The sequence below is a fragment of the Canis aureus genome, chromosome 12 (genome assembly GCF_053574225.1).
Source record: "Canis aureus isolate CA01 chromosome 12, VMU_Caureus_v.1.0, whole genome shotgun sequence".
Taxonomy (NCBI): domain Eukaryota; kingdom Metazoa; phylum Chordata; class Mammalia; order Carnivora; family Canidae; genus Canis; species Canis aureus.
This window is the reverse complement of record NC_135622.1, coordinates 47,294,249-47,438,427: the sequence shown is the minus strand read 5'-3', so window position 1 is coordinate 47,438,427 and position 144,179 is coordinate 47,294,249. Positions and strand designations below refer to the sequence as shown.

The 144,179-nt window shown below is 42.8% G+C and overlaps 1 long non-coding RNA gene across 3 annotated transcripts; it reads right to left on the bottom strand.

Annotated features, from left to right (window-relative positions):
- Window positions 1-27,152: 27,152 nt before the first annotated feature.
- Window positions 27,153-139,937, bottom strand: LOC144281152 (uncharacterized). Of its 3 annotated transcripts, none has more exons than XR_013349596.1 (4): window positions 139,858-139,937; window positions 122,354-122,536; window positions 50,648-50,810; window positions 27,153-30,157 (listed from the first exon to the last, which is right to left on the bottom strand). It is a non-coding gene; the product is annotated as an uncharacterized LOC144281152 (long non-coding RNA). The 3 variants fall into 3 exon arrangements; XR_013349597.1 differs by lacking the exon at window positions 139,858-139,937 and adding an exon at window positions 138,620-139,186; XR_013349595.1 differs by lacking the exons at window positions 122,354-122,536; window positions 139,858-139,937 and adding an exon at window positions 70,153-70,311.
- Between the last annotated feature and the right edge of the window lie 4,242 nt (window positions 139,938-144,179).

The following is a 144,179-nucleotide window of genomic DNA, read 5'->3' as shown; positions in this document are numbered from 1 at the left end:
AAATAAACAAAATATGTAGTTTGTTATACGGTGTTTGGCACCATTGTAGGGGCAGAATGGGGAGGAAGCAGGGGACTCACATATAGGTGCAGACTACACATCGCTGAAACTAAATCTCATGCTACCTAAGAGGTACCTGCCACCTGTATTCCTCTAAATTTCTTTTCTTTTCTATTGAATTCCCCTAATGGTGTACATTTAATTAGCTTTCTATTTTAATGCTATTTTAGCTCATCCTGAGATGATATATGGGTCAGGCATCATTCTGTTCCCATCAAATGATCTCCTTTGGATAAATTCCTAAATGGAGAATTACTTAATCAAAATGTACATTCTTAAGATCTTATGATGTACTTCCATTTTAAATAATTTTAGAAACTTATAAGGCCTCTTTTACAAAAAGAAGTGTACCACTTTCATTATATCATCAACAAGACTGAGAACTATTATTTTTGTTTGTTTGTTTACTGTTATTTTAGTAGATATGAAAATTGTATTTCAAGGTTACACTTGTTTGTACTTCTTTGATTATCTTGTTTTTATTTTTTTTAAATCTGATTACCTGAATACAAAGCAGTGCTTCTTTACCTTGTGGAAAAGCATGACTATGTTTACAAAATTTGAGGTCTCTGTATTTTTGATAAGAGAGCATAAAAAAAAAAAAAAGAGCATCAAAGACTAAGTCCAGGAAATAGATTCCATGAAATGATCAAGCTGTTCCATTAGGACAATGGGATCATGAAAATGATCAGAACTGAAATACAAAAAAAGACTGATAGGGTTCTGAGGGCAAACCTACCATGTTGGCATCCTGCCGAATACTTAAGTATCAAATACTTAGGGCAAATAATTAATAATTACGTATAGGACTAGGGACTCACAGACCTTCAATCCATTTTAACCAATTGAAGAGTGGCCCTCAGCAGTAATGTTTTTTGTCTTTCATTTGCCTTTGCTGAGTAAAGATATTGGGGTTTATACCCTGGAGGCTTGATTATTCAGATAACTTCTGTGTGGCTGAATAAATCAGTTAAGTAAAGGCTTTCTTAGTTATTATTTCATTTTTAAAATCACACTACAGAGCTGTCTACATCACTCATGCCTCTATTTCATTCTTATGCTTATCATTAATACATAGTTTTTTAACTTGACCATAGTCTCTATCCCAATCAGATGGCTTCTAATTTCCACTTTCAAAGATAAGTAATTGGAAATTTCAACTGCTAATTTAAATTTGCTGTCAAGGAGACATTCTGTACCATCTCCATTTATGTTTTTCTTATTGTCTGGCATATTTTTTTCTTTTGCTATCAACTAGACATTGTGTCTTTTGGTTTCAACTACATTTCATGTATTTATACTCTTTTAAAAAGTATGACATAATTTACATTTAATAACATTGACCATTTTTGATGTTCAGTCCTAGGAGTTTGACCTATCAGTCACAAATAACATCATGGCCACGAGAATCAAGATGCAGAACGATTCCATGACCTTCAAAAATGTCCTTATACCCCTTGGTAATTAACTTCTCCTTCTATTTTCTACCCTTGGCAACCACTGATCTGTTTTGCCTTTTCCAGAATATCAAGTCAATGGAATCATATAGTATGCAGTTCTTTGAGTCTGGCTTCTCTCATTTATCAGAATGCACTTGAGATTCATCCAAGGTGTTACATAGATCAGTCCTTTATTCCTTTTTATTGCCAAAACAGTATTCCTTTACATGGATTTGCCACAGTTTGTTGGTCTATTTATTACTTAAAGTACATATGAGTTGTTTTCAGTATAGGCAAATTGTGAATAAAGCTGTTATAAACATCCAGGCACAGGTTTTTATGCGACCATAAGTTTCATTTCTCTTGGGTAAATATCTAGGAGCGGCAATTCTGGGTTGTACAATGACTTATATGGCTGTGCATTTTGCATTCCCACCAGCAATGTATGAGACTTTCAGTTACTTCATATGCTTATTCATTCTTACATATTTAGCGTTTGTATTAGGTTTGTAGCAGTAGTTCATTGTGATTTTAATTTGCATTTTTCTGATGACTAATGAAGATGAGCAACATTGCACAGTCTTATTGGCCATCTGTATTATTTGATGAAGTGTCCATCCAAATACTTTCCATGTTTGATTGGGATACATATTTTCTCATTATTGAATTTGCAAAGCAATTTATATATTCTGGTTGCAAGACTTTTGTATTTTCTCTTAGTTCATGGTGGGTCTTTTCTTTTTTTCACAGTATCTTTTGCAAAGTACAAGTTTTTAATTGTTATGAAGTCTAATTTCTATTCCTTTTGAAAAGTGTGTGTGTGTGTTTCTTAGCTCTTTGTACTTCTTGTGCCCCCATCAATGACCGCTGTACAGCAGGTACATTTTGACCTATTTTTACTAAGGACATCCGGTTGCCACTGCATTTCCTTAGCATGAAAGGAACACATATGAGGACATGGAATGAACAGTGAACTGAGTCAAGATGTCTAGATTCCTATTGTCATTAGTTTGCTATTGATCTTGAGCTTACTATTTAAATTCTTTACTTTCCATTTCTTCACCTACATCTTAAAATAAAACCCACTTTACTCATTTCAGAAATGATGAGGATGAATCGAGAGAAAAAGTGTGAAAACATTTGTGATGTTGCTGGAATGATTGTACATGCACAGGATGTCCATGAGGGAACATTATTTTTCCCCTAAGAATTTCCCATTGACAGGCATACTTGGATCCCACATTACAAAGGTACACCATAACTACAAATATAAAACTATTATGTACTTCATGTACCCAGTGCTTCTCTTTCACTCTAGAATATCCTTTGGCAACTCCGAATTTTCTTTTTCATGCTTTATATCAAATCTCTTTTTTCTTAGTTATATATATTTAACACTATAGTCTTCATATTTCATTTCTGAAACTTAAAATTTTTAATTTTTCAGAAAGAAATGCTCCAACCAGCATTAGAATTGATTAAGATTCTTTCCTTTGGACATTTGGCAGAATCATCTTTCATGAAATAGTAGTGCTATTCAACAATGGAGCACAATCTTTTTTTTCCTTCTTTTTCTCAAGGGAGGGAATTGAACTATAGCAGAAGATTAAACATTCTCTAGGATATATGTGGTCCTCCTATTAAAACTAGATAAAGAAAAGGATATTTCTGTGGATAGGAATATTTGTGGTTAGGAATTATAGCTGTAAGGATCTAAAAATTGAAACCATCTAGGAAAGGAATAAATTTTTAAAAAGATTTAGTCTGTATAACCATTGAGAGTTGATAATTTGTCACATTCATGAAGTTTTTAACATGTTTGTTTAACATTTTGAATTTAAAAAAAAACGAAAAAGGCTTTTTTATAAGTTATGGAACTAATTTTGGTAAAATTGCTATTAGCCTATTTTAGGAAATAGGTAAATCTTACACTGCACTCTTATAAGAGCCAAGTAGCTTAAATCCAGGATAATTGTTTTTAAATTAAGGTCAAATCATGTCACTGTCTGGTCAATGGCTTTGCCATCTCAGAGTGGCAGACAATTCCCGATGAGGGCCCATCTATGGCACCTGCCCCCCACCTCACCAATGTCTCCTCCTGCCACTCTCTTTTTTTCCTGCCTCACTCCAGTTGACACACCTTCTGTTCCCTACTCATTGTAGCCCCTGTGTGCTCACCGGTATCTTTTACCTATAGATCTCTGTCCTTAATTATCACATGGCTCATTCCTGGTTGCCACTGCATAGTTCGGCCCAGTATAAAATGAAAATGTATTTTGTTAAGATAAAAATCATTAAGAATCTCAAGATGGTGAGACTAGAGCATTAGACCAAATGTAATGCCCTGTATCACTACATTGGTAGTATATCCATGAAGCCTGCACTGTCTGGCTCCTTGTCCCCTTCATATCTTTGTTCCATTTTTTGGAACATATCTTTGAAACATAGCCATTTTTGGAGCATATCTTTGCTCCACCTTATATTAGAGAACTGTCCCTCTGTCCATTCAGAAATTGTTACTCCTGGCACCCTTGGCTTCTTCCCTCCCTCTCTCCCTCTCCCTCCCTCCTTCCCTCCCTCTCCCTCCCTCCTTCCCTCCCTTCCTTCCTTCCTTCTTTCCTTCCTTCCTTCCTTCCTTCCTTCCTTCCTTCCTTCCTTCCTTCCTTCCACTATTATCTACCTTTCCAAGTGGAATATAAAGTCCATACATGCTTATCACTCAGAGCATGGAACACGCCCAGCATATAGTAGCACCTCAAGTATTTGCTGACTGAATGAACAAATGAATAAATGAGAAGTAATAAAAATCCAAAACTAAAAGAAAAAAAATGAAGAGACACATCAGATTTTTTAGACAGTGAATACTATGTTTACATGTCTGGAGAGAGGTCCAGATTTGAAGATTCAAATTTATGAATGCAGAGAGTGGTTCAGTCCTGGCACCAACACTGGCTGGTTCTGTAACTTTGGATAAGCTTCTTGACCACTCTGAATCCCACATCATCAGTGCAGCAAGGGTCCTCTCAGCATTTCATTCCACAACTCTATAGAATAGTCTCAAGTTCTCAAATGAGACAGGATAATATAATAATCTAGTCAGTTGAAGATCTTTTCTGTACATTTGAATCGAAACAAAAATGAAGCACTCTTTAGATTACTATCTGAATAGTAATAGACTGGTCTGAATAGACTGGTCTGACATCTCCAATCTATCCCTTCCAATGTGAAGTTCTAGTTATAGATATATATATATGGGATATCCATATATACCAAATTATATAATATGGCCTCACAGAACCATTTTTTCCTGAGGAAAAAAATACTCTACTTTGGGAGTAACTAGAATTCGTATAAATAACTTATTATGCATCAGATTGTGTAACTTGACCAATTAAACTCTTAAATTGATCATACTAATCTGAGCTTATCTGAGCTCATGGGTCTTTAGGTGTCAGTTCCTTAAAAAGAAATAGAAAACTAATGTAGGGGTTCCTGGAGCTGTTTCTTCACTGCTGATTAGGACATTCTGGGTGTCTATTGCCCAATGCATTGTGGAAAACAAAATCCTCATTTCATGTGCCACACTCCATTTTTTATTATTAATTCTAAAAATCATGAAGAAATGTTCTGATCATAAATTCTCCTGGCATAGATGATTTTAAAAAACCAGAACATTAAAATGCCTTCTGGCTTCATATGTGTCTGTGTTGAAAAATATTTGTTTTCTAAATCTAACCTCTCTCCTTTTTGGTCAATAATTGTGCACAGCATTTGCTTTGTAGTTTGTATTTCATGTCCATTTTGCTTGAGATTATGTCCTGTGTCTTTTTTATTCTTTGGATTCATTTTTTCTCTGTTCATTGTGTTTTTTAGCAAAGAAGTAAACTGATCTTTTCTTCCCCCAAAATCCACATTAATCCTTCCTGCCCTAAGATTTCTGACATGCTTTTATCACTATTTTAAAATAATCCCCATATTCTATCTGATGGAATGAGAATAAGATTGACCCAAATCACATAAAAATAGACAGAGGCAAAATGAGCCAAAAGTGAAATGCAAAACTGATTCTGGGTGCAAGACTATAGACTTGGTCAATTGAATAGGAAGGAAGGGCTTGGGAGTGCTACCAATCTCAGTATAAGGTCAGAACAGGACTTGATGTTAAAGTCTTGACATCCTGATTATAAACCCTATTTCTAGAAGCAAGGATTATATAGTTCCTTACTGGATAGACCCAGTTACAACATTAAGGAAACATGGATGTAGGAAGCTTGCCTGGTCATCAGAAAGGGGGGTTAGACAGAGAAGAACTTAGTGAATTAAAGATAAGTTATAATTGAATGCCTTGTGACTAAGACAATGAAGACAAAATAAGAAAAAATAAATAATCTGTCATATTTACATATTATTCCCAAGTGTATTACCAACATGCAAGGAGCATCCATGAAGCATAGTGGTCCAGAACATTCCATGGAATCTACATATACATTCAAGGATGTCAAGTATGATTCCCTATCCATGAAGGAAATCTCCTCTTTCTCTCCCTCCTAAAGGATTGAACACAAGCCTAAGAACTCTTCCTATAAGATAAAAGTCAAAGACAGATTTGACCACCTAATGTAGAAGAAAAACTCTCCACAGTAGGAGCTGCGGAGATCTGTTTCTAGTCGCAGCCACTTCACTAACCAGCTTGAGTAAGTTTCTCTTAGCCCTTCCAGGCCACCCCTTCTGCCAACTAAACACTGTGGGTGGGATGATCCAGCTGACAACATGTTGAACAAAAGAATCACCCAGCTAAGGTCTTCTTGAATTTTTGAAGCATAACACTACAACATATAATAAAATAAGTGCCACTTTGGCTACAAAAGTTTAGAGTCACTTGTTATTACATAACAATGCCTGAAACTGAATTTTGTACTACAAGTGGGATGCTATTGTAACATAACCGTAAGCACCATAAGCATGTGTATTGGCTTTGGAGCCTAGAAGTAAGTGAAAGGTAAGAGCCTGGGGGCAACTATTGGTCAAGTATCAAAGGACAGTGGGAAAACGTTTCTGGAGGCTAAAGAAAAGATGTAGAAGTAAAAAGTTTAGTGAAACTGTTGCCTGTAGTAATGTAGCAAATAGAAAAGGTATCTAAGGAACCCTCAGATCTAGCTAAAGAGATTTCCAGACTACATAGCACAAGTAGCTACTGGTTTCTTTTGACTCTATGTGATAAAATACTGATGGTGAAGGATGAGATGAGACAAGAAAACATTACGTTTCAAGCAGAATTTAGAAGGGATATAAAGAAGCCAGGACTTGTTGGTTCCAAAACAAAAATGTTTCCCAGTCCCAGCATCTCTGGAGTGAAATAATCTCAAAGTAAAATCATCATCATCATCATCATCATCATCATCATCATCATCTCAGGGTAAAGATCTTAAAGATGTTTCTATAAGATCTTTATTAAGACTCATTAATCCCAAGTAGGATTTAGGACACCTGGGTACTTTAGTCAGTAAGCTTCTGCCTTCAACTCAGGTCATGATCTCAGGGTCCTGGGATGGAGCTCTGTGTAGGACTCCCTGCTTAGCAGGGAGCCAGCTTCTCCCTCTGCCTCACCCCCTGCTCATACTCTCTCTCAATAAATAAATAAATAAATAAATAAATAAATAAATAAATAAATCAAATCTTAAAAAAAAAAAAAAAAGACTCAGTAAGATTTAAGGGTTCACCTAGCAGGACTTCTAAGAATCTTAAGGATACTTAAGGATATACCTATTGAAGCACTTTAAAAAAAAAAAAAAAAAAAAAAAGGCCTTTAAGGATCTTTTTTTTTTTTTTTTGCCTTTAAGAATCTTAAAGATAAAATACCATAAAATTTTCCATCTAAATAAAAAAGGCTTCAAGAATCTTGAAGGCCTCATCCCACAGCACCCTGTGTCACAACAAACCAGAGGGGAGCTTATCTGGAAGACTTTTATCTAATGGAATTAACCTCCCAAAAAGTCATGCAAACACTGAAGTTTGTAAGAGAATTTCTCTACAAAAGCAGTTGGCTAGATACAATGTCCGAAATGAAAAGACACCCCTGTGCCCACAGAGGAAGCAGCCTGAGAAAACTACTCAGCTGAAAACATAGGCAATTTATTGTATAAAAGAAAAGATCACTCAAGGTAAAACCAAGAGCCCAGAAAACAGAGAGCCAAGGAGAACCATTTCCAGGGAGGAAGACTTGCCCCATCAAGGAAGTGGCAACATGCCCCCAGCTGTTATTTTATGATTAGTTGGATCTCTAGACCAGTGACTGCAATGTACCTCCCATTTTCCCCCATTTGGATGAGAATGTCTATTATATTTATACTGTCCTTGTATCACCAATGTCTGTTGGCTGCAAAGGGACAGATAACTTGTCTCTTTATTTAACATATCTTCACATTAAGACATACTTAAAGAACCAGCCCCAAGGCATCTCATTAGTTTCTAGACATTTTTTTTTCTTTTTCTAAAGTAAGCTCCAGGCCCAGCATGGAGCCCAATGTGGCACTTGAACTCATGACTCTGAGATCAAGACCTGAGCTGAGATCAAGAGTCAGATGCTTAACCAACTGAGCCACCCAGATGCACCTCTAGACTTTTTCATATAACAAGAACCTGGATCTCAGCCTAAGCCTGATGATAGAATGGAATGAAAATCTTGAGAGTCTTGGGAGGTGGTATTAGCAAGTAGGGGAAACACAAATAGTTTGTGACAGACAAAGGACATTCATAATTTGTTTGATACTCTTCCCCTTGAAGGATGTGGTCTCATACTCATCCCTTATCATCTGAGCTGGCCTTGATGACTTGTTTTGACCATAGAATGCAGCAGAATTGACATCTTAGCGTTTTTGAGAATCCATCATAAAACACCTTACAGCTTTCACCTGGGCCTCTTGCAACACTTTCTGGGAGCCATGGACCACCACGCAGGTAGGCATCCCAGTGGACATTCTGACTTAGCATGGTCCTCCAGCTCTCTGCCTTGAGGATCAGACATAGCATGAAGCTCTCCTGGGCGCTCTGGACCAGCCCACTTACCCACTGAATATTACAGAGTGACCTCAGTCAGTGCCATGTAGAATTTAAAAACTGCCCAGCTAAATAAGCGCTGTCTAAATTTCTGGCCCACAAAATTGTGAGAAAAAATAAAATAATTTCTCATTTAAGCTGCTAAATTTAAGGAAATGTGTTACATAGCAAAAAAAAGGTCTCTTTCTCCTTGTGGGTCTCAATTTCCTCACCAACAAAATGTAAGATTTGAATCATACCTCTAAGTTTCTTCTAATTTCACAAAATTAGCAAAAAAAAAACATGTTACTCTTTTTACCACACTGCCATAATCTTACTTATGAAGGCATCTATGGATAGTCAGAAATTAGAATTAGAAATTCTGTTACTTCTGACTAAAACATCAGAACTAGAGTGAAAACACTGGGGAATTTCTGTCCAGACACACTAACCAACATCCTAGCTAAAGATAGGTTACCAAGAAAAATGTTTTTGGAGCAAAACAAAGTGATTTATCCTCAGTGCTCCTCCATAAGGGCTAGCTAAATGCACCCAAGTTAGTTTATATCTAAAACACGTAAGGCTTTCAAACAAAATATCCCTTGAATGAGGCATAGGAAAACTGGTCCAGAAGATTAATTCCTATCTGCAAATGGTTTGGTGACTATATATATATAGTCTGTCTATTCATTTAGCACAGGATTTCTCCCCTATGTACCCTGGTGGAGTCCACAGTTAAAATTCAGAGGGTCTACATACATTTGTGGGAAAAAATTACTTATTTTCCTTGATCTTTAAACTGAATTTATCATTAATTTCAATTGCGACTGCAACGTACCAAAACAGAAAAGTATTAACAGTATCTGTGATTTTTGTCACCAGTTAATCACCCATATTTCCATATCCCTTAACAGTTGCTGCAGATATCTCAAACTATCATTTATACTCATCACAATTTTGACTTTATGGTTGCTAATCCCACTCATTATTTGATGCATTAATAAAGATATATATGTAGGGGTGCCTGGGTGACTCAGTTGGTTAAACATCCGACTCTCGATTTCAGCTCATGTCATGATCTCAGGGTCATGAACTTGAGCCCTGCATTGGGTTCCGCTCTCAGCACAGAGGCTGCCTGGGATCCTGGGATTCTCTCTCCCTCTCTCTCTGCCCTTCTCCACCCCGCCTCCCCCCACTCATGCTCTAAATAAATAAATAAATAAATAAAATATTAATAGATAGATATATGTTATTATAATATATATTCTAATATATATCCAAATTTGTTTTTGATATTTGGAGAATATCTTATCATAATAGGCTTCCTTTTTAATGATACATGCTTTAATTTATATATTTGAAAACACTATTCTGAGAAAGGATTCATAAGCTTCCCTAGACTAGCAAAGGGGTCTACGGCTCCAAAAGGTTAGAAACCCCTGATTTCAAGCCCACACTATAGCACTGAGCTCACCAGATTGTCCAGCTACCTAGCAGGTGTTGAGTACCTGCCATGGGGCCCAAGTGCTCTGGGAGACCAGCATGCCGATACGTGTTAGTTTTTTCTCGTGCTCTGTTTCGTCTTCCTAATTCCCACAGTAGTTGCTCCGAGCATCAGCCTCTGTTTTAGGTTTTAGGTCCCTATTCCATCTATGTATGCTCCCTCATTCTTCATAGATAATTCCAACTCGAATATTATTTTAGGTCAGATAGAAGTTCTTCATTTTATCCATGTCCACTGTTTTCTACTGCTACATATATGCCGTTCTTTCTCAAATATGTATTTCCAAATCTCATGTCTCTTCTGAGTAGGAAAGTCTAATTTTCCAACTGCCTGTTCATCTTGAATACCTTTACATGCTTCGAATTAAACAGGATCATTCATTATCAGTTCTCGCCATCAGATGATCTGACCAAAAACCAAGACCAAGACATACACAGAGACAGCAGGGCTGTGTATAGAATCGAGGTGCCATGTCTGGATTTAATGCTCTCTCCCTCACCCCCAAATTCAATCACACTTGTCTCTTCAAATATGTCTGAAATCCACTTCTCCTGTTTGACCCAGAGGCTGTTCAATTCTTGCCATGACGATTTTAATGATCTTTTAAAGAATACCATGTTTCTGGTTCTCATTTTTTTCATTCCATCTTAACAGTTGCATTGCCTAGATCAATGAGTCTCACTCAGGTGACTTGTGAAAATACACATTGCTGGGCTCACTCCAGCAGCATCTGATCCAGCAAGTCTGTGGTAGGGCCTGAAAATTTGCATTTCTAACCAGTTGCCAGGTGAGGATGATGCTGCTGGTCAGGAAACCCACATGAAAATTACTGCTCTAGGCCATCGGTCTTTAAACCTATGCCTATTATTTATAAATGATACACATGTTCTAAGGCACTAACACTATGGACACATTAGGAAACGCACTAAAATAATCATAAAAAAGATGAGACAGAACAAATAGAAAATTCAATATTATTCTTCCTGCATCCAAACGGATCATATTGTTTGCCCTGCATCAGAGGATTCTGGGAGGGACAGAGATTAAGAATAAGCCTGTGGCTTGAGATATAAAGTCCTATAATCTGTCTTTCTAGTCAATTAGAGCCTGTTTACTCTCTAATCCTGGCTCCAGGCCATAGGTTACAACCCTAGGAAACTTTCTGAACCTCTCTATTCCTCTATATCTTCTAGTATAAAGTGAAGATAATATTAGTAACTGCTTCATGGGATTGTTTTCAGGATGAAATAAACTCATATGCATAAAAAAAGTCCCTAGCATAAAATAAGTGCTTGATTCATCTGCACTGTTATGACTGCTCCTGGTTAGACACTTTCTGTTATAACCATGCTGATCAGTTCACTGTTTCCTGAATAAACATCTACAACTCACTGTCTTTGCTTGTGCTGTATCCTCTACCTGGAATATACTTCCTCCATCTCCACTTGGTAAAATCATTCTCATTTTTCACAGCCCCACTGAAAATGTTATGTCCCCTGTGACAACTTACCCAAATCTCCCGGCAGAATTAATTGCTTTCTCTTCTGTGTTCCCAGAGCACTTCTGGAAGACTCTGAAAATGGCTTCCCACATGTATTATGTACAGTTGCTTGCATACCATCTCCTCCAATATTTCAAGCTCCTTGGTGGTATGAACAATGTCTAGATGAAATATGTATCCATCTCAAGAAAAATTTTTGGCATATAATAGATGCTAGGTACGTATTGCGAAAAAGGGCAGAGACAAGAGGTAACTATCCCACCCCAGTACCATGGCACAGTCTGTGACTTGTATTCAGCTGCGGATGGTGTCTTCCCCAAGAGACCGCCCACTTTGGCCCCACTTTCTTTGTTCCATTGGTTAATGAGGCTGTGATATAATAAAAAAATAAATATTTGGTCTTTGTCCCAGGTTCCCAGCACACAGCTCCTAGAACCCTTGAAATCTCCAGAGTGATGAGTGCCTTTTGTATGCTGGTGAAAACAACTGGTCCTAGGGGCTCCTGGGTGGCTTCATGTTGGGGATTGCTCAGCAGAAAAAAAAACAAATCTTAATCACAAACTTGGAACTTTCAGTCCCATCCCCTAACCTCTGGAGAGGGGAGAAAGGCCAGAGACTGAACTCAATCAGCAATGGCCAATGACTTAACCAATCATGCCTCTAAAGTGACCTCCAAGAATGCCTGGGTGGCTCAGTGGTTGAGCATCTGCCTGCAGCTCAGGGTATGATCTTGAGGTCTGGGATCAAGTCCCACATTGGGCTCCCTGCAGGGAGCCTGCTTCTCCCTCTGCCTGTGTCTCTGCCTCTCTCTCTCTCTCTCTCTCTCTCTGTGTGTGTATGTGTGTGTGTGTCTGTCATGAATAAATAAATAAAATCTTTAGAAAAATAAAATAATAAAATAACGTGACCTCCATAAAAACCCCTGAACAAGGGTTTAGAGAGTTTCCAGGCTATGACTGCATCCATGTGCTGGGAGGGTAGCGTACCCCAACTCCACATGTCAGGAGCTCCCGAACTCAAGACCCTCCTTCTGGATCTCACCCTATGTCCCTCTTTACTTGGATGTTCATTTGTATTCTGTATAATATCCTGTCTAATAAACTAGTAAACACAAGTAAAGTCTTTTTCCTGGTTTTATAGACTGTTTTGACAAACTGTCAAACCTGAAGATGGAGTTATGGGAACCCTAATTTATAGCCAGTTGGTCAGAAGCACAGGGGGCAATCTGAGACGTGCTGTTGGCATGGAGGCAGTCTCATGAGACAGAGCCTCCAACCAGTGGACTCTGTACTGACTCTGGGTACTTCATGCCAGATTAAACTGAGTTGTAGTCTACCCAGTTGATGTTGGAGAATTGGTTGGTGTGGGGGGAAAAGCCCACCCACTTGGTATTAGAGTGTGAATAAAAACAGTTCAGAGAAGTCATCTGAACAGCATGTTCACAAAATGGGGACAGACAGAGCCTATTAGATTTGATACTTCCATTCTTCTTCTTCCCATTTTCCATAATCTCATGCCTTGAGGCATTAAACAAAAAAGAGTGCCTGTCCTCAGTATGAAAACTCTTCCCAACCCAGTCAATAAGAATCCCCAAACTCCTAAGGCCCCAGAGGATTCTAATTGTGTTTCCTGTGAGTTGACACTTGACCCCTCCATTACAGTATGTTCCAGTCACATCCACATCCATTTGAACCACAAAACCACAAAATGTGTCAGAGTCTGTGCCCTCTACTTACCAGCCTTGTCATGCTTGTCTTCACCTGCAGGTCCTTCAGAGTTTACCAGTTCCGTGAGTGGGCTTGCTCTTAGTAAATCCTTGGTGTCCACAGCCTGAAAAAAAAAATTGAAACCAAATTACACTGACATTTTAATAAGCCAATCAAAGCCCTTTCACCACATGCTAACAAGGTCAACATTGGCCCCCTCCTGCTGCCAGACTCATCATTCAGTGGAGCTTTGTTTATATGTACTCATGATTACTAGACTATTTTATTATGAAAGAAAAGCTAGCTTCATGTCACATAAAGTATATTCTTAAGCCACAGCACACAGCATGAGGAAGCCAGACATGCCCTTGTCAACCCTAATGAAAGAAGAATATCAAACCCATTAAAAGGCTAAAGTCCAATCACCCTTCAGTGATTTTTCTTTTCATCAGCAAAAATGCTCATTAATTCTAATATCTTTGCTTTTAGGCATGAGCTTCGAGATCTGAACAGAAATTTCATTTGTAATGAATACATTTTGACAGAAGTAAAATTACGATGATTCTACTGGTAATAATAATAATAAACCATATGAAAGGAACCAGAGAATTCTATTCTCTAAGCTGGCAGGGGATCTGTGAGACCTTCTTTCTGTGACATGGTCTCATGATGCTCCAGAAGCATCTGTATAAATAGTATGACCATAAAATCACTAGATTTATTCTTCTAACCAACATGCCAGACTATTACATAGACCCAGAAAGCAAACATCCATCATTGACTTGATCTGGTGATAAGGATATGGACTCTTCTTTTGAAAAATCCTGAAAGCCTATGTATAAGCCTGCATTTGGTTTACATGGATGCCTTCTATGAGATGGGAGGTTACTGCAAGGATACTTGGGCAAGTAGGTAGAAGGCCAGAGTTACCTCAGAACCCAGAGATTCCAAGTGTGGGTCTACCTAAAGAAGGAGATAATCATTCTTCATGATTTAGCATCAATGTAATAACCAAGATTCTCTTATTTGACTTAGCAGGCATATTTCACAGTAGAGAAAATTTTGGAGTTCTGCATACTATAGGTACTTAATAAATATTTGTTCAATGAGTAAGTGAATAGGTTCAGCTTTGCCACTATCCAACACTATCCACCAATTGCTTTCCTGATCTTTAAGGAAGAAGGCTACTCAGTCCCACAACTACACTATAGGCAAAAGAAGGGCTTATGGAACTCCATTCCAGCACTGGGCCCCAGTCCTTCAAAATTATTTAACATGAAGAAATAGACTACCACTTATTTCAAATTTAAGTCACTGTACTTGGGTGCTACCAATGACCAAATACAGTCTCCACCTGATCCTAACATATACTACTACACCCATTTCCCAGATAAACCCATTTCATCCATCCCAGTTCAGACAGATTAAGATGCTTGCACCAAACCACACAGCTAGAAAGCACAAAGCCAGGCTTTCAAACCCTGGTCTCTGATAGAGAAGCCTTGTTCTTCCTAATGTGCCCATGACTGCAGTGGCCATGAATCAATAGAGCAATTAGAATTGTTATGTCTATTGTAATATTGAGTTAGAAAAAGGATTTGGTTTCAATAGATCAAAGAGAAAAGAAATTAGAAAGAGAGCCTGTGGGGAAATGCATATGTGGAGAGTTGCCAGAAGAGAGGCCAGCCAAAAAAGGATTTAACACAATTGCTTATCAAATGGGCAAAGGACAGGACACACAATTCACAAGTGAGGACACATAATTAGAAGACAAATGGGAAAAACATTTTATTTCCGTAGATATCAAGGAAAGGCAAATTAAAACAACAGTTTTATGCCTTCTAAAACAACAAAGAGAGGAATGGTTGAACCCAACATTGCTAATGGTGCTGTGAAACTCATACACAGATGTAGCTTGTTGAAAATACAATTTAGAAAACCTCTTTGAGACAAATTTATCTATCATTATCAAGTGTCATACAGAGGTTTACACCCTTTCGCTTAAGGAAAATATTTGAAAGAAGTATCTTCATAAACATGCAAACCATGGTAATATTGAGAACAGCAAAAGTTCAAAGAGAAAGAAGATGTTTATGTTATATGGAACATTAATATGTTAAAATATTATACAGAGTTGGCTCGGGCCCTGTCCCCTCTGGTCTGGACCACTGCAGTAAGTTTGTTCCTTACTCTGGTTTTGTCTTCTTCAATTCAGGCTCCATCACGCCACCAGATGGGTCTTATGAATATGGCATTCCTACTATGGCCCTGTCTAATGGTATTCCAAATTCTTAGAGAAGCCCCAGGGGCTTCTGCAAACTGTTCCACCTGCCTCTCCAACCTCATTTCTTGCACTGGCCCCACGTAGAGGCCTCTGTTCCTACTGCACTGAGCATGTAAACATATTCATTTCCTAAATAAACATCCAGAACTCCATGTCTGCTTATGTTGTACTCTTTACCTGGAATATTCTTCCTTCATCTCCACTTGACAAAATCCTTCTCAGCCTTCACAACCCAACTGAAAATATTAGCTGGGCTTTGCTCGTGCATCCTTAGAATTAGTGAGGCCTTACCTGTGCAACCAGTGGCAGTTTGCCTTCAAGATAGAGTTTACTTAAAGCCTCTGTGTAAAGACTTTTTTCTTGACTATTTTTTACACTTCCATTGTCAGGTGGAATCAACCATGCTTGTCTTGGGGCTTCTAATAAACCCATGACAGAAGTTTATCATAGCTCCTGTCAGTACTTACTGCATGTGTTTTTGCATATGTCTCCCTCAACCAAACTCCTTGAGGTCATGGCACATCATCTTAGTCAATCATATCAGCATTTCAGTCACCACCATTGACTTAATGCTTATAATATGCCAACCATTGGGCCGTGCTTTTGCATTTTATCTATATCTCATTAAAATCTCACAACTCTAATAAAGTATGTTAATTATTCACAATTCAAAAGATGAAGAACTGAGGTTCAAAAGAGTTAAGTTTATGCCGAAGGCACCAAGTGAGCAGATGGTGTAGCCAAGAACTGAACCCTGATCTACTTGATTCCAGCTGTCTAGCCACCATAAGGTCTCATTCTCTTTTCTAACACAGTAGCTGAAAAATGACAGGTGCTCAGTAATTGCTACAAAAATAAAATTATGTGGCAATATTGATAAGTGTTTAAAAAGAATAAAAGCAGAATGTAAAAATGTATCTATACCTTGATTACAACCCAATTAAAACTATCTGTGCATGTTGGAAAAAGACCGCATGGGAACTTGGCAACAGCAAAGGTCAATCTATTAGAGAAACAAAATCATGGCAATTTTTAAATTGATTTTCCCTTTGCATAGTATTCTTAAAGTGCATAGAGAAGCTGTTTCATCAGAGTGCCTAAGACCATCAAAATATCAACTGACTAGAGGAATCCAGAAGCCAGATGTCCTAAGTAGATAGTCACTGAATATTCCTGGTGGAATCTGTATGCACAGCAGTAGATCAGAAAAATGGATAAGTAAAAATAAGAAATGCTGGTTTACTTTTTTCCTGAATTGCCATATATAAAGGGTACTTGCACAAAACCTAAGCTGTGTGAAAAATAAATAAAACCAGAACTTCTCAGGACTGGGATGCCTGGGTGATTCAGTCAGTTGAGCATCCAACTCTTGATTTTGGCTCAGGTCATGATCTGAGGGTCATGAGATCCAGCTCAGTGTGGGACTTCATGCCCAGCAGGGAGTCTCAAGGCTTGAGAGTCTCTCTATCCCTAAATAAATAAATAAGTTTTTAAATAAAATTAATTAATTAATTAATTAAGAACTTCTCAGAACCATTTCATTAAATGCTGGCCCTGAATTTCTAAGTAAACTCTCCACCTCATGCAAAGAATGTTTTGGAAGAAGAGAGGAGAAAGGTAAGAGAAGGAAGAGAAGAGATATAAAAAAAAGAAGGAAGGGGGAGGATAATTTCTGATTTGGCAAAGAAAAAAAAAGAGGCTAGTTAAAATTCAAATAAATCAACCCATTGGTTTTCTTAAGAGCCCTTCCCCGAAACTCTGCATTTCAGAACGTGTAATTTCTTAACTTCACCCAAGTAATGGGAAAAACGTTAGCACCATTAACAGAAATGGGAAATCAAGAGGAGGAGGTTCTTCAGGAAGGAATATGAGTCTATAAAGAAGACACCATAAATGTTTGTGAATAGACCATTCAATAAGCGTGTCTTCTTTGTTGCATTTGAGTTTCCAATAGGACATTTTTCATGGCCTGCCAAAATTAGGAATACCTCCTCTCAAGGGGCAAGACTGAATTTCATTTAATTTCCTATTTCAATGAGATCAAAATTGCATGTCAGCAAGAAACAGAGGCAGGCTACACAGTTCCCTTGGTCTTGTATTCTCAATCAAATGCAGGGCCCAGAAATAGCCAGGCTGTGTCTGTACTGCTCTTGCCCTGTGCCTAAGGGTGGCTGGTGATAAGGAGGTTTCTTAGCTATCCAAGCAATCTGAGCCTCTCTAGTTCAAAACAGATTGGGTGCAGACCCGAAGGAGTCTGCAATGGAGGGGAGCCGGTCTGAACAAAACCAGTGTCATATATGAAGCACCTCACCCTTTGTCCTGTTTCCCTGAGGGGTAGAAAAGATGGGTGCATTGTGGTACCCAATGACAATTACCTGGGACCCCAACAGTCAAAATTATTCATATGTTTCAGGGGAAATATTTAAAAAAGCATAATTTTCAAACAAGGAAAACTTTCAAGCAGGAAATTTGGCATCATTTTATAATCTTGCTTGTGGCAGAAGGTCACTTTTGTGGAAGGTATCTTGTCAATCTCTCCCAGAGACGCACAGATCACTGCGTTATTGTTTAGAAACCAGAGATGAGACTTATACACTTTAATCCCATTTGCTTCCATGAGCATGAAATCCCATCCCATGGAGGTGTCCAGGTCTCACTCCATGAGCAGAATTTGCTAAGGTATAGGAAAAGGCTGGAGCTTGGCAGGGTAGGTTGGGTGGGGGTAGATTGAGGGTAGGTCAGAGCTAACTTGGCATGGAGATCCAGTTGAGGGCTGGCAATATGCATCCCTTTGCAAGTGTCAGAGAATAGCACAGACTTCTCTTATAATCAAAAACTGATGCCTCCCCACATCCCTCAGCAACCACCACCTCCTCTTTTTCCCTATCTCTGTAAGTCAACAGGAAAAATAACACTCCTGAAATAAGAGATTCATTTCTCACCAAAATAGAACCTTCTTTTATGTAGCTACACATAAGCTTCCTTACTGAAGCACCAAATTCAAAAGCAGCTATAAGTAAAAAGAATTTGCTCTTATCATAAATAAACGATTGTATATGAGAACTTATTTGCAGTAAAATCTTACGATAAAAATATAATTTATACCCTAGTTTCTCCTGTGTATTTTATGTAATATCCCAGTAAAATATTTCCATTTTACAACATGTACCTATTAAAATTATTCCTTATAAAACTGTCGGCATAAAATAAAATACAAAAACTGAAAGGAAAAAGCAGAGGAAAAGAAAATATATCAAAAAGAGGTGGATGAAGGCAACAGAAAGACACTGGTGGCAATCTTCCCAGCAGGATATAAATAACACGGGTAAGGAAGCAGGAGAAGGTGCTGATAATTAACTAGGATATTTTAAGGTGAGAAATACTTAAAAACTTCCTAGAATGTCAGTCTTTGCTTTCCGCTAACAAGGAATTCTATCACAATAAGATTTGAAGACAGGACCTCACCAGTGAGATAGGATGAGTCTACAAAACAAGTCAATTAAAAACAAAGTATCCTGGAAATGGGAACAGTGCCAGAGGCTGCCTGACATCTGATTGAAGTTCACTCTCAGGTAAACAGGTGTTCCTCCCATTTAAAGGTGGAGTTGCAGCCGGCTAGCCCAGGAGCCCTTAAAACCAGCTCATTAGATCTGGCATTCTCTGTTAGGTTGCATTTGGTTTTAAATTTACAGAAAACTTGCAAGAATAATTAAAAGAATTCCAGATACTGGTCCTGCAAATTCTACAACTGTTAATATTCTATCACATTCTCTTCATGTGTGTGTGATCCCTGGAGAGTAAGTTGTTGACTTATGACACCCATTTACCCCTAAAACTTCAGTGTGTATTATTTTTCAGCACTCTCTTACATAAGTTATTGAAACCAGGAAAATCATATTTAATATTACCTAATTCTTAGAGATCTTACTCAAATTCGGCAATTGCCCCCAACAACAGCCCCTGTGTTTTTTAAAGATGAGATAACTAAAGAAGGAAGAAAAATCAAAACCAAATTCTTGCCCGGGATTCAACACAGGATTACACACGACATCCAGTTGTCCTGTGTCTTTTTTCTCTCTTAATCTGGAACAGTCTCTCACTCTCCATGTTTTCTTGACCTTCACTTTTTGAAGAGTACCAGCCAGTTATTTTGTAGAATGACTTGCTTTTGTCTGATGCTTCCTTATGATTATATTTGGATCACACATTTTTGCCAGGAATGCCACAGAGGTGATGTACTTTCTCAGTGTATCATATCAGGAGTCATATGTCAACTTGCCCCATAACCTTGATCACTAACCTTGATCATTCTGTTAAACTGGTGACCATTGTAAAATTAGTGCTTTCCATTTTGTTATTAATAAGTGGAGGTACTTTTAAAAAAATTAGAGTGAAAAAAATACGTGGAGATATTTTGAGATTAAATATCCTGTCCCTCATCAAATTTTCATACACTGATTTCAGCATCTATTGTTTACCCTTGTCTAAGCCAATGATGTTTGTGATGGGGGCAGGGACACCGTGCCCCATGGAAAGGATATATCATTATCTCTGAGGGATCAGATGGGTTAATTCTTGACTTGGAAAATAAAGCAGTACTTATTTTTGCTACAATCTATGGAATGAAAAGACCAACAAAATTGTCCTAGTTAATGGGACTATATAGAACATAGAATCCATTTTCTGTTCATCAATAATTCTCAATGGAAGGGTGGAGTTTTTATTGCTATCAAAAAGGTCATAGGCTTAGAAAAATTGAGAAACCCTGTACTCAATGCTTTCCTTTCAAGAGAAATTAACCTCCAGTTTAAAAAATGAAATAGCTATTTTTCTCTTGAGTAGTTGTTCTGTTTTCATGGAAAGACACTTTGAATTATGTAACCAGCCAAGTTCTTTTTTTCTTTTGACAACACCTGCTAGAAAATGTAGAGCCTAAAGTATGTCCAATTCACAGTGATAGGTCTTTTAAGCTTGCATTTTGGGGATTCACTTCTAGTCCACTTTATGTTTCCAGCTAGTTTTTCTTTCTTCTTTTGCTCTAATTTCTTATTTATGCATTTTGTTTTACTACATATTTTTGTAACAAATTGAAACTTTGTGGACTGAGAATGTCATAAAAATTAATAAAATAATCTATGCTTTCTTTGTTTCATGTTGAAGGAGGGGATGATGAAAGACCTCATGAGAAATATTAAGTCAATGTCATTGGCTAACTCAGTGGCTTATGCTTTCCAGGACCCCAAAATAATGAGATTGATTATTGCTGGTCACACAGAATGGGTATTTCTTGGTGCAGGTAAAAGAGCACTGGACCAGGCATCAGGAGGCCCATGGATAGTATAATTCTATCTCTGCCGTAGACTAAGTATGTGACCTTGAATAAATCAATTCTGCTATCTGACCTTTGGCATTCTTATCAAAAACTGGGAATAAGAATACCTAAACTGTACATCCCACCAAATTATTGGAAAACCCAACAAGACAGTGCTTTAAGAATCATAAGGTCCAAAAGTTCCTTATCACCTTTTCACCTGGTAAGATAATCAGACAAGAAACAAGTAAAGAAATGTCCAAATAATTTCATTTCAGGTAATAGTAAATGCTACAAAAACAAAACAGAATAAGAGAGTCAAGAATGAAGGCAGAGAGGATTTTAGACAGGATGGCCAAAGGAGGGGATATTTAATGGGAGGCCTGGATAATGAGGAACAGAAAGTATATGTGGAGATGACAAAAGCATTTGAAGCAGGGATAAGAACCGGAAGGCAGGAAGCAACTGGGTGTGCTCATCTGACACAAGAGGCCAATGTGGCTAATGGGTGTCTGTGTAGGTGGGCAAGGTGGAGGGACAGGGAATTGCAGCCTTCAGAAGCCAATCTCTCTGCAGCCTCAGCACCAGGAACACAGGCTATGAGAGCCCACAACCTCGGGGTGCCTCCTGGGCCTGCTTCTTGCCCATCATGGTGGAGGCACTTAATCATTCTCTGTGGCAGCTTTCTCATATATAAAACAGGAATAATATTAGCAGCTACTTCATAGAACTGTGTGAGAAGTGAGTGTCGTCCTGTTCAGCACTGTGCCAGAACAGGTGAGCCCTCAAGAAGCATTAGCTATGAGGTTCTGGTCCACTCCGACTCCTCCGTCAATTGAACATCCCCGGCCCCTCACCAAAGAAGCTGCACAATTCAGGATTCAAGGATATTTCATAAAAATCTTCAGTTTAGGATAAGCAGTGAACTCCTTAAAGATAGAGAGTCTTTTTCAGCCCCACAGCACCTAGCACAGAGCTGCACACAGTAGGTTCTCAATATATATCTAACCTGAATAAATATTTGGGCAAGGTGGTTCCTGATTGTAGTAACAAGGCAGCCATGAAACCCAGGCCATAAATCACACTCCCCTGTGCCCAGCTCTATACAAAATTCACAACGGGCACAACTTGTTTTTAAACTCCAGCTATGTGAAATGTTTTTAGATCATCCTAACATATTCGGATGCATGCTCGCCTTAAGTAATGTGTTGTCTCAGGAGTGAGTCCCTGGCTCTGCCATAATAGCTGATTTTTATCAACAATTAGGAAAAGAGGCATTTGTCTGATTACTCGCCCAATTTCTGAACAAATGGCTCCTCAGCCAACCATTGCAAATACCTCCCCACCACCACCAGCGTTTCCAAGTTCAGACTTCACATTCTGATCATGCTAGGAATGTAATCAAGTCCCTCCATGGAGATAAGTTAATTATCTCCTCAGGCTATGAACAAACACACGAGTGTGGTTTCTGACCATGTTGCCTAATGAGAGGACACCCCAGAGGAGCTGGAGGGCTTGTCAGCTTCCACCCCAGGGCCATTTATGGCATCTGGGAGCCATGGTCCAAACTGTGCTGGCCCTTTATTCCCCCGGTTCCTCATTGCACCTGCTTTTGGCAATGCAGCCCTGGACACAGAACTTGGCTCCCTCCATTCTCCTCCGGCCAGCCTCGCCGTGCCCCCAGATGGCTGGGGCTGGGCCCCTGGAGCCCGCCCCGCACCCCCTGCAGCCCAGCACATCTCTCAGCCCGGGATGTCCCTCTGGAAAGCTGATCCAGCTCTGCTGAGCCTCCCAAGATAGATAAGGGAGGAAATCAGCTTTTCTGTCCTCCATCACCAGGCTGCCAGGGACAGCAGGACCCAAAGACTCAAACATAAATCACCTGCCTATCTCCATGTTTTAAACTTCAGCTTTAATCCAGCTCAGAGTGGGATTAGCTGCCTCAGAGACTGCTAATTGCCAGATGGCCGCTGATAGCCGCCCGCGGAAACGTGTGTGTCAGAGCTTGCCATGGAGCCTCAGAAAGTCAGAACTGGAAAGGACCTCGGTGAGGCAGACCAACCCTTCATTTCTTCATCATCACGATGGGGACACAGGCCAGGTGCCAGCCTCGGGACCCACCGTGAGTTAACAGCACATGCCTGGGACCTTCCCGAGGGTTTCATTAAGAAAAGTATTGAGGGACAGCAGTGTGTTTCCAGGTGATTATGCCCTGCTGCCCCCAGAGAGGGGCAGAAGCAAAGAAGCAAAATTAATTTATTGAATACCTCCTATATTCAGACATGGTGTCAGCTGTTTTCATGTGTAAGGCCTAGGTTCTAACCCCCAGTCTGCCACTGGCCATACATGTGATTCTGGGTAAGTCATTCTGCTCTGAGGAAGTCTGAATACTTCATGTTCAGATTGAGGAGGGAAGACTGGATGATCGCTAAGACACTGGTTGTCACTCTTAATGTATACCAGAGGCCCCTTGAGTCTTGTTAGAATACACTTTGCTGGGTCCCATGCACAGTTTCTGATTCAGGAGGTGTGGACTAGGCCTGAGGATATGTATGTCAAGCAAGCTCCCAAGTGATGCTTCTCAGCTATGGACCACACCTAAAGATGCAGCCACCAACTCGAAAGTTAGATACCTTGAGTGAATCCATGAACAGGAAACACACACACACACACTTTGAAAAAAAGAGTACAATACAAGAATCCCAAACTAGGAAATCAATTCCAGTGGATCCAAACCTACAGATTTTCTTAAACTCTTAAAAATAATTTGAACCCTCATGTGTTGCAAGCCAAGTCTGACTGAAGTTTGTGTCCTATGGCCCAAGTCCTTTCCTTAGAGAAGAATCCAGTGCTATCTTACACCCAGGGAGCCTACAAGCCTGAACAACAGGAGTTCATTAACACAGTCACACTCAGATGGAAACCCGGATGGCATCCTAGGGAAGCATCTGAAGTGTCTTTGGCATCTGGTGTATCCAGACATTTGCTATATCCCCTATGAGGCCACTGGGATGGAGACAACACAGGAGTGCTCACCACCACTTCTGTGATATGTCCAGAGAGCCATCTCTCCTAAGTCCCCACCCAGAGTACTGCCAATGTCCCAGAACATCTGCAGATAGTTTCCAGGAAATTTCTCAAACATATACCAACCCAAAGAAAAGTTTAAGAAAATATGCATTTATTGAAAAGCTCAGAGAAATCGCTGGAATGTTCCTAGGCAAATATTTGATTCTTGACAACCTCATGAGCCAAATATCCAAGATCAAAGCTACTTAGGAAAGGTCTTATAGATCTTATAGAAAAACAAAAATTATATAGTCAGATATAAAATCCAAGAAAGTCAGTGTCATTTCTGGCCTCTGGTCCTATAGGCACATCCACTGTCATTGTAGACACAGCAAGTGATGTAGCCAAGGATGGGAGTCAAGGTGAAAGAAAGAAAATACCTTCTTTCCCAAGTCCCCACAAGGCACTCCACAGACCCAACCTAAGGCTGGAGAGAGAGTTAGAAAAACTTGGCATTGATAACAAGTGAGATAGAAGCTAAAATATTTATTGGATGTAACCGTTAACAGAATTTAATGGGATTTATATTCCACAGAAGCTACCAAAAAGAAAATCAGGATACAGACCACATGGAGGAAGAAAAGCAGAAACAAATCACCGTCATCACCACCCAAAAAAGGAGGAATAAGAGAAAATAGAAAGATGAGGCAGCAGAATTAAGACAAAGCATGCTTTCCTAAAAGACAAACCAAAACAAAATCCCCCCCACTGCTCTCTTGATGATTATGCAGAGCCTCCCCCTCCTGTTGCTGCCCATTCACCACCTTCTGCTTCTCTCCCACTTGCTCATCAAGGATGATGGCACCCACAGGCTTTTCCCTGAGTCCCATCATTCTGGATGAATCCAGGATCCTGCCCCAATACCTTAGCCTCTTGGTCCCTTCATTTATCCATCTTCATTGACCTCTGCATCTCAGCCACCCACAGTCATTGTCATTCATTGGACCCCATCATCCTCAAAAGTGTCCTATCTCCAAAAGCCCCTAAATCAATCAGTGCATGCCACATCTCTTGATACTTCAGTGTAAAAGAGGGCAGATTTCAAGGGAAAGCTTCTGATTCTTTGGGTTTTTAATAAGAGAAGATAAGATTTTTTTTTTTTTTAAGGTTACAATCAAAGGAAGAGGAGAACAAACAGAAAAGAAGAGAGGAATCGATGCGGGCAAGTTTTGAAGTTTTGGGGAAGAGAAGGGGTCAGGAAAGGGTAGAGCCAATGACCTTACAGTTAATCAAGCCTGTAATTTATAAACAGTGAATCAAACTACAGAATGAGATGGAAGCAGCCCTCAGAGACATTCTGAGACTCAATTTTGTTGCTTCAAAAAGGAATGAAATAGAGAAATTTAGCATCTATCTCAAAAGTCAGAAAAAAGAACACAATGGCATGAGAAAATCTTTTAAAAGGAAATATAATATTACAACTTAATGCTCTTGTAGGAAGAAATCTCCAGAAATAAAGAATCCCAAGAGTTGACTTTTCAAGGAAATGGGAAAATACATACTTGATATAATTAAGGGGAGAAAAGGTTAGAAATAAAAAAGTAGTCTAACCACAAATGCGAAGTTTACTTTGTGAAACCTAAATGAGTGCTATTTTAACCCTTCTAGTAAATTTGAAAATCACTGGAAGAAAGAGTTTCCAGAAAAATCTATAAATCACAAAATGGATTCACAAACTAAACCACCCAAGGAGTTTAATGATCAAACTTACAACCTAAATATGTATATGTATATATATATAATATATATATAAATATATATTATATACAATATATATAAATTATATATAAATATATATAAATATGTGTGTATATATATACACACAAATACATATATATATATATATATATATATGTACATAGTTTGTTTATTCCTAAGCAAGCTATACCCAGATGAAACTTTCATGTTATCAGGAAAAAGACTATCTCACTAGTACCCAGACCAACAGTCCCCTTATTTATAAATCTGAAATCCCAAATACAGTTTTTTTCATAAAATATTTGAAGACAAAACCTGACTGGAATTCATTTAACAGTAAAATTTGACCTGGTTTGATATATATATATAATTTTTATTCCAATTATTATTTTCATGTCATGTTGTGAAATAGTATTGTGTTTTATTATGCACTGCTGCCCCAGATCCCACTGGGTGAGATATGTAATATTCAATATGTATCCTTTATTACCTTTCTAAAAATCCAAAGGTTCCAAATTCTGAAGCATATCTGGTCCCAATGGTTTCAGAACAGGTTTTGTGGGCCTATATAAACTATCACAGAGCATATGAAAAGATGAAAAAGTTTCTCAACTATTTTAAGAAGTGAAGTTAACCCTGATCTAAAATTTGGCAAAGAAAGATCACTCACAAAGGAAACTGAAGTCTGACTTCATTTGACTATAGATGCAAAAAAGCTTAGATAAATGACATTTTTCACTTTTTCAAGGTGGTGATAAAAGTATGTGGTCATCCTTAAGGACTGATGTGTCCTCCCAAAATTCATGTAGTGACGTCCTAACCCCCAGAACTTCAGAATTTGGCTATATTTGGACATAAGGTCTTTAAAGAGGTAATTAAGTTAAAATGAGGTCAGTAGGGTGGACCCTGATCCAATACGACTGGTTTCCTTATAAGAATAGGAAATTTGGACACAGAGAGGCAGATGGGGAAGACCATGTGAGGATAGAGTGAGAAGACGGGCATCTACAAGCTCTGGAGAGATGCCTCCAAAGAAACCAGCTCGGTCAACACCTTGAACTCAGACTTCTAATCTTTAGAATTGTGAGAAAATAAATTCCTGTAATTTAATGTACCCAGTCCATGATGGCAGCCCCAGCACACAGATATACGGCCACGTTTTAATACTCCAGTTTAAGTAACTACCAGTACTCATCCAGCATCTCAAAAACATATGCAACTAGCATTCTATTGCTTTGCACAGTGCTCTTCTAGACTGTGTAACAAGGTAAAAGAAAAGAAAAGAAACATGCCCTTAACCACAAGAAATAGGATGGTGCCATTACTACTGCTTGGAGATTTGATGACTATTGAGATGAGAAGCTATTAGACATTTTTAAAAATAATTATTTAGAAATTAATGACTGCTCTCTATGCCAGCATTATTAGCCAGTTAGAGAATATGTAGAAAATTAAATCCCCAGTGTTGACAACACATATATTTCAGAGTAAGTAGTACATAACAGGTAAGACGTTTGTATAATTAAATAGTTTTAAATGGCTTTAGTTTCTGCTCTGCCTATGGTTTAGGGAAGAACCAAAGATATTCTCTGAGAACACTGGTCTGTACTAAGACGCATCTTTCCTCCGGCACCGCAAGTCACTGGACTCATCAGACTAATGGCTCTACTAGGGAAGAATCTACTTCCAAGCTCATTCAAATTATTGCAAGAATTCATTTTTTTGTGGACTTAGGACTGAGGCCCCCAGCATCTTTTAGCTAATGGCTGGAGGCCTCCCTCAGCAACTAGGGGGCATCTGCCATTTGCAGAGGCTCACTTGGGCTTTCCCAACTTGGCCTCTTACTTCATCAAGGCAGCAAGTGTGTCCAGAGTGAATCCGCTAGCAAGACATAGTCTCATACAATACAGTATAATCCCAGGAGTGGCATCCCATCACTTACTCAGCTTGTTAGAAGCAGGACGGGCTCCCTCCCACACTCCAGGGGAAGGGGATTATGCAGGACATGAACAGGAGATAGGGATCATGGAGGGTCACCCTGGAGTTTGCCACATAGCCAGCCAATGGATGGGACTGACATGGGAACACAGTTGGAAAGCCGTCTCTATGAAGTGAGCATATAGTACCAGCACATTCACCACACAGTAAGCCTTTTATTTGGCTTAAAAGGTGCAAAAGACCAAGAATTGGGGCAGTGTAAGGAGGAAAATAAGTTTGCCCGCTGTACACGTTGTCAATTAGTATTGTTCCTTGGTTATAAATTCATTGGTATAACTGTCGTGAGAGTCCCTCTCATATACCACATATTTTAAAGGAGCTCAGGGTGTAGAAGAGGAAACAAATAAGCTAATCTGATGAAAATTCTCAAAACTGTATTAGCTGGGATATTTTAGGGAGATCTGACTGGCAAGGGCATCTGAGCAGTGAGCGGGCACAGAGATTGGCCAAAGAATATTTTGGTTGATTGATTTCCCACCAGAAAGAACTGAATCAATGAGATTCCAGAAAACAGAGAGATCTGAAAACTTCCATAATTTGATCATCAAAAATCTATTGAAAATATCAGACATATCTAGGTGCTAAAAATTGGATCACAGATATCCAGTTTATCAACAGCCTCCACAAAAAGATGTGTGGCTGCTGAAAGCATGAAGCTTTGGCCTTGGTTATTCCTCCCATGGCTTCGCTAAGCTCCCATCCCCATGCCTCCCTGTGAGAGCAGGCAGGTTCCAAAGCTGTCAACACGAGGGGCTTATGCAGCCTCATCCCACTCTTCTCCACCAGAAGCACGCCCGTGACACTGCCATCTGTTCAGCAATACAGCAGCCCAGGCACCAGGAACACCATTCGGGACGGGCAACTGGATACAGGGCCATTCCTCTTGCCACCTCGGGATGCATCTCCCCTCAATGAGGGCAGGTATGCCCTATTTATCGGGGGCCCAGACAGCGGAGCTGCAAATATTCATTCTCAGTTTTTCTGAGACTTCAAGGATCTTCCGTGATGACTGAACCCAGTCTGCAAGAGCAGCTGCTTCCGTAAAGCCAGGTTCCATGAGGCAGTTAATGGGGAGAAGGGACTCTTGCCCCATCACAAACCAGCGGAAGACGGGCCAATTCCCGTTTTTCCAAAGAAAAAAGCACGTAGAAAAACAGGGCAGATGGGCAGATTCTTCACTGCCTTCCCCCTCTACCCTGTCACAGACGAAGGAGAGGAGCTGCAAGGAAAAATTATCACGCCAGCCAGGGCAGGAGACATGGTACCTGGATAAAAATTTCAGGCTTTGAAGATGGACTCTTTGGATATCCCTGGTCCCTTTGTTTTGTTTGCTTGTTTACCTGCTTGCTGAATACAGGGGTGGTTTGGGGAAGGATCATGCCATTTTGCAAAAAAGGAGAGTGTAAGGTTTTTGAAAAGAGAGCCCCAGGTCTAACTGCTAGGTTCTCCACTTGTTCTCCGCCCACCCTTAACAGAACATTCTAACCCCCTTAAATCGTCTCATCTGCTTAGAAGGGTACATTTAAAAGGTGCTTAATCTCACAGGGTTACTGCAATGGGAACATGCTGGGGATCAGAGTTACACGAAGCATCCCACCCTTTGCTGGTAGAAATTGCAGAGCTGAGCCAGCCTTTGGCCCACTGCACCCATTTGAACACTCTGCACGCCAGGTGCCAGGAAACTAACACCCGTGATGGGAAAGGGATTTGGCCACGTTCTCACTGTGAAAGACTCAGTGTGGGGTATGCCTCCTGTCCACGATTGCCAGGCAGGGGAGATGGGGTTGAAAAGGAAAAATTCAGCAGCTCACTGGGGACTTAGAACCCTCACCCGTGGGTGTGGGGCTGAAGAGGGCGGGGCGTAGAGCGGGCACAGGACTGGCTGGGTCGTGAGCTTCACTCTGACACCCTGACTGGGTCCCCCACCGCCCCCGAGCCACAGATGGCTCCAATCTGACCTACCACCATCCCTCATCTGTCACTGCCAGCTGTCCCCCGATGCTGAGTGTCACACCCAGGTGTCACCCCAGCTCTCAGACTCTGGCCACACATTCTGAAGGAGAGAGGTGGTGCCAGAGCTGGCACAGCGGCAGCTCCAGCAGCTGTCGTGCCAATCGGCAGGTCTACGCCTATGTTTTGGGGCAGCCCCATCTCTCTCTGCATCAGGAAGCTTCATGGACATATTTGTTTACTCCATTTGCCGATATGCAGTTTGCATAATATTGAATCTGGAAAGGACACTGCATCCACTGACAGGAGTTCTCCCAGCTGGAAAAAGGAAAAAAAAAAAGAAAAAAGAAAAAGAAAGAAACTGGCTTTACATCTTTTAACATTTTGGGGTAAAAATAAAGACACCAACACCAAGCGCCAGGTTTGCTGATGGATGTTTGCTGGGTGGGGAAGGCCAGTCTTTGGTCAGGCCACGCTCCCAGACCCAGAGAAGTGTTGGATGGCTCTCTCATAAACACTGTTGGCAGCTCCAGGGACGGCTCTTTTGGTAAAAAGGATGTGCTGGAACGAAACGTGGGACTCCAGCCAAGCCACATTTCTTCCTATAAAACAGAAAACATTCCCGTGTCAGGATGCAAGGAGCCAAGCCCCTCCCAGATTGGAGGCATCCTCCTCTTCAGCCTCCAGGGAAGATGGGAAGAACAAGGCCGAGCAGGGCTTTGACTGGAGATGTAGGGTAGGGAGCGAAGGGCTAAGAATGTATGCCAGCCCCTACGCCCCTGGCCAGACTTATATTCTCAGACTGGTCTAAACACCTGGCTCACACCCAAGATACAATGAGACCCCTCTAAATGTGTAGACACAGAGCACAAAGCCAGGGTAAGTGGAAGAAAGCCTACCAAGGGCATACAACAAAGGCTCTAGCCTTCTCATGGGCACCCTTCTCATCATGGGCCCTTGTGGCTCAGTGGCAGGCCCTGGTGAGCTGTGTGGAAGCACTGCTTGTTCAAACATCAGGGCCCTCCTATGCCGAGTGTGGTCCTCAGAGCAGCAGCAGCTGAAAGTTGGTTAGAAATGCATACTTTCTGCCCCTTCTCCCCCGTCCCAGCCCTGATGATTCAGAATCTGCACGTTTACAAATGCCCAGGTGATTCTTAGGCACATTTAAGGTTTCAGAGGTACAGCCCCAGGGGCTTCCTAGAACATGCACACAATTGGATATGCAGGCCTCTTTCAAAGTGTTGCCCACTGAGGAGGATGGATAGTCAGTGAGGCATGAAGCGATTAAGCACTGACACACACAGCACCCTCAGATCATAACCCTGGGTTGGGGTAAAAGGCATTTTGGACTGTAATCCAATGTCCCCAGGACCGCAGTCATCCCAGCCACCCAACCTCTATGGTGGGGAAGCATCTGCTCATACCCGTGCTACCCTAGAACCTTCCTGGATGAAGGAAAACCATGGAGCTCAAATCCAGGGTGACTTAAGACCCCACATTAGAGCTGAAGTCCGATCTGTGGTGCTCCATTGTGAATTTCTCATCCATTAGCCAGAGTCTGGCTTTCCCTGATCAAGGGACAAAGGATTCTTGTCCCAGGCAGGTTGGGTGAAGTCCTAAATTAAAGGTCGCTATATCCCTTGGGTGGACATCACGGCCCAGGCCATACTGCAGGAGCACAGGTCCGGTACTGAGGCCTACTCCCTCTCAGCACTCGGTCCTGTCCGCACCACTGCTCTTGTCTGCTCACTGAATCTGGAGAACCTATGAGCTCAGTCCCGGGCAGATCACCAAGCTCTGCCAATGACTCAACAGCAAATTCCCCTCAGGAGCAACAGAGCCCTGCACACCAGCAAAGCTCACAAACCTGGGGTCTCCCTTACCATCTAATTGATGGCAACATAGTCACCCAGCAGCAAGTGACCACTAAGCATAGTCACCCAGCAGCAAGTGACCACTCCCAGTGCCCACCGGGCTTCTCTGGGAGGAGCAGGGGTACCATTACCTCCTGGTTCGGGCCCCCAGGACCTAAGCCATAAATACTACGGGCATCTCACTTTGTGTGGTGGGTGGGACACCTGGCAATGCCTGTTCTGTTACCTTCGCTGGTGCTCAGTGCTTACACCTTGTAAGAACAACAGGAACAGAATTGTATTTCCTGTAGACATGCTATAGATGAGTGCTTTAGCGAGTTTTTGTTTGGCATCATACACATAGATTGTAAATTGCAGCTTGGGCCCGTCGCATCCATTTATCATCCGTCATGCCTGGAAACTAAAGCCCAGGGTGAGAAGGGACTTGGCCAAGTTCACGTCCAAGTCCTGTTTTGTTTTTAAGGGCTGTAGCAGTCGTATGGTTGCAGCTGTTTTAAGTTCTTTTATTCATTTAAAATTACGATAGCAGATTACACTGTATGAAACCGTGTGGCCTCGATTACCATTTTTTCCATGTGTTAAGGCAGACCTAAAATGACTTTCTGAGGAGAATCTTGGCCTTCCCCACAGGTACACCCTGGCTTATCTCCAGAAGGAGATACAAGAGCTTTCTTTTCAGGCAGGAGTTCTTGTAAGGTGACACAATTTTGACAAGAGTGTGTTAATCTTCCTCCCACCTTGGGTGACTGTTACACCTACCCACTTCCCTGCAACAGAAGATATTTGCACTCCCGGTAGTTGTCAGGGAACATAGCCTTGAACTTGGTTGTCACTCAAACGTTACAATTCCTCCTGGTTGGGAGGAATTGTGTTTAGAGAGCATTTCTCAAGGGGGAATTGTGTTAGTTAAGATAATAGAAGCTACTCTATCAGACAAATCCCAAATCCTCAGTGGCTTGACACAATAGAAGTTGGTTCCTTGTGCATATCACAGTCCAACAAAGGTAATCTGGCTGGGTGTGCTTCTACCAGGACTTTAGCATCCAGACTTCTTCCTTCATGTGGCTCTGCCCTCCTCTGGGTCCTTGGAGCTTCCTCTCAGCCAACAGATGGGGAAAGGAGCCATAGAGAGAACACATCCACTTCCCAACCACTTCAGCTAAGCAGTGACACACACTTTCTGCTCACATTCAACATCAAAGCCATCCCTGGTTGCAAAGGAAGCTGGGAAGAGTACTTGTGTGCCCAGGAGGGTAGGAAACAGGATGTGGTAAACCCTAAGCTGTCTCTGTCATGGAAATGCATTACCCTTGAATTGACCAGATTAAGCCAGTCTATCTACAAGATGAGTCTCTGGAGAGCATGGTATGGATTCCCACCAAAAAGCTTCTAGGACAACAAAGAGATGTGCCCCCAGTATCAACAGAGACAAGAGAGAAACACTAGGTGAGTAGGTAGGTGGGGGAGGATTTCACACCAATGTATGTGGGTACTGCTGAGGATGGCATCCAAGCCTGATGACATTTCATTTCAAGGAAGAATCTAGAAATCCTCAGAATGATGGTCTTCCCCAGTGCCTGCTTTGTTTTTATTTAGTTATGCTGTGATCTGTATCATTGTGCTTCCTTCTTTGCCGTGGCTGTTGGCAAGCTTAGACTCAGATCAATACAGGTCATCTCTAGCAACTATGGGAGACATTAAAGGATGCATTTTTTGAACCAGCCTCACACATGGTGCCATTCATCTTTCCTATTCTTACTTCTCTGCCTCATTTTCTGAAGGTTTTTTTTTTTTTAATGTCTCTTCCTATCATGCAACTATCTTTGTAAACAGTGTCTAGTTAGCTTGAGGAATGCCATGGAATACAAGCAGATAAATAACAGAATAATCAACAAAATACAAAAGTAACAATGATGCAGGAGCTACTAGAGAAAGTTGGAGATACTTCTTTTTTTCTTCTCTTCCTGGCATCACCTGGGCCTTACTAATGTGGTTCCTCTTCATGCACAAATCTCTTTCTTGTCCTCTGGGCACCTACTGCACACTCAGGGTTGTGACAGCCTTCAAGAAGCCACCTTCCCAGTTTCAGAAGACTCACAAACTCCAGGATGAGAATCCTCTAGTTCCTCCAGGGAATGGTAATCTTCAAGTTGCTGTTTCTTGGAGAGAAGTATTGGCTTCATTTGTATTTCACCCACCATGCTTCTTCCTATGTCCTCTCATGACAGTGTGCCTTTGGACACAGCAATTGTTCTTACAGACCAATCTCCAATGTTCCTCTGATTCCATGGGCAGATGAGCCAGAGGGCAGCACCACTTCTGAGAAAGCGCAAGACTGAGAGAAGCACCATACAATATGGCAGCCACTGGCCACGTGTAACCAGAAAACACAATGAGGTGAGTCTGACATGAGATGTGCTTTAAATGTAAAATTCATACTGGATTTTGAAGATGTAGTATAAAAGAAAGAATATAAAGTATCACATTAATAACTTTCAATATTTAATAGGGATTGTTACCTAATTTCTCACCACTAAGTCTCCAGATGGGAACCTGCTTATTAGGGTTTGGCCCAGTGCTCTGGAAGAGCCTGGGATTCATAGTAAGAGGGAGAAATTGAGGCTCCTATACCTCTATCTACAAGTTTTAGCCCCCAGTCTGATGCGCTCAGCTCTGAGACTCAGCCTAGAGAACAAAGACTTTAAGCTATCATTCACCTGTATTGTGTGGGCTTTGTTTTCAAGGACAAAAAAATATTAACTTAAGGGAAAAAAGTCATTTTCAGGTTGTTCTTTACTAAAAATTAAATCTTACCTGGAGCAACTTATCTTCCTCAAGCAGAGAAGTTCAATTGCCCACCCTCAGCCCTCTGAATAGCAACTAAGAAAGATAAAAATATTTGCCTATTCAGAGATTATTTCAGTAATCACAGGCACTAAATAGATGGCAAAGGAGCAATGCTCACAGATGTTTGTTCATGAAGCCTGAATCTTTTGCTTAAGAGAAACTGGGAGTGGCTTTTTGGTAATTAAATGACCAGTGGGTAAAAATGTTCAAAGTACACATGATAATGTTGAAGCCTGGAAGAGCAGGAACTCGACTCATATGAACAGGTATACCTGCGGATCAATAGACTTGCAACACCAACACGTATCCTTACCCTGATTGACCAGGAGGAGCCTCCACTTCCCTATAGCCCAAAGAGGGGCATGGTCACCTTTAACTGCCAAGATGTCCCAACCCCCATTCCTTGCACCCTGCCTGGCCCCACATGACCTTGCCTTTGCCATGTGACTTGGCCAACTCACCCCAAAGGCACCCTCCCAGCCTCTCCCCTGTGGGAAAAATGGTACCGCCCATGCCCATGCACCCTTTCACAGTTGTGCACGTGTCTTCTCAGCTTGCATGTATTTATGCTGATGTTTCTCTCATCACTTCCATCCTCCCGGTCCTCTAATTCCTTAATAACGCAACCCTCAATGGCTCCAAGAAATCAATCCTTCAGTCCCCAGAGAGGGGCAAAGACTCCTCCAAAGTAGAGAAACTCAGAGAAAGATTCAGTAGAAGCCACAAATTATTCAGTTTGAGCCATAAGAAACCTACTGATTCGTCAGTAGGGAAATAGCCAAAGATCCATGGATAGAATTCAGAGAGCTAATGCACTTACACAGAACAAATGTCTAACTTTATTTTCACTAGTCTCTAATTAAACAATAGCATTTCCTTCAATTATGAACATGGGCAATAAACCACAGTAGTTTTAGCAATGCCTATGATTTTCCAACAGTAGAAATCAGAGACTTTAGTACGATTGTTTCAGATTTCTCAAAACATTATTTATTTCAGATGTATGACAGTTATTAGAACTATATGTAGAACTTGCTTTTTAATGAGTAAATAAAGAAGCCTATAACAGACTATACCACATATCTGGCTTATCTATTCTTTGATAAGTGTGTGCCAATATTATCAGTTTCCTTTGTAAACCTGTATGTTTAATTTTGTGCATTTAAAAAATGTTATTCTGAGAATAAGTCCTGTCTTAATTCTGGCTGGAGTGGGGGGAGGATACTAAATAAATATCAAAAACGAGAGGGGGTTACTTAGACAACAAACATTTCTTTCTCCCAGTTCTGGAGGCTGAGAAGCCCAAGATCAAGGTACAGGCTGATTCGGGAACTGTCCCAGGTAGCCACCATCTTGTTCTACCCTCACAAGACAGACCATCTGTCGCTTACCTCTCCGCAATAATCCCACACGTGAGGGCTCTGCTCTCATGACCAAACTGCGCCCCCCCCAAAAAAAAACCTGCCTTCAAATACCACTATGTTGGGGATTAAGGCTTCAACATATGGATTTGGGGGACACAGGCATTCATCCATAGCAAGTCCACAGGCCTCACTAAATGCCAAAGGAGTCATTGGAAGAAAAGGGGATAGATGCTTAAGCCCCTCCCCCATGAGCCCTATAAAACATGGCTCACCACAAAGATTCCCAGGATGACATGGGCCCCAAGGTCTGAAACTACTGCTCTCCAGGCATCTAGAGTCTTGTGTCCCCCAGGTGATAAATATCTACACTCCTGTCAAAAGCAGCAAAAAACTCAAAAGATTCATATGCAGCACAGAAGGGAGGGGGCAAGGACCAAGAGGCCAGGAGATCTGGCTTCTGGAGCCTCTCAGAGTCCATTTCTCAGGGGGCAGAGCCAAGCAGCCCCCACCCCACTCTGTGAGGGCCCACCTGTGCTGGGCACCAAGGAGGGGGTCAGAAGGTGCCGCCAGAAGACGGCCTCCTGGGGGGCCAAGCCCACCCCCCAAACACACCTCCAGCCAGGGCACCTGCTGATGCCACACTGACCAGGCAACTGCCTCATCCCTCTTTTGAAGGGAAGGGGAAAGCCTTTTGCGAACATAAATCTAAACTGGGTGAGAGATATCGTTAGCTCCGCAATTCCCTGCCCCTCGCGCTAATTACACAAGTGCTGTGGGTTAATTAATTTGTAGGAGAGGACCATATTGCTGAGCGTACATTTTTTTTTTCTGAGTTTCAACTGCTCCACTTCTCAAGTTGAAATTACTTTGCAGCAACTTTTCTTTCTTTCTCTCACCTTTAACTCGAAGTCTGTTTGCATGTTTTCCTTTTGCAGCTTGGGGGAAAATTTTTGAAAAGGGGGGGAAAAAAAGAAAGGTTATTTGATCCTTTGAAGAGAGAAATCCTGCTCATGGATTTTCTGCTTTTAATTCATTGGAGAGAAAAGGGCGATCGAGTGAACAGGATGGGAAAGGAGGACAAGGCAAGGAGCAAGAGACTTTGATCTCTTGCAGGTGGGGAGGCAGGGCTGCTGCCCCCCATATCCCAGGGTGGCTCCAACCCGTAGGTCCTTGGAGACCCTTCCACAGCCAGGCCCCACCATCTGCCTGGAGAACTCTGGGCTACAGGTTCTTAAAACAGCCCAGAATGGGGGAAGCATGAGACTCAGCCAGAAATGCTCATGCCTCCCGGTGCTCACCGCCTCGGGCACTTTGATCAGACGAATAAAAGCTAAGAACTAAGAAATCATTCTGAGCGTGAGCTGAGAAGGGAGAGCTGATAAACCAGGGAAATACTCTTTGTAACAGGAGCTTGTATTTCTTCCTTCATCTCTAGGCATAAAGAGGGGAGGCAAAATACATGGTCATCAATACTGGGTGATAAATGCTCAGAACTTCTGGGTCAGCTCAAGGGCTCACTCGAGCCCGCAAAAGAGAAAACACCTAACACAGGGGCAGGCATCGAGCTGAAAGCACATGGACTCCCCCTGCTGCTGCCCACTGCACAGCCCTCTGGAAATGTACTCCTGACTTTGGGCAAGACCAACATGTCAGCAAGCTGGGAAGCTCACGGGTCAGTAACTGGGACTCAGTTCAGCTCAGTTTTAAAAATAAAAACTTTGGGGACATCTGGGTGGCTCAGTGGTTAACTATCTGCCTTTGGCTGAGATCATGATCCCGGGGTCCTGGGATCGAATCCCACATCGGGTTCCCCACAGGGAGCCTGCTTCTCCCTCTGCCTGTGTGTCTGCCTCTCTCCCTGTGTCTGTCATGAATAAATAAATAAAATCTTTAAAAATAAAATAAAAACTTCAGCACTTAACAGATGGTGGGCGTCGTGCTAGAGAAAACTGGGGCCAACGATGAGTGGGAGACGGGGTGCCCACAGACCCATAAACTGATGATAATTTGTAAGTGCTATAAAAACAATATTCATAAGGTCAAGGATGGCGAAGAGGAGTGGGAATGGTTAATTAACTGGAAAAAGCGGCACCTGGGAAGGCTTCATCACAGAGGGGATACAGAAGCAGGGTTTTGATGAATACATAGAAGTTCATCAAGAAAACATGGGATGAGAGTGACCTTCTATATCACAGAAAGAACACACAAAGAGACAGGGAGATGTGAGAGGTCAGGGTGCGTTCAGCAATTATGGTTGGCTTGAGTATGACGCTGGGGGGTGGGGAATGGTAGTAGATGATCCTGGGTTCAGGTCACAAAACACCTGTGCCTCCCCCAAGCTTGGCTTTCCTGGGATTTTATCCTGGTGGAGTGGTTGTAAGCAGGAGAGTAACAAGATCGGAAGTGTGTGAGTGTGTACATTATACACATGCATTCCGGCAGCTGAGTGAATCAGGGGTGTGATATATGGTGTTTCCTCTTTGGACATGCTGATTTTAAGGCACCTCTACGTATTTCACTAGCTCAGCGGAGGATCTGAGCTGGAGATGCCAATCTGGGGGTTGCCAGCCTAGTAGCAGGCGCTGAAGTCATGATGAGGAAGAAACAGACACCAGGCACCAACCTCCAGACTCCGGCTCAGCCAAGTGGTTCGTAGCTTTAGAAGTTCCTAGACCATCAGACTTAAAGGGTTGAGAGATCACCCTCAACCCTCCCCCCCATTTTGCAGATGGAAGTGGAATGTTGGTGGCAGCTATGGCCCTAGCTTTCTGGTCACCCGACTCCCAACACCACCGCAGACCTGACCTGCCTGCCCACTGCGTCTAAAATGGGCCAGAGGTGGAAGGAGAAGAGGGAGATATGGAGATGAGGTGGCAAAGGTCAGATTTAAAGGGACTTAGGCTACAGCCCAGAAGACGAGGTGGTGTCAAAGTCTCTGAAGCAGACCCCCGGCAGGTGGCAGGAGGAGAGGAAGCTGTAGGTTCCTACTCTGGGGCCTGTTTTTCCACCTCGTGAGTTCTCATTCAGCTCAAATACCACCTCCTCCAGGAAGCCCCCCCAACAAGCAGAGCCCAAAGGAACCACCCCCTCCCTCAACCTGTGTCAGCATTCCCTGCGTGGTGCTTTCCATTCCCTGCATGGTGCTTCGAACACCTTAGTCGTAAACTGGAATTATTCATGGGCACTTCTCTCAATCGACTGTGGACAGTGGGTTGATATCATCATCTGAACCTCCAGAACTAAACACAGGCAGGCCTGCCACAGAGCGGGGGCTCCCCAAACAGGACCTGGAGGAATCGATGCTTGCTGGCAGCACACGAGGGAGCAAGGCCTGCAGAGCCAGATCCGTGGATGAAAAAACAAGTCGACAGACAAGGAAAATGAGGGCAGACCTCCGGAAAAACAAGTGGGGCCACCGTGTCCCAGGGGCCCTACCGTGGCCTCCCCCCGCTTGAGTCACAGGCTGAGGAAAACACGGGCGATCCAACACCAGTCACACCAGTTCTGGCAGAGGCAGGACGGGATGATCTAATAGATATTTTCCAGCCTTCGTGTCTATTATCCCCAAACAAAATGACATGTGCTTCCAAGCAGCTCCTCTCCGGTTATGAGCACTATAATTAAGCGTGAAGTACACACCCACCTCAGTCTGCACAGAGAGGGTGGAGAAGCCAACACAGCACAGCGCAGCCGCCTCGCTGAGTCGGTGCAGAGCACCAGCCTCACACTGCGGCTCTCCGACTCCGTTGTCCTGCAGTGGCCTCCAAGAGCTCTCACTTAAGCTCCATTTGGGGCCCCAGGGTGCCAAGGGGGAGGCAGAGGGCCGAGAGGAGCGGCGCCAGGATTCTAGCCTCTGTTCTGCTGCAAATGGAGATGCCTTCCCATCCTGAGCCTCCGGGCTTTCGTCTGGTCTCCCCACCTGGCTTCTGTCCCCCATCATGCTCTCTTGGCCGAGCGAGCTCAGAGGCCTCAGGAGCTACCCCTGAAATGCAGCCAGGGCTCCAGCAGGCACGGGGTCCTTAGACGCCAGAGCCCCCGTCCTAGCCAGGTCTGCCCAGAGGCTGCTTTGGGAATACATGTCGGGATCCTAGCAGGGGCATTAGGAAGCATGGGAACCACAGCAAGATGCCCCTCCCAGTCCCAGTTCTGGGCCCAGGCTGCAGACAGTGAGTCTTGTGAGAGGTACACTGAGCACTGGATTAGGCCTTGTCCACCCAAACACCCTAAAGGTCCAGGCAGCAACAAGCCAAAGGACTCAGGCAAGTCAGATCCTCAAAATGGTACCCAAGCTGTACCTCTTGTTTTCCAGGGACCCAGACCCACCTTGAGGCATCTCAGCTGCTGTGCAATTAGACTCAGTATGCCCAAGCCCCCCACAAACGCCTTCCCAGATGGTCTTCCAGGAACAGATCATGTGTCTCTCCACCAGCCCTGACTGACCCCAGATTACCTGGGGATTGTCCCTCAGGGTCTGTCCAATGTGGGCCGGCAAGCTCCAAGCCAGATTCAAGGAAGGCAGATTATGGGAGGAGATATTGGGTGGGGCATGGTACTAGCAGCATGAGACTCAACATCTGAGAACATCCCTAGGCCATCAGGTCTCTGCTGCCCATCCTGGAAAGCTGACACTGGGCAGAGCTGTGACACAGGAGGCTGCTGACCCCATTTAAACCCAGAAAATCAGCCTCCAACTGAGGGAAACCGAGCTCTGGCATGAAGTCCTGTGGTTCTCACACCCATCCTCTCCTCCACCCCACGTTCTTCAGATTAGACACCTTCGGGCTCCAGTGTAATCCTCCAGCACCTATCAGGGGGACCTTTATCAAGTGGCCTCTTCCCAGTGTCATCCCTTAGCTATAACCACAAGGAGCTCCACACTTGGAAGATAAAACCTGCATAGCTCAGTCTTCACGTGGCTGCTCCTAAACTGCACCTGCCATGTCATCCCTCATTCTTCCCCTCCCATGCTCTGCTGCCCTGCTGTGGAAAGCTCTACTTGTGCCCTCCCTTTGCCCTTCCCCAGTTCCCTGTGTGGCCACGTCCTCCATGCCCTAGCCAAAACACTCCCATTAGCCCCGGGAAAACTCGGCCTTTTGGCTGCCTCCCACCCTCCTGGCTGGCCCTTTGCTGCGGGGAGGCTGTTGAGGGGGCTATTGCCAAGGGGGCATCTTGCTACCCCTCCTACAATTGCTCAAGGGGCCTCAGAGCAGATCCTGCACCCTCCTGTCTGCATCTTTCTCTGTTTACCACCTTCTGATACAATGCTCATTTATTTAATGTGTGTTTCATTTATGTCTCAACCCATCCTCCAAATAAGCAACTCTATGAAGGGAGAGACGTCTGCTTTTGTGCACAACTGTCCCACATCCAGAATGGTAGGCATTCTATAAATACTTGTTGAAGAAATGAATGAGTGAATGAATGTGACCATAAGCACCAGCCATGCAACATCCCTGTGTGGATAGATCTTTTCCATGGGAAACCCTTGGAGAAAGCTGAGCTGAGGTGCAAAGATCCCTGGCTGGGGGGGGGGGGGGGGGGCGGGGGGCAGAGTTGTCAGGTCCCCTGAAACCTGAAACCTGGCCTGTGCAATTTTTCCTGTCTGCTTCCTTAGTTTCTCCACTTATAAAATTGGGGGGCTGGGCGATGCCTGGTCGTGGGGTCTGTCAAGGGCCGCCCTGGGGTCAGCGGCCTCCTGCGGAGCTCCCGCAGACCTGTCCTGTGAACCGCCCGCAGGCCCTCACCCAAGCCCCCTGGCCCAGCAGGCTCTAATGAGGAGCCACTCTTAGCATTTTTATAATTTAATTCTCTCCGGTCAACACTTTAATTATGGGTCTCTCGGTCATTTTTCACCGACATCACAGCACAAACGGGGAAGCTACTTCCTGAGCAGAGGGGGCAGCCGGCTGGGGAGGCCTGGAGCTCCAGCCGCCCAGCAGCCGGGCTGCCCCAGGGCTGAGGGGTGGGTGTTGCACACACAGCACCCTCCTCTTCCCAGTGTCAAGGGACCACAAGGAGCTCTTGTGGTGTGTGAAACACCCACCCCGGCCACAGCACCAGGTGAAAGCTTCGTTCTCTCTCTCCTGAAGGAAACGGCTCCCAGGTGCAGTATCCTGCCCCCGCCCCGCCACCCCACCACAGTCACCTTCACACCCACTGGACCCCCTTCTTGCCCAGACAGACAAAAGCAAGCTCCCTGATGAGTGGGGAGCCTGACACGGGGATCAGTCCCAGGACCCTGGAATGGTGACCTGAGCAGAAGGCAGACGCTTAACTGACTGAGCCACCCAGGCACCCCAAACTACCCTTTCTACTATTATTATTTATTCTGCTTTTTTTGTTTGTTTGTTTGAAATTTTCCTGCCCAGACCCAGGCTTTTGGCCCTTTCTTCCCGTGCCCTGCAGGAGGGTCTCCAAATAAGACCCAGATGCCACAGGTAGATTTTCCCTCACCAGGGTACAGGGGAGGGTAGAGACGCATTCCTACTTGTCTGCCTGTCCTCTTCTTCCTGTGGGGCACAGACATCCTATTTATAGGATTGGATTTGTTTTCCCCAGGCTCGAAGCTTATCCTGGTATTTCTACTGTGAGAATCCAATGTACCTGCTAGCCCAAACTGAAACTTCTCCCCAAAGAGCACTGTCCCCGGAGGTAACCCTTCCCACACAGTCTCTGAGTGGGTAGACCCAGAGCTGGGGCCTCCCAGGCAGTGGGAGGATGTGACATGGCGAGAGAGGGAGGCTGGAGGGAATGTCAGCAGGATGAAAGGTCTGAACAAGGCTCCAGGGAAGCTCCTGTCTGAGTCGGAAGATCCTTGACACAGGCTGCAGTAGCCTCCAGGAAGGTCTATGCTGGCATCCAAAGGACTGCCCAGGGGCTGGCCCACATGTGAGGCTGCAGGAAAGGACGTGGTGTCAAGACCAAGAGGCAGATAGGAGGGAGTGTGAGCGTGTACAGAGCCGAGGAACACAGGCTCTAAAGGGGACGCCCTGCATGTCACCTGGCTGTGCCGCCTACTGGCTAGGGGGCTAGGCAAGTTCCTGACTTCTCTCCCCATCTGAAAACAAGAATGATAAGAGCACCCTATAGGTGTGCTGTGGCAAGCAAATGACCAAATATGAGTAAAGGTTTAGGCTGGTGCCTGGGAAAAAAATAAGCACTCAATCGATGTTAGCCATTGTTATTATTCTATAGTCCTCCCAAGCACTCATGCTCTACCACCACCACCACCACCACCACCACCACCAAAGACAACTCAAATTACCAACACCAGGAGCCTCAACATATGTCCTCTGGCCTCCTCTTCCAGCCAGAATGCCTCCCAAGCCCACTACCACCACTGCCACTCAATTTGCACTTAAAAATTCTGCAATTCCCTCAGAAAGGCCAGGTTCCAGTTCCCAGGGCAGCAGAGCCCCCAGGCTCTGTCTGAGGTCCCCACTCTCCTGTCTTTGAAAAATTACAAAGCCTCCCTCATAGAAAGAAATCAGTTAGCTCCATAGAAGAGGAGACGCCCCCTGGAGGACGCTCTGGGAGAGCCACTGAGCAGTAGCGCTGGGAGACCAGGGTGGATGTGCATGGCCGGCAGGGGTGCAAAGTCCCTCCCTCCACCCCTGGGTGCTGCTCTGATGGTCTGTTTTCTCTCTGCCTCCCCTTCTGCCATTTCTTCCTTCTCTCCAGATGCTGAGGTTAGAGCCTTTGACCCGAGGTTAGAGCCTTTGACCCAGGAGCACCAGCAGCCTGTCCAGACCTATCAAAAATCTTCCTCTTAGGAGGAAGACCCACAACCCATCACCAGGCTCTAGTTCAGATGATTATCTCAATTGGAAAAAAGAAAAAAAAAAGAAAGAAAGAAAGAAAAACTTTCATGCAAATCGAGGCCAAATTGAAAATCTGTTCATCACTTCTCCTGGTGCCTCGGGTCCCTTGTTGGGGAATTTTTAAATGGCTCAGCTCATCTGAAGCCAAGGAAGAGAGAGGAGACAGATGGATTCATGCATTTTTACAGAGATTCTTAAGAATTGTCCTTGTGGAAACCCCCTCTGCCCATCCATGCTGCAGTGGGGAAGTCTCATTCCATGACCTACTCTTACTAAAGATATTTCTCCTCGCACCTGACAGCCCAGGCACATTTCTGTGGGGACTCACTTGCACAGCAGCCTTCAAAAGAGATACTTCTCACAACTGGCTCAAAAAAAAAAAAAAAAGCCAAGCCTGCTTACCAAAAAAGCAATCTTTCTGCTGCACAACAGAATGCAAGAGCATTGGTTTTTATAAGAAAAATGTCCACTGGTATAGGGACTTCTTGTCAACTGAACCACCTCTGCCCACAAAGTGAAGAAAATCTGGGACTGAGACAGGCTCCACCCAACACACCTGTCCTGTGTCTGCATGGAAGTTCTATTTTAAGAGGCCCAGGGCCTCCCTTCGCATAGACTCTTCTGGGGAGTCTCATGGACAATGAACTTGGCTGCAGAATTTGACTCAATGTCTGGTCTCCAAATACCCTGCAAAGGAAGTTTGGCTCTCAGAAGCTGCCTTCTGAGTATAATCACTCAGCAAAGCCCCACTTTGTAGGGTTCTCCAGAGTAGTAGGTTGGGTTCTCCAGAGAAACAGAACCAATGGGATATAAGTAAATAGATGGAAAGAGGGAGAGACTTGTTTTAAGGAACTGGTTCATGGAATGGTGGGGGAGTTGGCAAGGCTGAGGTCTGTAAGGTGGACCAGCAAGCTGGCAATTGAAAGTTCACATTGCTGTCTTGAATCTGAATTCCACAGGGCAGCAGGCTGGAAACACGGGCAAGGTGCCTATGTCGCAGTCTTGAGAGGATCCCTTCCTCTTTGGAAAACCTCAGCCTTTGCTTTTTATGCCTCAACTGATTGGATGGGGCCACCCACATGATGGAGGGTAATCCACTTTACTCGAACTCTACTGCTTTAAATATGAATCACATCTAAAAAAGACCTTCACAGCAGCATCTAGATGGTATTTGACCAGAAAACTGGGTACCACAGCCTAGTAAGGATGACGCTTAAATTAACCTCCATACTTGGCACAGGCCGTCTGTCACGTGGCCAGGCTGCCCCAACTGGGCTTCCTCCTTCCCCTTGGGTACACATGCTCACCCGCAGCTTTGTGCTCTATCAAGCTGCTCCTCCCCTTCCCACTGACAAGTATGCTTACCCCATCCCCTGCCTCTTCAAATCCTTCCTTCACCCCCCCAACACCCAACTCCAGTCCCACTCCCTCCATGGAGACTGCCCTGGCCTTCCTGGGACACATGGGTCTCCCTCCAGGACTGAATCCATAGCACAGACCCACCTTTTTTGATCACACCTCCTGAACTCTTTTTTTCCAGTCTCCTTTCTCAATGAAGAGACCAGCTCTTGCACCTGCACATCCCAGTCCCACCCAGGAGAGGGCTAGGAAGATCCAAATGAATACGAACATCCATCTGGTGGGGATTTTCTCCTCGGGGAAAATACAACAGTGAGAGCTCTGGATTAAAAAAAAAAAAACTAAATCAAAACCAAAACAGGGAAAGAGGTTGTTCTGTTGGAACAGAGCTAAACACAAAAGTTGAGGAGGGGTTGGTGGGAGACAGTAACTTCGCTGTAGATGAAAACATCAAATGGCTGCTGCCCGAGCCCCTGCATGTGGAGTGAGCTGTTGGGGCCCTGCCACGGGAGCTGCTCCCCAGCCGCAGGTGGGGCTTCCGGCAGGCAGCAGGGCCATGGTGCGGGAGGACTGAGCGATCCTCTCTAAGGAGACCTCTCCAAACAGATGAGTTCAAAGTTCTGCTTTTAATCGATTCAGTGTGTGATATCACTGGGCAGCATTTCCTCTAAAGATAAGGGCAGCATTGATTATCAGATATGAAGTACAGGGAGCCTTGAGGAACACAGAGCCCACTGCAGGAGCAAATGCTCTGGGACCAGCTTTGGGAGGGGGCTGCTGGCCTCAGCTTGGCCAGGGTGAAGAGGACTCCCAGCTCAAGCTCCAGCTGGGGCGGAGGGCTTCCCCTCTGTGAACCAGTCACCAGCTCATGGGAAGGAGGGGAGGGGACAGAGATATACAAGGACCTTGGGCATTTGTGAAAGGGACTCATGTGGCAAATCTCAGGGTTCTGCTCTATCTCAAGTAGCTTATTAATACTGTTGAATATGCAAAACTGCCATACCCTGTGCTGAGCACAGTGGATAGGACAGCCCAGAGCCCTGTGTCTAGGGAGCACACATTCCGGCAGGGGCGAAAGAACAGTGGGCAGGTGTCACAAATAATTGCCAAGAGAAGTCAGGTTGATCACATACAATTTTTAAACGGCCCAGTGACATTAGAGAGGTGAAAGGCTTTTCTTTTTTCTTTTTTTTTTTTAAGATTTTATTTATTTATTCATGAGAGACACAGAGAAAGAGAGAGGTAGACACAGGCCAAGGGAGAGGGAGGCTCCATGCAGGGAACCTGACGCGGGATTCGATCCCAGGTCTCCAGAATCACTGGAGACCAAAGGAGGCACTAAACTGCTGGGCCACTGGGGCTGCCCTGGAAGGCTTTTCTTTGCTGGGGTTGGCCAGGGTGGGAATAGGGGTGTTGGTTTCACAAAAGATTGTTCACCTATAAACAGAAGGCTTCCAGCGCTGCCCCTGCTCCTTAGCCCTCCCTGTCTGAGTCAGCTTCTCGAGGCTCTTCTCAGCCAGGGGCAAGCTGGCATTAGATCTGATGCCTGCTGGATTGGAGGATCTCCCCCCACCCCCCGCCATGCTCCTACTATAACTAGTAATGTTCCTCCACTCACTACTACCCCAGCCATAGAACCTCTCATGCTGTGTTTTAATTGTCTGTTTTGTTGCCAGTCTCATCCACTGAATAATAAGCTCCTTGCAGGCAGGGCCATGTTAGTCCCACTCACCATTGTACCCCCAGGGCCTCCAGAGAACGCGACACACATTTGGCTACAGCTCTGAGTGCTGCCTGCTTAATGTGCATTTAGAGAAACTTCGCTAATAACGATAGCTGGCATTGTTTGAACAGGCATTATGTGTCAGACACCGCTAAGCACTTGGCAAACATTTAGTCCTTGCAGTAATCTTTTGAGTTTGGCATTATTATCCACATCATGCAAATAAGGGACCTGAAGCTCAGAGAAACTAAGTAATCTGCCCAAGGTCACACAGCTCAGGACTAGACTCAAACTCAGAACTGTCCCTCGTCCCCACAAGTGCTGGCCTGAGGTCCCCTGAGAGAAAGCATGCTTCTCTGTAAGTGTGCAAGGAGAGGCATCTGCTTCTGGGCAGAGGCGGGAAAGATCCAAGGAGTTTTTTGTGCTCAATGAACACATCCACAAGGAAGGCAGAGCATCTGCAGCGGTCAGGATCTAAAGCACCCAGATATGGGGCTCCTAAGCCCACAGGATTTTCCGTGAGGAGGTGAAGGCAGGTACCAGACTTTACAAGGCTTCTTCAGGAGCAAAAGAAGGACTTCAGGCAGGACTCAGGAAGGAGGCTGGCTGGCCAAATATAGTGGAAGGAGGCAGAAGTGTCAGTGAGCAATGCCTCCTTTTGTTCTCAGCATCTTTCTCAGGTCAATCCAGTCTTCTCCCTAAAACTCAGTGCCTATTGCATGCAGGAAGCCCCAGAGCTAGTCCCAGATGCAGCTGGATCTGGGACAGAGTATAGAGGGATAGAAAGAGAGCTTGTCACAGTAAGGGTCAGGGTACCAACCAGTACAAGCAAGCAGAGGCACAAAAGTGGCATCACTCCCAAAGCCTTAAGTGGGATGTGTTCAAACATCATAGACTCATATGGCTATGGGGGTGTGCTTCTCTCTAAGGAGCCACTTCAGCCTGCTGCTACTTCCCTGTGGAAAATTAAGAGAGGAGTTGTCATCACCGAAAGAAAGAAAAGTAGCCTGCTCATTTCATCACAAAATCTCTAGCAAGCCTATGGCAAATGGTCTCAATTCCTTCCTTCCACCTGATTTATGCCAAAGCCATTGTTCACTCTGATGGTGTTCAATATATCACCAGAATGAACACTGTGCATCTTGGTATTTCACCCTCCAAAGCCTCGTAGAAAAATGGATGCTAATGAAGAGACCTTCCATGTTTTCCTAAGAAGGCTATCACCTCTGATAATACAGAGTGCTCCAGCAGATCAATAAAGGCAATAAATCAATGCAATTTATTAAATACAACAAGCACTTTCCCAGGCAAGTGCTCAGAAAGAGTCCAGAATAGCACATCACCAGCGCTCAGAACGGGAAAATGTGCTGGTGGCTACTTATGAACAAAGTTTCAAAAGATAACTCAAGAACAATTTATAGCCAGGAACAGTGACACTCAGATCACCTCATCCCAGCCCCCAGTGGAGCCTTCCCTGTGGGGATCCTCATCAGTGTTCTTTAGACAGAATCCAATTTACCAGCCTTTCTACAGAAACACCTCGATCAGCTCCTGGGACAGAGCTAGCAAATGTTCAAGTGAGTAAGGCCCTGTTTCAGTGGCAAAGAAAAGCACAAGTGAGGTGAAATCAAACATAGTAGGCTTCGAGAACATGGGGATTAACCCTTGAGTCTGTCTGTCCTCTGCCTGAAGAAAGAGTGAGAATGGTTCTCCATGCCGGGGTCTGAAAGCCATCTCAAAGGAGAACCCACAGCCCAACCCTGGTCCTGACATTTAGACAGAGCTGGTTTAACAATTCATGGGAGAAGGCTGACTGCTAATGTTCACTTCGTCTGCAAATAAGAGTTTCTAAAACAGCTACTGCACTGATGAAGATAAGGCAAGAATTCTCAACAAAGGCAAGACTAAGGCTGTTATTCCTCATCTCAGCTCTACCCTAAGGCCACTGAGGAGAGAAAGACCCTTGCAGGGTTGCTGTAGGGTCACGGTCCAGGCTTTAGACATCCAGGGCCTGGCCTGAGAATAGGCTTCTCCCCAGGCTGAGAGCCTTGGTGAAAACACTGACCTTCAAAGTCACCCATCATTCCATCCATCCATTATCCATCCATCTATCCACCTACCAATCCATCCATCCATCCATCCATCCACCCATCCCTTAAATTGTTGCTGAGGAATCTATTACATATAAGGCTCTGTAGGGATGCAGAGGATCTCTCAAAATTTGAATATACAAAAGGTGATAAAATAGCCTGCTGACCAGTGATACAATGGAGACAGTCTGAATTCTGGAACCAACTCCACCTGGGTCTTCATCTTAGGTGTGTGTCTTTGAGGAGGTTATGAAACCTCTCAATGCCTCTAATGTGAAACCTGGAAAACAGTGGTAACAATGGTAACACAGAAAACCTTTTTTTTATGAAGACTAAATAAATAATGGAGTGATTCCTAAAAGGTGATAAGGCATACCAGCAATGATAAAGGAAACCATTTCAGTTGGAACAGGAGGAAACTTTTATCCAAAACAGATACATATTTTAGAAAAAAATAACTAAACATCATACTCATAATTTCACAAATATTACTCCTGAAGATAAATCTAAAGTTTAAACCCAGTTGATACAGAATGAGAAATGTATTTGCAACACATGCTACCAACAATGGGCTTGTGTTCAGATAAAGGATTTCTACAAATCAGACTTGAACAGGCATTCACAAAAGAAGAGATCCAAATGGCCAATATGAAAAGATGCCTAATCCCATTAGTGATCAGGGAAATGTAAATTAAGATCACAATAAAGTGTTACTACACAATCCTCAGGATGGCTAAGTGAAAGCAATGATAATACTAAGTGTTGACAAGGATGCAGAGCAACAAGAACTTGCATAGTCGGGACTTATAAGTTGGTGCAACCATTAGAAAGCATGTCTGACACGACCTACTAAAATTGAATATTCATATATCATACAACCCAGCAATTACACTCTGTGTTTTAATAAGTGTGTACAAAAATGCTCATACTACCATTATTCATAATAGCCCCACACTGAAAACAACTTAAATCTCCATGAACACAGAACCAATGCATGATGGTGCCGATTTCATGCAATGAAATACCATACAGCAATGAAAATGAAGGAACCCAGCCCTATGTAACAACAGAGCTGTTGTCCCACACATAACACTGAATGATAGGAGTCAGACACACACAAATACATATACCATGTGATCCCATATGGACAATGAGCAGACACAGGCAAAGTAAAACACAGAGTATGAGAATGAGAATAAGGTTTCCCCTAGAGAGATGGGAGTGGGGCACAAGATGGGTTTCCAAGGTCCTCACCCTGTTTAGTTTCTTGATATTTGATGATAATTTATTGATTTATACATTTATGCTCTGTGCACCTTTCAAGATATCTGCTATATTCATGATTTTTAAAAAGTTTTGCTAACTCTTTACGTATTAGGCAAATACATAAGTGTATGATGATGACAAAACTGTGAAGGTAATAATGACTATGTACTGGAAAATACTGAGTTGCTAGAACTTCACAAGATACAGACCCTTCATGGTACATGCCACATAGATTGTCTCATATAACTATCACAACAATCCTATGAGGCAAAAATACTATTATCCCCCATTTTACACATGGAGAGGCTCAGAGAAGTTAAGCTATTTTCCTAAGGTCCCTCAGCCAATTAGCACCAAAGCCAAGATTCAAAACCAGGCAATCCAGCACTACGGTTGTGCTCTGTGCTCTTGACCATTCCCCTCAGATGCCCTCATGCAAAAGGCTAGAATAATAAATAGCTCACACCTTTATTATAAATAATAGCCTTTCCTCTTGATTCCCTACATCCTGCTCAGGGAGCCAGCTAGTCATTCATTATTCCTCTCACAATTTATTTGGTGTTCTGGTTTGGATACTCCTTTCCTTCCCTCATATTTTGTGTCCCTATTTCAAGAAGTCTAATGAAACACTGCCTGTGTGGGGGTGAGAGGATACCAAAGGCACAAGTGCACAGCTTTTTGGGACATAAAATAGCCAGACTGATATCTATATGTTAACCACAAGAGCACAAGGTGGGATTTGGCTTCACCTGATGATGATTGTCTCAGGGAGACCACCAACCGGCTTTCAGCTTAAGGGGTGAGGTGTCCACGTGGATTCTCAAGCTTCCTCCAGATCCTGCAGGAGCATAGGCGCTGAGAGTGGCCAGATCACAGGGAAAACCTGCTGTGAACAGCGGGCATCTTTGCCTCCTAGAAGGAAGCAAGAGATGGATGATGCAGATGCATTCAGGATGAAGCAGGGGGGAAAATGGTTCACAAATGTTAGGAAAAGTAACAAGATGCTCCCAGGGTCCCACAGCTTGAGAATGTTGCCTGAAATAGACCTGAGCTGCATCTGCTCCCAGGAAGCATTGCCCTTGAGAAGTGCGGTCATCCACCAGGGAGACAACTGTCCCCTGAGCCCCTCCAGAGTCTGCTGGAAAGCCTGGATGATTTGTCGTCTGAAGACTGCTATTATGGCTCTGCACAATCCTTTTGGTGCTAAATTTATTTGCAATCATTGCAGCAGCCTGTTTAATTATAACTAATGGGCGTAGTCATGCTAAGTGACATGCCGTTGGAAATCCCCTTCCCCCAACTAAGATCATCCACGGAGATGCAACAAAGATGCTGAACAAGAAAGCAGCTATATTTAAGGTGACTAAGCTGCTGTACTTGAGGACCCACCTTGGATGGAGAAATTTCACCAAAGCAATGTCCCCCCAGGACACCTGTGTGGACAGCTCCAGCCTTCCAGGCTTTGGGGACGGGGTGTCCTATTTGCGAGCTGCCATCTCTGAAAGCTCAATGACAGGGGCAGAGCCCCCCTCTCTAGGCCTCCTACAGAGGATGTGATTTAGCATGCACATTATTAATGAGCTTCATCCTAAAGTTATTCTGGCTGCATGTGGAGCTTAGAGGGCTTGGGAACACAACTTGGCAGGCGAGAGAAGCTTTAAAATGCAGCACTTCCCCAGCCTGGTTAAAAAAAAATACATAATATCAAAGAGCAAATCAGAATTGGGGTGGGGGGGCAGTCACATAAATGGGTTAGTAAGAGTAAAACGAGGAAAGGAAAACTTTAAAAGACTGTTTTTTAAAGAAGTATGTATATATTCAGCCCCCTTCTGTTTTGCGCTGTCCCTCCCAGCCTTGGGGCCACTCTCTTGCCAGGAAGGCCCTCCCGCTCTTCTCCATCTGGTCAACTCCTGAATGGCCTGTGGGGCTACCCGGGCCATCTCCAGAAATTCTCCATTGACTTCCCCAGATCTCAGAGCACTTGCCCTCCCGGACATTCCTTTCCAGCAGCCCTTTGGCATTTTATTTGTTTAATTATTCATCAAAACAGGTATGGATTCCTTGCTGTGAAGTAATTGTGGCAGACGTTAATCCCAGGTCTCAGATAAGGCAGCTCTCCCCATGGGTATCTTATCTTTTTCAAGAGGCTGAGCTCCTGAGAGTAAGAAGCACAGTGGGTTCATGGCCACACTGCCTATGGCCTGGCACTCATTGGCCCCTCAGGGAATGCTCACGGGATGCCCAAATTGAACTTAGCATGCTGGAGAGTGTCCTTGCTTGCTCTTTCCCATTGACCCTGACAGGATGGTGCCCATCGTCCCAAAAGGCAAGTGGGGGTAGAGGACTGGATCCCTCAAGAAGAAAGTTCTTAGGTGCAAATCCAGCTTTTGCTTGGGTAAGGATAGAACTTTCGAAGAGCTGAAGTCCCAAACATCATCCTAACCTCCTAGATCTGCTGCCTGGGGACGTGGTATCTAAAGAAGAGAGATAGTAATGGTGATAGGGTTGAGGGAGGACCTACTGATGGCTAAGATGGCTGCTTGCTTTCCAAGAGGAATAGATATTTATTCAGTGAATGAGAAAGGGCCACAAAAGATGTTGATGAATGGCAGGCCCTGTGAGAACATGGGAGGGAGGCAGATGTAGTGACTTGGGCTCTCCCCTTCTCTTGGAAAGAAAAAGACATGGAAAGCAGAATACTGGAAGGATAATCCATTCCAGACCTCTATGGAAATGACAGATCTCAACCCAAATCCAGGGAATAGCTCTGAAGCCCAACTCACACTTGCTTCTGAAGGAGATTGGTCACAAATAGTCATGTTACCAGTCCAGCGCCCCTCCCACAAGCAGGAGCATTTTTGGCCAGGGAAGGGGGAGAGCATTTTTTAATTAAGCTCCATCCCTGGGACTTCTCTGGTTATAGACACAGAAAGAAGAATCTTGTCATTTGTAAAGCTTCTCACAACCATGCTTGTAATGCTTCACTTACTAAAAGATTTCACATTAGAATCTATAAAATCAGTTTTCCCTGATCAAAATATTTTCCTGAGGTTTCTGTGATGCATCAATTGCTCTTCAAGCTGCAACAAGAGACAGAATGAGTCAACCTTAACTTGGCCTGGAATTTAGGATGTTGACCCAGGCTCACCAGGTGCTCTAACAGCAGAGGCCTAGATCCTCAGAGTCAGTCTGAGCTCTGAGCTCCTTGGTCCCCTCTTGGCAGAAAAGCATGCCAGGATTTCCTTGATCTGGGTTAAGACAATACCACTGGCAACTTCTTCACAAAGGAACAAAGTAAAATATCCAGATACAGCCTAAATTTCTCACCATCTCAAAACCAGGCCAGTCTATGAGAATCTGGATGGTGAAAACTGCTCTTTTCTAGAAGTTCCTGCTGTACCCAGATTCCACAGTACTCACTGCTCCACTTCAGGAGGGAGGACACAGCTAGCCATGGTATCCTTTCACAAAATATGACCAAATGGCAGTGGTAGCACTAACTGACCTTGGCCCTCATTCCCCACCTCGATCACTGCAAGGATTTTTGGGAGAAGCTCTCCTTCATTAGAAGATGCCTTGCTCCAAATCCCAAGAGGTAGTTACTTTCTTCAAGAGAAAATTTTGACAAATACATCACTGCATCATCACATGCATCAAAATGAGAGTTAACCCAGGGTACACCTGCTGTGAATCGGGATCTCCTAGTTACATTTGACAAACATCAACCACCCTAAACTTTTCCCTATGTGGGTTTAAGTCTAGATTCTTACAGCCAGCAAAAAGGACCAATCTCCCTTTCCCTTTGTGAAAATCCTGGTGTGTGCTCAGTACCATGCTGTGAGAGGGAGGGGCTTGGCATACTCTTCCACTCTGTCCCTGAATGGAGAGGTATCACAAATGGTTCATCTTACAGCATGCAGGGATCTGTCATATGTCTTCTTCTTTCCTGAAAAGGTTGCTGTCAGGGTTAAATGACAAGTGATTACAAAATGCCTTTCTCATTGGAATGAGAATTAATATTAATCCAATTATATGTTGATGGCTTTGGTGTTCTGTTAAAATGGACCAACATTTAAACACCATCACTTAACAAAAATAAAACCTTCCTAACAATGACTTCAACAGTATGTCAAGAGGAAGAAATGTGCAAAGGACTCTCCTGGGTGCCATTTTTGCAAGACTATTCTAAGAATTAGAGTAGAGGAGGAAAAAATCCACCACTCTCCCAATTGAAAATGTTTACTCCCATAAAAGGTAAAAGTTGATTTATTTTTATGAAATACTACAAATATGCTCTTAAAGTCACTGAATTCCTCAGCTACCTCATGCCAAATCATTGCTTTATGGAGCTTTTAAGACCTTCAAAATACAGCAGTGTAGCTAAAATAGGGCCATTCCCCCAAGCAACAGGATTGTAAACAGGATGTTAGAGAAGGAAAGAATTCTTTTAGAACCATGGAAAGCTGCTGTCCATTTCTTACAACCATCTGGTATGATCTGAGGGCAACTCAACGGCACAAGACTCCCCACTCAGAAACACCTGTCCCCTTACTATCTGAGCCCCACACTTAGCATCTTCCCTTTGAGTCTCTGTCAAAACAAATGGGCCACTCAAACCATAGAACTCTAAGGCTAGAAGGAACTCAGTGGTCATGCAGGTCAACCTACCCGTGTCACAGTGAGAAAAACGCAGGTCCAGAGAATCAGCCAGAAACATGCAACCAGTCACTGATAGAATCTGAACCCAATCCAAGCCTCTTGGATGCTCAGCCTGGTGCCTTATCCATTACTCAAAGTTGTGGCACAAATTGTGCCCCCCCCAAAAAAAAAAGTTATGTTGGAGTTCTAATCTCCAATAGCACCTCAGAATGTGAGGCTATTTGGAGATGGGGTCTTTCAGAGGTAATCAAATTAAAATGAGGTTATTAGGGTGGGCCCTAATCCAACATGACTGCTGTCCTTATAGAAAGAAGAAATTTAGATACCAAAAGAGATGCGCATAGAGGGAAGACAACAATAAGAGACAAGGAGAATACAGCTGTCTGCAAGCCAAGGAGAAAGACCTTGAACAGATCCTGCCGTCACAGGCCTCAGGAGGAAGCAACCCTGCCAAGACAATAAATTTTTATTGTTTAAGCCTCCCAGCTTGTGGTATTTTGTTATGGCAGCCTTAGCAAACTAATAAACCCAGTATCAGCCGTCCAGAGTAGAACATGTGTCTGTGTAAATGTCTATGTAGATGTGCTGGCTTTATTTCATATATAGTTCCGACGTCTATAAACCTTAACTTTTTTAAAAATGAAAAGGGGCGATCTCCCTAAAAGTATCTTTTGCAGACACTAGTCTCTAGAAGATACAACCTTGGTCAAAACTCAAGGGTAGTTTAACAATCCTATCAAGTAGACACTATTATTAACTTCATTTTAGAGGTAAGACACTTAGATTCGGAGAGGTTACAAAAACTACCCTGGAACAACCAATCAGTAAGGGACAGAGCTTATTTCAAACCTAGCTCTATTTGTTTGCAGAGTATAAGCTCTTAAGTAGTACACTACACAAGACGTAGTGAGCTTGCCATCACTGGCAGGGTTCAAGCAGAACACTGGAGGAGCACCAGTGAAAGATACTTTCTAAGGAATCCCTCCCCTTGAAGGAGAGAGGAGGTGACGTGTCCTGAGTCCTTCCACCCATTTTATCTTAAACATTTTGTGATGGTCTTTATTATTTATAACCAGCTATTTCCAAAGAGGATTTGAGTCAAATCCAAAGCCCTGCCAACCCTGATCTTCCCTGAGTTTACAATCCTATAATTACTGCTGGTTTGAGTGGTCAAGGGAAATCTCAAAGAGGTAACAAGATGAGAATGTGCGTTAGAGTTCATAGAGAGAGAAAGGAAATTAGTGATGGGGGTGGGAGACTTTAGTAGACTGGGGGAAGTCAGAGGAATAGCAAGGAAGGTGTTAACAAGATTCAAGTTCTTAGGCTTTGCTAGTTAGAGATGCCCAGAGCTCCAGCACCACCAATCTTTATGCTGAGTGTGGGGTCATCTGAACCTCTCAGCTGAGCCTCCATCCTGTGTGCAGCCCGATTAACTAGAAGTAAACACTTTCAGCTTTAAAAGTCACATGGTACTGAAGATGGTTGTAGAGCCAATGCTTTGAGCCCTAAATTTAGCATTTTTTCCCCAGCCCTGAGTTAAACACAGACATACATACTGCTTCCGCTATGCTATGGGTTAAGTTCCCCACACGTCTGAGCACCCACGTATCTTATATTATCCTTAGCATGAGTTACTCGCAGATGCAGTGGAGAGAAGGTAGGCCTCAGAGCCCTGGGTTCCCAGAGCAGCTCCCGAATTTATGCAGAGTCAGGATCACAGCCGTTTTGAAGGACGGTTTTCTGTCTCTGCCACAGTTCAGGCAACAGATGTGTGTTTCCAATGCGGCGACTGCAGAACATAACACTTGCTCATTTTCAAGCTAAGGTTTTATTTTCTCTAGTTTCAACAGGTTGCTGTGCAGAGTATCTACTCAGTACGTGACATTTTCTCAGCTTGCTTCAGAGTAGGAAAGGTAGACTCCCCAAACCCCCAAAAGTTTTCTGTAAATCAATAGGAGAAAAAAGTTGTTCAAAGCCCTGTGCTTGGCTCCTTAGAAAGGCTCCTGAGGTGGCCTCTTAGGCAGGAGGAAAGGATTGCCTGCGGGCTGTTTGGCATGGGGTCGGGGCTCAGGAGAGGCTCAAATCCCACATGCAATGTGGATTTTCCAAGACCCGGGGCATTGGCTCCCCAGGAAGGAAAGCTCAAGTTTCATATCCACCTCCACAAAGAACAGGCCCTACTTATTTCAACCACTTTCTAGAAAATGCTCAATGCAAACCTTACATTTGTCAGCCTTCATCAGATTCTGAGACATATCTGTTTGCTGCTGCCAAAGGAAATAGGAGTCTCTGAGAGGGAAAACAAGCAAAGCCACATGTAGAGTATCCTGAGTATCTTACATCTTTATAGAAGTGCTACTGATGATGTGTAGATTCAAGTGCTCACTGCACCTCTTACATTGGTGCTAGCACACGTCCAGCTGCCTGATTACAGAAGGCTCTTTCTGAGCATGGGGAGGGGCTTTCCTTCTCTTTGGCAGCCAGGGAGCTCAGAGCACTCCTTTGGTACTTACTTGAGAAAGCTATTTTCATCATCGGCTTCTGGTATATTTTTCACCCCATCACTACTACCTATCAAGTGGCATTTGATATTAATTGCCTTTTAATGATTCCATTGTGACCACATCTCTTATTATAAGCTGACTCAAATCCTCTTTGGAAATAGCTGGTTATAAATAATAAAGACCATCACAAAATGTTTAAGATAAAATGGGTGGAAGGACTCAGAGTTGGAGGAAGAACCCTTCAGTGACCACATGGAGCATTTTGGAGCAAGAAGTGCACATCTAGTTCAATGGCCAGAGAGGGAATGAGACACCCAAGGCCTCACAAGGCCTATTCAGGGGAGAACTGGACTAAAACAGATCACCTGCCTGCAACACAAGTGCTCTTCCCCTCACGGCCACTGATCAGGATGAGTTCTGACATGTGAGGCTCCAGCCACGCTACAGACTGTCACAACCACACTTCCTCTGTCCAGACAGACTGAGAAAGAGGAGCTTCCTCTTCTCCCTTTCATTCTATTTACTTTTGCAGAAGCCCTTGCTTAGCGTGCAATGGAGTCTACTTTGCTTTTGAGGGTAAAATATTTAGGGAAGGGGAAATGGCATCATCAGATGTATCTGGAGATGTGCTGGCCACAAACATGCTGTGTCCTCAGTGTTTTCCACGAAAACATGCAGGGTGTAATTGAGCATCAAGAGGACACCCTGATGCCCTGCAGCAATGTGCAAAATATATCGGTTGTCCCCAAAATCCAAATATCTCATGTCAAGTTCCTTTCCTCCCACTCTGCAAACAACACTTTGGGAAAAGCACAGGTGGCTCTTGAGAATTTGCTGTTCTGCTTGTTCTCCACTTGAAGTGACAATTCCTTGAATGAAGAGCCTGAGGCTCCCATGGAAATAAGGAGACAGAATGTGTGCACCTGATAACAAGGGATCCTTATCATCTTCGGTGGCCAGCCCATCTTCTGTAGCTCATGAACTTTCGAAGGACTGGGATGTGTCCCCCAGCCTGATATCCTTCAAGGCTCCACATCCCCACAGCTTCACAAGATCAAATTCAAATACCTTGCCGGGTCCACAAGGCCTTCCCTGGCCTGCCCCTGCCCTACCCTTCCAGCCAGTGCTGGTCATTCCCTTCCCTTCACCCAACATTCCAGAAACATTCAGATTCTTGTAGCTTCCCAAACACAGAGAGCCTGTTCTTGTGCCTGGACCTTTGCTCATACAGCCTCTTCTGCTGTTTCTCCACCCTTTTGACTTCTCCTTTCTTCGCACTGGGCCCTGGTGGGAGATTTCTCTTGCCTATATGTGTCTTCACTTTTCCTTCTTGTAGTGTCATATCATTCTAACTACTAAAAAGATCTATTGCATTCTAGAACTCATCTTCTGTTCAAAGTTCAAGGTCCCAGAAGGTGCCCTAAGGGTTGACTCTTCCATGTAAGTCTAGGGTCAATTCGTGGCACTCTGGCTTTCAGTACTATGTTCTCTATGGTCCAAGGGGTGCTCCTCATGGGGGAAGCTATTTAATTCCTGCTTCAGCCTCAGGGCTTTCAGTTTCTGGTCTTCTTTTTCCATGACTTCAATGGCCACAAAAGCACTTTTATTTCTATGTTTCTTGGGGAACATTTCATGGCCATTCAGTGTGTATTTCTGTCTCCTGCCTCCTAGGAACTATGGCACCTCTTAAAACCCTGAGAGTTTGCTCATCACTGCAAAACAAGGGTATGGATAAAAGGCAGGGCTTGGGAGACTCAAGAGTTTCTCTAAGTGTTGCAGATGAGTAAACATAAGTGGGCAGGACATGAGCCAGACATTTCCATGGACTGAGTCAAAACCCAAGAGTCACACTTTGTTGATATGATGCTCACATGCATCATCAGAGAAGTATTTATTTTAAAATTCTTTGGCACAACTCTTTATACAGTTATAGGATCACAGGTTGTAGGAACTTGTGCACCTTTAATCCACCCACCTTCTTCAGATAGGGTGACCAAGGCCAAGAGGGGAAAATTTAGGAACTGAAGTTTCTTTATAAGAGCCAAACCCTGTGTTCCCCAGCCTTACCCACAGTCCCCTCATCCAGGGACCTGGCCTCCATTCATAGGCCCCTAAATTACACATAGGGAAAGAATCTCTGCTCCTACCATGAGCTCTGAGAGCAGCTGCACATCTCCCAACTGGGGCTACTATAGTGAACGCAATTAGCAGGGCTGCCTGACAACAGCAAGAGCAAAATCTTCTCCAAATCTCCCCAAGTGACTAAGTGACTACAAGCAGGTATCATATTATCTGAAGGTCCTCATCCCCATTTTTCTTCATCTTCTGGCCCATCTTCTGAGGCAAGACAAAATAAGAGGGTTCTAGGGACTTTCCTTCTACCATTGCCTAGAGGAACCTCTCCTATAAATAGACTCTTCTTTGGGATTAAAAGTACATCAGGTCAAAAAAAAATAAAATAAAATAAAATAAAAGTACATCAGGTACAGTAATTCAGAAGCTTTCATAGTTCAGTAGAGATTCCACTTCTGCTTGCCTTCATATGTATTATCTCCCAACCTTTTGCTCCTAAGCTTCACTATGACTTCCCAGGGACCTAGAATTTGGGGGGTTTTCTTTGTGAGAGGAGGGTACAGAGATTTCCCATATACCTCCACACATGCAGAGCCTTGCCATAAGAGTGGTACATTTGTTACAATTGATGAACCTTCACTGACATATCATCACCCAAAACCTGTAGTCTACATGAGTGTTGACCCTTAGTACTGTACATTCTGTGGGTTTGGACAAATATATGATGACATATATCTACTCTTATGATATCATACAAAGTATTTCACTGCCCTAAAAATCCTCTGCTCCTCCTATTCATCCCTCCCCCTGTCAAATCCTGGCAACCACAGATCTTTTAACTGTCTCCATAGTTTTGCCTTTTCCAGAAAGTCACATAATTGGGAGTTATACAGTATGCAGCCTTTTTATACTGGCTTCTTTCTCTTAGGGATATTTAACCGAGTGCATTTAAGATTCCTCTATGTCCCTCAATGGCTTGATAGCTCATTTATTTTTAGTGCTGAATAATATTCTATTATCTGGATGTACTACAATTTATCAACTCACCTACTGAAGGACATTGTGGTTGCTTCCAAGTTTTGGCAATTATGAGCAAAGCTGCTATGAATATCCCTGTAGAGCTTTTTGTAGGACACAAGTTTTGCCTCCTTTGGGTAAATACCAAGGTATATAATTGCTGGATCCTATGGTAAGAGTATGTTTAGTTTTATAAGAAACCCATAAAACATCTTCCAAAATGACTGTACCATTTTGCTTTCCTACCAGCAATGAAGCAGAGTTCCCATTGCTCTATATCCTCACCAGCATTTGGTGTTGTTGGGGTTCTGGATTTTGGCCATTCTAATAGGTGGGTAGTGGTAGCTCTGTTGTTTTAATTTGCATTTCCCTGATGATATAGGTTGTGGAGTATCTTCTTCTATGCTTATTTACAATCTGTGCATCTTCTTTGGTAGTGTCTGTTAAAGTCTTTGACCCTTGAGATGCCTGGATGGCTCAGCTGGTTGAGTGTCTAGTTTATGGTTTTAGCTCAAGTCATGTTCTCAGGGTTATGGGATCAAGCCCTATGTTGGGCTCCACGATCAGCAGGGAGTCTGCTTGAGATTCTCCCTCTCCCTTTCCCTGCCCATCCCCACCTACCTCTCTCTCTCTCTCTCCCAAATAAATAAATATTTTTTTAAAAAATCTTGACCCATTTTTTAATTGAGTTGATCTCCCATTTGTTTAACATTTATTTGAGAGAGCGTGCACAAACACAGACACGCACGCGCACACACACACACACACACACACACACACACACACAAGCTGGGGGGAGGGGCAAAGAGAGAAGGAGAAACAGATTTCCTGCTGAGTAGGGAGCCCAATACCAGAACCCCAAGATCATGGGGGTTCTTGATCCCAGAACCCCAAGATCATGTCCTGATCCAAAGGTAGCCACTTAACCGATTGAGATATCCAGGTGCCTCTAGGTTGTTTTATTTCTTATCACTGAATTTTAAGAGTTCTTTGTGCATTCTGGATAACAATCATTTATCGAGTGTGTCTTTTGTGACCTAGAACTTTTAATTCTGTAATTCAGAGACAACAGAAACATATAAGACCTCTGGGCTAGACCAGAGCTATAGGGCTCAGATTTGTTATCTCCAAAGATGGGTCTGAACTAAGTGGGACCCCAAGGAGGACTCTGAATGAAGAGTGTGATGAGTGACTTTGTTCTTCCTGAGAAAAGGCAGTCCATTCTAGGAGTCAGACACATGCAGTCCCTAAATACTCACAGAGTGCTTCCTGTGTTCATTCTACTAAATCTAACAGCATTTGTCCAGAAGTAGCCATAGGCACAGCCATCATTGGCAAGAGCAGCAATAATGTCTAACATCACTGAGAACCTGTGCTTTGAGTGAAATATTTCATTTTATCCTCAAAATAATTGTATGGAGCAATGTGATTGTGATAGGCAGAGTAATGGCCTATAAAAATATCTAAAACCTAAACCCCAGAATCTGTTGTTACCTTTCATGGCAAAATGGGCTTTGTGGATGTGATTTAGTTAAAGATGGGGAGATTATCCTGGATTATCTCAGTAAGGCTAATGTAATCACAAAGATCCTTATAAGAGGGAGGAAGAAGCATCAAAATCAGAGAAGGAGATGGGATAGAAGCAGAGGTCAGAGTGATGCAGCTGCTGGCTTGAAGATGGAAGGTGACCATGAGCCAAGGAATGCAGGTGCCCTCTAGAAGCTGAAGAAGGTAAGGAAACAGACTCTCCTCTAGAGCCTCCAGAGGAAGCGTAGTCCTGCCACACTAGATTTTCACACTATGAGACCCATTTCAGGCTTCTGACCTCCAAAACTATGAGATGATAAATGTGTGCTAGTTTAAGTCACCACATATGTGCTAAATATCACAGCATCAATATGAACTAATGCAACTCACATCATTCCCATTTTACAAATGCAGAAGCTAAGAAGCAGAAAGGTAAAATAAGTTGCCCTAAATTGTGCACCTAGCAACTCGCACTTCCACGACTTGAACCCACTGATTCCACAGCTAGGAATCTTAGCTACTAAACTATAATGCTAACGACTAATTGAGTCCATGAATTAACAAATGAATAAATAATAAAGATTTGTCCTTGAGATTGTAGAGCTTAAAATTAAGTTAAAAGGTAATATAGAAATGATAGAGAACCCAGAAGACATCTCACATGGGTAAAAAATATACCATAATTTCCTCTGCAGAAGAGTTACTATGAAATAGAAATATCAAGGTTTGCTGGTGGGAATGCAAAGTGGTATGGCTGCAGTGAGAAGCAATTTGCTGGTTCCTCAAAAATCCAAACATAGAATCCCATTTGACCCAGAAATTCCACTCCTAGGTATATACCTAAAAGAAATGGGGAAAAAATGTATTAAAACAAGTATTGGGGATCCCTGGGTGGCGCAGCGGTTTAGCGCCTGCCTTTGGCCCAGGGCGCGATCCTGGAGACCCGGGATCGAATCCCACGTCAGGCTCCCGGTGCATGGAGCCTGCTTCTCCCTCTGCCTGTGTCTCTGCCTCTCTCTCTCTCTGTGTGACTATCATAAATAAATACAAATTTTAAAAAAAAAAACAAGTATTGGTACAGAAGTGTTTGCAGCACTATTAATAACCATCAAAAGGTATAAATAACCCTGTTGTCCATCAACAGATGAATAAACAAAAAAAATTAAAAAAATAAAAAAAACAGATGAATAAACAAATTGTAGTATATACATTCGATGGAATATTATCCTGCCATGAAAAGGAATAAAGTACCAATACATGCTGCACCATTGGTTAACCTAGAAACCATTATGCTGCCTGAAAGTAGCAAGGCACAAAACGTCTTACATTATATGATTTTATTTATATAAAATAGCTGGGTTAGGTAAATCCATAAGAGAGAAAGCAGACTGGAGGTTGCCAAACTAGCGTAGGAATGGGGAGGCAGGAGAGAATAACTGCTTAATGGAGAAAGGGCTTCATTTTGGGTGATAATGATATTTTGGAACCTAACAGAGGGGGTAGTGGCACAACACTGTGGGTGTACTAAATGACACTGACGTTTTCACTTGAAAATGATTGTTTTTACATTATGTGAATTTTGCCTCAATAAAAAAAATTAAATAAAATGAAGTAATACTGCAAAAAAAAATTATCAAAAAGAGTTTTCCAGAAGATAACAGAGCTTAGCCAGGGCCTTTAATGATGGCTGAGATTAGGCAGGCTATGAGGAGATGGGATAGTGAGCAAAAAAGGAAAATAGTTTCCCTTTAATTCCACACAATAGACCTTCTTGCTTATCTGCAATGTCCTGCTCATCTGTCCCAGTCTCACCTTATTCAAAGCCTCCAAAGACTCCGCCCAAAACCCAGAGATTCTGCAGGAATTACCAAGGGCACTCCACACATTTGCAGACGGTTTTATATAAATTGTGTGAGGAAGACTTACTGAAGAGCAATGTGCTAATATCAGAAAAACTGCGGCAAGTTCCAAATGACTCAGAAAGCCACATGGCACCCCAAATTAGTTCAGGCCTTGCAGTTAGGAGACCTGGGTCTGTGTTTCATGTGGCCCGCCCCCAGGTCCTGAAGGCACCCTCAGCTCTGTCTTGCAGCCCACCCACCATGACCTCCTTGGCCCCTCCACCCCAATTCCTGTCCAGGGAACAGGTCAGAGGTTCCAGCGAAGTGGCAGGATCTAGGGAGTACTGTCCACTGTGGAAATATAAAGAAGCCTAGCTTTCCTGTCATGAGTCACACAGCCTTGGGTTAAGGAAAATGCCAGAGACCCCTCTGAAGGCAGATGGTTGGGACCAGGGACTGAGCTGGATCCACCTTTCTCCAGTGAGCAGAAGCAGGTGAAGGATCCAAGGGCGAGTGAGGTTTGCTTTCACTGCCAGCTCCTCTAGGGAAGGATGTGAGGAGCAGCTTTGAGGAACTCTAGGAACAACCCACACCCACACCCCGTTTCCTGACTCTGCACTCCAAGTTCCTTCTGGGGGAGCTTCCTGACTTGGTTTTCAATCACACCAGGGTCTTCTGGCTCCTTCCCATGAGCCCGAGCCATCAGTCACAGCAGGACGGGAGGCTGGGTGGTGAGGAGTAATGAGATACATTCTGTTCTGTTTACAAATTGCTTTCAGCCCCGTGGAGAGAGGTACTTGGAAATGTGAAGTGCTGTTGCTATGGGATGTGCGTGACTGATGGCTTTGCCTGGAACCTACCAAGGCTCAGGGCAAAGCCCCTGCCCCTGCCCCTGCCCCAGTCCCTGGCTCTGAGAGTAGAGCAGGAACACGATCCCTGCAGAAACAGGGATCCTGGCCACACAGTCTGACTCCCCTCCAGGGAAAGGTGCCATCCCATCAGAGCCCAAATATCTCTCCTCTGAAGCCCTTCAGCCTCCCTCTCTGCACACTCACGGCGGGTGGCATGTCACAGGCAGCCTTGGTATCTACCTGTAGGTATGCCTTTCATCTAGGAACAGACTGTCAGACCATCCAGGGGGCAAAACTTGTCTTCCTCATCCTCAGTTCTCATTGAGCATGTCATGGTGCCTGTGTGTGTGTGTGTGTGTGTGTGTGCGCGGCGCGCATGCGCACGGGCCCACACATGCATTCTGGTTGAGGTTGACTAAATGTTGGGCATTCCTATTCTCGTTCCTGTGACATCAATACTGCAGGCCTTTAGGATCTCAACATTATGCAGACTTGTATTAAAATTGATAACATTGTGCTAAGCATGGTGCTATGTGCTTTATATACACTTCAAAGTGCAAAGTAAGTACTCTATCCTGCAAAGTGAGTACTCTATCCTCAGGGGACAGTTTCCTAACAAGACCACCTTTGCATCCTCAGCCCTCTACAAGCCAAGCCAGCCAGTTTCTACTCTTACCTTCCTACTGCTCCACCATAATTGCCTTTTCTGATGTTGCCTACAACCTCCATGTTGCCACGTTGGCTAACCTTTGGAGCCCATCTTACTGGACCTAAGCAGCATCTGACTAGGTGAACCAGCCCCCCACATCTACTCTTAGCTTCTAGGACAGCACATTTCTGGTTTTCCAGCCATTTTCTGACACCTCTGGCTACTCTGGGTAAGGCTCCGGAGGGATTAGGGAAGAAGTTCTGGAGCCAGATTGCTGGATTCATACTCCGAGCTCCTCCACTTCCTAATTGTGATCTTAAGCAAAATGCTTTGTCTCTCACACCTCAGTTTACTTCATCGGGTTGCCATGAAAATAAAGGAATGAATACATGCAGCCCATTTAGAACAATGCTAGGGTGTGGAAAAACCTTCAATAAAAGCTAGCTCCTTGTATTATCACTATGACAATCCATTATCACACCACATCTAAGTTCTAAAGCTCCACAGAGCTGTTCTTGGCCTTTTTCTCATCTCACTCTTGCCTAAGGCAGTCTCATTCATCTCCATGATTTTCAATGTCATCTATACATTGGCATCTCCAAATTCATATCTCCAACTCAGATCTCATTTAAGCTCCAGACTCATTTATCCAATCGCCTACTTGACACATCCATTTGGACGTCTCCCAGGCATCTCAATTGACATGTCTGAAACCGAGCCCTCCCTGCCACTTGCTCCTTCTCAGTCTTCCTTGTCACAGACAATGGCACCATTATCTGCCGGTGACTTCTGGAAAAAAAACGTGGAATCATCCTTGACACTTCTCTTTCTCTCACCTCCCATGTCAAATGCATTACTACAAACTTCCAATTTCACCTCCAGAATATATCTTAACTCTGTTCCCTTTCCCATATTCCAGCTGCTATCACCCTACTCCAGGCTACAGTTCTCCCTAATTTATCTCCACCATCCCCACATTCCAATTCTCACATGCACCGATGAAGAGGCTATTGGAGGTGGTGGCTGGGGGTGTTTTCATGTTTTCATGTTGTTTTCACATCCATCAAATCATGACATCAATCTCTGCGTAAAAACTCTCCAATGCTTCCCATTTGCTGTGAGAAAAAATTAAATTCTTCAATGTGGCCCTTAAAACTCTCCAATATCTGCCCCCCTCCCCCGACCTCTCCAGCCCCGCGGTACCACTCTCCTCCTGACTGACCCTGTTCCTGCTATACTCTCAGGGCTTCACAGCAGGCTGCTCCTTCTACAGGCTATTATCTTAACCCTTTCTGTGCTCGGAACTGCTCTGGCAATGGAGCCCTGCTCAGAATGGCTTTTTATGAATAAAATAAAATGCATAGTATTGCAAAGGGAGCCAGTTATATCAAAATACTACAGCAAAAAATCGTTTGGGACATACCACTGCGGTGAAATATTTTGACAGTGAGAGAAGCTATGCATATGGAGGGGACAGGGGGTATAGGGGAAATCTCTAGAACTTCTGCTCAATTTTGCTGTGAACCTAAAGCTTCTCTAAAAAAATAGTCTATTAAAAATACATTTGTGATATAGCAATAGCATGTGCTTCTTCATCAAGGTATTAACTAAAAAGAGTCAGAAATGGGTTCAGTAACTAAAATAATCTCAACATAATATGGAAACAGCTGCAAAGACACACAAGCACCACACACTATTGTGAAATAAGGTCTAATTCCCCTCCAGATGACAACCTTGCCCAAATCAAACTCTCTCCCTCATCCTGCCACTGAGTGACTCCTACTCACCCTTCAGCTTTAGAAGGCCCTTCCTCGACCCCCTCAAACTGAGAATCTTTTTCTCCTGTTGCCCTCTTTACACTTCATTTTAAATCTTGAATTTTACCTCAATTACAATTATAGTGTTTGTTTGCATGTTTAGTATCTGTCACTAGACCGAAAGTTCCATGAGATGGAATGATGCCTACTCTGTTCAGAGGAGGGCATGATTTGGTGAGTGAATGAATGAATTGCCCATAACTGGTAGGGTAGGCAATGGAGCATGGCTGTAATAAACTCATAGAACTTTCAAAGGTGGTGTTCTTTCCCTGTGTCACACTAAACAAGGATAATTTCTGCTTCACACACATGTGCCTTCTTTCACCATCTCCCACTGATCTCTCTGCTCCATGGAAGTTATTTATGTAACTTTATGAAGGTGGCCTTCAGAGAAGTTATGCTTACCAAAAATGTTTATATCTCCAAATGGTAGCTTTTGCTGAAAAGACAGTGAAAAGTTAGGTTCACATTTTCAAATTATTTTTGTGAAAATTTAAATGGTTTCAGATCTATTCGGGACTTAAGAAGTTGAACGATGATGATGATGATGATAAAAAACAATAATAAACATCTATCAAGTGCTCTACACACTTTTTAATATATTAGCTCATTTAATCTTCACTGTATCCCTACTTATTTTGGAAGAGTGAGCCATAAAAAGATGATAAACTGAAGCAAAAATCTACACTCTATCCCCCCTTCCTTTACCATCACATAGAACTACTTTAAATTTTTCTCTATTTACCCCAAGAGCCCAGGATTTAGTAACAGATTTTTAATGCAAATCAATTCTCAAAAAGGTGACACCTTAGACCATTCACCTCAACTAATACGAACGCATAGCATTTGTCTATCATCAAATCAGTGTGTCTTCCATCTTGGGAATCAAAAAGCAATGACAAGTTCAAAGCTCCAGACTCACAATCCTGCCTGGGAGACAGGAATCATCACAATTGAGAGCCCGCCCACAGCAGCATACATGGGAATGGAGGGGCAAGTGGGGAAAGGGTATGTCGGAGACCAAAATATGCACCCCAAAATATACTAGTCTAGCATGAGGATTATTTTGAGCTGAAAGCAATTGAGAAAACACAAATACAAGATGAGCTCTCTGTAGTCCCCCCACGCCTAAACATAGATCATAACTTCCCCTTGTGAGGGTGCCCCCTACCCCACCCCAAACCACTTCTTGTGCCAGGAAGGGACTAACAACCTTATCACCAGAGAGGAGATGGCACTAAGAAGTCTACACAAATGAACCTTACTAACTCATTCTTATCCACCACTATTTTCCCCACATATTTGCCTTCCTACAATTTGCCTCAGGAGCTCAAAGTTCCTTTCCTTTGTCTTGTCACTTTTCTTTAAATATATCCTCTTTTTCTCAGTCTAAAAGCCTACAATGCTAGCTATTTCCTTGTGCGGTCTTCTTTCTATAAAGTCCCCCTATGCCACATAAAACTTTTAACAACAAATAAATTTGTGTGCCTTTACTCCAGCTAGCCTGTTGTCATTTGTTTGTCTATTTGTTTGTATTGTTTTTCTTTTGTTTTGTTTCTCAGTCCTAGCTGGAGAATGTAAGAGGGTGAGAGGAAAATTTTCCTCCCCTACAGATAATCTATGAGGGTATCATATTCCAGCTCTCAAGAGTCAGACCTGAGAAACATTTCTTGGTTGGGTTAGGTTTAAGGCTGGCTAAAAATTAGAGTTTGAATCTATAGTTGTGAGATTTAGCTACGGTTAATGTCTGGGTCATGGTGAGTGTAAGGATCAGGCTATAGGTTAAATTGAGAACCTTGTTTCAATTGAAGCCTAGTGTCTATGTTTCAGTCAGGGCTAGACTTCTACTTAGACCTTAGAGTTAGTTTATATATTGGAAGCTGCTGAGATCTGGTTTGGGGTCACCATTAAGAGTTTAAAGTTATTGTCAGGAGTCCAAGTCAGCATCACAAAGATAGTTGGACACTCTATCAAAAGTAGTATTTAGATCTAAATTCAAACCTTAAGGAATGTCACCTTTTAAAGTTCTGACAAAATCCTGGATAAGAATCTGTGGTCAGCCTGTGTTTGGGGTAGAGATATGGGACAGATTTATGTATGTTGACAAGGTAAAGATGAATCTGAAATTGCATCTCGTGGGGACAGCTCCACAAATGCAGAAGGTGGACATGACTGCTGCCCAGAACAACTTTACCCTGGGTCCCTGGTGTTACTTATGGCCATGAATAAGGAGCACCTCAGATCATTGTACTTCTTTCCATCATGAGTCACCCTTCCTCCTGGCTCGCTTACCCTCCCTACCCTCAAACCAACAGCTAGCCTGTCAGGCTTTAGTAAGTCAAGGAAATCTTGGTTATTCCATTGATAAAGATAAGAAATCACTTTGATGTCTTCCAACCTGGAGCAGGGAACAGATCCAGGCCTGGACAGATTCTGTTTGTGAGTTTGCACCTCTGTGCCCCAAAACACCCCTACACTGCAGCCTTAACCCAAGCAGCCCTGATTGTCCCTCATCCAAGGTCCGTTTTTTCCATGTAGCTAGATGCGGAGCTGAATCATTCAGCCTCTAGGGACTTCCCAGGACAGTGAGTGGTGAGCACTGCATCCCAAAATAAAAGGAATAAAGAACAATTTAGACTAATGGAAAATGCCAGGGCAGCACTGGCCTCACCCAGGTACCACCACCGTCTCCACTCTAGTGATGGTGATTGGGTGTTGTCTAAAGAAGAGACCAGGAAACTCATGAGTAAAATCAAACTGCAGAGTTTGATTATAATGATTTATCTGTTGAGAAATACCAGGGATTAATTTTGATTATCAGTGTAGAAACAACAAAGAAAAATGGCCCCAAATGAGGAAGGGAAACACCACATAGCTCAGCTACACAGCAAAGTTTAAGACCACAGGGATACTTGGCCTCTGTTAGGAGTCCTGAAGCTGCCAGAGGGTCTTCTCCACCTCTTTCCCAGGACAGCAGGGTCTGATCTGCACAACAGGTACCCACATTTTCTTCACAAAACTTTCCTGGGACCCATTTGCAAAAGCAGTCATAAACAAAATCACCTTTCTCCACTGGAAAAACACTATAATTAGAGGTACATTCCTCACCAAAGCAAGTACAAGAAAAGAGAAGGGACAGGGGGGCCTGGGCTTTCATTCACTGTGCTGCACTGAGGGGTCCCCTCCTTCAGGGCTCAGGCTGCCACCTGTGAAACAGGGATGGCTGTGCCCATTCCCCCTCACAGGGGCACAGTGGCCACAGTGGGTAGAAACCCTGCTAAGGAAGCCAGGGAGCTCAGACAAACACATCCATTACCTTCTGTGATCCCACGTGTGAGTCTCAGGAAGCAGTGACCTGGCGACAGCGGTATGTACTCCCGTCCTGCAGGACTGACATGGGGGGGGGGTGGCAGGAGATGGGGAGGAGGCTTTGTCCAACTGACCCCCAGTCCCCAAGTGTTCTTACCACACAGCCTGCATTTGTCCCTTCCTAATTTGGGGCCATTTCTCCTTGTTGTTCCTACACTGATGACCGAAATTAATCCCTGGCATTTCCCAACAGCTAAATCATCATAATCAAACTCTGCAGCTGCCAGATCTGCTGACTCAAACCCCCTATGTATTCATATGATATTTGCCGGGTAATTACAGAATAGAGGTAATTATATTCATGACTCCATTACTTTCATAATTCCAGAGACCCAGAAATCACTAAAAAAAAAAAAAAAATCTCACAGGGTGCAGAGAAGAAATTCCTTCAATAACAACCCTAGCCCACCTCTTACCCTGTTTGTCCTCTCTCTGCAAACCTTGCCACTCAGCAGTAGCCGCTCCTGAAGGCAGAGAGGAGGGAGAAGAAAAAGGAGACTGACACCTAACGCTCAGTTAGGACCAGAAAGTCTATGGGTTGTCGAAACCAATGTGTGTTAGTTATAGGAATGCAGGCTATGGTGTGAGTGAAGCCCTAAACGCCAATGAGTCCTCAGGGGCTTCACAGTGAAGAGGGATGGTGCACTCATGTCACAGTCCATCTCGGGTGGTCCCCATCGGGCACAAGTCTCATGCTCACGTGGGGCTCCAGGCTCCCTCAAGCTCATGGTTCTGCCCACCCCAAGTCTTCATTGGCTTCTCCCATCCACTGAAACATGGGGAGATTTCACTGCTTTGGCTCAGACGTGACACTCACGGTTCCACTCGCATTCCTACTGGCAGCAGCTCATCGCAGGGTGCCATCTAGGTGCCAGCGTATGGGTGGAAACAGCCCCGGGGGTCAGCCGATCCCAGGGGCAGCTCCATGCCCTGGTGGGGACCTCACCCCCTGGAGGGTAGCTGACCATTTGTGCCACCCAGATCCTCCTGACAGGGCCTGAGTGAGCCTCGGGGGTACCCATGAAATGATGGGCCACTGCAGCTGGACACCCTGAGGCACAGATCACAGTGATAAGTATCCTAAACAGATGATGCAGAAAATTCGTGATCTCCTTCTGTTATTGTAGCATCCAGAAAAGACCCTCTCGCAATCATGTCCAAATGGGACCTGAAGCTAGTCCCGGGCAGGGCATTTTGCCTCTCCTGTCTCCTACTCCCCTCTCCTGCATGCTGCTGGACCCCCAGATGTCTCCCAGCATCAGTCCTCTCTGCAGAGCATCTGCTCCCCACACATGCAGCCGTGGGCCATGCCCCTCTGCAGCCGTGGGCCTGGGCAATGGTGACCCACACGGCAAGGATTCTGGTCACCCGTCAAAGGGCAGCAGGATGGCCACTGAGCCAACAGGAGAGGAGAAGGAGGCAGGCTGTGATGGCAGAAGTCAGGAGTCAGGATCCAGTCAAGCTCTACACATGGTGCCTCCCCTGGGGATGCCTGTTTAAGGTTGGTGGCGGCGGCAAAGGAGGCCCAGGAGCAGAGGCACTTGAGAGCATGGCAGAGACTGGTCCTCTGGCCTGGAGACCACAGGAAGGGCCCTGCAGCTGCCTGTATTTGGAGCAGATCCTCCAGGACCAAGCCGGAGGTTGGCAGCCTCCTCGAACCTGTCTGTGAGCAACTTGGGGTGGGAGGGGTGGGGGGCCCTAGGCTGAAGGGAGCACCAGCGATGAGGCCAGACAAGTTCACACAAGGGGTCCACTCGAAGCATCTCACCCACATCAGAAAGGCCCATAAGCCCAGAGTTGATTGCCCAACGGACAGGTGGTGTCTGCCCCACACGTTTCACGTGTGGAACACTCAAAGGAACTTTTCCCCATTTCAAAACTCCAACCTCATGGCTATCCTATGCTTCCCATTCTGCACTTTCCACTTCAGTGTTCTTTTTGTTTGTTCCAGAAAAGAGACAGAATTAAGTTTTACTGCACTTTTACACTTGAAAGCCTCTACAACTAAATAGAGCTTCTCCCCCAGAACTGCTTTTGTGGGCTGCTCAGAGCACCCTACAAGTGGGGCACCCAGGGGCAGCCTTCCTGCATGGAGCACCCTACCTTAGCTCCCAAAACTGAGCGCGAGTACCTCCCCCTGGCAGAGCCGTCCTGTGGGGGAGTTAGAAAACAGGACAGGGTGCAACGTCTAGGGCAAGAATAAGCATCTTCCAAATGAGACACCATTCTCCAAGTATGTTTCACCTATGAAACTCAGGATTTCCAGAACACTGGTGGAAAACTTTGTTGGTCTAACATTACAATTTTTGATTCAAAATGCAGTATCTGGATGCATCTATTGACCACCAATAATAAAGAGCAAGTCTAATTTCTTTCTTTGTTGGTTTTTTTTTCCCCAATTACTCTTCAAGTAGAAGGGAATGGGCCTTTCACTGCCCTCCCTTCTCTGGAGCCTCCTGTGTGTACTACCTGTCTCTGCAGTTCCCTTATGTCTCATCCATCCAAAACTCCAGTATCCTCCAACCTCAGCCATCTGGAGCACAGCTGAGAAAAGAAAGGTCCTAAAAAGGCAGCTGAGCACACAGGTTAGACGCACCAGGATCTGCACAGAGACATGGAAGCCTCAGCCTTCCTGTCACACCTCCGTTTCAACAGCTCCATAAGTTTAGTCCTTAGCCCATGGCATGTGAAGACAGCAGTTGGGAAGGGAATAGGAATTACTACAACAGACAGGAAGGAATATTGGTAGCAATGAGGGGTAAACAGACAGAAAATCAAGAAGCAGGTGACAAAAGCTCTAAATCACAGTCAGCTGGGTGGGTGGCTGATGCCTAAGCTAACAGCCCAAGGCTTTGCAGGAGCCGGAGGGTCTTGGAGGAGAGGTCCGACCCGAATGGAGAGAGGAGAGGAATCCGGTGCAGCAAAAATGCCAAAGGAGCCAGTATTTGTGTTTGGAGGAAAGGCAAAGGAAAGAGGTCAGGGTGGGAGAAGGCATCTTAAAGGCAGCGCGTGGAAGCCAGGCCAAGCTGGCCTGGGCGGGCGAGCCTGGAACCAATCTGCTGCAGTGGTGTGTGTTGGGTGTGAGCGTGGGCGCCCGTGCACACGAGGCGGGGGAGCGATGGAGGGCACAGATGACGAGGACAGCTCTGGGGGCTGCGAGGCAGGGGCATTCCACAGGGCCAGGGAGCACCCCGGGTCCGAGCAGGGATGTCATCAAGGCAGGATACCTGCGGGCCTGGGGAGGCCGTGGCTCAGACACATCATCACACGGATCCAGAGTGGCAGAGCCGGGAGGGACCCAATTCATCTTCGGATCTCACTCCCTATTTGTCACAGGCTGACACTGAGACCTGGATGGGGGTGGGTGGCAGTGGCGGTAACAGGTCCAGCGAGCGGGACAGCCAGGGCTAGCTCCGAGGCCCCCGCCTCCCCGCCCCCATGCTGCTCTTCCTCCCCCTGTCCCCCCCACCCCGCGGGGTTCCCAGCAACCATCCTTGCCCTGTGCTGGGATCAGCAGGGTCTCTCTTTACCCTGAGCTCCCCCAGCAAGCTGGCCTCCACCATTTAGCCTGGACAGAAGCAGGCAGTGGGGCGCCTGGCCGGCTGAGGAGTAGGGAAGCTTCGTTAATCATGCTTTCAGAGCACTTTGCAATGCAGAGATGAAAGACGTCTGAGGAGAGCAAAGTACAGCCATTACAATCTCCATCTTCCTAATTGAGGAAAATGAGGTTATTTCCAGATCCTCTGTGATGCAATGGCAAATGTGCTTGATAGGCCCGCGCTAGGCTTCTCCCCCCGCAGCTGCTCGGGGCCAGCCGGTGGAGCGCCGTGTGGAGGGCACCCAGCTCCTCGGCTGCAGGTTCGGGCCCCACCACTTGGGCGTGCCCCAGCGGCCCAGCATCGCCCCCGATGCCTCAGCCCCGAGAAGGGCAGCCTCGACAAAACATCAAAGTGGGGCGCCTTCGTGCGGCATGAAGTCCTCCTCTGCACTGAGTAATTGGAACAAAACGACCCAGGTAGTCTTCCTGTAACATCAAAGCTGCGTATAATAACCTCACAGATGAATTCAAGAGTGAATACATTCACAGCCACTGCTCAAGTTTGAAGTATGCCATGATTTTTTTCAGCTTCAGAACTGAGCAGGGAGAAAAAGAAAAATCACCAGCCATAGCTTTCTTTGTTAACCAACTGCCTCCCCTTTCAGGCTGCAGTGAAAGGTGTGGGCCTACAGCCTTTAAGTAACAAGAAGTCAGTCTAGGAACAGCGATGTGGATGGAAGACCAAGACTCAGAGAGGGGCTCAGGGGAAAGATCCCGAGGGTAAAAGATAAAACATCCTAGTGAACACGTATGCGCACAGAGATGCCTGGGTGGCTCAGTCGGTTGGGTTTCTGCTTTTGGCTCAGGTGATCCTGGAGTCTTAGGATCGAGCCCTGTTTTGGGCTCCCTGCTTGGCAGGGAGTCTGCTTCTCCCTCTCCCTCTGCTCCTCCCCCTGCTCATGCTCTCTCTCTCTCTCTCTCACTCTAAAATAAATAAATAAAATATTTTTTAAAAATAAAACATGGGGCAGCCTGGGTGGCTCAGCAGTTTAGCATTGCCTTCAGCCCAGGGTGTGATCTGGAGTCCTGGGATCAAGTTCCATGTCAGGCTCCCTGCATGGAGCCTGCTTCTCCCTCTCTGCCTCTCTCTCTCTCTCTCTCTCTCTCTCTCAATCTCTCTCTCGAATAAAAAAATAAAATCTTTAAAAAAGTAAAATAATAAAATAAAATAAAATAAAATAAAATAAAATAAAATAACATGTATGTGCAGAAACACAAACTCTCGCCCGCTGGAGAGGCCACTGGTGTGGGGGAGGCTGAGTGCAGCATGGAGGGGCACTGTCCAGAACATCTGTGATGGTTCATCAAGATCATGGTGGAGGGGCTAGTCGCCTCTGTGGCTTCCAAGGAATGGCTCCCTTGATTTAGGCTAGAAGACCAGAGGCAAGCATATATTTATATTTATTAAGCTACCAAAGGGAGGAATCCAAAATTGGTAGCAGAGCTAATTCAGAAGTAGCAGAGCTGTATTACAAATATTTCCAGAAACCAGTCATCCCTCTGGGATGGGATCTCAGAGGTCACAGTCAGTGCGACCCAAGAATAGGATTCTGAGGTATACTGTGGCTAGTGTCTACAAATAGCCGTCTGTGAGATAATAGAGAATATACTGGTCTCTGGACCCCTCGTTCCTGGCACAGAGCTCCCAAAACCCCTGTAATTGCCCGGATGATAGAATTGTCTTTTGTTCTACTGAGGCAACTCTGGGTGGGCTCCAAGATCAAGGCTGGTCACCAGACAGACCAACCCATGAGTGGAAACCTGTAATTTCCAGCCCCATTTTGCCCATTCTCCTGAAAAAGAAGAAGTAATAAAAATGGAGATACGATCAGTCATGCTTTGCAATGAACCTTTCATAAACTCCCAAAACTATAAGATTCAAGGAGCTCCTGGGTTGATGAAGATACAGAGATCTGAGGAGTATGGTGCACCTGGAGAGGTACATTCCCTGTGCATCTCTTCCATCAGGCTGTTCCTGAGCTATCTCCTTTTATAATAAAAGGTAGTTGAATAAGTAAAATGTTTCTCTGAGTTCTGTGAGCCACTCTAGGAAATTAATTAAACCCAAGAAGGGAGTTGAGGGAACCTCCAGTTTATAACCCATAAGTCAGAAGCACAGATAACAACTTGGGCTTACAATTGGAATCTGAACAAGGGGTGGTGGTGGCAGGGGCGGGGGGCAGTCTTATAGGACTGAGCCCTTTCCTTACGGGACTTAATGCTATCTCCAAGTGGAGACCGTCAGAATTAAGTTGAATCACAGAACACCCAGCTGGTGTCAGAAATTTGCTTGTTGTAGGGGAAACACCCACATGTTAGAATTATTTGGAATCAGAATGTCAAAATCATTTGGAATACCACTAAAAACAAAGCTTTAGAACACCTTCTGTCTCACTGCTGTACCACATAGCATCTGCTGCTCTCTGCCCTGCCTGAACTCCTCCATTTCCATTGCCCCCGCCCCCGCCTCCCCCCCCCACCGCCCCCAGCCAGGCCTAACCAAATCCCCTGGGCTTTGGCTTCCTGTTGATCTTAACTCCCTGCCCACCCTCTTCCCCCAGACCTAGATGTGGCCTTCTGCCAATACATACATTGCTACCCATTCTTTTGTAACTGTCATGCTATAGGGATTGCAGGCCAAATCAACATATTATTTATTCAACCCATTTCACAGTTGATAAAACAAAGGGTCTAAGAATATGACTGGCCTCTTCAGTGAGAGAATATATGGATGGCACATTACGGCCATAACCGATAGGAACATCCTCTTCACAAATCAAGAGGTCTTTAGATACACTATCACCCTCACACCAACTCTGTGATGCAGCACTCTGGAAACCCTCACTTGACAGCTAAGAACACAAGTGTTGAATGACCCAATGAGCCCACATGCTGCAGGGCTGCAGCCTATTCCTAAAACTCGTGTTCTTCCCCATTTGTCTTATAATCCCTTGCCCATGATTATGGACTGAATTCTGTCCTCAAAAAAGATGATGGAGGGAACACCTGGGTGGCTCAGTGGTTGAGCATCTGCCTTCGGCTTGGGTGTGACCCTGGAGTTCCGGGATCAAGTCCCACAACAGGCTCCCTGTGACGAGCCTGTTTCTCCCTCTGCCTGTGTGTCTGCCTCTGTGTCTCTCATGAATAAATCAATAAAATCTTAAAAAAAAAAAAAAAAGATGATGGAGTTCTAACCCCCAGGACTCATGAATGCAACCTTATTTGGGATTAGGGTCTTTGCAGAGGATCAAGGTAAGACGAGGTCATTGAATGGCCCCTAATCCACTAGGACTATGCCCCTATAAAATAGGGAAATGTGGACACAGAGATAGACATGCACACAGAGAGAATGCCATGTGCAGAAGAAAGCAGAGATGTGGAGATGTATCTACAAGGAATGCCAGGGGTTGCCAGCCAACCACCCACCAGTGGCTGGGCGAGAGTCAAAGAACAGACTCACCTGTCACAGCCCTCAGAAAGAACCAACCTTCCCAACACCTTGATCAGAGCCAAGAGACAGTAAATGCCTGTTGTTTCAGCTGCCCAATTTGTGGTACTTTGTTAGCTGCCCCAGACAATGAGCACACCTCTATTACAGGCATTTCAACCTTTTTGCTCTTACTGCTCATGTCGATGCCACAGGCCTTCCCCTAGGCCTCCAGCCCAGGGCAGAGTCAGAAGGAAAGCAAACCACCAAAGGGTTCAGTCTCTCTAATTTGCCCTCCTTATACTGAAAATAGACTGGTTTCTGGAGATTCTCATATATGCCCTCTAATCCCAGGTCCTGCCCACCCTACACACACACATACCCTCTCCAGGCACCCCACAGAATTGAAGGACCTGGGCCAGCTCTAGCACCCTGGGCAGAAGACAGAAGGGCCAAGGCAGCCTCTCCTGTTACTTGAAGCCACCACCTGCCATCAGTACCTTTCCTCTGTCAGTAGGGTCAGCAGTGTCCAGGCCCAGCCAGTGTCCCTAGGTGGGCTCACACTCCTCCACCCCACACCCTGAAGGCCACATCAGGGTGCCCTTACCTGCCCCATCAAGGAGATAAACGGTTCCTGGCTGCCAAGGCTGACCACAACCCTGAGAGCACAAAATCTTTGTTTAGAGTACTTGGTGCTAGTGACCCTAGAGGGTACTGACTTTCTTGTCCTCTGCTCCTCAGAGGGCCTCTGCTCCTTCACTCATAAACTTCACTACTTCCCACCCCACTGTTCTAAAGAAATTCAATCACTTTTATAATCACAACTGTGCCTTATCTGTACACACAAAAACCTAGAGGATGAGTCTCCTTCTGCTCCCCTCTGCTTTGGTTCCTCATCTTCACCAAGCATCACAGACCCCCTGTGATGTCCTGTCAGCTCCAAGGAGGCCCAGGACACCAGATAAAGGAATAGTAAGGTCGGGTGTGCTGTGATTTGCACGGGCATCTGCATGAGGCACAATCCTCATCTCACTAACTTGGCACCTGTGCGGGGGGCTCTAGCCCCAGGGGCTGCTTCCCCGTGTTCTGAGTCTCCTCTAACAGCCCCTCCAGGGTCCTCGGGGCACGAGGCTGGCAAGTTCAAGCCACAAGAAAAAGAAATGCCTTTGGATAAGTTATTCACTCAGGAAACCATCATACTGAATGATGTCTATGAAAGCCCCTACCTCATCATAATTCTGTCCTAAACAGAATTTTAATTTTTGTTTAAATTTTGTGACTAATTGTGAATAACAGAGCCTTACTGACGCAATTTTGTGTCACAGTTATTTTTCCTATAAGGAGTGATTTTTTTTAAAGCTTGTCAGTTCAGTAGGATCACACTCTGTATAAACCAGAGTTACTTTTTTTCCTACTAATACATACCTGATTTTACAATGTGCTTCATAGTAATTCCTGTAGAGCCCATTCCTTTTCTACAAAGTGAGTGCTGGAGTTTATTTTCTGATCAGTCAGTTCCTGGCCCCTGCCCATGGAAGGTCACTACTCATATACATATGAATTCAATGCAGGAATGAATGACAAAAAAAAATTAATTTAAAAAAACCCTCCATCATATGAAGTATTTGAAGGTTTTTCAGCATCTCTAGGACATTTTGAGCCTCTCCAGGCTACCTCTGAAATGTTCAGGATTTGAGAGGGATTTGAAAAAACTTGAAGATCTCTAAGAATGTGAGAAAACAATTAATGACTTGGAAAATAGGACTCCATAAAGTAGGTTGGGAATATGGCCATATAGTCTTAATAAGAGACCACTGAAGAGACATGAATACTTTAAGGAGCCTTTGAGTCTAGCATGAAATCATCCACATCTAATCTACTTTTTCATTCTTTTATTACTAAAATAAAACAATTGTCTCTTCCCCTTCATTTCTACTCAATGGCCTCGTCCCTACCTTTGTCTACTTAGTGTTCATCAACTCTAAGAGATAGGTTCTGGTAGCTTCCCTGTCTTAACTGTCACAGTACTGTACAAGTGGGAGGAGAGGCAGTACAGGGGAGCATGACCAGGTAGCCAGGTAATAACCATCTACCCACCCACCACTCAATCCACACTTCTGCATTTCCAGCCAGTACCTCCAAAGTGCCCTGCTTTATCTGTAGTGTCTCCTACATCTTCCCCATTGCAAACCCTATAATCAGAATTATAGATCTCTTTCCCCACCTCCCATAATATGCACTGTGTCCACCCCCCATGTGGTTGCCTCCACCCAGACATTCTTCCCCTTCACCCAGACATACAAACATCCCCATCCTGTGAGATGTAGCTCAAGTCTCTGGCTTTCCACAGATCCAATCTCCTTCTGGCCCCGGGAGCAACCCTTCCTCTAACTGCTTGCCTACTACTGCCACCGACTGTTCCCAAAGCATGTAGACTTATGCAGAAATTTATATTTTCATGTAGACATACTTTATCCTCATGACTCAACTGTAAGCTTCCCAGAAGCCCATGTGTTGAGCACATAGTTAATATTCAATATATATTTGCTTATGTGAAGAACTGTAGCCAAGCAGTCCCTATTGATCTTGAGAGTGGAGTAGGGGAGCTAAAGTAGAACACATGTGGGTCACACATAAAAACAATTTTATCACCTTACTACTTGTCTACTTCTGCTTCATCATACCTATCCAACATTGTTGGCAGATATTCCAATATTCTTGAGAAGAACATAAAACAAGTATACAGATGAGTCCAGATGGCACTCCCACCAATACATCACAGCTCCCTTTCATCTGGAGACACAGACTTGTCTCACCTGCTCTTTATCCTGCTCCTCTCAGGGTTGCCTTGGGGCTTGGCCCTTTACTCCCTGGATCTTGAGGACCATCATCCATCTCTCTTTCATGGGTTCTCTGTCTGACGGCATGGGCTCCACCCTAAGACTGATGAAACTGGTCTACCTGGGGCCTAGACACTAGCAGTTTTGAAAAACCCTGCCTGTTTCAGCCAGTTAAGACCTGCCGCATGATACATCTCCACGATGAACTGAGAGGATGAGGGTTGCCTGCTGAGAGGCAATGTGGCACACAATGTGGCAGTGCTACAATTAAATGAGATACAATATGATTTTCCTAAAATTCAAGAAAAATAATAAGTTCTCTGCAAGAGATACTTCCTGGCCTCATGTTCCAGTGTCAGGTCAGCCAATCCTGTCTTTGGAAAGAGACCCTCAGTACTTCAGGTTTTGACCCTCCCCACTTTTTAGCCCTGAAGGCCAGCTTTAATCTCCCTTCTGCTCACCAGGGCAAGGCTTGAGACACTATTCTTTCCATTACCTGGTGAACTGAATCTGGAAAAACACCACAGGCACTTTCAAGTGAGTCATTTGGGTGGGGGACGGCAACTCTCCATGTTCACTTCATGGGGACCCAGAGGGAGCTGTGGCACCTCATGGTTCTTGGGATATCCTCAATCACACACAGACACACACATACACGCATGCACACGCATACACTCTCTCTCTCTCTCTCTCTTCTCAAGAATATACAATAAGTCTCAGATACAGGATTTAGCACAGCCTGAATCCCCATTAAGAAGAGAAACATTTTCCTGAAGACTACATCATCTATAAAGAGTTTTTTCCTGAGCACTGTGAAAATTCCTGTGCATTATTACACAGAATAGCTGCTGGCCTTCTCTCCCCTTCCAGACTATGTCCAGGGGTCCAACAATGCAACAGAAATGACTGATGAAATGAAACCATGTGCCTTTTAGGGTCACATTCATATACCCAGAGACCCTGAAAACCACTGGCTTGTCAACCCTGACTACATGGTAGCATTACTTTGGGTGGGGGGTGGAGAGTAGCTTTGAAAAGTTGTCCATGTCTGAACCTAACCATGTTCAATTCAATGACCAGCTCTGGAGAGAGGCCCAGGCATGACTGCAAATCACAATTGCAAATGCTTTAAAAGTAAAGCTTTCCTTACCTTACAACAGAAATTCCTAGGCAGGGCAGCTTCTCTCCTGGTCTCCATTCATAGAATGGGGAAATAGATGAGGTTTATTTTTTGTTGCCTCCCTTACCAAGAATTGAGCAATCCTCTGGAGAAAAGGTAAGAAGTGAATGTATTCGTACTCCCAGATTCACAAAAAGGATAAAGATGCAGCAGTGTAATGGGCTGAATTGTGTCCTCCCAAAATTTATGTGTTGAAGTCCTTATCCCAAGTACCTCAGAATGTGATTGTATTTGAAGATAGAATTTTTAAACAGGGAATTACATTAAAATGAGATCATTAAAGTGGCCCCTATCTCGTATGACTGGTGTCCTCATAAGGAGAGGAAATTTGGTCATAGAGACACAAAGGGAAGATCATATGAAGACACACAGAGGAGATGGCTGCCTACAAGCTTAAGGAGAGAGGTCTCAAAAGAAACCAACCTGCTGACACCTTGATCTTGGGCTTCCAGCCTCCAGAACAGTGAGGGGAAAAATTTCTGTTGTTGAAGCCATTCGGTACTTTGTTACAGCAGCCCTAACAGACAAATACAGTCCCTTTCCAGAAGAAGCTAGCAGCAAGAGTCTGAGACCCTACGATGATTGACAATGAGTTAATGGTAAGACTTGAGCTGGGTCCTCACTCTAGGAAGCTGTGGAGACTTTTTCCAGAGCTAAGAGCACATAGGTATCTTTTCCTGTCAGCAACACTTTAGTTGGAGTCTTGCTAGAGGAAAAAAAAATATCACAACTATGTTTTAAGAGCCCCCAGGTCACTTCCATCCCCAGGGGCCTAAGAACGGCTAACTCTGTCCCCATAGGGCCTTCCCGTTTCTTCAGAGAGCCGGGCTGTCCCAGCACCTTGATCTGGTGGAGGATTGCATTCCCTGCCTGGCAGAGCCAGCCCCCTCACTCTCCTGAGTCCTTCCCATTCAGATTGTATTCTGAAGCTCCCTGTGTGGGGTGTGAAATGCATGAATGCTCTCAAAAGAGCATCTTTCTCCGGGAGGCTGAAACTGTGACAAAGAGGGCATCTTCACCTGTGAATTAGCTTGATTTTTTCAGCTGCCACTGCTGGCTTCTTCAACAGATGAACCGGCCTCTCTACAAATGGCGTCTCTGAAAGCTGGAGTAACACTCTGTAGCTAATAGCACATTGCTTCCTCTTCTACTTCTTTTGTGGGGGTGTTGGTGGGGGAGGGCTAAAAAATGTTTTCTTTTAGCAGGCAACTTGAAAAATGCCCTTCCAAAGAACTGAGTTGTCAGTATAAACGTCTAAATGAACCTTTATTAGAACTATAAAAAAAGTCTACTTAACATGTAATTGGACCATTCTTCATGCTTAAACACATTGTTAAAATCATGTCAACAGCGAAGTTAGAAACCCATGGTAAAAGGCAAACATTTTATCTGCAAGCTCCATTTTATAGCCTGGTAAGATGAGATCACATCCATCTCTGTGCCTTTCAAAAGATGATAGGAATTTGCCCAGGTACCTCTACAGCATTTGATTTTTTCCTCTCAGATTTACTGAAATTAGCTAATGGAAAAGTCACCTGAACAAGATCCTTGCACAAATGCTTGCTGTGAGCAGGATGGAGAGATGCACTCAAGTCCCCCACACCCCAATATGACTCCATTTCTATTCCCTTACTAATCCTAATGTTCATAGAACTGTTTATTATCAACCAGTTTATAGATCTCTAGTTAATATTTGCTCAGGGTTTATGTTGATTTCTCAATACATGCAATTTTCTGGTTTCATCTTTATCTTTAAGGATTAGATTGGATCGAGCTGCCTTGTAGTAATTTAGTTTTTATCTTATGCCTTACAGTTTTATGTTCTTGTAATAGCACTTGCTTTTCCTTTTTTATTTAATTAAATATATCTTATTTCACGACTACAGCATTTTTGTTTTGAGTTTATTTATTTAACAGCTGGCAGGGTGCTGGTGTTTTGTAGAGGGAACCACGCTGGGTATTTTTAGAAATTCAGAAGTTGGGGAATGCACCAGCTGAGAAGATGCAAGAAAAATCTGAACTTGGGACATGAATGCTTAGAGATTAAACTTGGATTGCTTTGGTTGCCTGATGGAGCTCCATAGATTAAGTCCTTAAAACAAAACAGAAACAAAAACAAACAGACAACAACAACAAAGTATATTTAAAAGTATGTTCAAGAAAGATGTTCCAACTCCATCTTTGCCCTTCTACAGAACAGCTGTCTCTGTTCATGGGCTCAGCCAGTACAGTAAAGTAATACCAGGCATTGCTACTGCCTTAGAATTGCCTCCACATCGTCCACAGAAGGCGCTGTAGATCTGTGAGGCTTTCTAGACATCTGAGCCTCCAGTGACCAGCTCGGTTCAATGGTCCTGTGGACACAAATTTTGGATCCATACAAGGCACGATCAGATGTACGTGTACAGGTACCTCTAGCAATAGGACAACTGAGGCACATGACTTGCTTCCAATATGGACAAACGAGATTCAATATACAGCTGAGGTCCACAGCCCTGCCTTCCACCTGCTGACCCCACCAGGCCGCTTTCAGGCCTAAAGCAATAGCTTGAAGCAACAGCAAGGGCTTCACCAAAACTTGGGGCCAATGCAAGTCCAGTGAGATAGCTGGGGCATAAAATTTAATGGGGGCTCGGATTTGGGGGTCAGGCAAAGCTTGTACAACAATAGGTGACACCTCTTTAAATTCTATGCCCAGGTCCCTTGCTGGACTCGCTCTAGCCCTGTGGTCCCCTCTTGGATGTATTGCTCCTACAGCCACTGCCACACTCAAGGTCCCAGGTAGGAAGCCACTGTGGGTCCTCAGGCTTCTGGTTGCATCTGCACCTGGAACCATTTGCAGCCATGCACCCAATGCCTGTCCTCCATCCTGACCCAGAAGCCTCTGCTCTGTGGTCTTTCCCTAAGAAGCACCATCATTCTTTCAGGTTCCCAGTTAGAAAAACCTTAGAAGGTTCACCTACATTTCCCACTCATCCCATTGGACCAGAAAATCTTGCTGACTCTTCTGCACTCTCTCTTTCTAGAGCCACAGCTCCTGCTCCTGCTTTAAATCAGACTCACATCGACTTACAGCTGTGTTATTGCACCAGTCTCCTAAATGGCTCACTGCCTGGAGGCCTACCCACTTCTAGACCATCCTCCACACAACTGGTTTTCAAAACATAGTCCCTGGACCAGCAGCATCAATATCACCTGGAAGCCTGATAAAAATGCAAATTTTCAGGCTCCATCCCAGAACCACTGAATCAGAAACTCTGGAGGTGGGATCCAGCAATTAGAGGTTGAATCTGCCTTCCTGATGCACACTAATGTTTAAGAATCATGCCTCTCTGGTACACAGATTAAGCTAAAATCTATGCTACTTTCTGGCTTAAAACTCCTTCAATGCCCCTCTTCAGACGAAAGTCAAATTCGTTAGCCTGGCTCTCCAGGTACTTTGCAATATGTCACCATCCTACGTCTCCAGTCACATCACTTACTGTTATCCATAACTTAAGGTCCAGTCAAGTTGCTTTCCAGACTAACCCCCTGGAATGGACAGCTTTCTCCTTAGTTACCTATTGTTCTCCAGGAATAACATCTATGTGTCCAATAACCGTATTATTCTGTTGAAAGCATGCCCACAGCAGTGCTCAGAATCCTGGGGATAGATAAACCATGCAGGAGCAGGGGACATTGCTCGGAGTGGAAGGGAATTACCATGGGCTGAGTGGCTACCACTGGCCAACCCAGTTGCTGATTAATTCCCCTATAATGTCTCACTGAATACCCATCAAAAGAACCCTATGAAGGATTGATGGAAACTAGGAGGCCAGTATACCCAAATCCTAAAGTGAATAGGGGAGGAGAGAGCCTCCCTGGGAGAGTATAGAGTAGGAACAGTTGTAAAAAGATGAAAAGTAGGGGGAAAAAATCCATGCTAAACCCAGCCCAGAGGCCAACACCTTCCTCCCGTGTTGTCCTGGAATCCTAGAATTCCAGAGCCAGTCTGCAGGGCCCATCCTGTACGTTCCTCAAAAGATTTTTTTCTTTGTTCACTGTTGCTGAAGCAACAAAATCAAAGGGGCCATTGTCTTAGGCCCCTGATCCACAGATTCAGCTAAATCAGGTAAGAAGAACCAGCCCCAGAAAGAACATGGGAAGCACCACGGCTGGAAGACTGGAGGGTGAACATAGGTTCAGATGTGGGAGCCCAGGGTTCTCAGCGGCAGGTCTGCCAACCTTGCATCCTGTGACCAGACTCAGGGCCCCAGGCACTTCAGACCCCAGCGGTGGCCTGTGCTTTGCTGAGTGTGCATGTAACGAGGTCACTGAATCAGCCCCGACCTCCGGCCCATCTGACATAGGTGTCTGAGTGCAGCATCACACTCAGGCAAACTCTCCACACCCACAGGCATAATGAAGTGGTCACCTAAAGTTTCGGTAGCTGCAGAGCCGCTGTCAAGCCAACCTTCACATCCCAAACCCTGCCAGGCGCCACCATCCTTCCCAGAGTCTCTGCCAGAGGCCAGCATGAATCCTGCAGGGCAATGTGGGTGGGGGGCTGCTTCTGAATTCTTGCTCTTATAGTCTGAGCCTTTCAAGGGTGTTTTGCCTTTCAGATTTATTTCGGCGAGTTGCTGTTAATTGTGTTTTCAATTAGTTATGTTTAAAACATCTTGCGATTTGGGCAACTGAAATTGCAGTGCATTAATAATTATTAAACAGAGGTTCTAATCCATTATTTATTGAATAAATTTTTAATACTAATGCAGAATCCATTGTCACTGCCACCATGAGTTTGGCCATTAAGGAAAAAGCTGACGAAAGGAAACTGAAGCTCCAGGATTCTTAAGTGAAGGCCTGTGGAGCAGAGCTTCCTGGAGGAAGGACTGGCAGCTGTTTCTCTTTTATGTCTGTTTAATCAAGGCTTTGTTGCCTGGAGAGACAGAGGGAGTTCCCACATAGTAGGTACTCAGTAAATGTTTGCACAAAGAGCGAATGAATGAATGAGTAAATAAATGAATTTAAGAGGAATTAAACTAGGAGAGACTCTTTAAGATCTAAGATCCTTTCTATTTTAACCATTAACAAACACGGAGCATTCAGCCAGGCAATGAAGTGTCCGTGACGGATAAGACAGTAATCCCTTCCCTCTTAGTCTGACAGATCATCATTACACAAATTTAAATATAATTATAAAGATGTAGTAAGCCAAGGTGGCACAGAAACCCACGTGAGGAGGTGAGCCCTGCTGGAGCAGTCGGAGGAGGCTTCAGCAAACAGATGATGTTAGGTCCCAGGCACCAAGTTTTCCAGATGTAGACACGAGGACAGGAAGTCACAAACATGGGTGCGGTCAAGGTCATGAGGAGTTTGCTGGGAGAATGAGGAAGTGACCTGGAGAGAAGGAGGGGGCAAGAACACAGGGCTCTTGTGAGCCGCGCTATCAGGTTTTATTTCCATCCTGCAACAAACCCACAGGTGGGGAAGCATTGACTTCAGGGCAGGCATACCAACCCCATTCTACTGTGTAATCTAAGCAACAGGCTGAGGGGGCTTGGCTAAAGTTGCAGTGACGGTGAGAAGCAAGGGGGTGGGGAGCGAGAGTGATGTAGTAGCTACAGGTATGGAACGGAGACTCCCCAACTCGAGGCAGAGGGTGAGGAAGGCAAAGAGAAGAGTCAGAGATGACTAGTGCTTTGGTCATGGCGGTTTTGAGGAAGGAGGACTAGGTCGGATATGTGTTACGGGAGGCAGGGTGACACATGCAACTAAAAACTTTGGAGATGTTAACTTTGAGGTGCCTATGAGAAATCCAGGAAGAAATCCAGCAAACAACTGGACATATAGGTCGGCAGATCAGTAAGAGATACAGATTGAGCTCCAGATGGAGGATCATCACACAAGGACGACTGGTTTAAGCATTGGTTCAGAATATACTCTGTCCAACACTTGACTAGATAAACTGCCTGCTATGAGAAGTCATTTTAAAAGATCATCTATAGGGGCATGTGGGCAGCTCAGTTGCTTAAGTGATGGGAATCGAGCCCCATGTCAGGCTCCCTGCTTAGTGGGGAGTCTGCTTCTCTCTCTCTCTCCCTCTGCCCCTCCCCACTATTCATTCTCTCACTCTCTCAAATAAATAATCTTTAAAAAATAAAGTTCACCTATAGAATTTTTTTTAAAAGGATATCTAGACATAGGGAGAGTCTAACATCTCTGTCTAGGGCAAAGAAAGAGATACAATGAGAAAATTAAGCAGCAAAATGCAAAGGGATTTTTTTTAGAATCCACACCAGTCTTAGACTCAACCCAAAAAAATGGGTCAACTAATATTACAAAACATCACCTCTAAACCTTTGGGACTCCAGGGATTCAAAAGTGACATCATACAACTCCTCTCTGCCTCATCAAAATCCCTCAGAAGTTTTGACCCCTGGTTCTACCTCCCTGCCCCACAAAGAAAGTCTTTCCAGATCTTTCTCTGATGAGAAGACTAGAGTCTCTACCCCTCTGGCGACCTCTGATCCTCTTTAGGCTCTGAGGCCCATGTGATCTCAGCACTGTTAATTTGTCCTACTCAACCATACACTGATACATGAAATCTATACAGGCCACAACCCAGCCCCAGCCTCACCTGAAGATTCCAGCAAGGCCTAGGACAGGGCTAAGCACATACAATTTGCTCTGGTAATTTCTGGTTCCCTAGGAACATTGTCAGCCCTGGGAGCCTCCCCTTTCCCAGGGTGGCTTAGCTTGGTCAAGCATAGAGATGAGCTGTGAGGTAAAATGGCCCATTGGATCCAGGTCTTCACACATCTTCTGCCAAGTTCTAGCACCAGTGAGACTCTGAGCCCCTTGCCAGCTGGAGAGAAGACAGAAGGAGGAAGCAGGAGGAGGTGAGATGGGTTCAATTGGGTAAAACTCCACCTCCCTTCTCTGGAAATACTTTGGAATCCCTCAGGATAGACACTCAAAGGACATAAAACACAACTCCTATGCTAAGGAAAGTACAAATGAGAGGTATAATATCAAAAGATGGGAAGCAGTCATGCCCACCTCCACGGGAGCTGTATGGTAGGCCAGCAAGCTCAGAAGTGAGGTCTATAGGAGCTGGCAGGGGCATGAAAACAGTGTCCATGCAGACATAGTGTGGAACAGTAAAAAGTGAGCCAACCCAGGAAGCTGTCTCCTTCCTTCCAGGAAAAATTCACCATTTATTTCTTTACTTATTTTCCTATATGCTTCATTAATATAAGCTCCTTGAAGCCAGGAACCTGAATTTCTCACCTTTCTACTCTCTACAATGCCTAGCAAAGGGCTTGACACACTGTAGACACTCAACAAATTGCTACTGAATAAGCAAATATATAAGGCCTATTTGTAAGAAACTATTTACTATGAAATAGTTGACGGTTTCATAATGAGCTTCTAACCCACCACCGAGTTGGCAGGAAAATATAAAACAATACAGTGTCAAATACTACTGAACAGTGCTATGTGACTTTTTAAATACATGCTACCAACCCAAGGCCAACAGAAAGAGAAGAAGGGAGAATCAGGTACAAACGCAAAGGCCATTGCATGACTATGTGATTTTTCAATTGTGTATTTGGGTCAGTGTCTTCCAGGAGAGACCGAAGATCCATTAATAACAGGTGGATTTTAGGGAAAGTCTTTTTAAAGGAAAATGTTGTGCCTTGTGAATACTCTGTGTCCTCAAGGAAAAGAAAATCAAGGAAAGAAAAACTGCAATCAGCCTACTCAGGAAGAATTGGGTTGGGGCCAGGAAATCAAAATGAGAATGAATTTAACATTTGGCGTTGCTAGAACTATCAGGAGATGCCTATATATATATATATATATATATATATATATATATATACACACACACACACATATATATGCTTATATATAATATATATTATATATAATAAATATATATATATTTATATTTTTAAGAGAGGGAGGAATAAAAGGGTGGTAATCTTTGTTAAAATTACACCAGCTAATGAACAGCAGGAGTGGAATATTCTTTTTTTTTTTTTTTGACTATTGGATATAGTATCATCATGCCACTGAGAGATGCAGACCACTGTCATATTCAATAACTGTATCAGCAATGAAACATATAAAGATCTTAAAATTACATGATCTAATTTAACTTACATTGACAACCTCAAAAATATTACTACTGTTGTCCCTTTCTACAGGTGAGAAATTAAGAGTCCCCAAGTTAATCAGAGCTAGATCTAGGGTTCAAATCCATGTCTTCTGACTTCTGTATTTTTCCTTCTCTGTGTGGCTTGGAGAACTTTCTGATGGCAAATTCCCTGTAGGTCTGGGAAATGGTGGTGGTTCTTATCCCTGGGTGAGATCCCAGCTCACCCAGAAACCAGAGCTATAGAGGCCTTTGTGTCTCTTCTATCCAGTTGATACCTAAATCTCATAATTAGCATATGACACACCCACTTTTTCCAGGCATGGATTCATGGTGGGGCTAGCCCCACTTAGAAGCCACAGAGAGGTTTATCTACAATAGAGCTGCCTCATGACCCTATCAGAAAGAGATTCATAGTTGGAATTCAGAAATCAAGGAAGGAATCACATGTCTGAAATTATTACACCTGTAAGAGGCAGCTTTAATGGCTTGTCCCTAGATTGCATAGGGACATTGCATTGTCCCTGTTCTATCCAGGCCCCTCTCCTCCTAGCCTGCTGCTGCAGCAGCATACTCACTGTGATATAGAGAATGAGAACAGTTCGCGCACAGTATTATTGTGAGTATATGCTGCAAAAAAATAAAAATAAAATAAAAACAAAAAGACCATGGATAAGCACTTGTTAATGCATCCCACACTATCTTGGGAAGACAAGCTGAAGACTGGCTCACCCCTGACACTTCCCTCTGTATGGCTGACCGTGGACCCCAGGGACTGAGTGAGAGGGAAGGCAAGGATCCCGGACTCAGTGCATTGGTAATGGTTTTCCAGAGAAACAGAACCAACAGAATGTATAGAGAGCTTTAGGAGAGGAGATTTATGATAGGAACAGGATTACATGGTTATGGAGGCCTGGAAGGGCCATAGTCTACCATCTGCACACTGGACAATCAAGAAAGGTTGTGTTAAATTCGATCTGAGTCCAAAGGCTGGAAGAATCAGGAGCTCCAAGGTCTCATGGCAGGAGGAAATGGACATCTCAGCTGGAGAGAGAGAATCAGCCCTTTCTTCACCTTTCTGTTCCATCCAGGCCCCCAAAGGATTGGATGATGCCCCACTCCCACTGGATCATCTTGACTTGGTCTAATGAATCAAATGGTAATCTCTTCCAGAAAGACTCTCTCACACACATATCCAGAAATAATGTTTGACCACCCTGGGCATCCCTTAGGCTAGTCAAGCTGACATCTAAGCTTAATCCTCACACTCCAGATGCCCTCCAGCATCAGAACAAAGCTGCAGCCAGGCTCTGTCACTTGTGTCTGCTTCCTGAAACACAGAAGAGCATCTGTCTGATGGCGCAGATTGCATTGCATTCCACCTCTAATTGTGCCCACCCTGCCCTGATTCAGACAATAAAAGTATGTCTTAAATGAAACACTCTCTCTCTTTTCCCTTGATACTAAACCTTCTCATTTCTCCTTCTCTCCTCTGCAGTTAGTAACCTAAGTTGGCTTGGAGCTAAATGACCCAGTTAATACAGCCTGGATGAAACATGGCTGATGATAAAAGCACCATCCTATAGATTAAGGTGTGGCCCTAATGGCATCGGGGCTATTGCACATTGCATCATTTTCCATTCTGCTACAAGTTTAAGTTTCTAGGTCGAGAACTCAAGAGGCTAGCAGGCTCTGGATCACCCAAGGGAAACCAAGATCACCTAAGTATGACCTCACCTGCCATACGGTTTGTCTTCCCCCAGGCCTAGATGGATGAGCAAGAGGTTTACCTTGTTTATTAAAGGAGTGATGCTTTGTCTTTTAGAAAAGCATACTGAAATATTTATTGAGGAAATTATGTGATTTACAAGATTTGCTTCAAAACAATGTGGGGGATGGGGGTGGGAGGATGTGCCTGTGGTGTGGGTTGGGCAGGTGAGGCTTAAGTAAATCACTATGGGGACTGGTTGATGGGTACATGAGGCTCCCTAAAAGAGTCTGTCTACCTTTGTGTATGCTTCAAAGATTCTTCACAAAAATGCCACTTTTTAAATAGCATGCTTTAAACCTGAGAAGCTTTAGTAAACAGTCCTAAAGAGCACGTTGTTAAATAAATAAAATTCCAAGATGTGCTTGGTACCTCTCTCACTAATTCAGGCTAGTTTGTATTTATTGTTTAAACTAGTTTTTACATCCTGAGTTCATCAGAGGACTTCCTTTTAATTTATCCTAAATCTTTATTTCAAAAACAGTCCCTCGAGGAGAGCTTCCAAATTACAAACCAGGTTCATACCCATAGACTTTTTGGCAGCCTGTCCCCAGCCTTCTCCCACCTTAGCCGTGAGCAGATTGTTTTCCTCACTGGCCAATTTAGAGAATGTAATGACTCTACCACTTTCTCTCTTTCTTTTTCACCTGGCTGTCCTGGACCTCCGTGCTCAGGTAAAAGGAGAGACCGGAGACTGCAGTCATGTTGGTGACTCTAATCTCCTCTGGAAAAAGGTTCTAATTGAGTGAAAAAGCATAAGAATCTTCTTCTCCATTGACCCATACCCATACATAAACTGCTGCAAGAACCATGGGGGCCACATCTCAGGTACTTTGTTTACCAGCCCATAATACCCAAATTATAGGCCTGCTGCTTGCAGAAAGAGTGTGCAGAAAAGCCAGTCCTATCAAATCATAGAAAAGGCCTAGCCACCTCAATCAGCATATGCTCTAAACTTAGCTAACTGCCTGGTCCCGTCAGGCCCCCCACCCCACATCTGTGCAGTCCTGATACCTTCCCGTTCTTACTCTAGCATCTTGGGAATGTCACCTTCTATCTAGATCACCCCATTCCAATGATGATAACATTTCTAAAATTGGTTTGTATGTAAATTAATTGGGATTTTAGTTGGAGAAACAAGTACATGTGTATGCACACAAGCTGATTTCCCTTGGGAGATTCTGGCTACAATTACTACCCAATTATACTCAGGATCAGCACTGACAACACCTCAACCCAGCCACTTGACACTCGGTTCCCCTATGCCACCCTGAACACAACTCAGGGTGACGACAGCAAAAATAGACCTCACTTCTTAGCTCTCTTTCTCCATGTCTCACTGAGCACGAGAAATGGCTTTTAGAAAAAGTATGCAATGGTGAGTGGGGCAACATTACCAGCTCAGTGCACCATGTGCTCTAAATCCAGGGCCAAGCAAGGGTGGAAAAGGCCTACTTCTGCTACAGAGTAAAAGACAGAAGGCTGCCCCTCCAGGGATAAAATATGTGTTTTCTCTGGCACATGTCTTCTCCTTCTTCCCCTATGCACGTTGCCTACTACTTGGTTAATTGACAAACAAATTATCAAATGCTATTTGATGGGATAGTCACATCCCTGGGCAAGAAATAGTTTCCTGATATTTCCTCCGAACATATTTTTTACACTACATTTTACATTTACTTGGCACAAAGACAGGTTCAGATAAATGAGAACAAATACATGTCCCTTTGGGTCTATCCCTAAGATCCCGCCCCCTCTAACCTAATGACAGTCTTTCTTATCTAGGATTCTCATGAGCTGCCAAATGTTTAGTACATAGGCCTGGATGTCAGTAGCAAAGGATAATCAGCCTTCAGTAACTCCAGGTTTCTATCCAGGAAATAAATATATACTACTGAGAATCCTACAGTATGCTTTTTCAACCTCCAAGGAGCCAAAGGAAGTCCTTAGTTCCCACAAAAGAAGTCAGACCACCCTTCCCAAGCTAAGCTGCAGCAACCATGGTATTCCCAAGTTCTCTCACGTGTACATTCAGTCAACTCCAGCAGGCAACCACTCTTCCACTTCCAGACAATCTCGAGTCATTCCAATCCATTAGCCTGTGAGGATGGGGACATGTAAGTAATACCTCATAAATGCTTCCTATGCTTCCTAGAGAAGGTAAGACCAATGTTAGTACAAGAAAGTCAATTAGTGCTTCTTTAGATGACATCACTCCCCACTTCTCCTAAGGAAGTTTGACCTAGCGAGGCAAGTTGGGTTTTTTCCCCTAATGTTTTTAAAGACATGGCAACTGAGATTCAAAAATTAAGTCATTTTAAAATTTTAAAAAATACTAGGCACTCAATAAATAGCTAATTAACACAGAAAATGAGACAATCAGACAGATACATCATCAGACTTCACCCTCTTCTTTGCTTCTTCTCTTCTTTAAGGGTCCCAGCCTCTAGGTGAAAGATATCGTTACTATGAAATCCTGGTTAATTGTGATCCCAAGAGAGGTGCTACTTGTTTCTGAAAATCATCTGAAGTGTCTAAAGACTACACCTCAGAGAGGGCTTCCCCATTCTCAGCCCTGCTGGCCAGAGGCCGTCCCTATCAAAAGCCTTGCACAGACCCTCCTTAAACGAGGATTCTGAGTTCCTGGTGGGGCTGAGTCCTATCATATGCACTTGTCTCCCTTAAGCAACCAGCCAGCTGCAGACACAAATTTGTTGCATGTTTCCTGCACCTACTGGAACTGGGCTTCCCAGCAGCTCTGTCGATTGCATTCAGAGGGGAGAATCAGAGGCTGTGTTTCATAGGTCCCGTGCTAATTGGAACTTAAGTACAGCTCCCCAACTTACTAAAATTCTTTTTCCATTGGGAACTAATTCCAATTCAACCTCAGCCCCACAAAGACCCTCCACTGGGGTACAAAGAAGTGACATTAGAGATGGGAAACCAGGTTCTGATATTCAGAACCTGAGTGCCCCTTTGTAGGTCTTAGCAAGGCAGCTGGAATGTCACCTCGGATGCCACACAGTGTTCTAACATTTTTCAAAGAATACTTCCATTATGTTACTGGATTCTCATGACTACCCTGTGAGGAATATATGCTCCAGATTAGTACCCTTGCTGTGTACCTGGCAATCCGGCAACATTCAGCAAGTCACCCACAGTCAAACAAGAGTCACTGACAGAGGTGGACTCAAATGCTGGGGTTGCCTCCGTCTCTCCTTGCTGGTGATTGCTGTTACTGTTGCTGGTTCCTGGAGCCCAGTATACTACTCTGGGCCCTCTATACACTGAAAGATCTGGAAGGGATCTATCTGCCTCTGCCTCTTGCCCCACCCATCTCTTTTCATTGTCCTTCTCCATGACATGGTGTGGCCCTCCCAGGAATGAAGCCAGGTCTGCAAGTGTCAGCCCCTCCCTGCAGCCTGGCACTTGAGCTGTCTGGGGAGAATGCCACATCATGCATTTATAGATTAATTTGGCAAAAACTCATTAAGTCTTCTTACATGTACTTCAAAAGATTTTTTTTTCCCATTTATAGTTTACAACTGTGCATCTTGTAAGGTCCTGTTAATATTGAAAATGGTACTTTACATTCTTTTATGTCTTTAAGTTCTTACTTCTAATAGAGCAGGACACCACATTTTTAGGACATCTTACTTTCTAACTGCACTCTCTTATTGGTTCTCATAGTTGGTTTTTTTCTTTTCTTTTTTTTTTTCTTTTTCGGTGGTTTTTGTAAAAAGACAGTAGCAGTTTTGTATCTTCCCTTTCAATCAACGTGTGTATTCTTTGTGACTTCATTGACCAGGACCTCCATAACTCTATGATTTTACTAACTCGAGTCTTTTGTGTTTTTTGGTCTTGGTCTTTTTCCGTTTCCTTATTCTATATTTCATTAATTTCTGCTTGAGTCTTATTATTTCCTTCTTTCCATTTGCTTTAGATTTAGTGTGCTCCTTTTTTCCCAGTATTTTAAGATGAAAGATTGGGCTATTGGTTTGAGATCCTTCTTCTTTCTTGTTAATATAGGTATTTAGAACTACAAATTCCCTCTAAACACAGCCTAAGATTTTAGCATGTGTGTCTTCATTTTAACTCATCTCAAAGTATTTTCTAATTCCCCTTCAATTTCTTCTCTGGCCCACTGGTCATGTAGGGGTGGTTGTTGAATTTCTATATATTTTTAAATTTTCTTTCTTTTTTTCCTTCTTTCTTTTTTTGTCATTTATTTGTAATTTCATTCTGTTATGATCAGAGAGTATCCTCTGGAGGATTCTAATTCTTTGACCTTTATCTAAGCTTTTTTTCATGGACTACCATATGGGCTAGCCGGAGCACATGCCAGGTGCACCTGATTAGAATATACATTTGGCTCCTGTTTCTTCAGATGCCTGTCAGGCCTGCGTGGTTTACAATAGTGTTCAAGTCCCCTATTTCCTTGTTAGTTCTCTGCCTAGTTATTCTATCCACTATTGAAAGTAGAGAATCAAAGTCTAGACTGACTAGACTAATTAAGTCTCCAACTATTTTTTTTTGCACTGTGTGTTTCTCCCTGCAGTTCTAATAGTATTTGTGGACTCCATTGTTAGGTGTAAACACAGTACTTGTTATAGTATCATGATAGACTGTTATTTGTATGACTATAAAACATCTCTCTTTCTCTCTTTTTTTTTCTCTTTCTCTCTTTTAACATTTTCTTTTTGCCTTTTGTTACTTTTGTCCTATAGTGGTAATAGCCACTCCCAATTTCTTGTGGTTGATGTTTGCATGATAGATCTTTTTCCATCCTTTTACTTTCATCCATTTGTATCTTTGAATTTCAAATGTATCTCTTACAGACAGCACACAGTTGGATCATGATTTTTTTAACCTTGTCTGACAATCTCTGCCTTTTGGATTTTAATCCATCCATATTTAATGCTACTATTGTTATATAGTTGACCCTTGAACAACACAGGTTTGAACTGTGCAGATTCACTTATGTGTGGAGTTAGTTTTTGATAAATACAGACAGTACTGCAAATGTATTTTCTCTTCCTTATGATTTTCTTAATAACATTTTCTTTTGTTTAGCTTAGTTTATTGTAAGAATGTAATAAATAATACATATTTATGCTAATCAACTGTTGATACTATCCATGAGGTTTCCAATCCAAAGTAGGGTATCAGTAGCTAAGTTTTGGGAGAGTCAAAAGTTATATATAGGATTTTTATATCAACCTTCTCATTTGCCATTTCTGATTGTTTATTCCTGTGAATTCAAGTTACCAACTAATATCATTTCCTTACTCTAGCCCAGCTTTTCTCTCACCTGTCTCTGAGCACTTGTATTGTCAAGTATATTACATTTCTCCATCTATGTTAAAGATCCAACAATACAATTACATTGTTTAATACAGCTGCTTTCCAGATCAGTTAAGAAAAGAAATAATACACCTCTATACTTTCTTTCATAACAACATAATGACCTTTACTCTTTGTGTCTTTCTTGTGGATTCAAATTACTATCTGAAGTCATTTGTTTTTATCCTGGAGAACTCTAGTATTTCTTGTAGTTCTACTAGCAATGAAGTCTCTCAGATTGTGTTTATATAAAGTTTTTTTATAAGCTTTTATCTTCAAAAGATTGTTGTGCTACATATAAGATTCTTGGTTGGCAGGTTTGGTTTTTGTTGTGCTGCTACTGTTGTTTCAGTACCTTAAATATGTCATCTCACTGCTACCTGGCCTTTATGGTTTCTGATGAAAAGTTAGTTGGTAATAAGGGTTCCCCTTTTATGCAACGAGTCATTTTCTCTTGCTGCTTCCAAGATTTTATCTTTAAGCATTTCTTCAATGCTGTGTCTAAGTGTTGATCTCTTGATATCTATTATATTTGGGATCTGTTGGGCTTCTTAGTTGTATAGATTAGTGGTATTCATCAAATTTCAGAAGTTTTCATCCATGATTTCTTCAAATACTTTTTTCTGCTCCTTCCACCTCCTCGCCTTCTGGTATCTCATCACACATATTTGTCCCATATTTCCCTGAGGCTATTCATTTTCTTTAATTTTTTTCTCTCAGCTTAGATTGCTAGTCTCTATCAATCTATCTGTAGGTTCACTGATTCTTTCTTCAGTCAGCTCAAATCTGCTGCTAAACTCCTCCAGTAAAATTTTAATTTCAGTTATTGTGCTTTTCATCTTCATAATCTCCATTTGGTTCTTTTTCATCATTTCTCTTTCTTGTTATTATCTATTTTATGAGACTTTATTGTTATATGCTTCCTCATTCCTTTACTTCTTTAAAGATAGTTTCCTATAGTTCTCTGAATATACTTATATGTTGTTTTGAAGTCTCTGTCTGTAAAGTCTGATATCTGGCCCCAACACCAGCAGTTTCTACAGCTTTATTTTTTCCCATATTGGTCATCTTCTATTTCTTCACGTGCATATCTCATAATATTTTATTGAAAACTGGACATTTTAGATAATATATTGTAGAAACTCTATATACTGTTCCCTTCCTCAGGGCCTCATTGTTGTCGTTTGCTTATATATTTGTTTGGCAAGTTGGGTAAATTATTTTAGTGGTCTACTTCCCCCTAAGAATAAATCCTCTGATGTTACTGCTCAAAAGGCACAGCCAAGACCCTAGACATTGTCACTCTGGGATGGCAGTGATTTTACTAGGGCTCACTTTGTTTCCTCCCCTGATCTCTGTTGTCTGCCTCCATCAATATCATGCCTAGCTATCAGCTCCACTAATTGCTGGCTAATTATTATTTTTGACAATCCCCTGAGGCACAAATCACTCTACAGTCTGTTGCAATTAAATTTGAATGTCTTTGCAGGGGTAATCTTCAAGACCAGTCTTAAAGATTTGTGTCAACCCCAGGAGGGTTCTTAGCTGACTTTTCCCATAGTTCTCTCTGGTAAATTTCCAGATGGTCTAAGGTTTAGCTTATTGCTCTAATGGAGCTACCAATCTCCCCTTAATTGCTTATCATCAAATCTGCATTGTCTCTAAGAGAACTCCTAGGCTAGAACTTCCTCACACTATGGTACAAATAAAGTCAGTGCATCTGGGGAGAGCTTTAGAGCTCTTTGTTCTAATGGCCTACCTCTCCTCTTGAGCAACAAACCTGCACCACTGCTCCACAGCTGGACAGTGGCCTACTTCTCTGAGTCACAGCTCAACTCCTTGAGCCTCATTAGTGCTACCTTGGGTTGGGCAACAACCGCCCATCTTTGTGGCTTGCCTCTCCTGGCATGGAGCCTTTGCCCCCAAACCAAACTAGGCTGAGGTGATTGGAACCCCTCTTCCTGTATGTCTATGCCCAAGGTAGTGTTTTGGGGGTTTTTTTTGGGGGGGGTGGATTTTTTACACACACACACACACACACACACACACACACACACACAAAGGAGAGTGGGAGAGGAATAAGAAGAGAACCCCATATCTCTCAATTACTCATGCCTGGAATAGAATCTCTGAAACAAAGACATGGGAGTGGGGGGTTAGGATGAGTGGTGCTAATGGTCTGCCCCTCCCTGGGAGACATCACATCCCCCAACTGGGTGCTCTTGATTGCATTTGCTGAGAGTTGATATGCAACACTGTAAGCTAGGAGGGTGGGAAATCAGGAGAAATTGTGAAGCAAATGCCCCAGACTCCTCCTGTTCTTACCAAGACTCAGTAAAACTTCTTTAATAAGCATTTCTTCATCTTCTATATTCCCTGAAGACAATTTCTAGGGACTTTGAATGTTTTTAGAAATATCTATAATTTGCACCAGTTATGTTTTTAGACTAAAGAGAGGGTCAGGGCAGCCTCGTTGGCCTAGCAGTTTAGCACCACCTTCAGCCAGAGGTGTGGTCCTGGAGACCCGGGATCGAGTCCTACATCAGGCTCCCTGCATGGATCCTGCTTCTCCCTCTGCCTGTGTCTCTGCCTCTCTCTCTCTCTCTCTCTCTCTGTCTCTTTCTCTGTGTCTGTCATGAATGAATGAATGAATGAATGAATGAATAAGTAAATTAATTTTACTTTATTTATTCATAAATAAATAAATAAATAAATAAATAAATAAATAATCTTTTAGGAAATAAATTTAAAAAAATACAGGGTCAGTGCTCCTCACACTACCATTCCAGAGATCACCTCTCCACAAGTCTTTCTTGGGTTCCTGGAAGCATGAGGGCAACCTGAACTGTGGGCTTTAGGTGGCAACTTGGATCCTGGACCATTGAGAAAAAGGACAAGAAGAGGGAGAGGTAAAAATCAAAGGTGTAGGGGAAGAAGAGAACCCAGGAAGAGAGAGGAGAGAGAAAAAAAGTAGGACAGGTCTGTCTAACCATAACCTTGATCACAAGGCAAGAACAAGAAAAATAAATCTGATTTCAGTCAGGGGCAACACTGATTTTGAGGTATGCAAACTTGGTCTCTGGCAGTTCTGCTCTTCCATATATGAACTTCTCCTCCCTGGTAGTCTCTCTGTGAGGGTACTGCCACGCTGGCCTTTTTTTTTTTTTTTTTCCCCTCCCACGGTCTTTTTACAGCTCTGTGTTCAATTTCCAAAGGAAGTTGCCCACCTTTAATTCACATTAGAGAAGGTTTCACTGGCTGGGAACTGTTTAACATGAGCTCTTGCTAGTGGAATTTGCCTTTTAACCAGGAAAACCCTATCAATCCCAAAGGTATAATCCTCTAACTAAGGAACCTAAGGAAACCAGCCCAGAAAATATTAGTCCAAAGAGAAGGGGACCTTCTAGAACATTAAGATTTTTTCTTTTACTAGATCCTGAGGCCTGGAGAGCCAGATATTGTGGCTAAAGAATTTCTAACATGTCCCCAAATCTAAGGAAGTATACTTTTTCAGTAAGCACAGCTGCTCTCCATTTGGTTAATGATAGCCCGTTTCAAATTTGGTGTGTACAAACAAAGGACCAGCAGGCCCATCTCTATATAGCTTTCTTTCCCACAGAAGCCTCTGTGCCTCAAGCCATTGCATGGTCTCTGGTAGAGACAGAAGTGTTTGTGTTGCATCTGATGCAATAAGACTGGACTGTGTCAGGTGAGTGCCAGGTACAGAGATCAGGTAACACTTTGATCTGGCAGCATTCAGTAGCAAACAAGCCAGTGAAAGGATCTCAGAAAGATAGCAAGAGCCATGCCAATAGCAATGCCAGAACAGAAGCAAAAGGGAAGAAATAAGTACAGGAGAAACAAAGTTCTCAAAGCTCAAACAAATTTGGCTCAATCCTTGTCTTTCTAGGTGATTTTCTCAGGCTTCTCTGTGCAATCTCAAGGATCAACCCAGTATTAGTCAATACAATATTGCCTATCTATAATCCCACACTTGGGAGAAAGTTACATTTTCTAAAAGTCCATTAAGTCACTGCCCCTTAGAAGCATTCCTGAGTCCTTTCTTCTTTTTTGGGGGGGGGGGTAGGGGGGTAATTGGGCTTCTCGGTCTTCTTGTTCCCTATTGTACTCATTTCGCTTAAAATGAGCAAAAAACAAAAGAACATACCCCCAAGATATCCATTCTTGAATAGAAGATTCCATCCCTGTCATCTGCTGAAATATAACAAGTAAACTGGAATTTGGAACTCTGGCCCCTTATAGGAACAAGAGCCAACCCATCTCCCCTATCTTTGGTGAGTGTTTCACTAAAACCTATGGAGGATGATAAGTGAGGAGCAGTCTTGGGAGAGACAAAGCTTCTAAGATGGCCCCTTCCATCTGTCTCACAAAGTGAGCTCCATAAGCATAAGAATTTCTTTCTGTCTAATTTGCTGCTTTCTCTGTAAACCCCAGAACTGTCCTGGCACATAGTCAGTGTTCAAATACTGACTAAATAAATAAGGCTGTTATTTTGCAAAGAGAGAGGATTTCTGGGTTGCCACATTTCACAAAAGACAATCCACACTCATCTTTAATAAAGTTGGCTGCTTTGGAATACCTGGAAGTGGCTCAATTCCTTGCCAAATCACCTCCCCAAATCCAACCATTCTCTGCTGGTGCTTTACATGTACTCATCTTAATCATTTCTATACACCTTCCAAATATGCTCAGGTCAATGAGAGCTGCACTATCACAATCACTTTTAATGTCTGCCTCATAATCACTAGCACCACACAACTAGAGCCAACAGAAAGACTATTTTTGGTTTATATAAAAGGATATGAGAGGCCATTGTGTCAATTATAGGAGACTAAATGAAACACCCATTGGAAACTGAAGTTAACTTTCATATAAACTTCTCTCTGCTGAGCAGTCTGAAGGTCCACATTACGTGCATGTATGCATATGTTGAGAGAAATACAGAGAAGGATGGAGGGGGAAAGAGGGAGAGAAGAAAGAGAAAAAGAAAGAAACAAGAACAGGAAATGCAATAAGGAACTTTCTCACTTCCTGTATCACTTCCTTTGACATCATCACCTTTCAGCCCTTCACCTGTATAGAATCCTGTTTCATTAGCATCAGATAGTGAAGACTGTGTGTTCAGTAATAAAAGCTTTCAGACAAGAGAACAAAACAGAAGTGAAATATCACTTATTCCACAATAACAAGAGTCTCTTGGCATCAGTTCAGCATGGATATCACTGCCATCTAAACCCTAATAGCTAAGGACCTGAAGTCCTCAGTCCAGGTTTGGTCACTGGGTCCTAGAAAGAAATGAATGTTAATAAAAATCACAAATCAAGAGATTTATTATATAAAATTGGGCTGAGTAGGTAGGGTCAGTTTGTATACCTAATATTGTCACAGGAAAATTTAATTAAATAGAATAGGAACCATGGTGTTATTGTTGACTATTGTTAATTATTTTTTTAAAAAAAAGACTACCATAGTAACAGATGTTACATGTAACATGTTACAGATGTAACAGTCACCCTCCAGGAGGAAAACAAAACAAAACTTTGGATACTGCTACTTCACTCACATTCTAAGTCCCAAAGTCTACAGTTTGGCATCCAACGCCACCCAGATCAACCTCTAACCTGCCTTTCATGTCGCATCTCTCAGTTCTTATATATTATGTTTCTGCCACTTTAAAATACTTGCTATTCTCTAATAATCAACTCCTTATGATCACCTACCACTCTTTGGTTCACACCACATCTTTTGTTCACACACACCATCTTCAACTTAAGACTGACTTCCTCTCCATTTGTCCATGACCAAATTATACCCATGCCTCAAGGCCCATCTCAAATGCTACCTTTTTTCTGAAAATACCATCTACAACTCCTGATTGCCAATCACTCCCTCCTCCTCTAAACAACATATCCAGCGACTCAACAAACTCTATTATTGAGTAATAATAGGAGTAGCAGAAATAGTAACTTACAATAAAACCAGCTAATAAATATTAAATCCCTTTATTTGCCAGGTACAACATTATGTACTTAATATTCATTGACTCGTTTATTTAATGATTTTCATATATGTTTTATTTCCCGTAATCCTGATGGCAGGCTCCAGTCTAAATGATCCTACTCTGCTATAATCCCTAGCATTATGCCTAGACACAGTAAATGAGCAGAAAATGCTTACTTAATATAGATGAGTTAATGTACCAATGCATGAAGGTATGAATGAATGAATGAATGAATGAATGAATAAAACAAAATTCTGCCCTGTTTATAGGCAGAATTTTCACAGACCAGTGGGCTGGGCTCCTGGATTTGTATTCATATTATTTGAGTTCCTTTTCATTCTGGACCAAATTTCATAGCCTCACATAGCAAATCACAAAATTCCTGAAGCTACAATGTATGAATGAGGGACCTTTTGCACAGGATCAAGCAGAGGATTCTGATCATCCAGTTCTCTAGTCACACTCAGCCTCAACAAACTAGAAAACCAAATAGCAAACTTTTACCTTTCATTGCTGGCCCATACTCTCCAGCTCTGGCATCCAAAACTTTTATGCTTCTCTGTCTAACAGGAAGTGATAAATGAATTCAAATTTATACACGTTTATCTGAATATGCATCCCCTTCTAAGGGTACTTACAAGGCTTAGAGCTCAATGCTTAACTCAAAAGAACTACAGGGTTGTTTCAAATGTTAGCAGAAAGAGGAGAAAACAAAAAAAAGGGAAAAGGAGAAAACATAACCAGGATTTATTGCATGTCTAGTCTTTATCCAATATCTACATATGTTATCTCATCTAATTTGCATAATGATTTTATTAAATAATTATTACAATAGTAATAGTGTATTATATGCTAGGTATACTTTTAACAATTTAATGCATATTATCTCACTCAGTGTTCCCATCAACAGTATGAAAAAAGTACAGTACTTATCCCCACTTAAGAGACATGAAAATAACTATACGAATTTAAGTTACTTGCTCCAGCTAGCAAAGAGTTGAGCCAGGATTCAAATCTAGTCCTTAGTAGTACATTCCACATCTTCTAAGGGTAGTAGTTTCCCAAACTACACATAAAGAAACTGCTTCTCAGAGGGAGTACCAGACCCAAAGTCATGCACTTAATAGATACAAAAGTTAGAATTTAAGTTTTGATATTTTGATTCCAAAGTTCATGCCTTTTACTGAACCCTTCAGTTTAGGTAATCTCTTACGGCAACAAAGGTATCCTTTATGGAGCTTCTCAACCTAAAATCCATGTGCCTTTAAATAAGGCTATCCCTGAGAATGAAAGTGATCCTACGGAATCTTACTAAACTTCTTAGACTGTTTTGCTCCCACCATTCCCAGCGCTAGCCTCTTCTGTCCATGGTGCTGAACTTGAAGGTCAGCATGGCTACCAAAAAAAAAAAAAAAAAGAAGAAGAAAAAGAAGAAGAAGAAGGAGGAGGAGGAGGAGGAGAAAGGCAATCTGAATCTATATTGTAAAGGATCTGGAATACTTCTCTGAGCCTGGCCATTGAGAGTCAGTAAATCTTTTCCAAACCCTACACCTCAAGCCACAAGTCTCTCCTTTCTTCCAAAATCTTCAAGTTGAAAAGGGTGAAATAAGTGTGGCTTCCAATTAACAAGAATTACTCAAGCTAATACCTTTCAATTCTATAATTCCAAAGATTCCATTATCTGGGAATCGATGAAAAGTCAGCATGAGGAAGTCTATTTCATAAACATCAGCCCAGATCTACACAGAGTTCAAATAAAAAGGAATCAGAGATTAGAAACTCTCAAGTAGGTCTGAAGCCACGCCACTGGGCTAATGGAGGGTGCTGAGGCTGGTGCTGAGAACAAAGGCTAGAGACAGAGTATGTCTTTATATCTGGTAGAGAATTGATTTTCAAGCCATAAAAATGTTAGTTAAGGAAACACTGACATGAAGTAGGGCAGGGTTGGGGGGAAAAGAAGTTGGAAAATAGCAAGTGCAATTTCAGGCTTATGAGAAATGGAATTAAAGTTAAGAGAAGGAAGGCAATCTATTGTTGTCCAGAAACTGGCAAACAGCACAGCCACTGCATCATTATAGTGGCAACGACCTGCTGTGTTCATTTGTCTCTGAGCTGTCTGATCTAGGAGCTGGGTGATTTATCTACTTTCCACAGCTTCAGCTGGGCCAGGCCAAGAGGATAACTTGGAGAAAGGGGTGGGGGTGAGGGTGGTGACACTCAAGTACCAAGCCAACGAACTCCATATGTCTTGTGTTAGAGAGCACACTCATATATCAACCAATATCATACATTTATTTCACACCTACTATAAACAAATCTCTGTGCTGGAAAGATGCTGGTCATGCAAATCTTGAAAAGGGCATTGGCCTTGGAAAGCTTACAATCTAGTGGCAAAGATTAAACATGCAGAAAACAAATTAATATATGCTGGACCATGGCTAGAGACAAGAGCAAACAGAATACAGAGAACAGCTGACTTTCATATCATGGAAGGCTTCTGAGAGGAAGTAGCACTTGGATCAAATTTAAAAAGTAAGTAGGATTTGCAAAGGCAGAACAAAAAATGAGAGTGAGCATTTGAGGAAAAAGCAATTAGCAAAGCTTCAGAAGCAGGAATGGATCAATTATATTTTGAGAAGGGTAGCACTGTCCATCCAAGGCCAAATTCATGACCCAGAATCTAGATATGGTGTGTACAGTCTTCAAGCTCTCCACATCAAGGGACAAAATCTAGACAGCAATGAATGCTTAAGGCTCTGTACATTAGTACTGAGCTGAACAACTTTGTCAAAAATTGATGACTTCCAGTATCAAAATTAAAGTTTTAGATTTCTGGCCACAGTAAGATATGCTGCTAAAGTACATAGACATATCCAAACCAAACATTCTTTTACCCTATGACTCTCCCGGAAAGCTATTAAGTTAACTAGGACAACACTTCTTTGAACTATTGTATTCTAATCCTGGTAAATAAGAAAATTTAGTGGTTAGTTCTGGCAGGAATAAAGATTCCTATGGATTCTTCAAAGTCAGACAAATAACATTTTGTTTACCTGTATTGGATTCAATGACCTCACTGCCAAGTTGTTATTCCAGCTAGGTGCATCACATTCTCATTACAAGTTAGGCTACCTCAGATAGCAACCACCACAGCACAACTTACAGAATCAGAAACAAATCAGAGGGTAAAAGGAAAGCGAGGGAACCCTCACAGCTTGAGGGAAAAAACATTGTATTTCTAATTCTAGACATATTTCTAAAACATATCTAATTTTTATTTCTAACTCGTGGAAGGAAGAGCTAAAGGAAAGAAGTCAGGATAAATATTAAGATGCCACATCTCAGAGGCAGCCGTTCTACAATAATCTTTCTTGCATCACAACAAAAGGACCTTGGGTCTGCAGAAGAGAGGCAGGAGCAAACATGGAATTTGGTGTTGCAAACAACCTGCAACAGAAGACCCATCTTGAGGAAAGCTCCAGGGTAGTACATCTGCAAGCAGATAAAACTAAAACAAATGAAAGCAAAAAAGTAGCTAGCAAATTGGCAATATTTGGCTAGTGGAAATTCTAGAGGAAAAAAAAAAACAAACTTCACTCAGAGAGTAGAGCTCATCTGGACATAGACCTCACCACACCACTGAGAACACATTCTGTAACTTGCTCAGTGATTCCCAATTGTCAATTGCTGAGCATTCACATGTAAGAAGCATTCATAAGTCATCTCACTTGATGACTTCAACTCTGAGTTTCCCTGATCCTCTGACTTCCTCCACCAGCATCTTCTTGGTTCCTCCTCAATATTTTCTAGCAGCCTCTCCTCCAAAGTCTTCAGAATGCTCTTTCTCCTTCTTGATTGAAGGTGGTCGCCTGAATGCAGCTGTCTCTTTACTCCCTTCCCTTGTTTTTTTTTTTGTTTTGTTTTTTGTTTTTTAATTTTAAACTCCCTTCCCTTGTTAAACTCAGTCCCTGAGACAGAATAGCAGAAGGCTTAGAATTGAATCACAGGGACCTCCAGTGACAAGCTTTGGCAATGTTAGGCAATGTACTTAACCACTTTCAATCTGTTTCCTTATCAATCAAATACAGATAATAATACCTTCTCAGCTTATGTCAGTTGACAATTTTGAAAATCATATGAGATGATATAAGGGAGAGTGCTTTGAATATGGTAGAGACTTGTAAGCTGTTCGTCTCTAAGGTAAGATGGGATGATAAAAATTGTAGCAAATCCTCTTTCATCTAGACTACCTCCCCTTCCGGCTCCTTCACTGTTTCTCTTCCCCCTGACCTGGCTCCAAATGCAATCCCTGTGTATGATCTAAACATGCCCATCCCTCTTTTCCTCTCCCTTTACCTCCATTCTACCACTCTCAGACAACCATAAGAAACTCTTTACTGTAAGACATGGATTAAACAGATGTTAAGTTCAGATAAGGCCAGAAGCTGGGCTAATTGTAAACCATACTGTTGTTCTACCGAGAAACATCTCAATCTTGTATTTAACCATGAGAGCTCTGAAGTCATACCTCCTGAGTTCAAATTCCACCTTCCTGAGTATTACTTGCCTTTTGACTTCAGGTCAATTGCTTCACCTTCTTGTGTCACAAATTCTTCAACTATAAAATAGGCATGTTAACAGAAGTATCAATCTTATGGAGCTGTTGTGATTTTTACATAAAATAAGATGTAAATTATCTGGAACATTATAAATATGGAATATTTGGTGTAATTTCACATAGTAAGAGGTAGTAACATGAACTCAATCATTCAACAAATATTCAAAAATTAATTAGAAATCTATTTGCTCCAGGAACTGGGGATACAGAGAGAATAAAGCAGACATCTATTCAAGTTTATTAGAGTCTACTGTGGAATAAAAATAAGCAAATAAGAAGTTATAGAGTGGTAAGTGCCATGATAAGGAAAAAATGAAAGATGCTATGAAAACACATAGGAAGGACATCTTGGAAGGATGGGAAATGAAAAGGGAAAAAGTAATAAGGTATTATGGATTGAATTTTGTTAACCCAAAATTCATATGTTGAAGTTCTAAACCCCAATATCTCATAATGTGACTGTATTTGGAGATAGGGTCTTTAATGAGGTAATTCGGGTTAAATGAAGTTATTAGGTAGGCCTTTATCCAATACAACTGGTGTCTTTATAGGAAGAGGAAATTAGGACACTGACTTCCACAATGGGAAGACCATGTGAAGACTCAAGGAGAAGGCATCAATCTACAAGCCAAGGAGTGAGACCCTCAGAAGAAACCAATCCTTTTTTTTTCTTTTTCTTTTTTTTTTATCAGAGTTCAATTTGCCAACATATAGCATAACACCCAGTGCTCATCCCATCATGTGCCCCCCTCAGTGCCCATCACCCAGTCACCCCCACCCCCCACCCACCTCCCTTTCCACCATCCCTTGTTCTGAAGAAACCAATCCTGCTGATACATTGATCTGGGACTTCCAGCCTACAGAACTATGAGAATATAAAATCTTGTTGTCTGAGGTACCTAGTCTGTGGTTGGCACCTTATTATGGTAGCCCTAGCAGACTAATACATGGGGGTATGACAATGGTAGTCTTCAGAAACATATGGCCACACATCTGAAACTGAACCATGAAGACTGAAGTATGAGGGAAGATGGCAAGAGGCCAAAAGAGAAAGTCAATGCCACTACTTAATCATGATAAGATCTTATATTTGTATATATTCCAAGTTCTTTGGGAGAACACTATTAACTATTTTTGTCCTCACAACAGCCTTAAGGTGGTTGGATACATCTGATTTGTAACTATATTTTACAGAGATCAAAACTGAAGCCCAGACAGCTACATGAAAAAGAGTGGTATGGAGCTGAACTTGCCTTACCAAAGTTAGATTAGTGCAAGAGTGAAGATATTAGTGAAGGAATAAAGCTAACCTTTGTATTTGATACTGAATATACTTTAGCTTTACTGATGTCATTGGAATGGGAAAAAATAAATTCTCAGGGTAATCTTTTAACATGCAGAAACAGCTAAACCATACAAGAAAATAAGTTTGGAGGCAGATGCAAGTGTACAATTTGAAAAAGACAGAAAGAATGGTTGTATGTGGGCTTACAGATGAGTTAGGCCAGTAGATAAAAATGGAAACTGGATATGACAAATGTTTTGGAGGGACTGCGGGTGGTAAGTGAATTTAGTAAAATCTGTGTGTTCTTTTCAAGGAAGGACAGAGAGGTGAACAGTGAATCAGTCCTCTCTCTTTAGTCCTCAAACGTCTTCACCAGCAATTTAAGCAGTCTGCATCCCACTCCCAGCACATCTTCCTTGAGTTTGACCCTGAGTTGAGTTCTTTGAGCTGAATCTCCACCACCTGAGAGCTTCCAACAAGTGACAAAGTAAAGTCAGCATGGTGTTGTCACTGTTCTGACACAATCTGGTGAGGGGACACTGGGTGAGTTAACTATGTAAGCATTCTTCAAGCATTACATCAGTCTTCTAATCTATGAGATAGGGCCTCATTTAATGTGAGAGTTAAAGAAATGAATTAGAGGAGGGGGTTAACGCCTGTTAAAGCGTTGTGCCTGGCACAGGGCTGGACCTGGATGAATGGTGGATTTTTGCCTCATGTTTTAGGTGGAAAGTTGCTGCTTAGAACTTGGAAGCTGCAGCACGGTTTAGATACCAGCAAGCTCCCTTACCACTCTGAACTTCACAGTATTCAAATGCATCAATAACAAATTAACATTTTCATGACTATGTGCTCCCCAGAGCAGACAAAGACAGCTGGCAGCACCCAGCATCACCCTCCTACTTTCTGAGATGAGCAAGCTAAAGTTAAAAGAACCTAGTAATGTCAAGTAAATATATTTGAGCCTGTCACTGGAAAGTTCCTAATAAGGTTTCCAAGTGATTCATTTGGTGATGGGAAGCATCTGACTCACCCAGTCTGCCCTTGTACACATCTGCAGATTTGATGGACAACTGGCCTCAGCTAATGCTTTTTCAGAGCAATCCAAGGTGTTCTTCACAGGGCATCAAAAACACAACAATGACTCCACTGAGAAATGATGAGAACCAAAAATAACAATTGTATCATCTTCACCAACACAAGAGCACTGGAAAGATGAGAACCAGTATTGCCCAGAAAGAAAGACATGCTATTTTTCAAGTCATTAAGGGGTAAACACCAGAACCACCAGATTCCCCCAGGAGTTCATGTCAGTGGGCTGCACTTGACTATACAGACATCGCGTGCCACATTACAGGGAAATGTCACTAAGCCAAAGGATCTCAGACAGGGCATCCAGTAAATTCTGAGCAAAGCTAGTGGCTGTATCTGGCTGGACTCCAAAAGCAAAGCATTTGGGAATGTGACCTTGCTACATGAAACCTCCAGATGGTGAATTAGAGACAGCCTGCCACTCACAGTTGAAAGGTTCTCCTGGACACCCTGTGCAAGTGTGGTATCTTCCAACTGCGTCCCCATTGCTTCCGTCTGCACCCATACGGGTTCCTGTACCATTTGAGGCACTCCCTGATGTTGATGTATTATTTGATTTTTCCTAAAATAATGTTTTTAAGGTTATTCAAATGTTCTGCCTCCCTTCCTAAATTTTAAGTTTTTCTCCAAATCCTCATGTCCTTCTCTCCTTCTCCAAACCCAAGTTTCAGCCCTAACCTCACCATAGGGCCCCACTCTAATGCCTGTGCTATGACTCGGAGAGAGGATTCCTGTCAGCTTTAATCTCAGAGCACATGGGATGCCCAGAAGTCTTCATGTATGATATTGGTCAAAAGAACTGTCATGCACAGTGTCATCAAAGTGTTCACTCTTGCATATCAAACTCCTGCTTATTGCACCAATTTTTAAGCTCATTAAAATAGCATGCAACTTGCTTTCCAAAGTGTGATATATTTGTGACGACTTGCAAGAAATGCAAAATGTGGAAAAGAAGACAACTGTTGTTAATAAGGGCCAACTATTGATGATGATGATGATGATGATGAATGCATAAATGTGTTTTGTGCACATTCCCCTTCTCACTTCATGCTGACTTTGCTAACAAAGAAGATTAAGAGACTCAAAATAGGGAGACAGAGAGATCTTTGTAAAGATGCAGAGCTTCCCTATCCACAGTTGGACCCTGGAAAAATTGCATAGGTTCATACCTCTAAACCACAGACCCAGGATTTAAAGGCCTGCTTCAGTATAAGGCTGTGATTGCTGCTGCTAAAGTGTTTTCAGAATAGTGATATCCACAGGAAAGATCCTATAACCTGGGAACACTCCTTTGCACACTCCTAAACAGTCCTGGAGGACTTAGAGACACATAAAAAGAGAAAGGCTTTTCTACTCTCCTGCTTTCATCTTTTCTAGATCTTTCCTCCTTTCCAAATTCTACATACATACTCATACTCAATGCACACTCAAAAAGAACAGAAAATATCTCACCAACTCTGACCCTGTTCCTGAATTATTTGCCCAAAAGGAATAGAAGGTAGTAGAAATCTGAAACATTTTGTTAACCAGAAAATTTTCATCTATTAGTTAACTATGATATCAGTAAGTATTCATCATAAAAAATTAAAACAATGCAAACTAGAAAGATAAAGTTTCCACAAATGATGGTTTATGAAGATTTTACAAATAGTCAACATTCTCCTTTACATATTGAGCTACAAGTTCTGATTTACCTCCTGAAAATAGTGTATGATTAGAGCATTTCTGGAAAATTATACCATAAATTGATAACCATAATTGCTTCTTGGAATAAAGAAAAACGTACTTTTTCTAATCTCTTATACCATTCAAATTTATCACTATGAACATGCATTGCCTTCTAAAACCAAAGATAAACAAATTAGACAATTAATCAACTTGGCTATTTTTTTTAATTGTTCTTATTAAGACATCAAAATTCAGGCCTTCAAACTAAAGTTCTTTTTTAGTTTGAGGATCTGAAAACAGAGGCTTTGGTCCCAGATCTCTCCTTAATATGTCTCACAACGTGTTTCCAAGTCATGAACACAGAATATCTTTTCTATTTTTTTCCAAAATATCTTTTCATTTATCAAATTTTGTAGTTTTATATGGTTCTTGTACATATCTTGTTAGATTTATTCCTAAGCATTTCATTTTGGGCTGTTATTGTAAATTATATTTTTATTTTTTTAAAGATTTATTTATTTATGATATACATAGAGAGAGAGAGAGAGAGAGAGAGAGAGAGAGGCAGAGACACAGGAGGAGGGAGAAGCAGACCTCATGCCAGTAGCCTGACGTGGGACTCGATCCCGGGACTCCAGGATCGCGCCCTGGGCCAAAGGCAGGTGCTAAACCGCTGAGCCACTCAGGGATCCCCTGTAAATTATATTTATAATCTGAATTTCAATTTTGTTAAGCTGAATTGGTATATAGGAAAACATTTGACTTTTATATATTAACTTGTGTCCTATGACCTTGCCATACTCATTGCTTAAGGAGATTTGGCTTACTTATTAGTTTTTTGATTCTTTGGAACTTCTGTATAGACAATCATGTCATCTCTAAACAAAGACAATTTTATTTCTTCATGCCCAATCTTTAAAACTTTATTTCCTTTTCTTGTCTCATGGTATTAATTGAGATTCCATATAATGTTGAGTAGGAGTGACGAGAGATATCCTTGACTTGTTCTGATCCTGGGGGGAAATTCTCTCACCATTAAATATAATACTGTCAATTGTCAGTTTTCTGTAAATATTCTTTATCAAATTGAGGAAATTCCCCTCTAATCCCAGTTTGTTGAGAGTTTTTATCATGAATTGGCGTTACGCTTTGTCAAATGCTTTTTCTGTACAGTCAATACTATCATATGACTTTCTTCCTTACCTGTTAACATGATGGATTACATTGATTGATTTTTCTAATGTTGAGTTAGCCTTGTATACCTGAAATAAATACTATTTGCTTGTGGTGTATAACTCTTTTTATACAATGTTGATTCAATTAACTAATATTTTATTGAGGACTTTTATTTCTATGTTGATATAAATTTCCTTCCTTATAATATCCTTATCTAGTTTTGTTATTAGATTAATGCTGGCATCATAAAATGGTCAAGAAGTATTCTTTCTGTTTCTATTTTCCTGGAAAAGATTGTTGAAAAGTAGTATCATGTCTTCCTTAAATGCATGGCACAATTTACCAATGAAAGCACCTGGAACTAGAACTGGTACTTTTTTTTAAGTTATTAATTATTGATTTAATTTCTCTAAGAAATTTAAGGCTGTTCATACAATCTATCCTCATAAGAGTTTGGCAGTTTGTATCTTTCAAGGAATTGACCAATTAAACTAAATTATCAATGTTGTGAGCGTAGAGTTACACATGGTATGTCTTTATTATCCTTTTAATGTCCATTAACTCAGTAGTGATAACTTTTATTTCTAATTTTGGAAATTTTGTGTCTTCTCTCTTTTTTCCTGGTTAGTATGACTAGATGTTATTCAATTTATTAACATTTCAAAGAACCAATTTTTGGTTCATTGATTTTTTTGCTATTGTTTTCCTATTTTCAATTGCATTGACATTTGCTCTTATTTTTATTAGTTATTTTATGCTTATTTTAGGTTTAAATTGCTCTTTTTTTCCTCTAGTTTTCTAAGGTGATTTAAGATTTATTTAAGATCTTATTTTCTAATACATGCACTTAAAGCTATACATTTCCCTCTAAGCACTGCCTTCACTGCATCCTACAAATTTTAATTTTATTTTCATTTTCATTGACTTCAAAACAATTTTTCATTTCTCCTGAGACTTTTTCTTTCATTCATGTGTTATTTAGAAGTGTTTTTATTTCATATCCAAATATTTGAGTATTTTCCAGTTATTTTGGTTATTGATCTCCAATTTAATTTCATTATGGTCTAAGAACATAATATGATTTCTATTATTTTAAATTTGCTAAGATGTATTTTGCATACCAGAAAGTAGTCTATTTTGGTGAATGATCCATGTAAGTTTGAGAAAAATATGCATTCTATCATTATGGGATGGAATATTCTATAAATGTCAATTAGATCAAGTTGATTGATAGTGCTGTTCAGGTTGATTACAGCCTAACTGATTTTCAGCCTGCTTTGTCTATCAATTACTGCAAGTCTCCAACTATAGTAATGTATTTTCCCATTTCTCCTTGAAGTTGTGTCAGTCTTGCCTCATGTATTTTGGCACTCTTTGGTTAGTTAAATATACATTAAGGATTGTTATGTCTTCTTAAAGAATTGACCCCTTTATTATTATATAATGTGCCTCTTCATTGCTAATAATTTTCCTTGTTCTGAAGTCTGGTTTGTCTGAAATTAATATAGCTACTCCAGCTAGCTTTTGATTAATGTTGGCATGGTATATTGTTCTCCATCTCTTTACTTTTAACATATCTGAGTGACTGCATTTAAAGTGGCTGTTTTGTAGACAAAATATAGTTGGGTCTTATTTTTTTACTCACTCTGGCAATTTCTATTTGTTAATTAGTATAATTAGACCATTTACACTAAAGTTATTATTGATATAGTTCAATTAATATCTATTATATTTGTATCTGTTTTTATTCATTGCACTTGTTTATTTTTCACACCTTTTTTATGCTTTCTCTGGTTTTAACTGAGCATTTTACATGAATCCATATTCTCTCCTCTCTTTGCATATCAACTATTTTCTTTTTAAAAACTTAATCTTTGTCCTAGAATTTGAAATACACACTTTTAATTAATCTAGGCCCACCCTCAAATAATAGTTGCATTGCTTCATGTTTAGTAAAAGTGCCTTATAAATATCAGAAATGCTGCTCTCTATCTCTTATGAGAATGTTGTTATTCATTTTACTTATCCATAAGCCAAATCATACAATCACATAGTTATACAAATAAATTATTACTACAATTACTTCAACAGCTATCTTCTAGATCAATTAAAGATAAGAAATATAAAGAATTTTATTTTACCTTTGTTCCAGGTAAGCATATTTCAGAGTGATTTTTCTGTATTTACCTGTCTCCCCAGATTTTGAAGTGATGGTTACTCTACAACATCATTCTCTAATGTTCTAAGAAAAGTCAGTGACATTTTTTCCAGCTTTTTTCTTGTTGTAAGGATGGGAATGATTACTTCCAAGCTCTTTACATGTAGAAGCTAAAACTGGAAATCCCTTGACTTGTGTTTCAATAGTCTCATCTATAAAATGGAAAAGATCCTGTGCTAGAGGCTTCAAGAGCAATTAAATCATATAAGGAGAGGGCTTTCAGGAGGATCATGAGCCAAGACCTTCTATATGATCTATTAGCCTGTCCTTCGTTTTATCAAAGTTGATTCCTTTTTCTTTTTTTTAAATAGGCTTTATTTTTACAGCAGTTTTAGATTCACAGTAAAATTGAGAAGGTACAGAGATTTCCCATACACCCCTGGCTCTACATGTCACAGCCTCCTCCACTATCAAAACCATGTGCCAGAGGATCATTGATACATCATAGTCATGAAGAGTCCATAGCTTACAACAGGGTTCACTCTTGGTGGTGCACATTCTATGGATCCAAACAAATGTGTAATGACATATATCCATCATTATAATATCATATAGAGTATTTTCACTGCCCCAAAAAAATCTTTTTTCCTTTTCCTATTCATATTGTAATTTTTAAACATTATAATCAGGAATCTCAAGAGATTATATCCTGAACTTTATTTTTTTTCATTCTATCCATACATAATCATACAGACTTATATACCTTTGCCCACAAGGATTTCTGAATTAAGCCATAAAAGTACTAGATTATGTATTCCTCTTGATCGCTATATCCTTGACATTTGCCTACTCTGCATTTTCACAGTACGGATTCTACCTAAAATATACCTAGACTCAAATTAGGAATAACAATGGGGGTACTCAGGAATCAGATGAGTTATAGGTTATGGGATGAAAAGTGCAAGGTTCAGAAAAGGCTGGGGCAATAGAAACAGCATATTCAATGTTAGAATGAAGCAAAGCATAGATGAAGAAACAACATCGAAGGGTCTGTGACCCTCACTACCCTGGGATAACTGTCTTTCCTTGGGATTCCAACTGAACCTCTAGTTGTCAGCCTGCCTGCTTTCTCACATGTTCAAAATTACCACTATTCTTAGAATTATAAAATACCCAAAATGTAATGAACATGAGAACTCATATAGTCTGGTCAATCATCCAAGGCAAGAATCTTTTCAAACTGAGTTATATTACTAAAACCATATCCAGTTTTGCCCTCAGCCAAACCTCATCTTACAATTTTCAAATCTTATTGTGTAAGACTTCACATTCTGAGGGAAATATGAGAATCCTTCAATTGAGAATCACCTGAAGGCTTCATTAACTTGAATGATTTACTCCTCACCCAACTACAAGCTGGATAAACTGCCATCTGCCCCCTCCTTTGCCTTGGTCTTCTGGCCACTCTCAATCCATGTGGCAAGGGCCCATACAGCCAACCTGCCCCAGGTTTGAAATAAATAATATGAACCCTGGTACCAAATGCATGAGTAAAGTTCAAAGATTTATGCTATCTTTTAAAATTGGGCCAATTCCTGTGCACAAGAAAAAAATCGATTGTTGGGCCTGCTTTGTTCTTAAAAAAAATCAATCATGGTTCCTGCCAATGATCCCATTACCCTCTGGATGCCGGGGTCCCTCCTTCACAGGCCCCATTGCATGTTGACATCAGCTGTACTGAACTGCATTTCCATAAGACTTCTGTTTTGGTTTAAGATTGAAATCACCTTTTATATTCCCTTCTCTTCTTAGCATCTTTAGACCCCTATTACTTTTCCCCAAAATAACTGTAAGTGTGTGAACTAATTAGCTTAGGAGCACAGGCTCCCTTAATGCCTTCGGAATCCTGCCATGTCACACTGCTTTTTCTATGTTCTGAGCTGCAAAATAGCCCCTCACTTGGTTTTGGTTTAATTATTCTTCAAGGTCATCCCTGTGCCACTTGTGTCCATGTTCCTTTTCTTCTCTGCTTCTGTTTTTAAGAGGATTTTTAAATAGGTTTGGCAGCTCAGCCGTTTTTGAGTCATTACTAGCTTCAATCCCCTTTCGCACTTATTACTTGGCCTATTTTTTCTCTAGCCTCGCCTCTTTCTCTGCTATATTTGCAAGAGTGTTTCTGATTCTAACTCCTTTGCCAGGTTGGAATTGTTCTGTGTTTTGGTGGCCTGTATTATTTCCCCACAGTTTGAACGAATCTTGCATGGTCTTGATTTGGGAATTGGCCCTTTCCTTCTATTTACAGCACAGACAGACCTTTTACTTCAACATCCAATTGCTCCTCTAGGAAGCTGGGCTGAATGTTCCCTTGATCTTCAGGATGCTTACTGGACAGGTAAGAGCCCCAAGAAGACAGCTTCCCCATTCACAGGTGTTCCACGGCACCCTAGCCTTCCAGATTTCCAATCCACCTACTGATTCATTTCTATGTTCAACTTTGACAGAAACCAGAATTGTGGTTAAGAATAATAAAACAAATACAACAATTATAATAACAATGCCACCTCCCACCAGAGAGCACTGAAGTATTTTCAAGCACTTTCCTATAAATTATACAATCCATAACACATTATATGTATAACAGACTTTTTTTGCTTTCTTCCAATTATTATTCTAATTTTCTATTTGCTTCCAACCTTTTATTGTAATGTTCTTTCCCACTTTGCATTATCAAGCATCACCTTGTAGAGCTTTGGAAGACACTTCAGAGATGAATGTAGACTGAGGGGTTTTGAACTCCTTAAAGTAGCAGAACACAAAGTTAATCCTAAAACCAGGGCTCACATCCTATAAGGAATGTGGAGAGATAATCAGAAAACTGAGGATTAAGACCTCACAACTGAGCATGCCCAACAGAAACTGAGGAAATATCACAACTCAGAGGTACAAAGAAGACCCAAGCATCACTCAGTAATGCCAACAGCAGGCTCTAGGCAACACCTCATTCCAGACATTGCAGACAATGGAAATAGATTCTTAACTGAGATTTAGTATAGTTTTCAGGTGGAATAAAGTCTGCCAAGTATGAGCCTCTTTGGGTAGACGGTCTGGACATGCTATCAAAGTAGAGTGCCAAGTATAGAGGGAGAAAAATAGATACCCAATGATGAAGCAAGACAGAAGACTCAAAGGCCAGGGAAACACATCTTCGAAAGTGCACTGTTATGGTCTAAATTGGAGATAGAGCCTTTAAAGAGGTGATTCACCAAAAATGAAGAGACAGTTTGGGTGGGCTCTAATCCAGTTGACTGGTGTTATTATAAGAGAAGAAAATTTGGACAGACAATAAGATACCAGGGATGAGCATGCACATTGGAAAGACCACTTGAGGATACGGGAAGAAGGTGGTAGTCCGTAAGCAAAGGACAGAGAAGAAACCAAATCTACACACACCTGAATCTCGGAACTCTTGCCTTAAAAAATTGATTTCTGTTAAGCCACCCAAGCTGTGTTCTTTGTTACAGCAACCTAAGCAAATGAATATATTCACCCACAGGATAAATTAAGCAGAAAACTCTCAAGTCATTTGTCCTGAGTTGAACTCTCACATGATCTCTTACTTGCTATATGACCTTGGGTAAGTTATGTAACCAATCCATTCCTCAGCTTTTTCATGTTTAATGAGGAGGTATCTACAACACTGCCATGAGGATTAAATAAGTAAACCCTTGTAAACCAGTTGGAAAACATGATAACGTGCTATGTGTTAGTTGCTGCCATCATCATCATCATCATCATCATCATCATCATCATCATCTAACATGCAAGGATTTTTCATGGATTTCAGGAAAGGCAGAAGAAAATTGATGAGACTGGGGCAAACATGTAAATAGAAATGGATTTTTGAAGCAGAAAGTTTGTGACCGAAAGCTTCTACCAGGCAAACATCAATAGCTAATTCTGGGAAATGAAGACAGTCCTGGAAGATGGAGTATTTCTCTCCCCTTTAATTCACACACATTGTCTGAAGCATGGGCTTCCCAGAATTCAAAAGCATTTCAGCAATAAACATTAAGCACCCACATCCTCAGTAATATGGAGAAAAAGAATAAAGATAAATGCCATCATTGCATATGTGCTATGGGGCAGGCTTGATGCCACCACACCCAAAAACAAAAAACAGGAGAAAAATATTCTGGAGTCACATCAATTTTTTATGTTAAATTTCTACGTGTTCTTTTATGTTGTTGTATATGAGAAAACTATGAATATTCCCTTTCCTTGAAGAGAAGCCCTCTTCCTACCCTACCATGACAGAGATAAAGTGGACAAGAGTTAGTGTTCAAATTGTTGGATAGGGTTGGAAAGAATCCTTTTTTAAGCAATGATTTCCATATTTTTAGACAAAAGGGTTATTTTTCTAAAAAAGTAAGCACAGGCTCTATGATGTGGTAATAACATGGGGAACTAAATATTTGACCCTTTGAGTTCTCCAGTCTTCATTTCAGCCTGCTTAGGAAAAAAAGGAGATTGAAACCACATTCCTGGAAATGTCATATTTATCGACAGTGATAAATTTCTGAGTCCGAAGGACTCATCTGCACTTACTTTTGCAGCAAAGACTCAGAAAATGGGCAATTGCTTCCCCAACATGAAAAAAGCATCCTAGAGCTGAGTATTTGATTGGAAAAAATGAGAACAGCTTACCAAAGATGAGAGCTCTGGGAGATCGTTCACGTTCAGAAAAGAAACCAAGTGTGGCTAAGAAAGGCAAGCCGACTAGTCCAACAAGAGGAACTGAATAGAGTCTGCATATTACACATACAGGGAGTATGTCTCATTGTAACATTTTTTTCCATCACTTAGAAGACTGGTATCAAAACACTTATCTCAAAATTCTACTGGTCTACAAATCTATCTCAGAATTCCTGGTTTTAGTCCTGTTTTCCTAAGGCTCAAGAAAGACCAATGTTGGTTTGAAAAAGAGATTATTTCAAACTATTTTATTCTGATCCCCTGAGAAATCAGATTTCTGAAAATACCTCAATTAGATTTGTACTTTTGTGACCCTTCAGCCCTAACAACAAAGTCTAGGAACTATGAGTTATGTGTCTGCCAAACAAGTTAAGGAAGGCTTTTAACAAGACCAAGAAGGGCAGAGCACTTGGTGAGGCAGGTAGGAATGGAACGTATATGCGGTTTGGTGGCTTAAAGAATTTTTGAGGATGTTTGCCTTCTGCAGCCATAAACTACCCCATGAGTGGCTCTACTCTATATCCTGTTTGACAGACTGGTTGATCTATCGTCCACTCCTACTCTACACAAACTGGCCAGGCTACATAGCTAACCCAAATTCTGCAAACACTGAGACCTGTTGGCATTACTTTTCCCCCCTTGTTTATTAGTATGTGTTGACATCCAGACAGATTCTCAGGCAGGTCCTGTAGACTTCAGATTTTCACAATATTACAATTTCAGCAGGCTGAATGTTAAAAAATGGAAATTGGACAGACTGTTATCAACTTTAATCGACCATTAGAGCATCAGAGCCTGAAGGCACAGTATTTAACGGTTGGAATGGGGTGGTCAAGTAAAATGCTGTCTCTTTCATTTGGAATCTGGGAATAAAGCCAACCCAGATAAAAAGGGAAAAAAAGCCATTACTCTGACAGCTGTGGCAGAGCACAAGGATCCGCGTTGCAAAGGAGGCCAAGATGCAAATATTGCAGTACACTTGGGTAAGGTTTGTCTGTGAGTTCTGGTTTGCAGATTTTGTACATAATGGAGATAAATAAGCCAAGGAATGAGATACTGACCTATCAGAATGAAGGCCATTATCTAATATCAAAAATGGATACTGTGACATCATATTATATTGCCAGCCTTGGCCTCAAAATGTCATCACCTTTCTGTGCAGCAATGGCTGTCTTCTTGGAGAGGCACATAATTTGCTGCTTTGGTTAGGCTTCTCTGCCTCAGCCCTGGGTTTAGAGAATGATTCTGGAATTAAGGTTTTTAACGACACCGGTACTAGTGAGCGTTCACCTGTTGGCAGCCATCTTGTTAAAACCACCCATGAGAGAAAAGTTGCTTTACTGTAAGTGAAGTCCCCATTCTCCTTTATGCCTCTGTTGGCCATGCCAGATTCCTTCCCGACACCATTTACTCTGCTAATGTGGTTTTGCACATTATGAACTTCCAGAATGTGAAACTGAGCACAGTTTTCTTTTAAACAAAATATATTGTTTATGTAAAGAGTCTAATGGCCCATAGCAATCCAATTTACATGTAAAGTACAAGATTTCATATTGGATCAGTTTTATTACCTCACATATGAAAGATATTGAGCAGTGGTAGGTATATTGTATTTGTATCAGAAAAATACAAGGGCAGATTTATTAGGCTTGTGCTTAATAATATTAGAATCGATTATCCCAATGAGACGTGAGACATCTGTTCATGGTGGGGAGAGGCATCATTTCCACCCCTGCTGCTTTTCAGTAAACCCTCTCCCCTCAATCAAGTGACCATACCTAAAGGGTTAATAAAGCCTCCCAAAGTGAGGACATGAACTCTCTATCAGCAACAAGGGAATATTGTTGATATCATTTAAAATTTATTAAGCACATTTAGTTTGCTGGGCATTGTACCAAACCCATAAAACATAAGATATTTTATCACTGGTTGCTTTCGTATGCTAAATATGTTGATTTGCTTGACCTCTCGAAAACTGGATTTAATCTTTCCCATATTTCCTACATTATGAAACCCCAAATCTATTTTTCTTTATACTTTAGCTTTTCTTTCTGTGAAACTCCAGTCACTAGACAATCCCTTTACAGAGTAATCTGTATTCTCATAAACTATAAACTATTTGAAATACCTTAGGAGAGAATGCATCTTTTTTATTATTATTAACTTAGAATGTTGTTCTTTAAGCACTGTGGTTGAGACAGAAGAGCTAATCCTTTTGAGTACTACCAACAGATTTTCTTGATGCCCTCTCTCCGTTTGCCACAATACATTGTCATTCAATACAATTGAAAGTTCCAATCAATATTACTTAAATCATATGAGGATAAACCATATTCTTGATTTAACAAAAACTAAAACAAGGAGGCAACTTTGTAAGGGACACATAAATTTGAAATGAAACTACTACAAAGGTCAATTTACCCATAACATCCTGCTGGAAATTTTGTTACGTTTTTGGATAAATGATTTTGTTTTATGAATTTTCATCTCTAAACATTTTTTTTCTTTTTCATGTTTTCAAAGTTGGAAAAAGCTTTCTTTTCCAACCTAAGCTGCTTCTTGGAGTAAAAATATGTTCCCTAGGTGCCCATGTCTGAGTGGATGTGATTGTGCTTTTAGAGTTAGATACACATTTTCCACGGCCTTCTAGCCTCTAGGCATGCAGGCAAAGTTCGAACACAACATCGCAAATAAACAAAACTAAACTGAACAGCTAAAGCCTTCTTTCAAGGAAAGACAAACCCATTAGCAAGCAAAGGCCAGACCACAATGTGACTCATGCCTATGCCCCAAAGATAACTCACCCGTGCTCATCCTAGAGAGAAAATGTATTGTCTGTGTGTTCATTGAGTCCACACATAGCTTACACTTTCTGAGCCTTGAACAATGTGTCCTCTAGCATGGATTAGTTGTATAGTCATTACACTTGTGGATATTGGTTACATGAGCATTGTCTCGCCTTGTGCAGAAAAACAATGCTTAACTAAAATACTGAGTTTACATTAAAAACATTTCTTCCACAATAAATCTTCCTCTCTACACATTCCCAAGTCTAGGCTTAGTGCTAAATCCAACCTTTGCCAGCACTGGTGCTCATCAGGAAGAGAGGGAGCTGAAGCAGGGGAACTACTCCCCAGACAGAAGTGGTGCCTCCCAGCTGGGTCATAGCTGCACGATGACTGGTCTCCGAAGGTCACTAATATGCATCCATCAAATTAAGGAGCTCTCAGGTGCTCCTTTCTCTTCAGATATCAGAGACTAGGATTCAAATGGGAGAGAAACACACATTTAATCAGTTAATAAACTTACTTCAGACAGGCTTGCCCCATGCCTTGATAAGGAATTTCTATTTCTCATGTGTTGTCATTTCTATTCTTAATGCATTAGATCTACCCTCTTTCGTTGATCTCCATCCCTTACCAGGCAAGCATCCATGGCACCTTACTTGTCAGACACTAAAGCAGCTGTCTTAGTCTGTTCAGGTTACTGTAACAAAATACCACAGACTGGATGACTTATAAACAGTAGAAATTTATTTCTCACAGTTCTGGAGGCTGAAAGTCCAGTATCATGATGCCAGCATGGTCAGGTGAGGGCCCTCTCCAGAGTCCCAGACTTCTCATCACATCCTACATGGTGAAAGGAGCAGGGAGCTCTGTGGGACCTCTTTCCTCAGAGCACTAATCCCATTCATGAGGACTCCACCTTAGACCAAACTACCATCAAAGGCCACACCTACTAATGCCATTACCTTTGGGGGTCCAAATTTCAACATGAATGTGAGGAGGGCACAAACATTCATACCATAACAGGGAGATAAGATCCATAGTGATATAATTACTAAATAACACAAGGAGATGTGTGATTAAAACATCAAAATGCAAAGCTATTGAAGTTCAGGGAAACAAATATTCCATTATATCCATTATACTCTATCACCAAGGCAGAAAAGCAGATGAACATATTCTTGAAATATTTCCAATGGTAATTGAAATAATAAGAGTTTTCCTTTCCTTGCCCATAAGCAGAAAATTCAAGTAATCACATCACGTTGGTACCTTGTCATTCCATTTACTAGATGAAGCAAAAGAAAAGCATCAATAATGCCCCCATTTTTATATGAATCTAAATGTCTTTGGTTTCCACCTTATTTCCTTTCCTAATGCAAAATGCATTTTCCCAAAGAAACAATGTTATACATGTGACAATTAGTACCCCTCTACTGCAGCCCTTTAAATGCATCTGACAAGCCCATGTCAGCTGTTAGAAGAAACTAGTAAAAAAAAAAAAAAAAAAAACCACACTCTTCCAAAATATCTCCAGGTTCTCTCCAGGCTTTGTAAGAGCCAAAGATAAGAATATATAAAACACAAGATGCTGGAAGGAATCAGGGATCTCTCTGACTAGAAAACTTTCTGAGCAAGAGCAGTATTGTAAAATATCTGTTTATTTGCATATCTTCTCTATTGGTGGTAAGGTCTTCAAAGAATGGGGCAAAGACTTCCCTATCTCATTCTTGTACAGTGCCTAGAAAAACAACCCACAAATGGTTGCTTAATTAATTAATTAATCCATGCTTCAAGGTTAATTAACTCCCCCAAACGAAACTTCTATTTATTCAGTGGTCTCAACCGAAGTTTAGAGGGAAAGCAATCTAATTGAATTAATTCACCCTAAGACATAAATTATTAAAAATACATCAGTTTGAAATAGGACTTGACAATGGTATTTCTTAAAATCTCAGGAGATTTTCATGAGCAGCCTAGCTTGAGATTTACTGGCATAAAATGTCCTCTGTGCTGTGGGCCCTGCTTCTCTCTGCCGCTTCTCCCATCATGTGCCCACACATAGACTGAAATAGATGTCCTTTTACATGCACACTCTACTTTGCCAGACCCCCAGGTCTCTTTCACCATAGTGGAGAACCTGGAAGTTAGAGGGATGTTGCTGTCTCCCTCAATGTCTTCCTACCACTATTATTTGCCTTTTATGGTCTGAATGATTATGTCCCACCAAAAACCATGTTGAAATCTTAACCCACAAAGATGATGACATTAAGAGATGAGGCCTTTGGAAGTTCTTAGTCATGAGAGAAGAATACTAATTGATGGGATTAGTGCCTTATCAAAGACTGCAGAGAAATCCCCAGCCCCTTCCACCATGGGAAGACACAGTGAGGAAGCACCACAGTGAGAAGGCCCCAGGGAGGAGGGCCTTTACCAAACGAGACCACCCTGGTGCCTTGATCTTGGACCTCCCAGCCCCTAGAACTATAAGAAACAAATTTATGTTGTTTATAAGCTACCAAGTCTGTGGTATTTTGTTATAGCAGCCCAAACAGACTAAGACATTGCATCCTAAATCAGAGTCTTTTTTTCCTGGAAATGGATGTCAGAAATTATGTTGCATTATGCATATTATTAAATCTTATTCAAGATAGAAGAGCTGAATAAGAGTAAGAAAACTAAATCAGAGGCTACTCTGGAAATTAGGTGAATGTAAATGAGGAGGACAGACAGAGGGAAAGTTCTCTAGGATTCAGCAGCAGCAGCAGCCCATCCCCGTGGTGAATAGATGATGCTGGTATTGGGTTTTCTTCATCTTCAGGGTAAAACTCATTGTCTAACTACAGAAAAGGATTTATTGGAGTTGCCAAAGCTTTGAAAGGGGGTCATAATTCCTGACACCTCTTCCCATTTTTTCTTCATCCTCTAGCATAAAATATCCAGACAATTTGGTTATGACTTAGTAGGTACTGATGGTACAGCTTAGGGTTTCATTTTGATGGATTCCAACCTGACCCATCCTGCTGGATTTGTCATAACAGAGGAGGTCACAGAGACCAGAGTGAGTTCAGGGCAGTTTTAAAGTCCATAAAAATGGATGTTTCTCATGAAGTCAACAAAATTGTATTCTCTGATGATGGATCTGCTACAAGCATTGCTCCATCTGAAATATTTAGGGCTTATTCTTTGAAGATTCTCCTGAAATACCCCCTCAGCCTGTCTTCCGCAAATGTGCCTTCTTGAGCAATTTGGTTGCAGCAGGGAAAAAAAAGAGGTAGGGGGATTTATCAAGATTAATTAATACACAAGAGGAAAGAGATGTAGGTGATTAAACTAGCCTCTCAGGTCCATCATAAATATTTTATTCATTTGTGTGTCTGCAATCCTGTCTTAGCCATCTAGGAAATGGCCCTGGATGTGAGGCCCAAAGCCTCATATGAGTGAAAACAGGGTGCAAGCACTCTTTTAGCCAGGACCACAGATGGAGAAATTTAGAGCAGTAGGATTTCATCAGAAGGGAGATAGGAGGGGTCACACCCTTACTGCATGCCCTGGATAGACTCTGAATGTCTGTAGATAATGAATTATAGGAAATACAGAGGAAAGTCTTGGTGGATGGAAGACAGCTCCCAGAGAAGCCGGTGAACTGGATTGGTACCCCTAAATTCTTCTTTACCTGGGCCTCTCCACTGGCCTCTGGAGATGCACTCAGCTTTTCCTCTCTAGCACATTCACTATTGTTTCCACACACCATCCCTCTGCCCTCTACCATGTGATGCCTTCCCTTTACTCTCCACCTGTCTGGCTTTTCCAACCCAGCCTCAGAAATCAAGCTCCAGTGTATCTCCACAGTGAAGTCTTCCGTAACAATACTGGTTCAGCATTATCCACATTACTTGTAACCAGAAGGTTTTGTCTCAGAGTGGGGCTGATTTCATGAAGGAACATTTCAACTGCCCAAAGTAATTAAAAAGGAATTTTATTCTCTACTCACATCTCTCAAAGGGCATGAAAAGGTCTCCCAACGCATAGTTTGTAGTAATATTTATTAAAACCCTCTTTTATCAATTGCCTTCCCATTCCTTTTTTTTTTTTTTTTTTTTTTTTTTTTGCCTTCCTATTCCAAAGCTACTCCAGCATCATGCTCTTTGGCCCCTCCCCAGAAAGCTGCCCTTCCTCCCCTAGCCCATGAGGCTTTCTTTCTTCTTTTACTGCATGGGAAGAAGGGGTAGGGGTCATAAGCGTGAGATTCTCTTTAGAGTTCTGGAAAGAATGTCGGCGAATACAGAAGTCATGAATTTGTATCCCATCATCTACTCATTCTATAGTCTCGTTTTTTGACGTTTTTTTCCTGTGTCTTGATCCTGTCTTCCCAAATCAATTGTGGATTATTTAAGGCAAGAAGTATGGTTTATTCATTTTTGTATTTTAGCACAGTGTAGGTTCTCAATAATAGTTCGTGGAATGAATGAAAGAATTAAATTATATAAAAGTCAAAGATTACATTTTATATTTCATTAATTCCTTCTGCAAATATCACACATTATATACTCTGTTACTATTTGCTGATGATAATAAAATAGGAAGGCAAACCAATCTCAGTGAAGAGCTAGAGGGAAGGGAGAAGTTAATTTTATAAAGACTGGAAGAGGAAAAGATCTGAGGCCCTGTTCACAAAATAGTTATTGGTACTACCAGCCCACACTGCCCTCACTCCTTCTCTGTGCTCTCTTTTGGTCCAAGCCAGTAGTCCTGATATAAGTTATGGAATCTATGACAAAACACCCAGGTTCCAGGAGCATTTTCAGTTGAAGAGGTAGCACTCTGAGACCAAAGATCCAAAATAATGTCTCTTAGCTGATGAATTTCTAAACATGAGGAATATCATTGACTTTCAAAAATACATTACAAGAAGGACCTCAGGAGTTTTTTATTCCACTCTAAGAAAATTCCTTTCTAAATTATCTCTGGCATGCATGGATGAGCTGTCAATGCCTCTTGTTCAGAAGATAGGTAGAAACTCAAGAGATCCATGAAGAATTATGTCGCACCATGAACCCTCTTGATTTCCTTGACTCATTCCCATACACTCAAGTTGTACAATGCACTCTATACACGTGGCACCCTGAATTGAGTGCAACTTTCCAAGTGTGGCTTGACCAGTACAGACTACAAATAGGATAGGCATCCTTCTAAGGTCTAAGCATGTACCCTTAGCAATGCAGCCAAAGGTCACGTTGTTACTTTTGAGACTTCATGACTTCCACAAGGTCTGGAAATCTTTCATTATAGAAAATATTTTCATTACTTGGGGTCTGCAGATTCATGGTTAGTGAAGGGAAAATGATTTAGGAAGGAAAGCATCATGTCAGGAATCCCATGATTTCAGTATCACTATATTGGCTTGGATAGAAGGGTTCAGGAGGAATGGATGGTCCAAAGGCAGTCTTTTACCCATAAGGAGTTTTTAGTCAACTAAACTTCTAGGGCTTCTTCACCCAAACAGTTATCATATATTTAGATACTTTTCCTTCTACCATGAATTTGCACAATTTGTTATATGAATCTTAAAAAATAATAAAAATATGGGGATCCCTGGGTGGCTCAGTGGTTTAGCGCCTGCCTTTGGCCCAGGGCGCAATCCTGGAGTCCCGGGATGGGAGTCCCGTGTCGGGCTCCCGGCATGGGGCCTGATTCTCCCTCTGCCTGTGTCTCTGCCTCTCTCTCTCTATGTCTATCATGAATGAATAAATAAATAAATAAATAATCTAAAAATAATAAAAATATTTTGCTTTTTTTTCTTTTACCCATGCTAAAATTGATCTTATCAGATGTGACCTGTCCTTTAAGTTCTTTGCAACCTATTTGGTTCCTGGGTTTGTTATACACCATCATCCCTATTCTCCAAAAACTTGATCAGCATTGCTCTACCTTTTTGTTTTTAGTTGCTTTTGTATTTTTGGTTACCAATAACATCATGAAAGAAACTTACCCTAACCACAGGGAATTGAAGGTTGTAATTTAAGTGACAGGTACATATATGCAAATGCATACATATGAGTATGTGCCCCCTCCTCCCACATAAAACAGGGGCACATGGCGTGCGCTTCTCTGGACACACACCTCAGTACAACATCAAAATCAGTCCAGAGCACATGATAGGTATGAAGTAGTCTATATTAGGTGCTATCTGGTAAGAACTGAGAACACTTGCTGGGACCAGAAAGAGAGGAAACATAAGCACACAGTTGGACAGGAAGGTGTGCAGCTTCTCAAGGCATGGCTTGAATAGCCTGGACCAGATATTGCTCTCATGGAGCCTCATGGACAAAAAGTTACCAGAAGAGAAAGCAGTGCCAATTCATTGAGCTCCTATCACCTGACAGCACCTTCAGATGAATTTTCTCTTAACTGTCACCAAAACACAGTAGTATCAGCCTTACCACCTTTACTTTGTGTATAAGAAAATCAAGGTCCATATAAGTTAGGCCATGTGTCCACATAACACATTGGTTAGTAAGCACCAAAACCAGAAATTTCCTTTGGGGCAATCTGATCCACGCTGCAACTGCCTTGAGGTTGCTGCTTTGACCCCGGATAACCTACTGGCAAACCCCAACTTGCTATAACCCAGACCTCAGCTGGCTCCTTCCCTTGACTGGCCACTGCACTTGTCCTGAAAGCAGCCCACAGCTTGTAGAATGACACCCATATGAGTCTTCTGTCCTCACTTGGACCACAGGGCAAAGCCACTACCTATCCGCAGTCAGCTCCCACTTGCCTTCTCCACAGCAACCCTGCTAGGTTTCCATCCTCCTCCTCCTCAGGTGAACCCTGCCTCACCCAGCACCTTTTCTACCAGATGAAGAACTCAACTTCAAATTCACTTGCTTTGCTTTTTGCCAGCAACTTAGCAAGAGGAGCCAGACTATCTAAATCTTGACCCTCGACTTTCCAATGGTGTGATTTCAAGCAAGTTATTCAGCCTCGGGTTCCTTATCTGTAAAATGAGAATAAGAGCAGAGTCTCTCTATTGGAATTCCTAGATGATGTGAGTGATTTGGTGCATGTAAAGATTTAGAGCAGTACCTGGCATGACAAGCACAGGAGACATGCTAGTTCTTATGTGTGCCGCTCTGGGGTCCAGGAGGACAAGAAAGCACAGCTTCCCCCAACTGAACTATAAGAATGAGTAAAGGGGATGCTTAGCTCACAACCAAAAAATAGCTAGAATTGAGATGAGTACTATGAAGGAAATGAGAACATCTACTAGGAGGATCAGGATGAATAGGAATCAGCTAGATTAGGGCCAGTAAACCATGGTTGTGCTAGTTTTAATAAATACAATTTATTGGCACTTTTGTCTATGTATCATATGTGGCTGCTTTTGCTTCACAACCCTAGAGTCCCAGCAGAGACCTGATGGTCCCCCAAGCAAAAGCTATTTACTATCTGGCCCTTGAAGACAATGTTTGGTGACCTCTGAGCTAGATGAAGAGGAAAAGGGAGATAATCACATAGAGGATGTAGGAAGGCTGGGCAAGGAACTGGGGAAATGTACATCCCTCAGACATGAGCTCCCCCAACTTCCTGAAACCATGAACCCGCATCTAAAAGTGTATCTATATATATAGCCAGCTTTCACCTTCTTCCCCTGGCCTCTGAGGAAAAAGTGAACCCCCTAGACTCAAGATGGCAACTCCCTCTGTGCTCAAGCATTTCTCTAAGAGCTTGCTCTCCCATGAGCATACTCTCTCTCTCTCAATCTCTCTCTGGTGTTTCTAGTCTCTTGCTCTTTACTGGGCCCTTGCTCTCACCTCTCTCTAGTGGAGTCTCTCATCCTTCCCTTTACTCACCAGTCCACCCAGGCCAGAAACCTACAAGTCTTCCTTGAGAGCTTCTCCTTCACCTTCAAGAGCCCCATTGATCTCCTTTCCATAATGTCCCTCCTACTTCCCGCCTCCCCATTTCTATCTCCACTGCCTCCTCTACTTCCTCAGCTCTGGCCAGAACCTGCTGCCATCCCTCTTCCCACACACCTGCTCTTTCTCTTTCCCCACTCTGCCTTCTGGGATAGCCTTCTAAAATGTAAATCTGACCCTGTCACACCCCTGCCTAAAACCCATTAGTGCCTCTTACCTGTTTACGGGGAAGGATCCAAACTTTTAAACAAGTTAATACAAAAATCTGCATAATTTATCTCCAAGACATCTCCAACTTCATCCCCTGGCAAGCGAGGACCATCTGTGCTACTGTAACAATCATGCATCTTTCTTCTTTACCTTTTGAACACCCATCCATGTTCCACAAACTCCTCACCTCATGAATTCTTTGTAAGAACACCAACCAGATGCACACTTTCCCAGCTTCCCTTGTAGCTAGGGTACAGGATGCCTGATGTGACCTCAGTTTCCCCAGTCAGATGAACCCAAGTCAGATTCTGAACCTATGGCCAGCAGTATGAAGGATGCACAGCACAGAATTCATTCTGGTGGGGCTGAGGACAGCAATGTCCAGACTCTATGTCAGTGCCCAGGGCCCAGCCCTGTGGTGTCAAGAATGAAAGCCACCATGACTATGTCCAGCAAAGGGGCAATGAATCTCCTCTAGACTACACAGTTCTGTTGTACAACTTTGAGAATGATTCCTGGATCCCATACTGTCAAGCCTCATATTTCTGCACTCCTAGAAATTCTGTGAGGTCCCTATTTTTTAATAAATTCATTTGTGTGCTTCAGGAGTTAATTTCTATTGTCTAAAAGTAATAATTCTTGCTGATATACTTGTGAAGTCTTTTCTTATACCTTGTTCCCACTTAATAGAGAAAACCAACTTCTTTCTCTTTAGTAGTCTCTCTGTGCCCTAATCTCACACATACACACATATACACACACAGAACTGCAAGACATGTATGACACTTATATTCATGTCTGCCTCCCTCTCTACTATAAACTCATTCATTCATTTATCAAACATCATTATGTTTCTACTAAATGCCAGACACTGATGTAGGTTCTGGGAATATAGCAGAGAGCAAGACAGAAAAGGTCTCTATCTTAATTGGGCTTGGTTTTTAGAAAGCAGATGTATCTTATTTGTATTTAAGTGTCTAGTGTAGTGACTTTTGAGTTCCAAGCCATTCCTGTGTCTCTCTTCAATTTGACCTACTGGCTAAGATCGCATGGCACCAATGACCTTCATCCTGAACATTGCTTTAACATCAACACATGACCATAAAAGTAGGGGTAGAATGTGCCCCGATCGTGTTTGCCTTTAACTAAATCCCCAGAATAACTATCTTGCTCCTTTTAAGTAGCTTGAAGATGAAAGATGACTGCATAGGTCTATTTATGTGTTACAGACGACCAAGGGTTTTGATTTACTTCCTTGTGTCCCTTTTAGCCTAACTCTTCCTAAGACTGGGAAAACAGTAGGTGTTTAATAAATTTAGGTTGAATTTGGCTTAGTTGTTTTATATATAGATATGGATATCCTCACAAACAGAGCTTGAGAAGTGAGTCACAGGGTCTAATTTTTGCAGAAAAATTCAGAACAGCTTCTGATTAGTGAGTTGGTTCCATTTCCCAAGAAATCACCTTAACCTTTAAACACAGAAGGTCAGCGTCTCCTCTCTCTGCTCATGCATAATTCCCCCTGCCCTCTGCTCTTCAGTGCCTCAGCAACCCACCCGAGAGAGACCGAGGGAGAGATGGAGTCAGCGGGAGGAAGAACACGGCCGCTCGGAGGCCCAGGCTGCCTCCGCGGGATTGACTCAGCCCTCAGAATATGTTGTCTCATTTGCTACATTATTAATAAAATTGCAAGAAGTTTGGGAGAAAACTTTTTTTCCCACCTAGAAAAATTAGCATTTACGCCACACACTGTGCAAACTTAGGAAGATGAACATCAATAAAATAGAAAATGTTCCCTTTGAATCTTATTCTGAAGCCAGTGCCAGCAGAGCACTTTGAAACAGTGAGGGAGTCAATAGCTCAGGTTGGGTAAGTCAGGGTCATCTGGGCACAGTGGGCAGCCCCAGTATGGGGGCCTGGGACAATCCAGCTAGCCCCCACTGTCTGCACCATTGTCTCAGATAGTGGGGTGCAGTGTTGGAAGTGATCCATGACAGACTTTGTTGTGGGGGTGGTGATAGCTCACAAGAGTAGAGAAGATGCAGATTTCCTGAAATGAGGCCAAGGTCAGGCAAGTTGGCTTGGTAATTTCCTGAAAGGCCCAGCTGGGCCTGCAGGGCCCAGCCTGCAGCTGGAGGGAGTCAGGTGAACTTAGGTGGGTAGAGGCGTCCAGGCAGGTCATTCTAATTAGTGGAACTAATTCATCATAGAACCCAGATTTCAGTAGCTTTTTTGCAGCCACGTCAAACAGCTAATGGGCCAAATGTGACCTCCTCATACAATCTTCCCTGACTCCCCCATTTAAAATAGCACCCCATTACATTTCCCATTGCCTTTGCTCTTACCACCCGTAGCCAGCTCATACCATAAACCCTACTTATTTGTCTTGCATAGTGTGTACTATATATCGCTTTGCATTACAGGACTAGAATGCAAGCTGCATAAAGATGATGTCACTTTATTCACTGCTGTGTCCCCAGCTCCTGGATCAGTGCCTGGCACCCAATTAATATTTACTGAACTTAAAAATAAATATATCCTGAGCTAAAACTCCTAAGTCTTTCCACGTGAACTGCTCATACACCAGCTTCCACTCATCTGTGTTTGTGCAATTTTGAGTTTTTAACCAAAAATGCAGTATTTTATCTTTCAGGTTTTGATCCAGTTAGCCAGTCTTTCAAGATTAGTAAGTCTTGATTCCAAGACAATTGTGGATCCTCTCACACTTGTTTCAATCCCCCAAAACCCTAGTGGCATGCCATTATCCCTTATCTGAGCCGTGGATAAACTAATGACCATAATAATGAGTTTCCTGCCAGTAGATATGTCCTCTCAAGGCCAGATTAATTGTTCTCAACCAGTTAAACCAGGAATCAACCAGACAGAGGCTCTCAGCCCTGGAATGGGACTTTAATATCAAGTTACCAGGCACACTGATTTTAAAGATAGGGCCACAATGGGGAAATGAGTGACAGTGACCTCTCTTTGACATCAAAGTATAGTGATGTTTTGTCACCCTTTCACTATTTTTTATATTCCCCATGAGTGAAATCATATGACTGTCCTTTTCTGATTGACTTGCTTCACTCAGCATAATACCCTCCAGTTCCATCCACATAGAAGCAAATGGTGGGTATTCGTCATTTCTAACAGCTGAGTAATATTCCACTGTATACGTAGACCACATCTTCTTTATCCATTCATCTGTCGATGGACACCAAGGCTCCTTCCACAGTTTGGCTATTGTGGACATTGCTGCTATAAACTTTGGGGTGCAGGTACTTCAGTCTTTCACTGCATCCGTATCTTTGGGGTAAATCCCCAGCAGTGCACTTGCTGGGTCATAGGGTAGCTCTATTTTTAACACTTTGAAGCACCTCCACACACTTTTCTAGAGTGGCTATTCCAGTTCACATTCCCACCAACAGTGCAAGAGGGTTCCCCTTTCTCCACATCCTCTCCAACATCTGTTGTTTCCTGTCTTGTTGATTTTCCCCATTCTCACTGGTGTGAGGTGGTATCTTATTGTGGTTTTGATTTGTATTTCCCTGATCGCAAGGGATGCGTAGATTTTTCCATGTGCTTGTTGGCCATGTCTATGTCTTCCTCTGTGAGATTTCTGTTCATGTCTTTTGCCCATTCATAATTGGATTGTTTGTTTCCTTGCTGTTGAGTTTAATAAGTTCTTTATAGATCTTGGAAACTAGCCCTTTATCTGATAGGTCATTTGCAAATATCTTCTCCCATTCTGTAGGTTGTCTTTGAGTTTTGTTGACTGTATCCTTTGCTGTGCAAAAGCTTCTTATCTTGATGAAGTCCCAATAGTTCATTTTTGCTTTTGTTTCTTTTGCCTTCATGGATGTATCTTGCAAGAAGTTGCTGTGGCCAAGTTAAAAAATGGTGTTGCCTGTGTTCTCCTCTAGGATTTTGATGGATTCTTGTCTCACCGTTAGGTCTTTCATCCATTTTGAGTTTCTTTGTGTGTGTGGTGTAAGAGAATGGTCTAGTTTCATTCTTCTGCACGTGGCTGTCCAATTTTCCCAGCACCATTTATTGAAGAGACTGTCTTTTTTCCAGTGGATAGTCTTTCCTGCTTTGTTGAATATTACTTGACCATAGAGTTGAGGGGCCATTTCTGGGCTCTCTATTCTGTTCCATCGATCTATGTGTCTGTTTTTGTGCCTGAACCACACTGTCTTGATGATCACAGCTTTGTAGTACAACCTGAAATCCAGCATTGTGATGCCCCCGGCTCTGGTTTTCTTTTTCAATATTCCCCTGGCTATTCGGGTTTTTTTCTGATTCCACACAAATCTTAAGATTCTTTGTTCCAACTCTCTGAAGAAAGTCCATGGTATTTTGATAGGGATTGCTTTGAACATGTAGATTGCCCTGAGTAGCATAAACATTTCCACAATATTAACTCTTCCAATCCATGAGCATGGAATATTTTTCCATCTTGTCTCAATTTCTTTCAGAAGTGTTCTGTAGTTTTTAGGGTATAGATCCTTTACCTCTTTGGTTAGGTTTATTCCTAGATATCTTATGCTTTTGGGTGCAATTATAAATGGGATTGGCTCCTTAATTTCTCTTTCTTCAGTCTCATTGTTAGTGTATAGAAATGCCCTGATTTCTTGGCATTGATTTTGTATCCTGCCATGTTGCCAAATTGCTGTATGAGTTCTAGCACTTTTGGGGTGGAGTCTTTTGGGTTTTCTACATACAGTATCATGTCATCTGTGGAGAGAGTTTGACTTCTTCTTTGCCAATTTAAATGCCTTTTATTTCTTTTTGTTGTCTGATTGCTGAGGCTAGGACTTCTAGTACTATGTTGAATAGCAGTGGTGAGAGTGGACATCCCTGTCATGTTCCTTATCTGAGGGGAAAGGCTCTCAGTTTTTGCCTACTGAGAATATTTGCTGTGGGCTTTTCATAGATGGTTTTTAAGATGCTAAGGAAATGTTCCCTCTATCCCTACACTCTGAAGAGTTTTGATCAGGAATGGATGCTGTATTTTGTCAAATGCTTTCTCTGCATCTATTGAGAGGATCATATGGTTCCTGTTTTTTCTTTTGTTGATATGATCTATCACGTTGATTGTTTTATGAGTGTTGAACCAACCTTGCATCTTGGGGATAAATCCCACTTGGTTATGGTGAATAGTCTTCTTAATGTACTGTTGGATCCTATTGGCTAGTATCTTGTTGAGAATTTTTGCATTTGTGTTCATCAGGGATATTGGTCTATAATTCTCCTTTTTGGTGGGGTCTTTGTCTGCTTTTGGAATTAAGGTGATGCTGGTCTCATAAAACGAGTTTGGAAGTATTCTGTCCCTTTCTATCCTTTGGAATAGCTTTAGTAGAATAGGTATTACAATCCAATCATGAAATGGGAAAAAGACATGAACAGAAATTTCACCAAAGAAGACATAGACATGGCCAACATGCACATGAGAAAAATCTCCGCATCCCTTGCCATCAGGGAAATACAATACAAAACCACAATGAGATACCACCTCACACCAGTGAGAATGGGGAAAATCAACAAGACAGGAAACAACAGATGTTGGAGAGGATGTGGAGAAAGGGGAACCCTCTTGCACTGTTGGTGGGAATGTGAACTGGAATAGCCACTCTAGAAAAGTGTGTGGAGGTTCCTCAAAGTGTTAAAAATAGAGCTACCCTATGACCCAGCAAGTGCACTGCTGGGGATTTACCCCAAGGATACGGATGCAAAGACTGAGATACCTGCACCCCAAAGTTTATAGCAGCAATGTCCACAATAGCCAAACTGTGGAAGGAGCCTCGGTGTCCATCGACAGATGAATGGATAAAGAAGATGTGGTCTACGTATACAGTGGAATATTACTCAGCTGTTAGAAATGACGAATACCCACCATTTGCTTCGATGTGGATGGAACTGGAGGGTATTATTCTGAGTGAAGTAAGTCAATCGGAGAAAGACATTCATCACATGGTTTCACTCATATGGGAAATATGAAAAATAGTGAAAGGGATCATAGGGGAAAGTAGAGAAAATAAGTGGGAAAAATCAGTGAGGGAGACAGAACATGAGAGACTCCTAACTCTGGGAAATGAACAATGGGTAGCAGAAGGGGAGATGGGCGTGGGGATGGAGTGACTGGGTGATGGGCACTGAGGGAGGCAGTTGACGGGATGAGCACTGCTGTTATGTTATATGTTGACAAATTTAACTCCAATTAAAAAAATATGCAAAAAATAAAAATAAAAATAAAAATTTTAAAAACTATAGTGATGAGTTCATAAAGCCTCAGCTTCTCAGTGATAAGTAGGAGCTTTCATAGCAACAAACTTCCAAGGTGGCCTGGGAGGAATCCTCCATCATCCATACCAGAAAGGTAGGTTCCATCCACAAAAGCAAGCTCTTCTTTCTCTTTTCCCATCCAGGTGTGGCCCATGAGCAATAGCTGGCAAGACTGGGAAGCCTGCCCCGGACCCTTGGCCTTGCACTTCCTCATCCTATCCTTCTTCTTCTTCTTCCTGAGTCTGCAATGCTCTCCTGTTCTCTTCCTTCTTCACACCCGAGATGTGTAAACTTATTTAGATAAAGCAGAAAGCCAAGAAACACAGCAATAACCTAGGCCAACAAATACTCAAAGAAAAGGGAGGCTTCTTGATGCTCTTGAGAGCATATAATTCTTTGGCTTTCAGTGACTAGTACAGTATTTAAGGAAAATGTGTCTGAAAAGCCAGAAATGTCAAGGTATAGGGAAGAGCCAGTCACAATATGTATTTGGTGAATGAGTGAATGAATGAATGAACGAATGACTTTGCTATATGAAACAAAGTAAATGGAAGTAATAATGGAAACTGTTGGTGTTCTCTTAGACTTATCTTGGTTTGTGTGGGGACACCAGGAGAAATAATGGCCACTGCCTCCATACTTCAAGGAAAGCATAGGCAAGGAAAGTCCAACATTGGGGTACAATTCACATTCCAGAGGTTGCTATGGGGCAAAGGGAGCTGGCATGCAGCTGAGGCCACATCCTACCTTACCCTTTTTACCCTATTCTGCTTTCCTTGTACCCCCTGCTCCCGAGAGCACCTCCTCCATTAATCACATTCTGAAGGATCCCATCTCAGGTTCTGCATCAAGAGGACCTGACCTGACACGGCATGCATCTACAACACAGGACCTAGTGCTTTGTACTAACTCTGGCCCCTGACCCCCCATTAAAATTCCTCCCACCCTGCCCCCATCACTGATACCCAGAGCTCAGTGTCACCAGGCTTCTACTTCTGCCGACCTCCCAGGCTCCACAGCCACAATATGATGGCAGATGGACCACTCACTCACCATAATGCAGAGACATTCAGAAGTAGCATCTGGAGCCCTAGTCTCAAACCCAAGATGAGCAGCTTATCTCCTGAACCCAAGCAAGACATAAGACTTCCAGTTATAGGAGCAGAACCTGCTGTCCCAGTCATTAAATACTCATGGAACAAATTTGGAGAAGAGGGAGGGACAGGTGGTAAGACCAGAAATATGAAAATGAGACAAAAAGAAAGAGTCACACAAGCTTATCTTAAAAATTCCTTGGTGGGGGGATCCCTGGATGGCTCAGTGGTTTAGCGCCTGCCTTAGGCCTAAGGCATGGTCCTGGAGATCCGGAATCGAGTCCCGCATCAGGTTCCCTGCATGGAGCCTGCTTCTCTGCCTGTGTCTGTGTGTGTGTGTGTGTCTCATGAATGAATAAATAAAATCTTTAAAAAAACAAAAAACAACAACAAAAAAAACTCTTGGGTGGGTCTCCTCCTCCTCTTTCCCATTTCACCCGGGAAAGCAGCAACTCAGGCTGCCTCTGACACTGCCACCTCCCCTGGATCCCCTCTGGGAGGCTGAGAAGGAAGCACATGCTCTGGGGTCAGAAGATCTGACCTTAACCCATTCAGCTACAGATTCAAAACAACTTCAAATTACAGGCCCAATCAGACCACCCAATATGGTCTGGAATTATGCGTGCAACCCAAGCACCGAGACCCCTCAATGCTAGCAGTTCACCCCTTCCTCCTCCACCGAACACCCACCACTCACCCACCTGGTTTTCCACCACCTTCTTCATCCTCCCACTTCACAGAACTGTACAAGACAGCAGACGAACTCCTGAGTCTCCTGTTTGCATACACACACAGCACATCCACAGCCCCCACAAATAGACATACGACACACACACTCCCTACATCTCCACCCTTGTCTCCTCCTAAAAAGGTGGAAGGGGGCACACCCACCTTGCCTCCTGGCACACCCCCTTCAGGTGCCTGCCCTTCCCTCCCACACCTCCGACCCCTTCAGCTCTGCAGGCTCCATCCTGGGAGAATCTTACTGTGCCAGAGTTTTACCCCTTAAAAAAAATTGGAAAGACTCACAGGACTTGTACTCACCTGCTGCCTGCAGTGAGAACAGAAAGCGCCAGATGGGCGCCCTCACCTTCCTCCCACACACACACACACACACCTGGTGGATCCCCTCCAGCCGACACCACGAAGGGCACCTCCTGTGCTTCGGGTCTGCACCCCCACCTCCTAAGCCAGGTCTCTTTTCTCTCTATTAATCCTCTCTGAATATTTAACTTTTTCCTTTGCCAGCTTCTCTTCCTCTCCGCCTCTTGAAGTCTGGTTCTTCAGCCTCTGGCTCCCTGGCTCCCAGCACGTGTACCCACAACCCCCCCACACCTGGGTCTCCAGCCAAGCCTCAGGCCTGAGCACACCACAGGTGTGTCAACTTCCCCACAGACAGGGACCTTAAATAAAGCTTACCCAAAACTGAAATTCTCCCCCCCCACCTTGCTCTTTATCTTCAATGTCACATTTTAAGAAATTACCATTTCCAGCCAGCCCCTTGTCCAAACTAGAGACACTGGGACATGGTCCTTGCCCCCTTGACCTTTAACCTCCTCCTCCCTTAACCAATAAACCTTCAAGTCTTATTTCTAGGTCTCCAGATACGCCTCTTCCTCTGCATTAGCTGAACACCCCCCCCATCACACCCTCCAGCACTGAAAAAGCGTCTGTCCTAGCCTAGCCAGGGGCCCACCCCATTCCCACTGCAGCTAGATGGCTCTAAAATAGGAATTGCAGCTTTCTACTGTCTCCTTAAACCCTTTCCTGAGTATCTGCCCACACCCCCAACACACACGGTCCTCCTCCCAGGAGAAACAGACTCAGAGAAGAGAAATTGAGCAGACTGCAGCAAATCCAGGGGCAGGAAAATTATTGATTCGTGCATTTGTTCGTTCATTAAATTATACCTTCAGAACTTGGAGTTAGTCCTTCTGGGAGGCTCCAGGCCCAAGCACTTAGTTTCCCTGTTGATTTCCTTCATAGCACTTACCTCTGTTTGTTATTGTTCTCTTTGATTCCCTGTTTTTATGCTTTTTAAAAAATCTATCTCTCCTCTAAGAATGTAAGCTCCTTAAAAAAACAGGTACAGACTGGGTATCTGATAAAGGTACCCACAGCCCCTAGAACAAAGCAAGGCATAAGGCAGTCTCCCAGTAAATGTTCACAGAGTACATAAAGGCATGCACGAATAACTAAACCGACACATGGCAGTTTCCGTGCACAGTCAGTTCTACCACCGTTTGCCATCATCTGTCGCCAATTATATATCAAGTACCTACCATGCTTGGAGCACAGGTGGCATGAGGTGGCACCAGCAACACAGATACAGAACATGTGATCTCCACACCCGAGTCTGTCTAGGGAGGGAGAAAACTGTGATGTAAAGGCTGGAGCACCAGCAGTGTGACCAGAACCCCCCAAGCCCAGGGGTTGGCCTCCCCTGGAGTATGCCCAACAGAGCGGCCAGCCTCAGGGAGTGAGCCACTGCAGCCCAAAGGAGCAGGGAGCAGGGAGCTGGGCCCTAGGACTGTTCCCACTCTCCTGCCTTACGTTTATCCAGACCCCAGATACTCATTCATGGGCCAGTCCCCAACAGCCCTTAGCCTCCTGTAAGGACAGAAGAACAGAAGTGAGTTTAAAAAAAGAAATAAAGAGGGGCACATGCACGGCTTGTGGCTCAGTTGGTTGAGTGTCCTACTCTTGGTTTCAGCTCAGGCCATGATCTCAGGGTCATGGGATCAAGCCCCATGTTGGGCTCTTTGCTCAGCAGAGTCTGCTTAAGATTCTCTCTCCCTCCCTCTCCCTTTGCTCCTCCCCCCACTCACAATGGCTCACTAGCACTCTCTCTCTCTAAACTAAATAAATAAATATTTTTTTAAAAAGACTTTTTTTTTTCAGTGCAGAAGTCACTCTTCTGCTTAAAACCCTCCTCAGCTTCACTCACATTGAAAATAAAATCCAAATGCCATGTTCAATCTCCAAAAGCCCTGGATGATTTGGTATCTGCCTCTGTAGACTGGATTCAGCTACACATCTCTTTTTTTTGTATGTGAAAACACCAGTCTTTTAGCGCCAGGGCCTTTGCCCTAGCTGTTCCCTCCACCTGGATGGCTTTGTCCTCTGATCTTCACCAGGTTGGGTCCTTCTTAGCATTCCACTTAAACGTCACCTCAGCAAAGGTTATGCCTCCTTGGCTCCCCATAGCATCCTCTCTCTATTACATTCCTGGGTTTTAGTCGACTTCTACATAATCCTTACCACCATCTGAATCTTTCATGTTCAATTTTTTTTTCTGAATTCCCCTAATTAATAGTTTTCTATTGCTGCATCTCAAATCACCACAAACTCAGCTGCTTATTCTGTGCATCAGAAGTGACTGAGTTCTCTGGCAAGGTCTCACAAGAGATGTCGGCTGGGCTGCATCCTCATCTGGAGCCTAAGGTCCTCTTCCAGGCTCCTGTGGTAGTGGCAGGATTTGCTCCCTGCAGGTGTGGGACTAGGGTTTCCATCTCCTAACTGGCTGTCCCTAGAGGCTGCCCTTAGCTCCTAGGGACCGCCCACCTTCCTTGTCATGTGGTCCTTCTACCTTCAAAGCCAGAAACAGAGAATCTTCATCACATCCAGCCCCCATCACACTTTGAATCTCTCCCACGAGGAAGAACTAAGTCCATTTGGAGGGATTACCTAATTATGTCAGACACACCCAGAACAACCCCTTTTAAAATCAACTGTGCCATAAAATACAACCTAGTCACAAAACTGAAAGTCCCATCATATTCACAATCTACATCCACACTCAAGGGGACAAGGTTATACCAGACATGTACACCAGAGGTAAGAATCTTGATGGCCGTCACAGAATACCTGCCACACCTGCTAGAGTAGAACTTCACTTGCCTTGTTATCTCTGCATCCCAAGGCCCAGGACAGTGCCCCCAACCATGCAGAGTAGGTGGGGAAAATGAGAATATTGCACAGCACAAAGTGGGAAACCAACAGAATTACTCATTGACTGGAGGTGACCAAGGCCCAGGAGCCTGACCAGCCCATGCTGTGTCTGTCCAGCCCAGGGACCAAGAGAATCAGAACCCACACACCAGAACCAGTCATGGTCCACCCATGTACTGCAGCATGTTATCAGCTGCCTCTGGCCTAAAATAGTTCAAACATGGAGAGGATGCTCATTAAGTATTTTTTCACTTATGAATGAAATAAAAGGAGGAAAGTAATATCTTCTGGAAGCTAGAGATAGAAAGAGTTGGAAGGATTGGAGAAGGGGAGCAGAACCATAGCTGTGAGCCAACCAAGTACCTCTCAGCTCTCACAGACTTCTCTTACAGTCTGTACAGGCCTAGGCAACACCTGCCTTCCAAGTACCAGGTGCCATCCAACCCCACCTCCTCCAGGAAGCCTCTCTGACTGCTAGCCCAAGGTCCTCGCACAGAATGCCTACCTAACACACATGGCCCTCTTCAGAGGGCTGCCTTTTGACATCTCTCTCCTATTGTGAATAGCAGGCCAAATCCCATGTGCTATTTGTAGTTTGCCAAGCCTGTGTCTCAAGCCTCTGCCTCATCCCCACCTTCCTTGGGAAAAGGGCCACCTCACCCAACTGTGTCTCTACCCAGGGCACAGTGAGTACATTCTGGATGGGCAGACTCTTTGGGACCCACTTGGTGGCTTGGAATTGAGATCTGCTGCAAGCAGCAAGTAGGTAGTGGGAGTTAGCCTGGCTAGGGTAGTCGTGGGGCTAAGTATGCTGGGCAGGGTGGTAGTGAGCAGTGAAGACCAGAAGGTCAAAGAGGGCTTGGAGAAGAAGGAAGAAGGCCACCAGACCAAGAGAGCTAGTTGTTGTTAGAGCAGTGTGAGGACCCACATCCAATCAACTGGCCATCTCTGCTCATTGCTTTTGCCAAAACCTTTCAGAAGGGCCACAGGCACCCGGAATTCAAGTAAGAAGGGATTCTCCTTCAAATAAGAAGGGATTCTCCTTATTTTCCAGTGGAAGTAGTGGTCAGTGTTGGAGACAAAATGTTGAAGATAAAATGATACAGTGATATTGCTGATGGGGGAGATTTATCTTGCCCTCAACATCCAAGGGAATAAAGGAAAATGACCTGATATGCTAGTAGGTTAAAAGGTGACTGTGAGCCTGTGAGTGAGAGTGTCACCAACACATAAGGCCCATGTGGCTTATGTAGGTAATGAAGGTAATGCTCATGCTGTGGGTTCAAGAAAGAACCTAAGATGGGTCAAAAATACACTGTACTCCCAAGCCTGATTCTGGGCTCCCACCAGGGACACTGGCACTTAGGGAGAGGTCAGAAGGCAGCCTCAAAGGTGAGGAGCAGGTGGCAGCAGAGCCTGGGAGAAAAGGAGGCTGGGATTATTCATCAGGGGAAGACAGGCAGACCGGATTTAACACAATCTTCAGGTATCAGAAGAGCTCTCAGGCAGTGCAGGCTAAGTCTTGGCAGTGGCTACTGAGGATGGAACAAGGAAAAAAACTTAATCCACAGCATAAGGGATTTAGGATAGAATTTCCTGATGGTGAAGGTTGTTAAAAGTTGCAATGAATGGTCTAGAGAGAGATTCAGGTCTGCTCTGGAAGCTTTTACAAGTAGAAGAGATTATCCTCTGGCAGGGCAGCTTATCTCTAATCCTGCCTGAAGGCAGGGGAATGGACACAATGACCTCAGGGTCTCCTTCAGACTTGGAAAGCAGGTCTTCATGTCTGCAGACCAGCCAACACTGCTATGCAGGTGATGTACTTTAAGGAAGGCCCAGAGCATTCCCAGAAATAACAGAGGAGCCGACCCATGTGAGATATTCTTTCCTTTTTCTATTTTGTAGCCACAGCTGCCTTGCAGCGATGACCAAGTTCCTCTATAATCTCAGCTCTGATCAAGGCAATTTAGACAAGAAAGCCAAAAGTAGCCACAAGACCATGCAGAGACAGATTACACTGTGCTCTGCAAAGCACCCCAGACAATTGAGCCATGGTTGTGATCTTCTCCATGGAGGGCTCTGCCTCTAACAGGCCACATGAAAAACATGCTGGCCCAGCCAGGTTGGAGCAAGAGGAAACCCGGGGAATTTCCAGCCTGAGGCAGCCAGCCTCGCTATGCTCCAATCCCACTTCCTGTGAGTCAAGTGACATGCCTTCTGAGAATCCCACCTGCACCCAGCTATTCAGCATGGGGGCTGGGGAAGAAAAGGAATGGTCGTATGCATGAGCTGGGAGACAGTGCTATGAGTCATGGCACAGATGGAGAGCATTAATGGATCTGCGGAGCACCAGCTGGATGCCCTCAGAAGGCTTCTGGGCTGGTACTGAGCTCAGAGGAAGGGTAAAAGTGAGGACAGAGAACACCGAGAATTTTCTGAAGTGGTTTTCAAAGATTCTGCACACATAACTGAACAACTCTAAGGGCCATGGCTGAGTCGATGTTTTCTGTAAACCAGAAAGACAAAGAAGGCATGTCCTTTGGCTTTCTGGAGCCTGGGGTCTGCCTCTGTGCAGTGTTCAACCAAAGTTGCAAGAGGGCACATCTCTTATTTTCAAGTCTTACTTTCAAGTGAAGAAGCAATTGCCAAACCC